The 125,609-nt window shown below is 48.0% G+C and overlaps 8 protein-coding genes across 33 annotated transcripts; 5 read left to right on the top strand and 3 right to left on the bottom strand.

The window, feature by feature from the left end:
- Positions 1-4,025: 4,025 nt before the first annotated feature.
- Positions 4,026-10,025, bottom strand: SRSF3 (serine and arginine rich splicing factor 3). Its single transcript, XM_009471560.2, has 6 exons — positions 9,919-10,025; positions 8,898-9,105; positions 8,227-8,361; positions 6,058-6,096; positions 5,162-5,248; positions 4,026-4,897 (listed from the first exon to the last, which is right to left on the bottom strand). The coding sequence occupies exons 2-6, from the start codon at positions 9,101-9,103 to the stop codon at positions 4,870-4,872; spliced, it is 495 nt and encodes a 164-aa protein (XP_009469835.1). The 5' UTR covers positions 9,104-9,105; positions 9,919-10,025; the 3' UTR covers positions 4,026-4,869.
- Positions 10,026-12,237: 2,212 nt separating this feature from the next.
- LOC148055239 (parathyroid hormone 4-like) lies at positions 12,238-26,687 on the top strand. Of its 5 annotated transcripts, none has more exons than XM_087762051.1 (5): positions 17,743-21,575; positions 22,094-22,235; positions 22,907-23,038; positions 24,371-24,543; positions 25,499-26,687. In XM_087762051.1, the coding sequence occupies exons 4-5, from the start codon at positions 24,455-24,457 to the stop codon at positions 25,899-25,901; spliced, it is 492 nt and encodes a 163-aa protein (XP_087618177.1). In that variant the 5' UTR covers positions 17,743-21,575; positions 22,094-22,235; positions 22,907-23,038; positions 24,371-24,454; the 3' UTR covers positions 25,902-26,687. The 5 variants fall into 5 exon arrangements, with proteins under 5 accessions (XP_087618176.1, XP_087618177.1, XP_087618175.1 ...); XM_087762049.1 differs by having other exon boundaries at positions 17,743-22,019; XM_087762050.1 differs by lacking the exons at positions 17,743-21,575; positions 22,094-22,235 and adding an exon at positions 12,238-12,304.
- Positions 26,688-27,878: 1,191 nt separating this feature from the next.
- Positions 27,879-44,512, top strand: STK38 (serine/threonine kinase 38). 7 transcript variants are annotated; one of them, XM_087762022.1, is made up of 15 exons: positions 27,881-28,065; positions 28,658-28,792; positions 29,895-30,027; positions 32,306-32,357; positions 32,515-32,637; positions 33,212-33,295; positions 35,080-35,203; positions 36,089-36,243; positions 37,395-37,497; positions 38,438-38,499; positions 39,070-39,187; positions 39,386-39,509; positions 40,242-40,337; positions 40,584-40,678; positions 41,260-44,512. In XM_087762022.1, exons 3-15 carry the CDS (start codon positions 29,897-29,899, stop codon positions 41,388-41,390), a joined length of 1,398 nt encoding a protein of 465 aa, XP_087618148.1. In that variant the 5' UTR covers positions 27,881-28,065; positions 28,658-28,792; positions 29,895-29,896; the 3' UTR covers positions 41,391-44,512. The 7 variants fall into 7 exon arrangements, 6 of the variants coding, with proteins under 6 accessions (XP_087618148.1, XP_087618149.1, XP_087618150.1 ...); XR_015705708.1 differs by lacking the exon at positions 41,260-44,512 and having other exon boundaries at positions 27,879-28,065; positions 39,386-39,738; positions 40,584-40,620; XM_087762023.1 differs by lacking the exon at positions 28,658-28,792 and having other exon boundaries at positions 27,882-28,065.
- Positions 44,513-45,532: 1,020 nt separating this feature from the next.
- On the bottom strand, positions 45,533-75,067 carry KCTD20 (potassium channel tetramerization domain containing 20). Of its 9 annotated transcripts, XM_087762043.1 has the most exons (9): positions 62,774-62,915; positions 53,825-54,024; positions 53,149-53,183; positions 52,904-53,046; positions 51,881-51,983; positions 51,242-51,362; positions 50,083-50,280; positions 49,478-49,588; positions 45,533-48,862 (listed from the first exon to the last, which is right to left on the bottom strand). In XM_087762043.1, the coding sequence occupies exons 1-9, from the start codon at positions 62,782-62,784 to the stop codon at positions 48,570-48,572; spliced, it is 1,215 nt and encodes a 404-aa protein (XP_087618169.1). In that variant the 5' UTR covers positions 62,785-62,915; the 3' UTR covers positions 45,533-48,569. The 9 variants fall into 9 exon arrangements, with proteins under 9 accessions (XP_087618169.1, XP_087618163.1, XP_087618166.1 ...); XM_087762037.1 differs by lacking the exon at positions 62,774-62,915 and adding an exon at positions 75,001-75,067 and having other exon boundaries at positions 52,904-53,183; XM_087762040.1 differs by lacking the exon at positions 62,774-62,915 and adding an exon at positions 71,117-71,136 and having other exon boundaries at positions 52,904-53,183.
- Positions 75,068-75,711: 644 nt separating this feature from the next.
- ETV7 (ETS variant transcription factor 7) lies at positions 75,712-85,149 on the top strand. Of its 2 annotated transcripts, XM_087762044.1 has the most exons (9): positions 75,712-75,845; positions 77,832-77,949; positions 78,239-78,403; positions 78,684-78,791; positions 79,647-79,829; positions 80,139-80,281; positions 80,640-80,740; positions 81,386-82,619; positions 85,055-85,149. In XM_087762044.1, exons 1-8 carry the CDS (start codon positions 75,840-75,842, stop codon positions 81,495-81,497), a joined length of 936 nt encoding a protein of 311 aa, XP_087618170.1. In that variant the 5' UTR covers positions 75,712-75,839; the 3' UTR covers positions 81,498-82,619; positions 85,055-85,149. The 2 variants fall into 2 exon arrangements, with proteins under 2 accessions (XP_087618170.1, XP_087618172.1); XM_087762046.1 differs by lacking the exon at positions 77,832-77,949 and having other exon boundaries at positions 75,714-75,845.
- A 263-nt stretch (positions 85,150-85,412) lies between these two features.
- Positions 85,413-91,381, top strand: LOC148055238 (uncharacterized). 7 transcript variants are annotated; one of them, XM_087762034.1, is made up of 6 exons: positions 85,413-85,550; positions 87,971-88,692; positions 89,406-89,543; positions 89,929-89,990; positions 90,270-90,533; positions 90,946-91,381. In XM_087762034.1, the coding sequence occupies exons 1-6, from the start codon at positions 85,525-85,527 to the stop codon at positions 90,991-90,993; spliced, it is 1,260 nt and encodes a 419-aa protein (XP_087618160.1). In that variant the 5' UTR covers positions 85,413-85,524; the 3' UTR covers positions 90,994-91,381. The 7 variants fall into 7 exon arrangements, with proteins under 7 accessions (XP_087618160.1, XP_087618161.1, XP_087618159.1 ...); XM_087762035.1 differs by lacking the exon at positions 85,413-85,550 and adding an exon at positions 85,663-85,891; XM_087762033.1 differs by lacking the exon at positions 85,413-85,550 and adding an exon at positions 85,918-86,861.
- Positions 91,382-96,324: 4,943 nt separating this feature from the next.
- On the top strand, positions 96,325-104,058 carry PNPLA1 (patatin like domain 1, omega-hydroxyceramide transacylase). The gene is made up of 8 exons (XM_087761897.1): positions 96,325-96,526; positions 99,427-99,659; positions 100,762-100,827; positions 102,163-102,375; positions 102,725-102,785; positions 102,896-103,036; positions 103,352-103,451; positions 103,944-104,058. The coding sequence occupies exons 1-8, from the start codon at positions 96,325-96,327 to the stop codon at positions 104,056-104,058; spliced, it is 1,131 nt and encodes a 376-aa protein (XP_087618023.1).
- On the bottom strand, positions 103,687-112,133 carry LOC104018436 (omega-hydroxyceramide transacylase-like). The gene is made up of 8 exons (XM_087761902.1): positions 111,938-112,133; positions 110,975-111,192; positions 110,488-110,553; positions 109,770-109,979; positions 109,628-109,688; positions 108,911-109,129; positions 105,138-105,223; positions 103,687-103,813 (listed from the first exon to the last, which is right to left on the bottom strand). The coding sequence occupies exons 1-7, from the start codon at positions 112,131-112,133 to the stop codon at positions 105,138-105,140; spliced, it is 1,056 nt and encodes a 351-aa protein (XP_087618028.1). The 3' UTR covers positions 103,687-103,813.
- Between the last annotated feature and the right edge of the window lie 13,476 nt (positions 112,134-125,609).

Raw genomic sequence — 125,609 nt, 5'->3', positions numbered from 1 at the left:
TAAAATTACTTTTGAGGATCGAGCAGAAACACCACTCGAATCAATGTGAAGATTTGTTCAACTAAAAGTTATGTCAGCTACTAAATTATTAAATAATAGATGAATGAATCACTTGGGAACATAGCGTTCCTATTGCATCGTCTATTTTATATTTGTCTGGATCTCGTGTTTATTTTAGTCCACAACAGGATTTGTTTGAAGGGCACTAACAGAATGCAACTAATGGTAGTGCCTCAGTGAAACTTCAGAAATGAAACAGAAAACTGAGACAGCGACAGTATTTCTAGGAAGCCAGAACACTTCTTGCACGGGCTGGCAGGCTGCGACGCTGCTTCAGCTTCAGCAACTGCTTTACTAAATGACTGCAGCAGTCGCCGAGCGAAAACCCTCTATTTTGCCTATTTTTGGCAGGTTGAGGTGTGAAATTGGAGCTAGCTGCGTTTCAGCAACAGGGAAACTGCGACCCGCCTCTTTATGGCAGGTCTCGGGTGCCGGGCTATCGCCTCGCTCTGCGGGATCTAAGGTCGAACCGGAGCTGCTGGAATCGCACCTCTGCCCTTTGGCCTTCTGTTTGCAAAAGGGGTTGATGCTCCGGTTATTTCACTTTTTTTTTTTCCTAGCTAAGCGACACTGCGCTACATCAGCACCAGAGTAGGATGATTCGCGATGGTGGGGGTAGCTCAGGTTTTGGGCCAGTATTTCTGGGGTAGGATTTGAAAATGTGTATGGGAACAGGGATTAAAACCAGCAGAAATTGGAGAAAGCGTGTCACATGTTCAGACGCTTCACGGATCTTTATGTCAGGAGACATTGCGGCATCTTGTGGCGATGGGTTCAGGAGTGACGGAAAGTAAAACTGGAAACTGGAAAGAGGTCATGTTAACAGCAAAAGAAAAAAGCTGTAAGGCTGCGAGGGCACTCGTCACTTCCAGCGGTGAATTCTGCTGCCAGGTCCCCGCAGCAGCACGTAGACGTTCAGAGATAAGAGGCGTAACCTGCCCTTCCAGGCAAGGCTGGCTGCCGCAGGAAGACCCAAGGGCAGGGCGCAGCGCCTCTCGTCTCTCCTTTGACTCCAAACCGAAAGAAATGCAGAGGCTGAGAGTATGAAGCATGCCAGCGATCTTCCAGCAAGAATACCTTTGAGCTCTCGGCGTGACCGGAGTACAGAACAGCGCGGCTCCAGCAACGTCTTCGTGTGGGAGGTGAGCTGCAGCAGCTCCCCAAACGCACCCGAAACACCGTTTTGTTCACCAGAGCCACTGTCGGCGTTCGGTGAGATCGCAGTTTCTCACCCAGGCATGACCCTGGCTGGCCGAACTTGGCTGGCGGTCGGTGGAACATATCCCATTGAAAGGAAGTACGTGTTTAACCTCTCCATTTTCTAAGTGCAAGGCACATTCTTAAAATCATCTTCTCTGCCATAAACAAAGAGCAGCATGTACATAAAAAGAAAAAAAAAAATCCCTTTCTTCGCAAACCCATTTGCACACAATACTCTCCCTAGGGAGAGTGTGAGAAAAGAGCAAACCGCACACAAGCCGAGGGCAGTTACGTCGTTTAACGCGCTTCTGGGATGTACTCAGCTGCTGCGCCGCTGCTGCGCGGCTGAGGAACGCGGGTAGGACTGACCTCAGGACGCTTCTGACCGGCAAGAGCGGAGGCAGCTACACCTCTCCCCAGATCAGACGTGCAGCTCAACGCCTTCGTGCGAGCACCACGGCACCCAGCCCTGAAACAATTTCGAAAGCAGCAGACGGACGAGATCCCCCCGTCACTCGGGAGCCTTCAGAGCAGGGCTGGCTCTGAGGACGGGGTGCGAGCCACCTGGTTCTGCCAAGTCTGGCCAGGACAGACTGCTTAGCAGCTCTTCCTGGTTTAAGAATCGTTGGGGAGAGGTGAGGGATGTTCCTGGCCTTGGAAGGCCAACACAAACATTTCCCTGTGAATTGAATTTGAGAGTAGACTCCACACCAGCCACCACGCTCTACCTGTCGACAGTGCTCCCAGGCCGGTCGCCCTCTCATCGAAGCAAACTGGAAGCCTTAAATCCGAGAGTGTGTTGCTGCATTAAAAATAACCCTTGCTAATTACACCCCGGCAGAAGGGCTGTACACCGCCAGCATTTATACGTTTCCCATCTTTCTCTAGAAGTTGCTAATTTTGTTCCCCGTCAAAACGCCACCTGATGACATAAAACCTGTAGTCTGCTGTGAAACAGCAGTTCTGATCCAGCCTAAGGGCCAACTTCTTCATTCAGCTGAGGAGTAAAACATGAAGTCAGAAGCCTGAAACTGATAAATATTCCCAGTTCTGCAGACTCCCTTGCGCACAAAAACCCGCTTCCCCGCAGCGTACGCTGCCTCTAGCGCTTCAGATTTCCTTCCCTCCTTTCCCCGTGGTAGTCGAAGCTACCGAAGGCTGCTCTCCCCCGCCGTTCCCTCCCCCTGCGTAACCACAAGAGGAACCGAGGTGCCAGCAGAGCGGCTGGCTTCCAGGCAACAAGAGCTGCAATCCTTCCACAAATCAAACCCTGGTAGAAGCGCGTATTAAAAAAGGGAACGCAGCTGCGTGTGGCACATGATATCATCTCAGCCCTTGGCTGCCTTTCATCGAAGACAAACATCCCCGAGGAGTTGGTCTGTCAATGTTTTGAGACCAAACCCGATTGGGAACCAGCGGGAAAGGAGCCGCGTCCGGCTGGCGAGGCCACCCCGACCTCTGCCGGGGAGCCGCGACAGTGCGCGGCACCGGCCACCGCGCCCACGGCCTGGGAGCCCTTCTCCATGCCTCGGCTGCGGCAGAAGCCCCGCTTTCCCCGAGGAGAGAATGCTGCCGAACGGACTGCGGCGCCCAGCGCCGGGCCAAGGACCACGGATCGACTGAGCTCCCACCCCGAGCCGCAGCAGCTGGTTACCGCAGCCAGCCCCCGCGCAGCGTATCCATCACCGCCTACAAGTAAATTCATCAGGCCAAACAGGTCAGGAGCAGAGAGGATTTATTTTTCTGTGCCTTTTCAGCTCGCCCCGCTCCCGGTTTCAGATGATTTAGGGTTGCGTGTGCCTTTTGCACCCCCTGCAGCCTTCCTGCTTCGCAGCGACCGCGAGGTCGGTCATGCCGATACCACAGCGCGCCGTTCAGGCTGTTAAACTGCTAGTCGAGAGAATCACAGCATCATTTCGGTTGGAAAAGACCTTTAAGATCATCGAGTCCAACCATAAATAGAACTAAGTAGTTTAAAACAAGTAAATCGCTCGAGACAGCGCAGCTCTGCCCCAGCTGCCGACCGACGAGCCGTGTATCATCCGCACTCCCCGTTCACACACGCCCTCACCAGGCAGCGCGTGAAGCAGAATTTCCTTCCATTGCAGCCTCGCCCCTGCCTGGATACCACAAGTGAAGGAAATTACACCACAAAACTGTTCACTATGAGGGATTTGATCTAAGCGCACACAATTCAAAGTGATGTAGCTCATCTTCTCTTGGATACAGGAAAAAAAAAAAGCAGCCCTCTGGCAGTCTGGGAGCTCCAGTCGCGCTCGAGCCATGCCATGGTTTTACACTCCGAGCGAAATCTTCACGCAAAGCTTCAGTTTGCAGAGCAGCAACTTCAGAGCCATCAGAATACCTTAGTGCTGCTCGCAACCCGCATCCAGGATGCAAAAAGCATTGCGAACCGTTGAATCTCCAGCTAGTTTTCCCAGTAAGCATTATGGAGCTCGCTGTTAGGCACGAAGTCAAGCTAGCGCCGTCTGCTAAGCCCACCTAGGCTGCATTTGTAACACTGGCAGCGGATGCCAGCGCTGAAACGCGAGGCGGTGTGGAGCGCAGCCGCAGGCAGCAACCTGCCGCTTACGACAGCGTCGGAACACCAACAGCTGCAGGTGTGTTACGGCGAGACGTGGCAAGTGTAATTTCACTCCGTGCCGCAGAGCGCGTTTCATTCAAACCGAGTTGCACCACAAGCCCCGAGTGCACGTTCTGCAAAGCGAACGTACGGAGCACGTACTCAAGTTAAATACTGAACGACAAGTTGTAACCAAAACTTTAATCCCAAGAATCTCACAAAAGACATTTTACAAGTCACATGAAAATTCTTGTACAGTAAAGAAATGTTTAATTCATAACTTTTACAATGTACCATCACACACGCAACACACCCACTCCAGTTGTCAGTTCTGCTGTGTATTTGGTCTATTCAGAGGTCCTGGAATAGATGGTCAATCAAACAATCATCTACTTAAGAAGTACTCTAGTCACATGAAGTACAAAATTAACTGACCCTACGGCTAAAAATTTATATTTCACATAATATAAGGTAGCTCTGTTCCAGGTAATGGAAGGCAGAACTAGAGCTCTGGATAAAACTGCAGCTCAGTCACTCCCTTCACACGCCACTGGCTCGACGTTCCCGACTGTTTCCAAGAACTGCACTATGAAGCATCTACATCTCGTTCTGCACAGGCGAACACTGCTCACGGCCACGCTTCCGCAATGAACCCATCTTCATTGCATGCCTCCTTCCGAGAGCTGAATCCCAGCAAAACAGACCCCAGCATGTCAAGACCAGAAACATTCTTCTATCTATGCAAGACAAACTGCTCACCACTCAACACAAACAAAACATTATGTATAATGGTACATTGTAAAGCGATTAATATTACAAATCATATGATCTGCTCAGAACCATATACAGATTCACATCTTTACATTTGCCACCTGTTACAAGATACAAGGAACAAAGCAAGTTCAACAGCTAAAACATTTTAAAAATGCACCAAGCTTTATGAAGTTTCAAAACAAAACAATGTTCTGTACATACTCCTCCTGTCCTCGGATCTAATGACTTCCTGTACACAGCTCCTCAGAGTCCTATTTCCTCTCATTTGACCTGGAGCGACTGGAGAAGAAAAGACGGGTTAGCTTTCGGGTGCCGACAGCAGCGGATTTTGCTTTGAACCCCCCAGCCCAACTCAGTAGACGACATTTAAACACTGTAAAGATACGGTTCATTTAATAAAGCTGCGTATTTAATTCCTAAAAACACTGTTAAGGAACTAGAGATGATTCTCCACCACACCCTATTTCAGTACCATGAAGACACGGAAAAAGTCGTTTTTACAGATTTACTCAAAATGCTTAACCACTGTAAGAGTCGTCCTACCTGCGAGACCTGGAAAAGGAACGAGAAGGCTTGTGATTCCTCTCCCGTGAGAGTGATCTCTCTCTTCTTCTGTCTCTGGAGAGGGACCTGTTCAAGATTACAAAGCAAGGTGATTGCAGTGTCAAAGCAAAGCTGAATTAACCAGGATAACACGGCTATCTGAAGACCTTCCCTTCGGGAGGTTAAGGTTTTTAACTGTTCAACCAGGGGAAACCTGTTAAAGATTACGGCATTAGCCTTTCTGTCAGGTAAGAATAATCGGCTTGAGCCACACAACACAGCTTAAGTAGTGTTGTGAACAGGCATCTGTTCCTCTGCAGCGGTTTAAACCTGTTTGGAGTCAGGCTGCAAGCGACCGTGCCTCTGCTCACGCGGCATGTCCACGGATACTTACGCATCCTGTACAGCAACGCAGCACCCTATGCTACAAGAACGTAAAAATCACCTATGGACTCTGGAAGCTTCCAAGATCCTAACACAAAACCGCGTTACCCCACTGTGCCATCACCACCCAACGCTCTGCGGTACGCGACAGCAGAACACGCTCGCTACGTTTCTGATCATCTGCACTTGTGGCTGACGGTATTCGGAGGAGAGCAGCGCATTAAGACAGAAACTTTCATAAAAACTGGCAGGAACCTTGGACAGCTGCAGAACAGAAACGCTGATTACTTCCATGCTTAATATCCTGCAACTGATGACCCTGGAATCTCAAATAGCTGTGTAAATGTATTAACTCCAGGCAAACAGTACGACAGACACGAACCCATTTCTCCCGTTTACTGAACTACAATGCCTACCCTAATGCGTACAGACCAAAAATTAAGCCGTTTCTGTTTGTTTCTTTTTACGTTTCCTGGACAAAGCGGTCCAGGCTATAACTAACTGATGCATACCTGCTGCGGCTACGAGAAAAGCTTCTCCTTCGCGGCGATCTAGAACCAGAAAAAGAAATGTGAGGTTTTTTATCAATTCTTTCAGCATTAACGGAGTGAGGCATTTCCCAACTTGTCAAACTCACTGTTGGGCCCAGGGAACGTGCCAAGAATAACTGGCATCCATCATCCAGTAAAAGGCATGGAAAGATTAGGCAGTAAAACAAAGCTCAGTGTGAACAGCACGTTTCCAACCACGAATTCACTTTAACTAAGAATGCTTCATAGCAGAGTTGTCCAATGCAACACTTTCCATTTCAACTAAATACACTGCCCAGAACACCACACCAAAGTCCCACAAGTGGTTCCAAAAAAAATAGCACAGACCAAATGTTTTGGAACCCATGCAAGCCAAAAAGGTCCATGACAAGACATACCAAGTGGAAAAAAAAGTGAAAATGCGCTCAGTGTCAATATTGATAATGCCATTAAGTGCTACATTAGAACTGCATATTTGTGATTGTAATTTTTAATGCCATAGAGTGTGTTTAGACTATTTTCTTTAAAAAAAATAAAAAATAAAAATAACCTTAGCTCGGCCCAGTTCATCCCAAAAAGTAATTGTTTTAAGTTTTGAAAACTGTTAGTAAAACCATTTAAAGGTGATAGGATTTTTCTGGCAAGGAAAAGCTAAGTTTGTTAGAGCTTTATTAAAAATTTAGTTTGGCATCTCACATGCAAATATACCGGTTTTTACGTTATTCACAGTGTAAGAGCTTCCATATCACCCTTAAAAGTTTTCTCAAGCAACATATGTACGTTACCACTCAATTATGCACAGCCAGCCTTTGATTGAGAAAAGTAATTACTTATAAGCCGCTTACTCCTTATTTTAACCAGCAGTAAACTGTATAAGCAGGAAAAACTTACTAGTTTTTGGTTTCAACAAGCTAGAAATGGTGAGGTGAGGCTGCCGGACTGACTGCCAAGAAGAATTTGCTGAAAAGGTTTTGCCAGATGTTGCGTTGTATTTAGTTGGTTGGCGAAGGGGGTGTTGTGGATTTTTCCTGCTTTTTTGTTAGCCGAAGGCTGCTGCTGTAGTTGTTGTGAAGACATTTGGTAAATAAACAGCTGAGCTGATTGGCCGGGAATGTGTGGGCGGTCGAGGTGGCTGCTGCCGATTTGGTTAAGGTTGGAGAGAAGGCTGAGAGAAAACAGCATGCTCGGGAACCAAAGGGCGGTGCAACCTGACGACTGGCCATGCCTGGGTCATGTGAAACGACACCAGCCAAGCTGAATGGGGCGCGCTGGTCACATGACGCTGAAAGGGCTAGTTGACTGGCTAATGCAGACTCAGAGGGTGGTGAGAAGAGACATGATGGTGACTCTGTAACGGGTTCATTTTTATTAATAGATGGACCAAAAAGCATAAAAAAAATGAAAAACAAGCCATCAGTACAACCATCTATTAGCTAACAAATACTCCTAATGTGTTATTTTTCAACAGCAAAAGGGTAAGCTCGAAACCCTGACTTGTGAGGACTTCACTCACCTGCAACAGGTAAATTCAGTCCTGCAAAAACCACGTTGCAGACTTAAACCGCCAGACAAGCTAGTCTGGGTCCAAGAACGTGTCAGTTACCAAAAATCCTGCTATATTTTAGAGCTGGGTTTGCAAACCTCCAGTGACAGGATCGTCACACGATGTTTTAATTCCAAACTAACACTAAAGTGTCAAGATTCTAGATGTTTAGAGCAACTGTTACTTGATCTATTATTAAACAGCTGCCTACTTGGAAAGTATTTAAATTGTCCAAACAAAGCGGAGAAACACATCTGTATGGAAATGCTAAGCTGCTGTATGTCATGTTTTGCCATTATGGAATAAAGGAAAGGAACAGCCTAAGTTGAAGTATGGGGAAGAAAGGGAAAGTGTGACTAGAAGATGAGCAGATTTTAGGAGGAACAAGGATAAGTCCAGGATAGAGGGCGCTGACTACCAACTTGCACAGTGACCTAAGGACAAAAGCCAACATTCAACACAACTTAAGTTCACCTCGATTTTGTGGGGTTTTGGGGTTTGTTTTTTTTTTTTAAGCATTTACCATCTCCAAATTGTCATCAGATAGATGAATGTTATCCATCAACATGCTTTTAAAAAGCCTATGAGCGTACTTTGACCTAGAGTACCTGCGGCGGGGAGGAGGACTTCTTCTGCGATAGTCGTCTCGAGGACGCCTGCCCCAGGATGGAGGTGGACCACGGTTCCGACTCCGTTTCTCACCATTGGAGAGCTCCACTCTGACACGACACCCACAGAGGGTTCTGGGAAAAGATATTGACAGTGGTTAGCATGTCTAGGGACAAATCTGCCTGCAGAAAACCTACAGAATCAGGAGAGGGAAAAGAAATAGACAACAAGGGGTAAGACATTCTGTATATATGCGTTCATCCAAGTACACAGTATTCACAGCCTAAAAAAGTAGACGCCAGCATGACAGACAAAAGGTTTGGCCACGTCTGAAAGCTTGCCATGCTATTAAAGTGGGAAGAGAAGGAACCAAGGAGATCAGTTTTGCCTCTGTATAGTAACACCACCTTGAATTTAACTAACACACACCAAGAGGTCAAAGTCATGTCTAACTTGGGAGTCCAACCCTAAAATGTATAAAATTAACCGTCCCAATGCTATTCCTGCACTATTAAGAAACACTACCCTTATAGCACTGTACAAATAAACATTGCATAACAAACATGTCCTTGGTTTTGCCAGTTGAAGCTTCCCAATTTAAGCTGTCTCACTACCCACAATTTCTCTTATTTTCACCAGGCAAGCCAAGCGCACAAGAAGCACATTTTACCTTCCATCTAGTTCTCTTACTGCATCAGCTGCATCTCGTGGATCTTCAAATTCCACAAAGGCAAAACCAGGAGGATTTCTCGCCACCCACACACTGCGCAGTGGTCCGTAATAGCCAAAAGCTCGCTCTAATTCAGTTTTGTTGCCATTGTTTCCAAGGTTACCCACATAAACCTTGCAGTCCAGCGGACAAGAGTCACGATGCATTGCTAGGACAAAAAAAAAAAAGCTCGTGTATGTTTAACACACAGCAAGTGTTTATTCACTTACAAGGGAATAATTCTGTTGGTTGCTTTTCCTAGGAACTTCAACACCGGTATGATCTGACATGATAGAAACATTAACCTGTGTGGAAGGGGCGGAAGGAGAGTGTTCAAAACCAAACACAAGAGCTAGCTGCTATATCGTAATCGCGATTAAAATTCACTACTTCAGGGAATTTCGTTTACTTTTAAGGCTCCCCAACTTTGAAAGGGGGTGTTTCTCTGCGCCCCTCTCCCCTACCCCTGGGTTACAGCGGGGGCCGGGCCTGCAGGGGGAGCGCGGGGCGGGAGAAGGGCTCCATTGTTCTCGGAGCGGGATTCGGGGGAAGCTGCACATGCTGGGGCCACAAGCAGCGCCATCTCCGGCAGAGGCCACGCCGGGAGCGCTCCGGGAATCCCTCCAGAGCGTCTCCTCAGGGCTGCGTGCGCGGCGTGAGGAACCAGCGCTCTCCCGGAGCGGGCGGGAAGGCGCCACACCACCCCCGCGGCACCTCCCGCCCAGCCGCAGCTCGCCTCGCTTGGCCGCAGCCGCCGAGAAAAAGCGGCGAGCGGGCTTTTCAAGGCAATCCGTGGCCTACCCGCCTTCTCCCCGCCCGGCTTTCCTCAGCGTGGCGGCAGCCACCGCCCGCGGCCCAGCTTTACAAAATGGCGGCTGCTCTTTGTTTGCCGCCACCGGGCCCCGCCGCTTCCATCCACCCTGCCGGCGACCGAGACCGCGGGTGCCGCCTCCCCCCCGCCCTCCGAGGTGAAGATCCTCACCGATGCTAAGAGGGAGGGCGCGCGAAGGGAGCCCGCGCTAAATTCGTAGCCGACTCGACCCTCAACGAGACTCCCGCTCCGCTTTTCCTCACTGGACAAAATGGCGGCGGGCACCTACCCCGCCCGCCCTTATATACGGGCAGCCCACTCCCACGTGACGCCACCCAGCAGCAAATCAGAGGGCGCCGTTCCGCTGATTGACAACTCGCTTCATCCCGCCGCCTCCGCGCGGCCCCAAACGGCGGCGGGCGGGCTTCCCCTCAGCGGCGGCGGCGGGAGCCCGGAGGCCGAGACCTTCCCCTCCTCTCGCCCAAAATTGCGCTTTAGAAACTGATGATCGAGGGAAGACTTCAGGTCCCTGAAATCAGGAAACGGCAACACACACAAGGAGGCTGTTTTGTTGGCTAAAAAGGAAAAAGAAGGTTTTCTTTTCTTGTTATGTCTCTCTGACCCAGTGGGATACATGTAGGCCGTGTTTTTTAAGCATCATCCCCTCATCACATAGGGTTTTACAAGTATGAAAGCTTCGGTTCACTATTAGCCATTTCTCCCCATGGGCAGGGGCTTTAAATAAATGTGTTGAGCAAACTGGTGTTAACTCATAGTTTTTGGTAAATTTTATGTCTGGGCCTCCACCTACTGAGGCACAAAAGAAGTGATTTTTTTTCAGCACTCAACAGAAAACGGAGGATTTGAAGTAAGGAATTGTAGTTACAGAGGGCATTGTTAGGGGTGTTGACATACTTTATTAAACTCATTCATTTAGCTAGGACATACAACATGAGTTTTAACATGAGTTAAAAAAAAAACTTGCTCCAGAGGGGTTGCCTTAGATAACTAACACCTTGTTTTGGGTTACCAGGTTAATGCGAGAAACCCATCCAGGGCTGTTGCTGCAATAACTTCCCAAAACATCACTTTGCAGCCACATCGGTAGGTTGTGTTTAATCCAGACTTTACCTTTTTGACTTGGGCCAGACAAGACAAATGTATCTGGTACAAGTATAATTAATAATACTTTGAGGAATATTATATGTGATAAGGCATTTTGAGTACAAATTAATACACATGCACTGTGTTTTCCAAGCAGGAACTGTGCAGAGGATGGGGCATCCTCAGTCTAATAGAATTGTACCAGCGTGTAAAAAAAGTACTGGCATTAAAGACAACCAGCTGGTGTAATTCATTAGAATTTTCCAAAATCTTTTCCAGCATCCCACATTTTGAAAAGCCTCTTCTCAGTAAAATCCTCCCAAGGGTCAAAATTGGCCAAGGGACAGAAAAACAACAAGGATTTTGAGGTAACTGATGCTCTAAAGTATCTGTACCATGTTTGCAGTTATCTGACAGTTACCTGCTTTTAATTAGCGAAATCTAATGCATTGTAATCTAAATTAGCTGATGGTTAATTTCCTGAGGCAACACAAACAAAGGAAATAATTTGAAGCTGACTTGGGGCTGTTCAGCCATTTCACTTTACGATTTCTTCGAGATGGTGATTTCCCATGCTCGCCTCCCTTCTCGATTGGCGTTTGCAACATTAACTAGACCCTGCCTCATCTCACATAATGTACATTTGAAATATGATTTAAGCTTTGCAATAATGAATGTTTAAAAGAAAGAAACCAAACCACACCGAACAGTAAGAGAGCAACTCGGACAACCTTGTAATCTTAACAGATCTTTTAACTTCATACCAAAATTACACATGACATATGGAAATAATCACAGATGACAGAGTTGGCAACAAAGGATTTATTCAGAAGTAGGTTCAGCTCCTGCAAAGTAAGCAGGGCATTCAGCACTCAGCCACTACCTGTTCTGTTCAAGGCACTTCTTACACGGGCTTAGGCCCATCACCATGCTTTATAAATCACATACTGTAAAAAGCACGTCATCCAAACATAATCCATTTTCAGTTTGCTTTTGGCATTATAAAGAAACTAAACGTGGCACATAACCGTGACAAAAGGCAGAGGTCAGAACAGAGGCAACTGTGTTCAGCCAAAAGCCCAACCTATTCCCACAGTCGGTTTTAGGATGCCCCAACGCAGCCACGCAGCACTTCGGTAACTCAACAGTCAGCGTTTTGATTGTCCTCCGAAAGATGATACCCCGAATCGGCTCCGAGCATCGCTATATATGTGTACATATATGTAGTAAAGATAAGGGCTGGCGACCGGAAGATCACGTGCTGTACGGAAAGAGTTAAGGGTCGACCCTCCCTTGTCTCCGCCCCTTATAACATGACACACCTACTGCTGGGGGTATAAAGCCCGGGTCGGCTGGAGATCTAGGGGGATAACCTTGATGTGTAGTGTTTGCTACACAGTGGTGACCCCGACGTGATCAGGCAACAGCGATGGAGCTCGCGGAACTCATAAAGGTACTAAAGTCGGTAACGACAAGGGTGCTCAAGCGGGGGTTTGCGGCAAGGCGGCGCCGACCTGCTGCACGTGGTGTGCTGATGGGGCAGGAATCTCCTGGGAACGAAAAGCCAACAAGTTTAGTTTCGGAGGGGACCCAGGCTGGCTGGGAAGGAGTGGCCTGTGGGACACAGACGGAACCGTTGTTACTGGGGGCTGAGCCAACGGAGGAAGGGGAGGTGCAGGGAGACTATGGTGCAGCGGGAACAAAGGAGTCGGGAAAGGTGTTCCCGATACAAGTGGGGAGTTTAGAGCGGCCGCCCACGGAACCTTCGGCACCTCCTGCACCGGCGGATCTGCCACTTCCTCAGTACCCCTGGGGCGAGTTGCAACAATGTGTGGAAAGGGAGCTGACTGATAGGTTGCTGGATTGGGTCCCGGGGCGTGATGTGGGATCCCAGCAGTATCGTGAACTACGTGAAGGAAGATGGCGGGAAGGAGAAAAAGAAGGCAAAACACCTGAGGACGCCCCATTGTATCCCAGTGATCGACGAGTGCTGGACACACAGAGAGCGGAGCGCAGGACATCGAGGGGGTGGTAGGGCTCCCCCGGCACTGCCAGTGATACCTGAGCCACCAGAGGGAACCCTATCCCTAGGGCAATGGGAAATCAAACTGGTATTCCCTCACAGTGGAGGGAGCCTGTACACGATTACCCCATGAGCTCTGATAGCAGTGAGGGTGAAGGGGGTGACGAGGGATCCTCGATTGTTGCTCATCCGCCCCCGCTTCCGAGACGGACTAACGAGGTTTCAAGGGAACTCGAGGCATTGATCAGCCGATTGAGAGGGGTGGTGGCAAATGCGGAAAGTCTTATGCCAGGGGGAATGCCGAAAGAGAGGGCAAACGGGACAGATTGGCAGATGATTGCAAAAAATTGTGTCTTGGAAGGAGTGCGATTCCAGGCCCCTCCGATTCAAGCATTTCCTATCCGAGCAGCCCCAGGTGGAGGATATGAGTGGCAACCGTTAGATGCAAAGTTGGTGAAAGAATTGGTCACAACGGTGAAAAGTCATGGATTAAATTCCCCAGAGACCCAAGTCCTATTAGACTGTGTTTTTGCAACGCCGCTTGCACCTTTTGATATCATTCAGTTGATGCGGGCCGTATTGACCCCCTCGATGATGGTATTGTTTAGGGAGGAGTGGAGGAATCGGTGCACCCAAGTTGTTATTGAGGCGCAACAGGCCAACCATCCCATGGCAGGAGTGACTTTAGAGCAGCTGATGGGTGAAGGGCAGTTCGCAACTCCTCAGGCACAGGCTCAGCGAATGCGGGGGCGCGATTTTGCTGCATCTTCGAAAGCTGCCCAGGAAGCAATACGCATCATCGCAGCTCTTGATAAAAGGGAGCCTCCATGGGTCCAAATACGGCAATCGTTAAGTGAGCCCTTCACAAAGTTTTTAGACCGGCTGCAAGCGGCGCTCCAGGTTGCTCGACTTCCTGAGCAGGCTAAGGAGGCAATATTGCTTGACTGTGCACGTACGCAAGCAAACCCACAAACTGCAGTGTTGCTAAGACAGTTACCCATAGGGACCACGCTTTCACAGATGATTCGTTATGTGCTGGAACAGGAACAGGCGCAAAGTATGCAACCGGTAGTGGCCGCAGTCCATGCGGCCTGCCGCATGACGCACGACTTATGTGCCATAGGTGTGGGGGGCAAGGACACATGGCGCGACAATGCCCCTTCAAAAATAAACACCCCCGGAACAGGGGAAGGAAAGAGAGACCTACGATGCTGGCGCTGTGGGCGACTAGGCCACAGAGCTCGACAGTGCAAATCGGGGAGTCAGCAAAGGAGACCGGGCTGGGGAAACGAGAAGAGGGGATGGCTGAGGGCCGTGCCATCCCCACCTGCCCCAGTGATCAGCTCAACAGGCCCGACGACAGCAGCGCAATGTATGGCACAGGGAGTCTCTCCTTCCCCGGGACCAGCACAGTCGCCTGCGGTCCCAATGATGCAATATCCAACTCAGCTGCCTTGGGGAGATGGGAGCGCGCAATAGAGGAGGCTGGGGATAGAGCCTCGCCGTATGTGGCACTCACCCTAAACATGACCACACGACCAGAAGTAGATATTATAGTTACCCCATGGCTCCCAGCGTTGGGGGGAACACCACGCCTCGTGTTAAGAGCCCTTTTAGATACAGGAGCGGATGTTACAGTAATCCCATCACATCTATGGCCAGATGATTGGCCACTCAAACCGAGAGGTTCGCTGCAAGGCGTGGGAGGCATGCAGACCTCGCATCAAAGCAGGAACCCAATGCAAATTATGTTGAAGGATCCGGAATCTGGACAAGCTAGGGTAGCATGGTGTAACCCTGTCATTGCTGAGTTACCCATTGTCATCTTGGGACGATGTTGCTTGCAGAAGATGAATATAGTGCTGCGTACAAATTTATCATAATGGCCACTGCCTGTGTCCGCCCATTAAAACTCACCTGGTTGACAGATAAACCAGTGTGGGTAGAGCAGTGGCCATTGACAGAGGAAAAGAGGGCGGCTGTTCGACAATTGGTACAACGAGAACTTGACGCAGGACACATCGAACCCTCTACAAGTCCCTGGAACACCCCCATTTTCGTGATAAAGAAAAAATCGGGAGCGTGGCGACTGCTACATGATCTACGCGCAGTTAATGCATGTATACAAGACATGGGTCCGCTACAAGCGGGCCTCCCTTCTCCGGCCATGATTCCACCTGACTATCAAATAGTGGTTATAGATATTAGAGATTGCTTTTTTAGTGTTCCCTTGCATGAAGAAGATAGAGTACGCTTTGCCTTTACTGTTCCTGAGCCTAACAATCAACACCCGTGCGCCAGATATCAATGGAAGGTGTTACCCCAGGGCATGAAAAACTCACCAGTCTTGTGTCAAATTGCTGTAGCTGCTGCAATACGCCCTATTCGAGAAAATTTCCCTACGGTCATCATTTTCCATTACATGGATGACGTGTTACTGGCGTCCAACCAAGAGGAGTTACTGGAAAAGGCACGCGTGCAGCTGATAGTCAGTTTGGAGCGACATGGGTTACACATTGAGCCTCGGAAAACACAGGTAGGGCGTGCAGTAAAGTATTTAGGTACTCAACTGAGGCCACGAAGCGTGACAGCGCAATCATTTGAAATTCGGACTACAGTGACAACACTCCATGAGGCACAAAAATTAATTGGACAACTATTGTGGCTTAGAAACTTTATTCCAATATCTGAGGCAGAAATGACTACCTTATATCAACTCCTGAAAGGAGGAGATTCCCACCTAGCTCCAAGGACTCTTTCAAGAAACCATCAGGAGATTCTTAGGACAATTATGGAGCGAGCCCAGCATTGGGGTCTCGCTCGATTTACACCTGAACAACCGGTCACTGCCCTGATTTACATGACCGATACCGCTGGCCATGGTTTACTAATTCAAAATAATGGTGAAAAAGGCTGGCCTTTTGCTTGGTTGTATCAAGGCAAACCAAAGACGGCTTTAATTTCTTGGCCAACATTATTATCCCAGCTTATTCTCCGCTGTCGGAGGCAAACTCAACACTTAACAGGGAAGGACCCGGAGGTCATCGCATTGCCCTGTTCTTTGGCACAGTGGGAGTTGGTACTTCCACAAGTGGGGCTCCTGCAAGCGGCGATAGCTGAATTTACGGGTCGTATTGAAGGTCTAAGACCACACCCCTGTGGGGAGATAATCCAGGTACTCCATTTTTTGCCAGCTAGTGCCATAGTTGAACAACCCACCGGAGGCCGCACAGTTTTTACCGACGCGTCATCGATTACTGGGAAAGCTGTCGTTACATGGCAGGAGGATGGTCAGTGGACCCACATTAGTTATCAAGATCAAGGGCAATCCGTGCAGTATCTTGAGGCCAAAGCAGTATGGATGGCTCTCACTCAATGGCCCGAAGAGGCCTTGGATCTAATCACAGACTCTTGCTATGTATATAAGTTACTGAAGAAGTGCCGATGGGCACTTGGGGCAACGTCAGAGATTGCCGGAATGTTGCTCACCGCACTGCAAATGAGAACCGCTCCTGTCTGTCCTATCCATGTTAATAGTCATAGTTCCATACCGAGTTTTCTTTCTGCTGGGAATGAAATAGCGGACAGCTTAGCAAAGAGCGTACTGGCGGTTGAAGAAACTTCTAACCTAAGGCGAGCTTTCCGCCTGCATGAGCTCCTCCACTGTGGAGCTCGCGGTTTAGCTAGGCTCGCTGGCATTACGTTGCAAGATGCTCGCTCTGTGATTGCTGCTTGTCCTGTGTGTTCCAAAGGTCCCCTCTGGGAGGCAGGGGTAAACCCTCGAGGGTTGCAGCCCAACCAAATATGGCAGTCTGATGTTACGATTTATGAACCCTTTAATCCACGTAAGTATCTGCATGTCACAGTTGATACCTGCAGTGGAGTTATTTTAGCGACTATGCATGCTAAACAAAATGCTCTCTCAGTTATTTTACATTGGCAGGACTGTATGGCGCAACTTGGCATCCCACAAAAAATTAAAACAGATAATGGAGCGGCATATGTCAGCAAGAAGACAAAGGACTTTTGCGCGCGCTGGGATATTCAGTTGAGTCATGGCATTCCCTATAACAGTACGGGCCAAAGCATTGTAGAACGCGCGCACCGCACATTAAAAGAGTTACTCGACCGACTTAGGGAGGGGAAAAGATAAGCCCAGGAACAGGGGTCCCCCCCCCCCTTGACCCTCCCTTATTTCGGGCACAGCGTCTGTTGACGACGGCACTAATTACCTTAAATCATACCATTCGAGGGAACACCTATAAAACCCAGACTGCAACCCAGGCACATTTCCGGCTCGATGAGAACGAAGGGCCTTACCCTTTGGTTCAAGTACGGGACCTGCAAACCCGTGAATGGGGGGCCCTTATTCCCTCCGTTGCTTGGGACGTGGGTATGCGTGTGTGCAAACCGAGAAAGGGACGCTAGAATGGGTACCCAGTCGAAATATTCGACCGTATAGACATTAATCAATCTATTGAGTCTTATCTTGACAGGTTACCATTTCCCTATGCATCCTGATGGTGTGGGGGAGTAATGAGGGAGCCGCGACGAACTACTGGCTGGACTGGGCAAAATCTATGAACGTAACGGATGCGTGTCTGTATAAGTCTTACCATATATCGATTATTTTACACGCAGCTTCCCCAGCAAGATCCAGAATTACTGGAGCTAAGGGAGGGGGAAATGTAGTAAAGATAAGGGCTGGCGACCGGAAGATCACGTGCTGTACGGAAAGAGTTAAGGGTCGACCCTCCCTTGTCTCCGCCCCTTATAACATGACACACCTACTGCTGGGGGTATAAAGCCCGGGTCGGCTGGAGATCTAGGGGGATAACCTTGATGTGTAGTGTTTGCTACACATATATACATATAGGAAAGCCGCACTGTGTTGCATTACTTTCTTCCTTATTCCAAGTTTGTAAGCTAGTTTGAAAAATCCTGCTGCATTGCAACTCCCTTGCTGTTGCAGTAAGAAAATACCATTTCTGTCCAATATTTGTGAGATGCACAGAACTTCTACATTCACCGGATCTTCCATAACAGGGAGGAGAGAACATTGACCTTACAAACCAAACCAGATCTACTTTGAACAGGTGGGCCAAGCCGCGATTGAAAAGGCACTGAACGCCTGCCCAGCTACAGTGGAGCAGAGTTATCTGTGCGACCAGAACTCATGACCGCACCGACATGAAGTAAGGTGCTGTCATGGTTTCTGAGATTTAAAACTCATGTAAGAAAACGAACATCTTCTAGCCATTACGGTTTGGAAGAAACCTCAGCCATGTGAGCCAAATTTAAGGGATACTGAGGGAGACAGACAATATTTACTGAAGAGTACTTCTACCAGCAATAGGATCTCTTAGAGTTGCTCCTCAAGCGGAACTAGACATTAGCAAAAATACTTATTTACTGGCACGATTGTATCTACAGAAAGGTCTTTTGCTAGGAAACGTCATTGTGCGTACACAACAGGAACTGGTCGGAGGGGACAGGCCTTTACTTCAGTCAGAAAGCTGAACGCACGTCACACCTCAGCTAGCTGCTTGTGAAGTTCTTGTGGATTCAGCCCATTTTCACATCCTGCCACCAGCCTCATCTTGACGATAGCTATTTTCTAAAGAAACAGTGACTTACGCTTGTCTGATCTTTAGATATGTTCCAACCAGCTTGCGTAAGCATATTCCTGCCACGATTGCTCTTCTGTTTACAGGGTACAAGTCCCTGTCCCTTATTCCCTCACTTTTAAAATGTATAAATTTTTACACTGTGAAAGCTTTTAGCTGTGCCTCAGACCTTAAGTAAAGGAAGAGTGAAGCAAGAGACTGTAATTTATACATTGTAGACCTCAACTAAGACATGCTCAGCATCCAGCGCAGGGACACAGCACGTCCCCAAGACCCAGCACTTGGGGCTCAGTTAGCAAGAAGTGACAAATGACTTGACTGACGTGTCATTTGGAGACTCCCCGTTCCTCAGCCTTCATCCCCACCTTCCCAGGTGGGAACCTTCTGCCATTGCTGGGGTCCTACCTCCTTCTGCACCTTTCACATCTGAGGGCTGGGTGTTGATTACAACCCCAGACCCTGTGCTGGGAGTCCCACCACCTCTCTGCGGTGGCAGACTGACGCACCGCCCTCCCTCAGGGCCAGTAAACCATTTGCTGCCGCTAGAAAGAAAGAAGAAATCCAGCCCAGCTCTTGGCCAATTTGGTCCTTTAAGAAACACCTTCTTGGTCCGACAGACGTTGGCGACTGGGCACCCCCTCTGGTCTGGGGACGAGCCAGCTGATTCCCAGGTAGCCCCAGGGCTCCCCTGCTTCTCAGGCAGGATTTAGGGCTGCCCTTGAACCACAGCCCTGGCTCACCTGGGGTCAGCACCCCCTGCCCACCGCCTCCCCCGGCCCAGCCCAACCAAGAGATGGGCACCAGGTGGCGGCATTCTCCTCTGGCAGGGGCAGATCCCAGCCAGCTCCTCTGGCCCTGGGGCTCACCCCTCCTCGTCCTGTGTTTCTGCTCAGCCCAGGTTCTCGGCAGACCTCTCCAGGCATCCCGCAACGCCGTTGAAGCAGGGATAAGCTCAGAGAGCCCAGCGGGTGTTACAGAAGCAGCACAAGGGACTGGAGGCTTTGTCTCAGCTTCACGTGAATTTGTTTTGCGCGCAAGAAAATATTCCATCTGGAGACTATTTTGGGAAGAAAAAAAGAAAGAGTCAGCCCCAGGCTTGGCTCCAGGGCAGGTTTTGCAGGACAAAACACTTACCCTTGCTACTGTGTTCAGACAGAGCTGTGAGTTTCAGGCACTTCTATAAATCTGGCTTGAAATCAGAAAATGGGAAATTCAAACAGTGAGCCTGACTCACTGCTGCTCAACTCTAATTTTAATCCCCTGGAAGATGAGAGCTCTCTCTGGGATGATGGAGTATGTAATGGATTAGGAGCCAGGATTTAAAACTGCCCACGCAGCCCAGCCGCTGGCCCTGGAACCTACCCCCCTCAAAGGCGGTTACTCCACTGCACAAGACTGTCCTCCCAGCAATAAGAAGGTGATACAGAAGAGCTATAAGCACCCAAACCGAGGGGAAGCCTGGAGCCTGCTCTCTAAAGGAGCTGAATTTCACCTCCTTCCAGTGGTTACGGAGGCGGTGTTGCTGCTGGCCCCTTCCTCCCCGGGCAGAGGGCTGGTGGTGGCCCCTAGTGCCGAGCCACGTGGGTGTGGTGGTGCAGAAGTCTTGGTGGCCTCTGGGTTTGCTGCGAGGTGTCATTTCCTCTGATCTCTCAATTAGGGAGGCCAGGAAGGGAGAGCAGCCATTCATTAGCAGCTGCTTCACCAGCAGCTCAGGGGAACTATATTTACCATCCAAATGTGGTCAAACAGTTTCCTCTCAACAGGGCGGTGTCTTTCTTTCCACACACCGCGCTGAACAGCTCATGTGAATTTTAGTCTGTTGAGAGCAGTTAGGGGGAAAAAAAAAAATTCATAAAAACGAAGTCGATTTTTACATTAGAGAAGCACGAAGCCTTCTGGAGCCCACACTGCTGTTATTGGTGAATAACAGAGAACAGTACGTGGAAAAAATTCATCAGATCTGCCTGTCCTTCTCCCTACAGACCGAGGATCCCTTTGATGCTGTACACTCTTTGTCTAATTAAGCTTTAAAATCCCAGGCAAGGGGATCCCCCTTGCCCTAACAAGGCTATTTGCACATTTGCTTTGCTTTTTGTTGCCTCCTCCCATTCCTTTTTCCCCCTCAACTGGGCCTCCAGGCTTTCTCTTTCCTTTTCTTTCCCGTTCTGCAGCAAGCCATATTCCCTTCCTCCCCCACCTGGCTCCCTGGGGAGAGGACTGGAAAGCAAAACAAAAGCAGCACTCCCTGGGAAACCGTAATTTGCACAGCCCTCCTCGCTCAAACACTCCCACTGAAAAAGGGGATTGAACAGCAAAGGCACCCTCTACTGCGAAGTCAGGCCTTAAGCCCAGGAAAAGCAAAGGCTTTGAAGCCAAGGCTAAAACCTTTGATGGCTCCAAGAGCGCTTGGAGGGAGGCCCCGAGGTAACCGAACGCCAATCAGCTGGGTTTGCTGGTTACTTCCCTGGCAAAACGGGCTCGTAGTTGGCTCTACGCAGTTCAGGGCTCTTGCAGAGATTAATCTATACCAGCTAAAAATACCACCTGGTAGCGCTCTCCGTACAATTTCTCCTTGTGAAATTAGCAACGTTCCCATCATAATTAGAAATGTTAACTGCTATGCGTGCGGCTGGGGTATAAGCTGTGCGACCAACACATTTTATATTTCCTTTAGAAATACTGCAAACCATGGAAATCAATCCCTGCAAGCATCTCTTCCCCGCTAGTGCCAGCAAGTCTTTGCGCCGGATGCTTCTCAAAGAGATACCGTGACTTCAGCGCAGGCCATCCTCACGTACGCCTCTCAAGGAGATGTTAGAAAGTCACGCCCAGGGTTATTTTGACTTCTTCTGAGTCCTTGGATGGAAGGAAACGTCCAGTGGAGGAGTGTAGCCATGGCAGTGCGGTTTGGCCGTTCCAGAATGCTTCAAGTGCCCATTTACCCATCCCATGTCAGCCTCTCCGGCCGGCCTGCAGTCACCCGCATTAATGCGCTATTAATTCTTCCCTTGGAGATGCCAGTAACCGCATTCAGTGAAAACCCATTATATAATGGAGGCTCGAAAAGTTCAAGGGTGAATTAGACCAGATGTTTTGGACATGACTTTGGCCAATGCTTATTAGTCCTTGAAGATGTAACTAAGAAACCGTGGTTTCACAGGCAGATAATTCAGTGTAACTGCAGCGTACCTGCTACCCTGGAAACTAAGATGCGAAGCACGCCCCTGTTTTACCAACATTTAACAAATGTCATCTTTAATTGGTGATACACTTTGTTCTCTTTAATGAGTGACACTCTCCTTAACAATTGGGACTCACGTAATGAAACCAGGAACGCTTATTTGATTGCTCTGAAATAGCGGGGCTCAAAATAAGCTGTCATGACGAATATAATAAAAAGCAATTTGATGTCCATAGAAGCTGCGAGAATAGATGAGGTCGTGCGAGCGCTGCTAATAGGGCCTGTCTCCGTTTGGACAGCGTGTTTGCATTCACCTGAGACTGGGTTTAACGGGAAGGTATGGCTGTGCCTATGCGAAAGGAATCGGTAGCTTCTGGTAGCACTAAGCAAATTATCTTTTCATCTTTCCAGGGAATTTTTCCTCAGAGATGACAAATACATTCCCTTTCTTTCACTTTGAGAACTAGCAACTGGTCTAGTGTTTCAGCCTAATGGTCCAGCCACGTCCTGAGTATCCAAATTCTATTGAAATGAGCTGGTTAGAGATCATAAAGTGAGTATCAAACCTCACGTGGCATCAACTCGTAGGGTTTCAAAGCATATCAGAATTGCATTTTTATTGTTTAGTCAGTTGATAAGTCTTCTCCATATCTCCCCAGTTTCCAAGATTTAAAACAAATAGGTTTACTGTAAAATCAACAATGAAATTTCTTCTGAACATTAAAATCCAGTGGGATCTCATTTGCCAACTCCTCAGTTAGATTTTCTGTAAATAACTGTTGCATTTTGCTGATTGTATGATAACTGGCATTACAGAGTTCATCAGTGTTGGTGATTTAGATTCCTCCTACGCACCATTAGTGTCCTATAGGTGAGTCCATGAGGACAGCAAAGGAGGGAGATCTCTTTTGCATACCAGAGACATTTTTCCTGATCAACCATGGAACAGCAGGCTTGGATATCCTTTTTCCATCATCTTGGGGCACAGGAACGCTGGGTTAGAATAAAAAGTTCTCACAAAACAGGAGAGACAGCAAAAGAATAAGAAACTCTCCACAAACTTGTCATCTTTTCCTTAGTCACAGCTGAATGGAACATTTTAGAATCCAAGATTTATTATCACTGGAAACAGGGAGCTGTCTCATTTCGCTGACACGAGAGGAAAGGTCTTAGTCACAAAGTGCTGTAGAGCTCATTTCTATTGTTTCTGTGGTTTCTGGGCAGGTATAAAAGAATGCGAAAGGCACCTGTCATCATTGCAACTGGAACGTCACAACAAGACTGGCAAGGAGACACATCTGTGCAGATCAGAACTTCACCGTGATCTCTACAAGATCTCTACAAGATCTTACAACAGTAAGTAGAAAATGTTGCTTTTGTAACTGGAAGATGCTTTTTAATTCATACATAGTTTATTGTTGACCACAATAGGAAAGTATAGCTTGTCCGTTATGTATGAGCAGGAGTTCTGCATTAGCATAACCTAAAATATCATACCGCATGTAAATACACATATATCTATATGTATATTTATGTGTATATATCTGTCTTTAATATAGAAATTTTTAAATTGGAACTCGTACCTCTTTGTTCTTTCATGCCTAATTTAATGTGAACATATTGTCCAAGGAAATTACTCACAAATTAGTGGAGCATTAGAACAAGCTTAATTTTTACAACCAAATATATGATATAATTTGCGTTTCTATCCAGTCATTGACAATTCAAGTTAGTATAAAGAAAAGTCATTTGACGAGGTGCTAAGGTTTTTATTAATCCAAACTGCTTCTGCACAAAAAGAAGTATTTCTTCAAAAAATTAGTAGCCTCATTATACAGGAACATTTCTTTACTATTTGCACATGACAATTTAAATGCTGCAACTTCTGTCTTGTTGCCCATCTAGGATTTGATGTAACAATTAATACAGGATTTGCCAGTAAATAACTAAAGGGACAGGCTGGAGCCAATCCTAAAGGCAGGGTACAGTCACTGGTGTAAAACATGCAGAAATTTTAGCGATAGACCTGGCGATAACGGAGCGGTGGGGTTGAAAGGATGGGTAGATAGAGGCGTACCAACGCCAGGAGCAGATATATAACTGAATGCAGTTATTACCTAGATGAAAATAATCATTGCACAATTATATCTTCTACTTGTCACTTCCCTAAGCCAGAAATCCACTTCTTTACAGAAAAGAAATCCAGTTATCGGTCTAATATCATCCTCGTGCAGTGGCAGATTTGGAGGTCAGCACTTGTATTGCTCGTGGAAAAGGCTGTAGTATTACAGCTCCAGATCCCAGGGCTCAGTACACCTTTTAACTTGATCTGCGTGGTCCAGTCTTACTGAGTTTTGTGACAGATTTCTTAGGCAGCAATCTTCATCTTTTTGTGAAATTTCTGCTAAGTTTTTATCAGGAAGGTCTCTTGCCAGTTCTAAATGAAATGATCGCCGGTGCTTGCATAAATGCACAAGAGTGGGAAGTAGTATATTGAGAGGCAAGAGTGGAAAAGGAGATTTAGGATTCTTAGCAAGGAAATGTAGAAATATACTACGAAATCTATTCATCTTTTACTGGTCTATGTTACAAATCCACGTCTGATGTTCTGGGATGTCCTGGGATGATGTACCACAGTACAATGCTCTACTTTTACCAGTGCTTAAAGGCTGAAATTCATTTTGTCAGGTGAAAGAAAGAACAGAGAAAAAAAGATTTTTGATCACGCTGTCAGCTTCTCGTCCCGTGGAGCAGATTTAAAGAAGAGAGAAAATGTTCCTGCCCCAGAGATCTCTGCAGATGGCTACCTTTTTGGCAATTCTTTTTTTTGCCTGTTTTGCAACATGTCAAGACACTGAAAAGTAAGCAATATCATCCTTTTACTTAATATCATTAGAAGACTGCTTGCCTTTGATTTAATGGGCTGTATTCTGCACTGCTGTCATTTACTGCAGGGCGTGGTGGAAGGAAAATTCTATACATTTGATAAGGCAACATTTTAGATCACCCTCTATGCAGTATAAAATTAGACCAATTGCATTTTTAGATGCGTAACATATACCACATTTCAGTCGATGCTTTTAACACAGTGTAGCAAATCATGTAAGGATGTTCCACGCAAGCCATGGAAATGGCAGATACTAAAATTCCATATTTAGGTTCCCATTCAGATCCAAATCTGCAGCTAGCTGTTATCTAAACAGCCTGAAATCCAGAAAGATTTGCATCCCAGAATTATCCTGCCTTCCCCAGTCATATTAGGCTCAAAATTTTTGGTGTATCTGAAGAAAATAAGGATTTGTTTTCACTTCATGGACACCACTGATGTCAGTTAAATTACTCCTGACGTACAGCTCTGGAAGGAAAGAAACAAACCCAACAATCCTAGAACGCTAAGGTCATGCAAAGGGAATTTTATTCTGGTATTTAAACCTCTGAAAAGAATCCACATTTGGGAAAGACCAAACCTCTGTAAGAGCTCTTTACTAAGGTAATTTTCTCACCATCTTTTTTTTAAAAAAAAAAGTGATTCAAAGTCTACCTTTTGGGAATGGCATAGTGTTTCAGCTTCCCATCTTCAGGAAGAGGCTGCCTGGCTCACGCTGCGGGCTTTGCGAAGGCCAGGCTGGCTGCGGGCACCAGCACTACTAGCCTGGCCTCGGGGCTGTCCTCCACAGCACCTGTGGCCACCACCAATGCTCCTTCCTCAGCTCAGGGAAGCATCTAAGATTGATGGCTGCAAATCAGCCACGTTTGAAATAGGAGCTTAGATCCGGCTGTGCTTGTTTCCTAACTAACTCTTTCTTCCCCTTGCAGTAAAAGAGCCGTGACGGAGCATCAGCTCATGCACGATAAAGGGAGGGCATTTCAAGGGCTGAAGCGCCTGATGTGGCTCCACAATGCCCTAGGTAGCGTGCACACAGCCAGCAGCAGGGATATTTCACTTTCAAATGCCATGTGGGATCCTCAGAAGAGCCAAGATCCCTCAGATCCCTACAACAGCATCAGCAGAGACGGGACTTCAAGCCTGACGAAGCAGCTGCTGGAACTGACGGAAAAAGAGCAGGGCTTCCCCCCGTCAGAGCAGCTGGATTTGCTGCAGTATGCGAAGACCCCAAAGGGTCACTGGAACCCACAAGACCTTTTCGACCTCCTTCAAATCAAAGAGCTGGGCAGCAAGAGCAACCCTAGCACCCAGCCACAGAACTTTGCCCACTAGCCTCAATCCAGCTCGGTCCGTCCATTGCTTTAGACACGTGATGTTGTAAGGACAAGCTCTAGCGCAAAGGTGAACTGCAAAAGAAAAATAATGTCCATTTGTGCCATTAACTACTCCTAGATGTTGAACAGCCCCTTGTAAGGAGCCAGGTTCTCTCCCTAGCAGGCAGGCAGAGTGCTGCGATTGTGAGACGGGGTCATTTGTCACAGGCCAGAAATCTCTTTTTCCACGGCAGGGCCCTCCCTGTCCGCTGCTGATACCGCAGGGCTGTGGCAGCTCTCTGTAGCTCTCGGAGGCCACATGCAGCAGGGAGTTTGGTTCATTAATCTGCATATTCACAGGCTCGCTTGCCGTCTGATGTTTTGACTCCTGAAGAAGCCGTTACCTCCCCATACAGATTCTCTTCTATTTCACACCTGCCTGCAGTTCCGCCCTGCTCTGCAGCAGTAATGACTTTCCTTATACTTTAGGTCCAGATGTTTGGTTTTTCCTGCTTCTCCAGCACACAGAATGTTTTAAGCCTTTCATCTCTCAAGTTTCCCTTCAGGGTGGCAAACTTTTGCCACGCCACAGAGGTCGAAGTTGGCAGTGATCCGCATCCTCCCTGCCAAAGCCCTACACATTCACCTTGTTCTGCTGGTGGAAGAGATGACAATCAGCTTCCAGGGTCGCTATCCGAGCCCTTTGTTTCAAGACTTCCTACCTTTTCTTTGTTCATGGGAATCCTCTCCAAGAGCTCCGACAGTGCATCAGGTTTTCTCGGCAGAAAAGCAGCTTCATGAGCCCGTCTGTGTTTCCTGAAAGACGTAGCACATGATTTTGCTATTCACCTTTAATATCAAACTGACCGGCTCTGTCTAAGCAAAGCAAGGTCCAGTTTAATTGCAAAATTAGTCGTTCAGAAATTACATCTCTGTCATGTGTGTTACAAATCCATCAGCGTTTCCATTATGTAGGGACTGTACACGCCATTTTGAATCCTGAAATTCCTCTGTTGCCGATAGACTTCAAGTGCATATGCGGAAGGCATTGCTGAGTGAGTAAAACCCAAGAACTCCTTGATGTTGTTGATAATAAAAACCCTTTTCACCCTCTGAATTGCACTTGCGTTTTTTGTAGAAATGAAACTAATATGAAGCAAAATCCGCTTTTGCTAATATCTCCACACATCTCCACATGCGTATGGAACCACATTTCTTTCATCACGCCATTCCTCAGAGCTCCCCGTTAGATTCCCAAGCCCAGTCACACCGTTACTGGACCAGATGGTTGCAGATGTTCCTGAAGAGCAGAAGGGGGCTGAGATGCAAACGGGGTTACGCTGCCCCAGGAAGGAGCGTGTTGAGCTGGGCGGTGGGAGCCCTTCCTCCCCGAACCCACCTCTGGGCCGTGCCAGACTTCAGAGCCAGGGATGAAACTGAGGGGACCTGGCTACGAAAAGCTCAAACCCCCGGGGAATGGCCATGTCCATGTGGATCAGTCCGCCTGCCCCTTCTTGGGCTGAAGGGGACCGTTGGTGTCCCGGTGGCACCGGGCCCTGGGCAGGCCTCGCCCCTGAGCTCCCCACACGGTGACCCAACCGGGGCAACACCAACCTCCCCTCCGCCGCGGGCTGGACGGCGAGGCGAGGCCGCTGCAGCTCACGGCACCGTTATGGGGAGGAGGGAAGGGAGCAGGACAGGGCTCCCCGGGCCTGGCACCCTGCAGCCTGGGGCGCTGGTACCGGTGGGCCCAGGGGAGAGCGAGGCTGAGCCGAACCAAACCGTGCCTGTCCCCGCCGCCCCGGGCCCGCACCGCCCTGCGCATGCGCCAGCCCCCGCCCCCTCCCCGGGCCGGCGCCCGGCCCCCCTGCGCATGCGCCGCTGGCGGGGGAGGGCGGGGCGCGGCGGCCCCGCCCCGCGGGCAGGGGGCGTGGCCGGCGGGATGGTGGCGCATGCGCGCTGCCCGGGCGGTCGCTGGCTGCTCGTCCCGTCGGCTCGCCCTCGGCGCGGGGGGCGGCGGCAGCGCCGCGGGGGCTCCGGTCGCCCAGGTCCCGTCCCGTCCCCCCCCCCCCTCCACCCGCCAGCTCCGTTCCGCCTCCCCAGAGCCGCTTCGCCTGGCTCGGCGGCGCCGGGACCCCGCCGCCGCCTTCAGCTCCTCGCCGCCGCCCTCCCGGGGGGCTCCGGTAAGGCGCTCCCGCCTCGTTGCCATGGCGACCCCCCTGCTCCCCCCCCGCCCGGTGCTCCGCATCCCCCCCCGCCTTCTCCCTCCCCCCGGGGCCCTTTGCCGCTGCCGGTGGGGGGCGGCCCCCCCCGAAGCCCCCGGCTCCGGTGGGGCCGGGAGCGGGGTCGCTGCGGGCCGGGGTCCCCCTTCCCCCGGGGGCGGCCGCGCTGCGGGCCCGGGGGCGGCGGAGCACCCTTCTCCCCCTCGTCCGGGGCTGGGGGCGGGCTTGGGCCCCTTTTGTCCGCTCCCGGTGATGCTGCCGGGTCGGGCCGCAGGAAGGGCCGCGGAGCCGCCGCCCCCGGGGGCTGCCTCGCCCCCCACCGGCTCTGGCCGAGCCCGGGGCCCGGCAGCGTCCTGCCCCGGCACCGTCCCGTCCCCGGGCTGGGTGTCTGAGCGCCGGGCCCCGCAGGAAGGGCACCGGGGCACCAACAGGTGCTTTGGCTGCTGCCTTCCAGCCGGTCACTTTCTCTTTTCTTCCCTTTCCCATGTTTTTTTTTCCCCGCACCCCCTTGTAACCCGCTTCTGTCAGATAATTTTCATATTCCGTTCTCTAGGAAATGAAAACCAGAGGCTTTCACGCCTACCTGCTTACAGCGCGTGGGGACGTAAGGTGCCATCTCCTCGGGGGTGTGCGGAGAAGGTGACCCGCCACTCGGCGCGGTGGCACCCCGAGCTGCTCCTCCCGAAAGGCACGGCTCCATCCCAGAACCACCGAGCTGGAGGGTCTTACGGCTCCCGCGCTGTTATCTTTTTAGGGAATGAGCCTGTAAGCGCAGCGAACAAAAGAGTTGGCGTCTGTAAAGGATGTGATTTGCAAAGGCACAATAATGATGCCTTGTAAAGATCTGCAAAAAGTAAACAGAAAAGAATAACTCATAAAATGTTGCCAGCGCCCAGGCATTGTAAAAACGGGGAGTGTGTGCCTAACCTATATTTGCCTGCAATTTCTAGTAAGAGTTGCAAAACTCGGTTACCTTACTGCGAGTTACGTTGTGACCTGGAGAACTAGACCAAGAGGTAGCTTTACGCTCGAAATCTTTGCATTTTAATGCATTTTAGAAAGTAGAGCTAGGTTGTCAAATATGCCCTGAAACCGTGTTACCGGTTGGAAGTGGCATACTCCAATATATTTATTTCTTAAGAGAATCCAGTATGTAAATGTAGGATACTTACACTAGGTTGGTTTTGTTGTTGGTTTTTTTTTTAAACTACAGCTTGTTCAAAGGCAGCGGTCCTCTGGATTTTGCCAGATTTCTGTGTGAAAGCATCTAGTAAAAGTGAGAGTGCTTAAAAGCAACGAAATGCCTTTTTTCTCCTTCCTCAGTTGCTCCGTTATTGGGTTGGCTTTTGGGATTTTGATAAATCTCACAGCAGAAGAGACAGCAGGCAACTGCTGGAGTTGTTTCTGCAAGGGTCATGGGAAGAACAACTTCTGGATTAAGTGTTTCAGTGTGATATTTCTGAATTTTTAACACTTATTAAAGATTGAATATATTGGGAGCAAGAAACACTTGCAGTACTGCCTGAAATTGTGGTTTTTGAGGCATCATGTTTCTTAAGTTTCCTTCCCTCTTATTTTCAGATCAGAAATGTTCAAAACAGGAAGTTTGACTTGTACCTTTTATTTTGTAAGACTTTTCCCTACTTGGTCTTAGACAACTGGGCTGTTAGCGTTTGTTGTTAAAATCTGAACTCTCTGATTCGGCGTCGCTTAATTGATTGCAGCTGTTGTTGGAAGGTTATTTCTCGTTTATAACGCCCAACGTTTCCTCCCTTTTTCTTTCCTAACAGCCATGGCAATGACAGGCCCAACACCGTGCTCCTCCATGAGCAATCACACCAAGGAGCGAGTTACGATGACAAAGGTGACATTAGAAAACTTCTACAGCAATCTCATCGCGCAGCATGAAGAACGAGAGATGAGGTAAAGACCTTTTTTGCTTCCTTTCCCAATATAAAATATCTGCGTTTAGTTTCCTGGAGCCGAAGCAGAAATCGAGCATCTTTGCTGAGCGCGTACTCGGCTCCTGAGATGGGCGCCTGGATGGGGCTTGGCCGAGGGTCCCAAGGCGGCTGGTGGGTTTCTGAAGCCCGCGGTAGTTCGGGCTGGAGCTTTTTGAGTTTATTCTGCAACCAATTGAAAGGTGCTTGTAAATGCAAAAGTGAGATGGCTGTTACCAAGTTGTTAAAAACCCCTATATTTGATTATGCGACTAAGTAGAAGCTAACTTTGGGATGTGCCTGGGACGATTCCAGTACAATTCTGAAGTAGAAAGCCAACGTTTATAAACGCTTATCCTGCCTATGTCTGTTCTCTTGCCTCTTCCCATTTTATGTCCCTGGTTGTAATATTTAAAATTCATTTTAGAGCATCAGTTTCAGTGTGGATTATAACGTGTGATCGAGTCAGCTGATAAAGGAAGATAATCTTTGCAAAGTCAATGAGGGATTGCCGTAAGGACTGTCACTTAATGCGAACTTCTTGTCTGTGAGTTAGCTGAACGTATGGCATCTCTTTAAATACATCGGTCAAAATATAACAAGCGATTTAACTGAGGAGTATTACTTTTACTTTCCTTTGGCTGGAACCCTCTAATTTGCTGAATACCCTCAAGTTGTAGCACTGGGACTTCTGATGTTCTCCCAGCTTGCCATGTAGTCTATAATCAGAATTTTCAAAAAGGTTCAGCGTTCGTTTGCTTGCAGACTTGCTGCCAGAAACCTAACTAGATCCAAGAGGAATGCCTGCTAACTACAATAACTGCAGAAATGAGGAAGCAATTTAGAAATAAATTCTAACTTGCATACATATTTGCTTCAAAGCTTCAAATTAGTAATGAGAGATTGAGGTCTAATCCAAACAGAAACTATCACTGATTTAATTCCTTTCGTTCCCTTTGCATAGCTCTTGCTTTTTATTATGAGCGCTATTGTCTACTCCCAAAACCTCAATAACAGGGATTTTTCTGTTTAGGATCAGAACTTTGTCTGAACAAACATACTGGATTTTACAAGTTACATGTTTTTTTTTTTTTTTTTTTTTTACAATGTGGATGTGCAATTTGGAGTTTAAATGGTGGTGACGATATGTACGCTGAAGTGCAGATAGGACCCGTTAAGGATATCTGGGGGAATTTCAGCATCGCTTGGTCATGCTGAGCTATTTAATTCTGCCTACTGCAGCAGGCGTCTTCTGCTACTGGAGTCACTGTTTTGAGTGTGAAATGAGGTGACCAGACAGGGCTCGCTGGGTACTTAAATAAGGGCAAAGCGATTTAAATGTGCCTGATTGTGGAAGCGATAACCCCAAATATTATCACGTTGCAGCAGCTGCGTAGGGGCACAGGAGACCGGAACAGGATCTTGCGAAGAATGACTTGCATAAGGAGAAGGAATTTCTTAGTATGTTTGTAATGTTATACCAATAAAAACACACATGGAGAGAAAAAAAAAACCCAAAAACCACCAATCCCAGTTCAGCCAGCTATTAATATGATCGGTGTTGGGAAGAAGTTCCCAGAGGGTAATCATTGCAGACGTCCCCTGAAGCTATTCCCCCCTCTGAAGTCTTGCTTCCTTTTTTTCTTTTCTCCCAAATAATCATTTTGTACTAAGGCTGTAAACATCTCTGATTCTTTAAGGGGGAGAATGTGTACAGATATGTTTCCTCTTCCCAAATATTTTGAGTATCTTGGGTATTAGGAAATAGAAAGTAAATTTTCTCATTTTGCATATGATGAGTTTGAGATGCAGTGAAATTACAGTGCGGATCCACAGATGTGTTTAAATAGCAAATTCTCCCTGGAATATGTGAGACTTTGGTGTTTAAATATTTATTATGGCTCTGGCATTAAGCGACTTGCCCAGCTGTCAAAGAGAGAGACAAGAATTGAACCCAGATCTCCTCAATCTGCATTCGTATACAACGAAAACGTACACTTGAATAAGATGTGAAACTCGAGGCAGGTTTAGATTGTCAAAATTAGAGAGGACAAGGCTAGAATGGTAAAGCCGTAATATTAGATTCTTCAAAATTAATCTCATGTCTGAGTCTCCCTTATGTATCAGTTACACTTGTCACTTGCTGGCATTACGTCCTCCTTTCACAGCAGGCGTAGGCCAGAGGTGTTGGATACGTGCGTGTGATTAAGAAACAACGTTAATGATTCAACCTTTATTTTTCTAATTTGTCTCTGTTATAGACAAAAGAAGCTAGAACAAATGATGGAAGAAGAAGGCTTAAAAGATGAAGAGGTAATGAATATGGAAAAATTATCTTAATGGTTAAATACAAGTGATTTTCTTATATAAATGGAGATCTGGGATCTATACTTGGGATTGCTGTGATCTCCATGGAGCCCACCTGCAGAATTCTTACTGTGGTTTTGTTTTTTTTTTCCCTGAACTCTAGAAAAGAATCAGGAGGTCAGCACACGCACAAAAGGAAACGGAGTTTCTTCGGCTAAAGAGAACAAGGCTTGGCTTGGAAGACTTTGAGTCTTTAAAAGTCATAGGCAGAGGAGCCTTTGGAGAGGTAAGTCCAGAAAAGATGACTAAGAAATACCAGTGCCATTTAAAAATACATTTAAAGACTTGCATAGTTTATACAAGAGAAAGATAAATGTTGTAACAACTGCAGATTGATTTTTTAGCTTGACAGTCACGTGCATCTGTCTTTATGCCTAATAAATGCTGGTTTAAAAACATTATGTGCTTTAAAGGAACATGAATGCTGTTGAAAAGGACGTGTTGAGCAAGCTAAATAAGAGTTTGGCCGCGTACTTTAATTGTGACCTCCCAGGGCTGGCCTTACAGAAGAGGGCGAGCTGGGGGGCCGCTCGCAGTAGTCTCTTCTGGTGGCCTTCTTCAGAGAAAGGGGCTTTGGACCTTCTGCTTTAGGTGTACGATCGCTCACTGTGTCATCTCTGTTACAATGATTTCATCTCTTAGAATTAACAGAACTTGGTTGTCGTTACTGCGCACTATGTAATGTTTTTTGTTTTTATAATCTGATGTCATTAAATGGAAGCCAAGAGCTTGATACCCAAATTTGTCAAGAGTTGTAGTGATAATGCTGTATTTGACTCAAATTTTTGCGTACTTCCTAGGTGCGACTTGTCCAGAAGAAAGATACGGGGCATGTTTATGCAATGAAAATACTACGTAAAGCTGATATGCTTGAAAAAGAGCAGGTGAATAGCCGCCTTGAGTAGCGATGCTACCATCCATGTTTTAGATGACTTTGGGAGGTAACTGTGATGTGTAGAGAGGAGTAATAAGCATCTGCGGTCTAGGTTTGCTAGCTAAAAAATTACGTGGGGTTTTTTCCTCATTTTTTTATCAAGGAAATAGGTCAGAAAAATCTTGTGTGAATTCCTAAGGACCTGTCTTGTAGCGGGCTCTTTTTTAAACATTCCTGGTAGCAATGCGAACGTTTGAGGAGTATCTGTAGGGTTACGGTAGTAGTCACAGGCTATTGTATGTAACTGAGTGCTCAGAACAGCGGTTCAACCAGCCTCTAATGCCTTGCTTAGGCTTAATGGCAGCTGCAATTGTAATGCTTTTCCACGGGGCTCCTCGCTCTGAAGCAAGGGAGGACTGAGCTCACTTTCTACTTGAAAACATGGGGAAGCAGAGCGTTTTTCGAAGGACTAGGTTTGTCTTTCTCAAATGAAAGCGAAGGACGGTTCTGTGTATCTGATTTATGTTCCTCCTCCTCATTTTATGATGATGTATGTTACACGTAGACGTGTGCAAGTGATTCAGTCTAGATGTCAAGATCGGTGGTTTACTGCATTTCTGATTTATGGAACTAGACAGAAATATCAAGTGATGTGACTGCTGGAATTCTGACTCGGAGACATAAAGCAGTGGTGGTTAACTTCTGGAAGTACAATGGTCTGAGACAATCATTTCTTGTTCAGCACTGGGGGGAATCTAGGAAGCACTGTGTGCGTGTTCATAAAATCGGGAATTGGTTTCCATGTCTGAAAGTGCTTGTTTAGAAAACAAGCGGCACGAGCTTCCATGCAGCACTGCTACAGTGGTGCTGTGGTCTAAAACTGTGGGAATAGGCTGCAGCCGTATCTGAAGGGCACGCTAACTGGTTTGAGAAAAGCTAGATTTTGAGAGCTCTAGTTATTAGATATTTTTGTAAAAAAAAAAAAAAAAAAAAAGGGATATTTTTATGTATAGGATTAACCTGTTTTTAAAATCAACCATCTGTTTCTCCTCCTCAATCTTCCCATGGTAATAAATTGTGTTTTGGAGTGGTCTGTTATCTAAGTGGTTTTAAGATAAGTGTTTTCATAGTGTCCCCTATCATGTGTACAGTTCTGATTTGAAGGGGACCCAAATGCCATAAGAATTGAAAGAATAAAAACATAAACATGGGTTATCTTTCTGTATGGAACCTTGTTGTTCCGGAGGGTGGTTTAAATTTAATCTAGCTTGAGTTTTTGCTTAAAAGCATGAGGTTAGTGCTCTCTTGCCTTCCTACACATGTCTCAAGGCACGGCAGCAAAAGTCACACGCTAAGTATAAATGTTACTCAAGCGTAAATGTCCAAAGGCAGAAGTCCCCATAAACTTTCCAGTGGAAACTCTTGAATGTGAAAAGGTCTTTCTTCATGCTGAGGAGTAAAATGGAGTTGGTGTTCAGTGGGATTTGTCAGATTGGGGGGGGAAAAAAAAAGAAACATTCTGGAAAAATATAGCAGTTTAATAAAAGCTTCTCACCTTTTTGCTGTCAGAAGCATGACTTTAGGATTTGATTTTGAATGTGTTATGCTATCTTATTCCCTGAAAATACTGAGGGGTGAAACTATTGAAGTTTTGATGGTGTTTCTGCCCTCATGCAGAACTTTGCCTTTTCAATATTTGCTGCTTTTCAATATAACACTTGAATTGTCTGTGAAATAAATGAATATAATAAAACGTGGGCTTGTAATTAATCAAATGCATACGTGTGCCTGCAGGTGGGCCATATTCGTGCGGAGCGGGACATTCTAGTGGAGGCAGACAGCTTGTGGGTTGTGAAAATGTTCTATAGTTTTCAGGACAAGCTAAACCTCTACCTTATCATGGAGTTCCTGCCGGGAGGTAACTACCTGAAATCAAAAGACTGCTTGTGGATTTCTCACTTCTTAATTACATGTAATTAAATGTAGCCTGGGACGAGAGCGTGTGTGGTTACCATACAGCGGTGCTCGTACTGGACGTTACTTTGTGAGGAAACAAGTCGCTGTAAAGCTTTCTGCTTTGAGGAGTTAGGGTGCTGAGGCCTGTGGGTCAGGTTATCTGCTTGGGTCTTCTAGCTGCAGATGTCTGAAACTTGGCCTCAATGTTCTGCTAGCTCTTATCCTTACTGTGCCCTGGCTATCTATAGATCCATAACATAACCAGCTTTTGATTTTTCTAACCTTCTGCTTTTAGCTGGCTTGCAGTAAGAGTAACTCTAAAGGTCCTTTTTTCAGAGGATGATGATGTTTGTCCTTGGATGATAATGCTACTGTAATTCACTTAAGAAGAAAGTTATACTGAAAGCCTGTAATGTATGTGACTAATGAAACCACAAGAACGCTTTCTGAGATGACACGGCACAAATGCCGTCTGTTTTTTGTAACACCTCTGTAGCTGACAGCATCTATTTTCATCTGCGATTCAGCTGTGTAGCGAAGAGTGGCAGTCCATAGCTGACTCTTAAGGGATGTTTCTGTACTGCTATTTCATCTTTCTGCTATTTAACTGTCTCAGTAAGCTTAATACAACTACAGTACGAGTTTTTCCATGGGCAGTGATACAAGGGGAAATACAAGAGTTTGTCACAGAGGTGCTGGGGAACTCTGTTACTTTATATGAACTCAATTTAGATTTCCTGAGGTTTTTAAATAGCTTAATTCTTTTCTTTGCAAATGTCTTCAAAGTTAGCGAGAGTGGAGTTTGTGTGTTTGTATTTACCTTTGCTATTTGTGGGGTGGCTTCTAGGTGATATGATGACACTGTTGATGAAAAAAGACACTCTAACAGAAGAAGAGACACAGTTCTATATAGCCGAGACCGTGCTAGCCATTGATTCTATTCATCAGCTGGGTTTTATCCATCGAGACATAAAACCAGACAACCTTCTTCTGGATAGCAAGGTATGTACTAACCACTGGCCGGGTCATAGTAAATAGGTCTTGTAATTTTTAATATTGACCGTGTTGACAGTTGTGAAAGAGAAGACGGTGCTTCTTTCTTAGCCCTGTTCCTTCTAGCTTTTGAGGGCCTATCTGCCCTATTGCTGGGGGAAAAAAAACAAACCAAGAAAGACCTCTCCTCCACCTCCAGCTGTGTTTATACCTCGCTTATGAGCTCTCTTCTGACAGTTGTTTAGGCTATTTTTGGTTATTTCAGCTGCAATTTAAAACACGCAGTTTCAGTTCTCCCCTCTCATCAAAGATGTTTCCTTTTGGTCTCACATCTGTTAGGCTCACGCTTGCCAGCTACTGGGTAGATGATCATATCGAGTGCGAATGATGTAGCTGTTCCATTAGCGAGACTGAAACCGAGATATTATCTCCCTTAGAATCAGGATGTATTTCTGAAGGCTGGCCAGGCTACCTGGTTGCTTCTAGATGGTTACTGGAGGCAGTTTGCAGAAAGCTCGATTGTTTCACTGTCCTCCCGTTGCTCACTACAAGTTTGCTTAAAATACAGCTTGTTTGGAAAAACAAGCCAACAGTAAATAATTGTACTTTAACACTAGCCAGCTAATGATGCACTGTGGGAATTACTGATGTAATTCAGTATGCCCTCATCTAGACATAGATAAATTTAGGACTTCGAAAGTATGTATATTTTAGATATACATCTAAAAATTGCACGTAGGCGGTGTGGTCGCGTGTTATGCACTAGGACAGATCCGATCCATGAATTTAAGGTGTTTCTCCTTCTGATCCATGAATTTAAGGTGTTTCTCCTTATCCGTTGGGGTCAATGCAGAATCCAGGGACTACAGCTCCCTCTGGAGACGTTGGCTTTCACTCTGAAATGGTCAGGAACTTGCAGGAGCAGAGATTTCTTGAAGTGAATAGCTATGGGGCTTTCTCCGAGTAGTGCTGATGAAAGTAGTAATAGCTCGATGCTAGGTACACATCCAATCTTAGGCTAAAACAAGGAATGCAGAAAGAGTGCATCTATTTATTATACAAAATAAAGGGAGGGGAAGAAGAAGAAAACTTCATTTGCTATGATAATGTCTCATACTGGTTTTGTATTTTGTTTGTTTGTTTTTTGTTTTTGTTTCTAGGGCCACGTAAAACTCTCAGATTTTGGTCTGTGTACTGGACTAAAGAAAGCCCACAGAACAGAATTTTACAGAAACTTGAACCATAGTCTTCCTAGTGACTTCAGTAAGTTATTTGGCTTCAGCAGGGTATCTGCGTACTTGCTGTCGGTGCCTGACATGTGAAGTTAGAAGGCTGCAGAGGGGGGTCTAATAATCAACATTGCATCATGAGGTGTAATTTTGACTTTCTGTAGACCTTATTTATTAAAATAATTTTAGCTACTTTAATGCACGTAAACATCTTCATTTCTAGAAGTTTGTCTTTGAAATAGACTCTGCTGTAGCCTTTCTTTGCATGTGTAATAAACCTCGAATGAAAACTCAGTGTGACTTGGTAGATGCTAGCTCTATCTCGTGTTAACTTAAATTAATAAGTGAGCACACAGACTCTCTGAATATTCAGTAATTTTCTCAAGGGGAATAATCTTGATCATGGAGTTAAAAAAACACTGAAAGCATGGATGGCTAATGAAAGGCTTTATAAAATTTTATCACTATTACCTAGGTTTGGACGTGGCCAATGGGTTTAGGGTATTGACAGATGTGCTCTTTGCAACCAGCTGTACCGGTGGAAGAGGTTACCTCCCTTGCTTTGCTCTTAGCTGTCAGCTGCCGCTGCCTGCAGAGGCTGCTGGCCGCTCTGATCTGCCATCGCAGGCACCCCTTGGATTGTGCCGGCTAAGCTGAGCAAGGCAAGGCCGAGGCAGGTTAACTAGTTCACCTCTGCTGATGTGGCGTATCTTCAGTGGGGTGAGTTAAGGTGTGCCTCCGCAAAGAGCTCCAGCTTCGCTGTGGTGGTCAACTTTGGCCGTAGGGGCCAGCGATGAGCAGCTGGGGACTGTACCCTCTTACCAGGCCAGCTGAATACAGAACGGGCTGTCTGTCCAGGCCCTGCCTACCTCCTTTGATGCCGTAAAGGAGATTTTTAGTGTAATGGTTTGGGGCTAAAAATGTATCTTGGGTGACCAGTAGGATGCAGTCACATATATTCCAATCTCCTTTAGCTTTCCAGAACATGAATTCCAAAAGGAAAGCAGAGACTTGGAAGAGAAACAGACGGCAGTTGGTAAGTACGTTTCACCTGCTTGGAAATGTTCTCTGCTGAGCTGTTGCGTTCAAACGGCATTTGAACATCAATGGCATTGGACATCAAATGGCACGTATTTCAATGACGGCCATTAATCCATTTCAGAGTTCTGAACAATGCTGAAATAAAAAGATTCACACTTTTTCTTTAAAAGAGGAATGACTCTAGTTTGTCCTTCATCCATCTGCTGAACAGCTGGGGACATATGTGCCTGCGATAGGGCTGCCATGATTATTTACATTGATGTCTGATGCCTCCCAGCTAAAACTAACAGTTCTTGCCACTTTCAGTATAACAAAGGTCTAATAAGAAAGGTGTAGAGAGACAGTGGTACCTTTCCCCACTTCCCTGACGCTATTTTAAGACTCTTTCACATGAACGCGTTGATTTTGTGTCTACCTATCTTGAAATAAAGGCTTTAAACAACTTTGCTGAAGGATCTTAGAGACAATCTGGTGTCTTCCTCAAAATAACCATTGCTGCATAAGTTCCCACTTCCATATCAGGCAGCTTTCTCTCAAGATGCATAACTGATGGTATTTGTTCCAGGCTTTTTCTACTGTGGGTACTCCGGATTACATTGCCCCTGAAGTCTTCATGCAGACCGGCTACAACAAACTTTGTGACTGGTGGTCACTTGGGGTCATCATGTACGAGATGTTGATTGGTAAGAAACGGGCAGCGCACAAGTTTGAAGCAGGAATTGTGGTGCAGGACATCAGCTGTATTTATGTGCTTGGGGTCAGGTTCTCAAAGCACCCGCTCCTTGCATGGTTTGTGAGGTTTGTTCTGGTGCGCTGTAGACTTCAGGAACTGCAGGAGCTATTTCTGCTTTATACAGGATTGTATTTTTCTTTCTTTTCAGGTTATCCACCATTCTGTTCTGAGACTCCTCAAGAAACATATAAGAAAGTAATGAATTGGAAAGAGACTCTCACATTTCCTCCAGAAGTTCCGATATCTGATAAAGCAAAGGATCTTATTTTAAGGTGCCAACCATATGGTTTGCCAGTTAATAGAGTACTCATTTTCTTGTCTTGCAAACTGTACTATGTACCTCTCATAGGTTGTTTCACATGAAAAAAACCTGATGCTTGTGGCAGCTACATACTCTGTTATGCACATGCATCAAATGCTGAACTCCCTCATCAAATACATTTGCTCTCAGAGGCCATTTAGTGGAGCCCTGACTGAACTATACTGAAAAGGAGCTCCCATGTAAGTACTGCTAATCTGGCAAAATCGGAATGTTTCTGCTCTTTATTTTGTCTGTGAGCTTCTCGTGGAAGCAACTTCATCTTTTTGCCAGAGCTAGCTTCTTACAATAGCCATGGGTTTGACATTGTATGCACTGGAGCATACAAACGTATCCCAGCGCAGGCTGACTCCGACTCTTTCATTTGTATTTTCAATCCCTTATCTATTCTCAGGACAGAAATATAAATGTCTAGCTTTTTAGGCTTTATATGTTCTCCTGCTCTACACTGGTCCTGAAATAGAAAGGGCCCATTATCCTGTTGTGAAAGAATACCGCATCTTAATTGTAGCATTTGACATGACATTCCTAAGCATAACTTTGTTGGTTTTGCAGTGGGAATTCTTGATCCTCTCCATTTATGTTAAGAAACCGTAGTAGTACCAGTTCAGAAAGCTGTTCCATTTCTGGATGGAATGCTTCTGTTTTCATTCTTCCTTCATTTTCATTCTTCCTTCCATCCCAGATTTTGCTGTGAATGGGAGCACAGAATTGGTGCGTCTGGCGTGGAGGAAATAAAGAGTAACCCCTTCTTTGAAGGGGTTGATTGGGAGCATATCAGGTAAGATGCTTTGCAGAAAGGCAAGCTGCTCTTCCCTACGGACTGGTTAAAGCTCGTCCTGTTCAACAGAAGTGAGCAGCTGGACTGGCATTTATTATATCTAGGTGTGGGTGAGAGTATTTTGTTCCTTATCTGAAGCTTGCTAAGGTACCTTCAGTCTTTGATTCCATTAAGAAATGGAAAGTGGCTGAATCCTGCTTTCTTCTGCCTTTGAAATCTTAATGCCGAAACTGCTCTTCTTGGCAGAGAGAGACCTGCTGCAATTTCAATAGAAATCAAAAGCATTGATGATACCTCGAACTTTGATGAATTTCCAGAATCCGATATCCTTAAACCCACAGGTAAATGCTTTGATTCCGCATGTAAACAATCCTTCCTCTTCTCCGATAGACTAATGCCACTTTCCTGTTAATCAGAGAAAGATCTTGCTAGATGCTAGTTTGTTATGATCAAATTGTTAGCTTGGTAGTCTTGTGGTGCAGGGGTGTGCAAGCTGCAATTTGGGTTTCAGGAGATGGGATGCAGACTTGTGAATCATGTGGGAGCCGTTTGAGGAAGGGCATCTCGAAGAGGTAGCGGAGCTCGCAAGTTCAAATCCCAGCGGGACCTGTGAGCCCAATGCTGCGAGTGCCGCTTGGTATCGGCTAATTCTTGCTACTGTGTCTAACACTCAGTATAGGGGTAGGGAGAGGTGGGCCAGAAGGGGACGATATGTTTTGGTGTAAATCTCTAAAGGATCCTTGTATTTACGTGTCGGAGCATATTCGCACATTTGCTCCATGAGGCTGAAGAATAAAACTGAATGCCTAGATTAATGATATTTTCTTTAGAAGCATTCTCCCCTGCTGCACATCCAGTGTTTTGTATGAAAATAAACTTTGTAGTCTTCAAAGGATAATTTTATTTTTCTCTGTCTTATCAGTGGCAACAAGCAACCATCCAGAGACTGACTACAAGAACAAAGACTGGGTTTTTATCAATTACACCTACAAGCGTTTTGAAGGTCTGACAGCCCGAGGAGCAATACCATCCTATATGAAAGCAGGAAAGTAATACATCTTTACCTGGGACAACTTCTGAGCCGTGGAATTCTGTTCCTGTACTTTGGGTTTATACCCATAAAAACTTTTTTTTTTTTTAAAGAAAACTCGAGGGCTATCAACTCTTGGAGAAGACTTCAGGACCCTGTTTTGTTACACACCCTGGTCGTTACCGAGGATTTTTTTCTTTCTGCGCCATTGAAAAATTCCACAAAATGTTTGCATCATCTCTGCTGCAGGCACGTTTTGCTGCTTCAGGAGCAAGAGTTTATTTTCTTCTTAAATTCTTTGCCAGATTGTACAGTCCGTCAGGAGACGAGAGCAAGCCTTCGCTCTGACATTGCAAAGCACGTGATGTTTATATGGACTGTTTTGCCAGTCCTGCATTAAGAGACAAGCTCAATCCGCCAATTCTGCCAGCACTGTTTTTCCAGTGGCTAAGGACTTCAGTACAGAGGAAACAAAGCAATAATTAAAGCTTGAGATAGACAACTCTCCAGTAAACTATCCAGTAGAAGGACACAACTTGTATTGCCTTAACCTTAGTTTGTAGTGCTGTTTTTTATAATGCTACTGGAAGCCTCTTTAATAGCATTTCTCAAGTCTGTTGCAGTGGCCTCCAGTTGCGGTGCACTTTACTTTTGGTACTAACACAGTGACCCTCAAGCCATTTAATATTTTTTCTAAATTAAAAAATTGTGCAACACTTTTTCTTTTCTAGACCGTCACAGGAGAGACAGGCCTCTTCCTCCAGCGCCAACAGTTTTCAGTCACTGTATGAAAGGATGGATCTCTAAACAATGCAGATCATAAAAACTGCAGCTGGTAACACAGGTGGATCTGGAATTAGAGCAGAGAGGGAGGGAAATTCATTTCACCTGATCATTGGTGGGCATCTTGTGTACTGTCGAGTCAGCTGTGAGGCTTCCCGTTCCTGCTGCTGCCATCTTTTGGCCACTTTAAAGATCTGCTGCATGTTCGTTGGTTTAAAGACAAAACCATCTTTTGTGGCCTTTTTGCTTTTGGTTTTGAGCAGAACGGCATCAGATTCTTCCCTGAATCTTGATGACAGAGGCCTCCCTGGCTCTTCCCTACGGAGCTCCTCTTGCTGTCGTGGCCGAACCATCTGTCCCTGTAGTCTTCCAAAGAGACGGTGCCTCACGAGGTCACGTTGGGGTGTCCACTCTTTGATTAGGGCGTGATAGAAGTTACAAAAGTACATTCAGTTATGGTCAGGATGCTCTCCAGGAGAGCCCCAAAGTGCCTTTCCTTGCCGAAGCGTCTCTCAGAACACGACGGCAATTTGGGAGGGAGGATTCTACCGCGGTTGAGCTTTTGGTAATTCCTTTTTATAATCACGAGCTCCGCTTTGCACCTCTTTTGTAGTTAACTCTCCACTGCCAGGGGCAGGTGGCATTAACCTTTGGGCCAGCCTGGTACCAGTCTTTAATTTGCAATTAGATTTTTTTTTTTTTTTTAAAATAAATGTAATGAGGTTTCTAAAAGCATGTATCAATTTGAGCTGTCTTGGATTCTTGCAAACTTTTATTGGTGCTGAACACTACATAGCACAGACAAAAAAAAAAAAAAGCTATTTAGAAACAAAGCTAGAGCAGTGTTTCAAAGTAAAAAGAAGGCTTTCAGTTATATTTAGTCCTAACTTTCTAGATTAGGAAATGAAAGCAAATGAGTTTGTAGTGAAACTTTTTTTTAATAGGTGCTTTTAGGGAATTTTTACCTAGATGTCTTTTGAACCGAGTGCCATCGTGAAGGACTGATCGGGGGACTGAAAGTACCATATATAGCTAAACCTGGGTGATAACTCGTTATCATCCTCTCCCTAACCACCCCTTGTGCTTTTTGTGTGTGTCCTAGGAGTTAAATGAATTGCCATAAGCAGTTTAGATACCAGTTGGATCCTATAGAGCTGAAATGCAAAACTAGCCTTAATTAGAAGTGCCAGGATCACTGTAGTCAGTAGGGCTTACTCAGATGAATAAGGGCTAACTGAGGTAATGATTTATAGGGTCAGGCTTTTTATCAACTAGTCAGTAATACCACCTTCTGCTCCCTTTTTATTTTTTATGAAGGACGGATACCAACTTCTCAAATCGCTCTATCTCCTTATCCTGCAGTTTCTTCTAGCCATTTGAAAATGTTGCCTTATAAACCATTGGAAAACTAAGAGGTATTAATATAAAACCATTTTTTAAAATTCCTAACAGCTTAGTTACTGCCTTAAAATAAAAAAAAAAAAAAAGAGAAAAATTCTTTAAAGCTGCTGTGGATTAGGAATAAATGATTTTGAGTAGCTGCATTATTAGCCCTTTACTAAAAGGGACTGGCATTTTTATTTATAAATACCAAAGATGAAGAAGCTATACAATTGTACGTTGTGATAACTTGCTGTGAAAAAAAACCCCGTATATAATAATATGTATTGTGCATTTTTAGTGCATGTGTGTTAAAGCCTTCCGAAACCTCAGATTGTTCACTTTTTCAGTGAAAGGTGAAGTTTTTCAAAGGCACAAGGAGCAGTTGGGTACCTCACTGCTGTTGTCTTTCGGTAGGAGTTGGATGTCTTTGCATATAGCCTCCCGCTGGAAAGGTGTGTCCGGGGGCTTTGTAGCACAGCTGCACCGTAGGTCTGCTGCCTCATACAGTCGTTCACCAACACTAGGAAAAAAAGTACAGTGTCTTCTTTCCAGCATCCATACTTCACTGCTAACAGACTGTTTTACACGCCTGTTCCATCTCCCACGTTAGCCAAATGTTTTTCTTAGCTGCTGGCTTGTGTATTGAGGTCATATGTATCTTTTATCTCTTTTTTTTCAAGCTGCAAGCAGTTGCTGGACTTCTAGGAGTAATTCCAATCTGACTTTCCAATGGATCTGAACATGAGTTACGCTGCCAGTTCATCTCTGTATCATGCCTACCACAAAACTGCACTAAGTGTTTCTTATTACCCTGCCCTGACTCTGCCTTAACCTCTAAGTTGAAAAAGTGTTCTGTAAATATTTAAAAGCTGTTACTAAGTTGCACTGTAAAATTTGGCAGGTGTATTGGGGGAGCCAACTTTTTATGGAGCAATCTTTGCATTGTGTTGTGTAAATAAAATCCTTTTAGTAAACACAATTTTGCTAGCATGTTTTGTTTTTACAAACTGGAATCTCTCAGGTTGGTTTTTTTTCAGGCTTGAAACCGATTTTAGAATCAGCCGCTTGGGTAGGAGAATGCAATAGTAACTCACAGGCTGAAGACTGCATTTCCAGAAGATGCACAGCAGACATGAAGAAATGAGCGCTCAGTTAAAGGCGAACGACAGTGCCGATCTTCAGATGAATTAAACCTTTCTGGGCCCGGCCTCCTGGCAAGGGTGAAGGACCCCGGCCTTACTCACGCCTGGGTGTCTGCATTGTGTAAACGGCACTTCAGTTTACCAGCTTCAGGGCAAGTTGTTTTTAATCTTTTCCCCTTTCTATCTTTAAAAGGGATAATAAGCAGTAAGCAAGTGGCATTGGAAGCAAAGCTACAACCCTTCGTTTTTTTCTACCAGTTTGTAATGTGCCAAAATCAACTCGCAGTTCTTATTTCATTGCTTCGCATTTGTGACAGCTCCACTTCTGAATACAAGTTCCTGTTATCGCTTCAGTAATGCCACTAAATTCCACCTTCTTCAGACTCTTAACGCCTTTCTCAAGCTTCATCAAGAAAACCCTTGAAATGCATCCAACACTGAAGACAGAAATAAAAGCCAGACCTGCTCCAAAGCTGTTTTCTTCCAAAGAGAGAAGTAGGAAGAAGTGGAGAGCATCTTTCATAGCACGCTAACCAAAAATAGCACTAGGGCCTGTTCTAGATGCCACATAGTTTGTGGGTTACGCAGTGGTGTCTCATACCTGTGCTATGTGCTGCTTTTAGAACATCACAGCAAGAAGTCGGTAAACGTTGAGGTCCTCTCAGCACAAGCGGTAGTAACGCCTCTGTGCCAAATCAACCAGGCTCCGTCTGATGTGAAACTGCTTCTAAGACGTTAGGGTCACAAGCCACACTTACTTCATGAAGCAAGGCAACAAAACCTTCTAACAATCTATGCCCTGCCCATTCGTCTGCTCCACACTTACAACAGTTTTTAAAAGAGCCAAACAAGTCGCATATAATTTATACTTTAATACAGAAAAGAAACCATACAGCTGTAGTTCATACACACCACAGGTAACACTTCAGTATATCTAGAATAAGACAAAACTTGACTTTGTACCTGAACAGTAGGGGACCAAGAGAGGAGGAAAAGCAAATGCACGCTTTGTCAATTTGATTTAGTGTTCCAATAGAACTCACTCTACTAAAAACAAAATAAAATCCAAAATTCATCTTTAATTACTTGGGAAAGCCAATCAAGTACAATAGCTTTCTGGAGTGATAAAAACTGCATGGAAATCACAGAAGCTGGATACCTCCATCCCATGCTGAAGGTCCAAATTGATTACACAGAGTACCAACAAGGTCCTACAAGGCATGGACAGTCTTTAACCTCAGGCAACGGCCTGCTGTAGTTAAGTGCCTGGGGCTACTATTTCTAATAAACTGGCCGAATCCTTCAAGCGGCCTGGCTGACACTCGGCTCAGGGACAGACACGGGTGGGGTTTGTTTTGGCCGAATGTGGTGCTTCGCTGTCAGATCCCGTAAGGTGCCGTCGATCTCAGATGCTCGGCATCTGATGCCTTGACGCAGTCCTGTAGGGTAGCGCTCAAGAACATGCACGTTCAAGTCCTTCGAGCAGAACGTGTGTGAACTCCAATTCCAAGTCAGCTAGTCAATACCCAATACACATTTACTTACAACTGTAAAAATAAATACACACCAAAAAAAAAAAAAAATCCATAGGGCCTGGAGGCAAGCTCCATCATTGCTGGGGGGACAGGCTCACCCCCGCCTTTGCTTGACTTGTGGAACAGCTCGTTACCAAGGCAGGCAATGGGTTTGGTCTGGCCCTTAGCTGGAAGGTTAACGGTCCACATGTCTTCCTTTCTCTACTACAAAAATAGAAATTCATCTACAGCAATAATGGAAAGTGATTGCACACCACCTCTGTGCAGATACTGAAGGACACTTCTCTATACTGATCCAATGACACACAGGGAGGGTTTTTCAAAAGTAGTCAGGTGGACCTGGGCATCTGAACCCCGGGACTCTCAGGAGGTCCTGAAGCACTTTTGGAAATCTTCCCATAGGCACTTAGAAAAAGCAGAAATCTATTTGCTGCACTGAGGAAAGAAGCTAAGAACAGAAAACACGGCAAAGAATGGAACCTGTACACACCAATGGGAACTAAATATATCAGCAAGTATATGCCTTGGCAGAGATTCTGTAACTAAAATGACACTCACAGATGTTCCTGAAGGTTTGTGCTTGATACTGTCATGTTACTTACACTGAAAAAACCAAACATTCTTAGCAGCAAACAGTAACAGCAATCTTCAATGCTAAGTCTACCATATGCTTTGCAGACAGATGGAGAATAATAAAAATTGGCTTGATGATGCAACCCTGACAACAAAGGATGAAACCTTTTAGGGGCAGACTGATACCTACCTCTATTTTGCCAAGTATGACCAGGTAACTCAATGTGTAAGTGGTACAGGTTTCAACAGCAGACAGTTGCAAGAGCAGAACTGACCTGAACTTAACAACTCTGCAAGGGAGCTCTCTCCCTCTCTCTCTCTTTTTAAATGGGTTTCAGCTTTTCTTGCACCAGCACCATGTTTAAGTACTCCGCTTTGGGTACGTAAAACCCCTACACAGCCATCAGAAATGATGGCCTTGTAAGGCAGGCCCAATCTGGTTGACGTGCAGCTCGGCTGCGGCCCTTCTGAACTCACTGTGTGCTAATCCGGGGGTTAAGCAAGCCTACAGGGAACTCCAGACTGCAGGAACAGGACCAGCCAGGCTCTACTATAACTGAGCTAAACCAGCCTGGAGCACGTCTATCCCTACAGTCACAGCTTTGTTGGCCCCGAATTCAAAATGAACAGAGCCTTAACCACAGACTAGGATTGTATATTCAGAGCAGCAAAGGAGAGTTGTTCCTAGGTACATGTATTTTTCTCTACTGAAGGCTGGTTTACTATTAGTATTTCTTACCTGCCTGACAGCAAAATGGTCCAGTTAGTTCCAAATTGGGAAGCAAGCAGCTGGCCTTTTGAAACTGCAATAGTAGAATGCTCCTTGGAGAGTCTACAGAAATTTTGACTGACTAAGGTTGATGAGACCAAGGATTTTACTCAGGCAGTAAACTGTCTGTACCGGGAGGTCCTCCACTGGCTTTTTTTGTCTTAGCAGGGGGATGGAGGAGACAACTGGAAGTCTTTAGCATGCACAGTCACCTCTAGAAAGCTTCTTACATCCTATCAGGCTACTGAACAGATTTACTCTGTTGGTGAAGTATTGAGTAGTCTCTTCTTTTTGGCTTTTTGCTTCAGCATGATCTACTTGTTTTACTGAACTTAACAGACAACATCCCTAAAAACAGTGATTCCATCTTACGGAGAAATATATATGGGAAATTCCTGCGAACAGGCATATGCTTCCTATTAAACTAGTTCATCCTACCCTAGAACAGCAGCAGTACAACACGCTGGATGCAAAGCCAGGTGGCAGTGTAAACAGATTCCTCCACACTCAGGATTTTGCTTTCATTCCTCCACACTCAGGATTTTGCTGTCACAACTGTGCTACATTTCTGCTGACTGATGAAAGAGTATCATCTGTCCTGCTTTGATGTTCCAGTCCTTTGTAACCGATTATCACAAAAGCAAAGCTAAGTGCCTAATGGTAAAGGAAAGCTTTGTCTTGACAGGCCCAGAATTTCCTCTCTCATGTCAAACAAGACGTTTCTAAATACTTCTGCTCTTCTTTTAGAAGTTTATGTAAAATATTCAGCACCCACCAATCTGGAAGCCTTTGTAGTAGAAACAAACAGCATAATTTCTTTTTGTTTGAGGAGACGTTGCTTTTGATTGCACAAGTAGGCTATGGAGTGTGGCTCTTTATTAACATGCTTGAAATACGACAACGTAGTGAGAGCATGAACGAGGATAAAGCACCTTGCAGAAGTCCGTGTTCCATCACCTGGGATGAAACCATGCTGAGAAATTCCCACATCAAGCAGGACTATCCGCCCTGAGCCACTTAATCTGGTAGATCGTTAACAGCCATTTGGGAGAATGGTGCGTTTAGCCTGTCAAGTTCATCTACTTGCGGGGGGTGATGCATTATAACCTCATGGTCCTCCGAAACGTCATCACCCACAGTGACTAGGTTTGTTAGAGATTTGCTCCGAACACACTGGAAATCAACGTGACGGCTTTTGCCTTCTTCCTTTTCCCATGACATCTGGATGAACGGCCGCTGAACATAGTTGTATATCACTTCTGACCGGCCACCAGGCCTCCTCTTCACCTTCTCTTTACAGGTGGGATATCCTGAAAACACAGACAGCCGGTCACTCGCACTACACGCCTCTGACTCGCGCAAAGGGACAACAGGATCCCAGAAGAACAGCCAGGCAGGAGTGGTTATGGGGGCAGGAGGCACTTGGTAGACAAATGCTCACATTCCACACTACTGGCTTGCAAAAGACCGCTTTCTTTTCCCCCTGAGAAGACGGTGCAGCATTGTGTGTAGTCATACGATCAATGGCTGCACAGCTTTAGCCATTCTGTGAGCAAACATAGCTACTATAAAAATAAGACAGTCTCCCAGGACAGAGCATGCTCACAAAGCTCCCTAAGGGAACGCTTGGATCAGCAGGCAGAAGCGCGACTGCCCTTTCCTGTTTGCTTGGTCTAAAGAGACAAGGCTTACTGGTACATGCTATGTATCTCGCATTTTTCCCTTAACTTTTAAGCGTCCTGCCCAATTTCAGTGTAACATGGTAGAGGTGAAGGAAGATGCCCAGCTTCTACTAGTTTCATGAAAATCAATGCCTAGTAAAACACAGAGCAAACCAGGAAACGCCTAGAGTCCAGAGGAAACCAGGCTTTACTGACTATGGAGTCGCCTGTTTTAGCATTTCCTTTGTTGAAGAAACACTTTACCTTCAATGCCAATGCGGATATTTTTCAGGCCCCGTTCCTTTAATACAGCTTTTGCAACATCGCGGTTCTCAATGTACTTGAAGAATCTGTACAGCTTGGAACTGTAAAGGACTGAGAAATAAAAAGGGTGATTAGAATCTACAAGGAGGGACCTTCTCCCTGTTTCTGACATGCTCAGCTGCGGGGCTGCCAAAAACCAGGTCTGGTTTCCAAGAATTACTTCAGGTGTCTGTTCTCATCACTGGGATTAGCTACGCTTTGTGGGTGGGAGGGTAGTGACAGACGTTACAATCTGGATAGAATGGGCGGTGATGGGTGCGTAAAGCAAAGAGTATTCACTCACTGCGGAGCCAGGAAAAGGCTGAGGGGGAGGTGGCAAACAAAAGGAAAAGATGCAGTGAGTGCTGCTGTTACCAGCGCAGGCGGTCAGAACCAAAGCTGTAACTAGCCAGGTATCCTGCCTCTAGCAGCAGCCAGTTCAGAAGGAACGTGCAAAACAGGACTCCATGCGCCAGCATCTCTTCCTGGAGGAAGACTGCTGTTTGGGCAACGGGCCCTTTCCTTCTGGCCAATGTCTGGGTGTGCGCTGAACACAGAGCCCTTACTTTGCGAGTACTCCTCTCCCATTGGAGGTGGATGATCTTCATCCCAGTCCACAGTGTCTTCATCTGTCAGCACGACAATATGGCATTCACGTTCCCCCTTCCTTGCGCTATCCACCATTATAGGCAGAATTAGCTCCTCCAGGTAGCTATCAAACTGCTTGTGAGCACCATCATTGGAGAGCTCGTGTAACAGAGCACCTAATCAGACATAAAGCATATGATGAGCTTTTTTACACAGTATGAAAATATGTCCCAGCTCTACACTTGCCAGATACATTCAAGAGCACAGCCCGCATTCTTCTTTAGACAAACTCCTTAACATATGTTCAGATGCATCAACAGTCTCCAGCTCCAGAACTGGCAAAATCCGATATATGGGACTGCATTTCAAATGGGATGCAAATTACACTGCAGAACCATTACATTACCATTAAAAAAAACACTAAGGTCCAATCAATACAGTGAAACAGTAATAGACTGAATAATTAATTCATTATGATACTTAACATGAATTTCCAGTAACAACCTCTGTCCTTGAAAGCACATTTTCTGCCTTCTCTGTGATCGCTCATCAGAGGACAGGGTAGGAAATTCCACCCACAGCCTGTGCCACGATACCATATACCCCATTTCAGTATAGTGCTTTTCTCAGATTTGCCTACGTTAAAAGCACTTTTTTGCCAGCATACCCACCAAAAAGCTGCTCCTCCCCATCAGATCCCTTCATGACTAGGAACTCTACTACTTTCCAACTTTGGTATCTTTGGTTCCTGCTCTGCCCATCAACCTTTAGCTTAAATTATTCATGATTCTCTGGTACATTTTAGACAGGGGTTATAACCCTGCTTTTAGCCTTCATTTTGTTTGGCTGTAACAGCAAGCACTTCAGCCTCTGTTACAAAAGGAGACTAGAATGTTTACCATTTCAATTTGCTTTTTTGAGCAAGGTGTCTGCGTTCTGCAGGAATCAATCACTTCACTTTGGATTGAGGCAGCAAACAAGGAAGCTGTTTAAATGCAACACATACATGAGTCCTAGCGGAGGCCATACCTTCACGCTTAAACTAAAGCACGCGATTAAAAACTGCGCTGAATCAGGATCAGAGTGCTCAACACCATGCAGATGATCTCCTAAGAGCTGATTTCTCTCAATACTTACTTAAATCTTGACATTTGATTGTGTTGAAATCAAAGTTTATGCAGAGGTAATCACATGTGTCTCGAAGGTCTGGGATGGAAATCCCATCAGGGCAGTTAATGATTCCGGTTTTGTAATAATCCTGCAAATAAAAAGACAGTTTTTGGAGAGAAAAAATAAGAATAGCTTGGACTCTGACAATTTTTAATTAGTTCTTTGTTTTGTTAACCAATATTTGGGAGTCACAGAGGCTATATATAGCTCCATGAACAGTAAAACCAGCCCTGCTTGTCCGAGAATCTACGTCTCTCTGCAGATCCTCTTGGGTCTGATAAATGGTGAGCCCCAGTTAAAACTTTTCCCATGGCATAGGGTTTCATAACATCTCATATGCAATACGCACTTATATGCAACCTCAAGGGCAGGACACAGCTCAGGAGCTACAACGGCATGACACAAGAAAGGTAAAAGGCGACATGAGGAAATATCCGAAATGTGGACTCATACCAAAGCGTACTATAATTTTTTTTTTTTAAATCACAATGCAAAACAGTAATAAAAGAATATGTCCCAGGGGGTGTACAGCTGCCTGAGAGATGGCTCAGTTTTGCACATGTGACAAACAGATTGTTTTTTTTCAATCTGCAAACATCTCCTTACCAGCACAGTCCGGAACACAGCTGAGCTAATTCCTTCTGCGATTTCATATTCTCCCTTTTCATTTGGCCTGGTGAAATTATATTCTCTTCCTGGTCCAAACATTCTGAACAGATAAAAATCTATTTAAGTGCACAAGTATACTTAAATGCATTAATTCTAGAGACCAACAGGCGCACTGAGGTTAAACAAAACCAGCAATGACACATACATACAGTAACTTGAAACCTATATTCAAATCTCTGACATCGTAAATATGCACAAGAGCTGTCTCAGCTAAGTCCTCCTATAGCCACTATAGTCTAGTGACTCTGCCTGTCACTAGAGCTACTGTATTGTAAGGAACGAGCCACGCCTGTGGCTCCCCAGAGAGGGAACGGACCATTCAACCCTGGGGCAGAAAATACCCTGGCAACAGAGCCCTTCCGCTGAGGCTACGCAAGATAACCACCACATGCCTTTTGATCACTTGTTTTACACAATGACCTGTGCAAGGGTCAGGAACCCAACAGAACCTGGCTCCCTTTGGTCAGAGATGGGTGAAAGTGCTGGCAATACAGAAAATGAGAGCTTCTTGTTGCATCTACAGGCTCCAACCTTTAAGCCACGTTACAGGGAGCCGAGTAACTTCTCTTTTGGGAGAGTATCAAAAGGTAACAGCAGGAGGGGGATGGAGCATTATCATTTTCCCCATTCTGGAAGGGAGGTTATCAGCTGTGAACAGACGTACTACTTAGAAACAAGGCAAACACTTGAGAGAAGGCAAAAGGAGACCACATCTAGCTAAAAGTGCAAGTTGTTTGAAGGAAGTGGACTGAAGGGAGAATGTTATCTAGAGAACTAAGAACTCTCTCTGCATCTGGTCACGTCTTCAAGGCCTGACTCACAGCCAAGTTCTGAATGAGGTCAACCTTGCTTTGCTTGTGCGTATAGATGAGATCGCAAAAACAAACATTAGGGGTTTGTTCCGTTTTAGCAAACATTCGACTCCCTTGAGGTACCTTGAAAATAGTGGAAATCACCCACCTTCCCAGCATAGTATCAGGGTGAGCAGTGAAAATCTGTGGATTCACTGCAAAGCGAGTGCCGTCCACCACAAGCGTCACTTTCTCTGGAGCCACTGTTTGTGAATTGCTGCTTGAAGACAAAGTGCAGCATCCATGGCGTTCCTGGGCATTAAAATATTCTGACTGTCTCTTATTTCCGTCTTGGAAATGACAGTTGTGCGTGTCTTCAGGAGCAGACAACATGCTACTGATCTGGGGACTTACTGGACAAGCAGTGTGTCGGCATTCAGAATCTAAACCTGAGAGAGACAAATGAATATGGCAAGGGTAAGACATAATTTATAGAAAAACATCATTTCAAAGTAACGCTTCCTACTGGAATGAGAAAACAGAGTCATACGATAACAAAGGATGTCAATATACATAACTGTCAGGGTAATGTTATATGACATAAAACTAGACTGCATTTTCAAACTGAGCGAGCACTTGGATTTTGGACAAAAAATTTCCTGATGAACCATGATGCTTAATACCCCTCGTTAAAGCAAGAGGGATTCAGTGTGTAAAGAGCAGGAGCACAGGAATTAAACAAGGCCAGAAATACAGACACAGATTCCTAGCACTGTCAACTCCTCTCACAGGAAAGCTGGAGACTACTTCCAGTTAATCTCTCCAGGGACAGCCTCAGGAGGAGCTGCAAGCTGGCCGGCCAGGGCATACCCATGCGATGGTATGGCCAACACAGCAAGATGCTAAGCTCTGCTGTGGACCGTTGTCCTTTAGACCAGCCTGGCAAAGGCAGGGCACATACTCCCCAGTGTAAACTGCCTTGGGATACTGGAATTTTTTCAAAACATAACACCCCCCTAAAAAAAAAAAACAAAACAAAACCCCACAACCTCTTTTAAAGATTGCTATAAGGTAAAGACATTATCCTTACCCTCAGTCCTGGGAACTGCAGCAGAGCTGTGACCTCCTAGCACCACATTACTTTCTTCTGACTCATGGACTGCTACAGTTATGTTTTCCACAGAGCAACTGGACTCCAGATTTCTTGACCAGTCTGTCCCACCAGCACAGTTCACATTCATGCTGGGCCTCCGTGGTGTGAGGAGCTGGTTGCGTTTCCTAAGAGAAGAGCTAGGAGAGAAAATACCAGGAGGTTAGTTTTGGAAGAAACTTCCAAGCAATGAAGCTCATATCCCTGTATCTGGTACCGCAAGCACAGTCCCTCAGGCTCAAAAGGCATTCCTTCAGATACTTAACTGTGTTTCAGAGAGGCTTATGATGCTAGTTGTGCCCCTACACTTACCTAGGAAGAGGAAAAAAAGGGTTTTAAAGTAACCAGGGGTCTATTTAATCTATAAACCTCTGCTTTTTTAAAAGTAAGTCTAAAGCCGCTCATGTCTTTAGATCACACGTGTGTTCCTGCAAATACCTTCCTGGCAGTTGCCTGACCTTCAGACTACTAGAGCCCTTTAAAAATGTTTACATATCTCTCGATTCCCAGCACTGGCAAAATGAGCTCTGTAACACGGCTGTAACGTAACATCTTCCCAGCTCAGGCATCGCCTCTTAACCACTCTGAGGTTTCACTAGCAGGTTCCCTGCTCCCAGTCATTGCTTTTTTTTTTGTTTTTGTCTCCTTCTTGTTGATTTATAACCCTCCCGTCATATAATGCTCACCCCAGTACGTAACCCAATACAGTCCTCTAACAAATACTCATATCACGTAGAACAGCCATGACTGCAGCAGCCTTACATCCACCGTATCCTGGCTCAGCCTGACACACACGATGCTTTAACCAATGCCATTCAAATCTTAAATGTTATTGCAGCATATGCAGAGAGATATCTTCCATTTTTGCCCTTTGGCCACCTTACCCTTAAGTGAAAGTCTTCATCCCTGTTCCTATCTTTAAGACCCACTTCACTCCTTTGTATCCTAACAGATCTCTTTTGCTGTCTCTGTCCCTCATTCTCTTTGGCATTTATTTTGTCCTGCTATTGCCTTGGACAAGAAACAGCTCTCCTTTCTTGGCTTAAAGTGTTTTCCTTTTACTCTCTCAAACATAAAACACCAATTTCCTCATTAATGAATTTTCCCAATTTCCCCCCTGCGGAACAATTGTCCTGTGTCTTTTTCTTGGCAGAATTAAGACTCCAGGGCCCTCGGGTGCCATCTATAAAGCATGGGAGAACACTGACATGGCTAGATACAAACCAGACAAAATACAGCACTAATAAAACAACAAAACGCCAACTAAGAGTTGGCGAGTTTTCTGCTCAGGACCTGCTGAGGGTGAAGGCCTTAATGAGCAGTTCAGCGGTGGGTTTCGAACCCATCGTTACTGGCAGTCAGTGCAAGCACTTCATTCTTAATTAGAAATTTAAAAAAGGAATAACAATTCCTTCCTCTTGTTCCATAAAACCAATACTAAGTTGCCAGCATTATTATATCTGGATATTTTTAGAAAATCTGTTGCTTGCGCATCATGTGATATTCATCAGAAGGAAGATCTTTGGCAACAGCAAAACCATGTGAAAAGCTACTGTATTCTTTCTCTTTTTAAAGGCTCTGGCTGGTAGGAACAGCAACGCAAGGAGCCTACGAGGGTCATCTTAGTTCCAGCAAACCATGCAGTGCATCACTATGCACCTCTCCTCTCACCAACTACCCAACGCTGGCTGGGGCCATTATCACAACCCCAAAAACCTCCTTCTCCTGACACTTTCCAGGCTGTTCCCCTGGGAGCCATTGCACTGGGTGCCTGGACCCCCGAGAGACCCCCTCATCGGGCCCACCAGAAACCCAGCACAAACAAATCCACCCCTTTTGCTCGAGCAAAGGGCAACACAAACTCCCCACGAATAAACCTGTGCAATCTTTTGCCCTCTTCTCTCGTGTCAGACCAGCAAAGAGGTAGTGAGAATGGCCAGCAGTCTGCTCTTGGGCCGTGGGCAGTGGGACACGGGCGTGCAGAGTCCCCAGTATCCAAGCAGAACGGACCAGCGTACCGATCGCGTGGGCATTGCGCAAACTGCCCCGCTCATACAACCGCAGGACAAACCTACTATCCCAGGAACAATCTATATCAATGTGTAAACATACAGAATATGCAGAAAATACTGTTTAAAGTAAACCCAAATACCCAAACCCATGTACTGTACAACACACTGGGGGGAAAAAGAAACAAAATAAAAAAAAAAAAGCCTTTAAATTACAGAACTGACAATTTCAAACGTAGCAACAAAAACTCAACCATTCCCCTATTTCATACAATCTATTGTAATTATTGTGAGGAAACGGAGTTTTCTGGACTGCAAATGTTAAACTATTTATAAAACTAACATTGTGGTTTCAAACATATTCACTGAATTCCATACACTATGCTATACTTTTTGACCAAAATGCTTTAAAATTCGGTAACCGCACAGAAAGCCAAAACATATTTTTAAAACCTGCAGTTTGATTTACTTTGGCAAAAGTGTTTTGAGCTGGGAGAAAAAAAAAAACCAACAAAAAACCAAATCCTTGTCGAGTGGATATATAATCACCTTGGGAAAGCCCTGAGGAGTCGTTCTCGAGACTGACGAGTCGCCGGGAGGAACACAGACAACATACCGGCTTGTCTCAGGAACGCTTTTTATCCCCCCGACTTTTCTGGATAGAAACAAGCTCCCTGGTAAAACTGAGATGCTAACACACTCACTTGGGAACAGACTTTGCTCTGTGAGCTGACAAGAACCCTTAAGAAAACTTGATAAGCATAAAATGTACTTCTTAGGCCTCTTTCTTTCAAGACTGCTCCGTTGCTGCAGTTCTGCCAATAAGCTCCCCTTGCCCTGTTGGAACAATCTCTTAATTATTTAATACATTACCTAGCAGAGAGGAGAATTTAGGCAGGGGATCAGATCAATAAGCAGTTTACATGCAAGCAAACAGCAGCTTTATCAAGGGACACTTACATCCCATAACTTTGCAAGAGGCCTGCCTTAGAAGCCATGTTTAAGTGATGTCAAATAGCATGAAATGCCTACAGCCTGAATTTTCACAACAATCAAATTGGGTGTGATGAATGTAGCAACCTGTAACTTGACAATCGATCTTTTTTCATCCCCTTAGGCTTTGAATTAAGCACACACATAGTTCAAAAGACCCTGCGTGCCATTCAGCAGAGTCCTCTACCACAATAGCTCAGAAACTATTTATAGAAATATCATCAGATACACAGGAACTACATTACATTCATTTTCCTTGATTGTTTCCCCACCCTTTTCTGCTTAATCTGCCAAGCAGGATTTTTAGGAAAACAAGCCCCAGCTGTCAACACCTTTCTCCTCCTTCTTTTCTATTACACAAAGTTGAGCACCAGTGAAAGGTGCTAAAAACTGCAGAGATGGGAAAATTCAGAAACAGACGCTTTTTGCAATTATGGTGGCTCTTACAAGCATCAGATCTGACTTTCCTCATTAAATCTACGGGAAGCCGAACGTTCAGCCCTGCTGATGATCAGACTCGGGCCAGGCTAATGTTATTTTCCTGTCTTCTGTCCCCTCTTGGCACGCCCAAATCCTACACATTATGTGTCGGCAGAATTGAGGCAAATGAGTAAGGATTCCTTTAGCACATCTGGCTGGTACAGTAAATATCCAAACTAGTCATTTAACATGACAAATATATTGCAATCACACATACAACCCAGTAGGGAAACCAGTACCTAAAGACTTCAGAAGGCCATACTCATGCCTGACCAGCTTACAAATGTCCTGGTTTCCTTTCATGCCCAGGATCAAGGTGAACTACCCGTGGTGAGAATGAATATCTATAAATAATAATTAGCACTATTCATCTTCAAAGCTTTTTACAAATATTAACTGCTCATTCCTCCTAACAGCCCTGGGAAGCACTGCAGGGAAGTCTTTTATGAGAGAAAACAGGGACACAGAAAAAGAGACGTAATCCTCGGGGCCAGCCGGAGCATCAGGCCCACTAACTCAGCGTTAGGCTGACTTTTGGCACATTCACTACTCAAGCTCCCTGGCCGTGAGCCGGCAATTACCCTGTGGTTAGCAGGACAAATACTGGCAGGTTACCATCTCCTTTTGCGGTCTGTTTCCAGGCACGGTTCTACCCTCTGGTAAGTGTAAATGGGCTGGTACCACAGAATTGATCATGAGCAGTAAACGAGTCAAAAATCAAAATTCACATCAGACTCCGGCTACTGGTTTTGCCTAACTTGGAGCACGTAGGTCCCTCCTCCCTCTGGGACGTGACAACGTTACGAATGAGCTGTGCAACTGAACAAGCATCCCTGTTCTCCAAACCATGTGCTGATGGTCATGGTGAAGTCATCTTTATTTGAACTTGTTTAGAGCCAACACTTTTGTCGAGAGAAAAATATGGAAGTGAATTTTTTTTTTTTTTTAAACGCAAACTGGAAACAGAGTTTTATTTAGTAACGCATCTTTGGCACAAACAATTTATGCTACAAACCTTTTGCAGAGATAAAGAGGTTGATCCTTGTTCTATGCAATTCTTAAGAAAAAAAGGAAGCGTACTGGAATGTAAAAAGGCCGGGATGATCTTCAGCACATTATCCTTCCCCACCCTAGCGAATCTGAGGCACATCCAAACCCACTTCCCAAGGTACACAGTTCTCACCCAGCTACTGGAAGGAGCTGAATAGTTCAACTTGTACAGACCAACATAAACAGCACATAGGTGATGTGTGCAATGAAAAGAAAGTCAAATACAGCAACATGTCCAGCGGAGAAAACCCATTGAGATGCAGGACATTTTATTAAGCAAAAGATAACAAAAGCATCAGTACAGACTCTCTGGTTTCTAACTTTTTATTGTATTACTTGTTCCTTATCCTTACCCTTGGGATTATTTTTTTTAAAGAGCCATTATAAAATATTTTAGGTATCAAGATTGCAGAACTTCACAGAAACTTGAAAGAAAAATCATGAAAAGCTGAGCTGTCAAACCCCATTGAAGAGTAAAGCCCTTTACTGTAACATCTGACAGCTTATGCACTGCTTCACTGTCATCTGGCATGACAAGAAGGAAGTCGTAAGAGAGTAAAAATAGTAGAAGCGAGTAACCTTACTTCACCATTCCGTTTGCGAATGGCAAAGAACAACCAGCACATTGAGCGAGTGAATCAGATGGTTAACAATCTTCCACTCTTCCTAAACCACAGCGTAACCACGATGACTTAAATAAAACTCCAAACAACTCATTTTTAAGGTGACAACACTCCTTTAAATCTACAAAAACATTCCCATGTACAATTATTCTCAGAAATATGAGCAAGCAGGAAACACGCATACGCAGGGTGTGCCTGACCTAATTCTACAGCGTACTACTTTAGAACAAGATGTATTTCTAATATAATTGCATGCCTTTCAAAAAAGTTTAGCCTTGCTTTAATTTCTTAAAAGATATCCTTGGAACATGCCAAGAGTTTCCCTAAACATGAAAGCAGAAAAACAAACTAGCAATGATTGAATTCCTCCTCTGGAGAGAAAAAGGGAAATCTCATGGGCTTAAGATAAATAACGAGAAGCATTTCCTGTACATAAGGATTAACGAATCCGTATGGAGTACATCTAAACCACAACGGGGAGCGCAGCACAGAGATACCCAAGCCAGGAGAGATCCGCGGGCCAAGGCTTCGCTGTGGCGTACACAATATGTGGATTTGTCAGTTGGAGGCCAGATGCAGTAGAGCTGTATCGGTCCTGTACCGCGCTGAGTCAGCAAACCTGGCCTCCCTCCGGTAGTGCTCCCCACTCACATTCATCTTCCCTCGACTGGCCTGCTCTTGTGCGCCCTACACATTTTTGGAATTGGGTTAAGTGAAAAAAAAAAAAAAAGCGATCAAACTTGCTCTGGAAAAATATCATATTGGCAAGTCCACAGCAATCCAACTTTCTAATTTTCATAAAAACGATCTGCTTTTGATCATCGGATGCACACTTTCCCGGGAGAGAAGGAGGAAGAGAAAAATAATCATACTGCTTGTCAGCTCAGTTCAGTGGCAATAAAAATTCCCTAGTTGCAGGGAAGCATTCCAGGGGGCTGCGCAGAATGAGAGTAAGCCAACCATTAGAAAGAAAGGCAAAAAGTAAAACTTTCTGCTCTATTAAAGATTGAGAACAGATCTGAGGTCTCATTCTGTAAATATGAAGGAAATCCACTGAAAACAGCAGGTTTGAATTTGCATGAATGAGACCAGAGTCAGACCCCAGGAATTTTGGCCCCAGCTTCTGTTCATTCCCACACCTGTAACTTGGGAGCCCCTGAAGATTTTAAAAACTAAAATGGAGAAAGTATGGAAAGGAAACAGCATAGAAGGGCACTGGAAAAAAACCTGCCAGGCTGTGCCTGCTCGAGTCTCAACAGAGCTGCTTGTCTTATGCCCTGCTTTGTTCCCTTCTGCATTCCCAGTAAGAGAGAAACCCAGCACCACTAGGAAATTGGAAAAGACAAAAATGAGTATAAAAACTGCCTATTAACACATCTTCAGTACAAATTGTGTAAAACTCCTCTAGAGCTTAAAATGCAAGAAGCTGCATTTCCTTTTACAAGTGGCTTGGAGTAAACGCAAGCCTATTGATTCTTCATCTACTGAAAAATAAAAGCAAGTGATGGGCCCAAGTTGTCAGCATTGCACAGTTTAAATTACAAGAAAGGCACTTCTAAAGCAATGACACATCCCGCTTTTTAATCCTACTCCCTGCTTTTGGCCAAATTCTATAGTCTTCAAACATTTTAAGATTCAGAGGGTCTCTCATTTATTAGTAGCTGGGGTTTTGGGGGGGTTCTTATGCGTGTGTTTTTTTTTTTAAGCATTTTTCCAGTTGCCAAGTACAAATCTGGTTCCTCACTTACTATTTCTCTTTTAAGCATAAGACTTGTCTAGGAAATCAGTTTTTATCCTCTTCCAGAAGGTGAAGGGCCATGCGCGAAGTCTCACATAAGCAGGGAAGCTGGTGTCACCAGGCTGCCCTGGGCGAGCGTACCTCCTAGCACACGGGGCTGAGCCCAGGCACTGCCCTGCGCAGCTGAATCAAACCAGGGATGCTCAAGGCAACGTGAGACTTGGCGGGTCTGAGGTTGGCCACTCGCTGGCACCTTTAGATACGCCTGTACCACAGGAGAACAACGTAAAAGTGCATTCACTCAAACTGCATCAGAGAGAAAATCTACTCACTTCATTTTCTGCTACAGCCACAAACATAACCAGACAATAAAAGGCTGATTTATAGGTTGAACTAGCACAGGCACATTACAAAAAGGCTTTTCCCTTGATGTGAAATAACTCTATCAATATACAGAGGAATCATTTTCCATCTGGCTTTGAAATATAGATGGAAAAGAATGTCCAGCAGGACTGATGCAATGCAGGACGGCCCGCAAATTCTGGCAAGAGACAGCAAAAAGGCTGATGAAATGCTTGATTGTTTTCTCCTATTCTGTGCATAGTGCTTCACTGTTAGCAAAGTTTACAGACTTACTCGTTTACTTGAGTCTTCACAAAAATCCACTGTTTCTACAAATGCAATTCAAAACTACAGTCTGCAATATGGTTTTCATGGTTTAACACTGCACATCCACACCTTGATTTAAGACCCATGTTTCACCAGGTTCTTCCGTCACTGCCAGCGCCTGGTTTACGCGCTGAAAGCTCGCATCGTTGCTGATGGCACTGACCCGCATCCGTGCCCCACACTGACAGCATCGCTTCTTTTGCCACCCTATAATCACCAAGACTAATACGTGCAGAAAACTTGTCGAGATTTATTAACTTGCAGTAACCTTTCCAAAATAGGCAAGTTATACCGTGGCAGCCTCATCAACTGGATCAGATGAAGTGCAACCAATAATGTCCTACCACTGGGCGCCTCAGAAGGGGACAAAATTTCTGAATAAGGCAACAGGTTAATGCTTTGTTAGGGCTATTTCCCCCCCTGTGAGGCCCAAGGTACTAGTGTTAAAAAGCACAACCAAGCAACCTATTACAGGCTATTTCCATTATTCACACTATGGGGTTTAAGGCAGTCACCTGAAAAATTGTAGTTCTTATATTTGATCCTCATAAAGAGCTTCTTAACATTATAGTAATGGCAGCTTTGCTAGTGCTATCTGATTAAATTCAGTCAGCAATTTAAATAAAGCTGGCCATGCCCATATAAAATATGTACCTCCTTTCTAGACAGAAGGATGGAGTACACAGATCTGACCAGGGTAAGGGGAAGAACCCTGGTGAAAGATGAGCTCTTGCAAATATAAGCAGGATCTTCTTCTCTAGAGACAGGAAGAATAAAAGTACCCTTGCTAAAATACAGAATACTGAGCTAAAAGTTTCAAGCCACGTGACACCTATGAGTTACACTTTGTCTTCACCTATGTTAGATTAAGCTACAAATACTTATGTAAAAATCTTCAACAGGAGCAATAGCAGCAGACGAGAGTTTTGCCCTGTATTCTCTGTTCCACCATTTTCTGCAAAGCTACTTATAAAGCTTTCAGAACCCCCCCCCCCATGCTTTAACAAAACATAAAAGCAAGATCTACCTTAACTCTTTAGATTTTAAAATGCTATTTTCTTCCTCAATTTTTCTTCTTAGGCAGTTAAATCTAACGTGGTTTCAAATTCACACCAATTCCTACACTACAAGTCAAGCTTCTCGATTATAAGCTATACAAAAAAGCCTAAGGACAACAGTATTCCCGAGAAGGCTCTAACCCCAAGCCCGATATACCTGCAGCAATCAGAACTTCTGAGCAGAAAGAATCACCCACGTTTCCTATTGTAACTCTGGAGCAAACCCTCTGCCAAGCACCCCCTCTCCAACAACACAGCTCCTTACTTACTGGCGGCTCATATGTTCTCAGTGCTACCAGCACCAATATCCTGAAATCCTTCTGTAACAGAGGGAAGCGCTAAGTGACAGCACAGCTTCAGAGTTTAAACTGTTTGTGCGGCAATGGTCACTCCCCCAAAGCCCAGATGTCTGATTCATGTAAATATTTCAGTTTAAAAGTCCCCCCTCCCCCAGCTGATTCATGAAAAAAAATGAATAGAAAAATCTGTATGGTAACAAACGGCTTTATTTTAAGCCTCCTACTTTCAGCAAAAGCCCCCCAAAATCTGTCTCCCCAGATGTCTGGTTCAGCCTGTTTCTGCAGGAATAGCGTGGTAGAAAAGGCACAGTTTTATTAAACCCTTGATGCCATATGGTTAAATACGCTCCTGCCGCTCATCTGCCACACATCCCTTACGCAGGCAGAAAGGAATTAACTACCAGAATTTCTGAATAGGTACACAACCATGTGCATACAGATTCCCGAGTCCAGAAGACCTTGGACTTGGGCCCAAACAAATTTACAGTAACCGAGGATAAAATGGGTTATTTTGATATGTTAATTCCCCCCCAAGATGCATTGCTAACTAGCCCCCATTGGCACCCAGGCTCCGAGGGAAGATAGCCATGCACAGCATTGCAGAGGCATTACACATTTATGTCACCTGGAAACATTACCCTCTATCAGTTCAAATATTAAATCCATCTATTCTGTTGTTCTTAATGCTTTCCCCTAATATATATCTGGACTGCTCAGAGACTGCTCCAAACACAATTTCACAGAACAGCAGCATTAAATATATCACATGTCATCAATAATATATAATTTTCAATGCAATAGACCCTGAAGAAGTAGGAAACGATTTTTGTTCTGACTCACGCCAGTGATAAAGCATGTGTGTGTACTGACAACTTTTAAAGCCTGATCATTACACAGCACCTGATTAATGAAAGATGCCTTACTTAAAAACAAACCAATCAATCCAACATAACAAGACCAAGTTGTCACTAATTTACTAAGTAACTCATGTTTGTACTGTACATACATACAAGGTATTGCAAGCACTTGTTATTACTTTTGGTTTGGGGGCAAGTTTTTAATTTTTTAATGCCCAATTATCTAATCTATCCAGATACAGGTGCAATAAAGCACCCGTAGCCTGTTACGGAGGTTGGGGGGTGCAAAGAAGGAGCAGCAGCCTGTAATCACTGAGGCATGCTGTCCCACGCAAGGGGAGGTGGGCTACCGTCATTCAGGACTGTGCACACTCCACACAGCACACGATGCTCGAGAGCAAGGCAGCTTGTTGCGCTTTCAAAGCATGCAGAAGAGCATTCACCCCAAAAATCAGCAAGGAGATCACAGCAGAGTACAAATTAACACTTCAGCTCACAACTGAGGGGCTGAACACACCATAACCCCCTCCTATCTCCTTCACCACAGTGGCCTTCAGAGAGCCAGGAGCTGCAGACAGCATCTGGAGCCCAGTGCTCGGAGCTGCTGCCACCACCACCTGCAATTCTGACCTGCAACGCAGGCTCCCGACACCAACACCCAACCTGCAGCACCATAAAGGATCAACTACCCTCTTTGCTTTTGGCATAGCTACTAGCCAGTGTGGGTCCTCTTGAGATGAGGATCAGTGCACTAAGAACCAGTGTATTTTGAAATACACAACAGTTTTAATATGAGTGGAGTATTTTACAGCAGAATATCGACAGAGAGAATATTCAGCCTAAAAATTCCTCTCCTCACTTACTGAGCTTTTAGTTTCCTACAAAAAGTTAGCTGCTGTTTCACTCATAACAAAAAGCACCTACTTGCTTTGACTCTTATTTTAGAAAGGCTGCGAGCAGCTTAAAACTCCACCTTCCTTCCCTGGAAGGGATCCCAACAAGTAACTGCTCACTCATTCCCAGCTCATCTGCTACAACTCCAACTGCCATTCATTTTTAACCAATTACATGGCAGCAGCTTGAAAAACTAACAATAGATGGCAGATTTTTGAAAGTTGAATGCAGTTACAGTAGCTATTCACCAAAGAGATTTCAGAATAACAGAGCATACAGCATAAAAAAGAAAACAAACACAAAAACCAACCGGGGAAGCTGCATACTGATTAATGAAATGCAATTAAATTTGAAAGTAAATATTCCAGTCTTGAAAAAACAGTTTCTCTGTACTACGGTCAGGAGGAGCTCGGTGCTTACTGATGGACCTGAATAAGCTCTGATCTATCTATACACCTCTGCCTCTGTCACCAATTAAAGGTCCAGCAGCAGTTTGTGTTCAGTGTGGGAGAGCAGAACCAGGCTTGGCAAAACCGAAGCGCCATAACCCAGCACGGGAGATCTTTACCTAACTACGGTCCGAGACAGGCTGGCATGGGATCCCTGCCAGGGTAATTATCTGGCATCCCCTCCAGGAACAGCCGTATCTCACCGCAACAGTCCGCAGGGCAAGTTGCTGGAAGCCGGTTCAGATAAAGCCGCCGCAGCTACAGCTGTACTGTCCAGCCGAGGGGCTGAGACACTCCTTGGGAGCAGAGGCACAAGCAAAGTGAAGACTATCAGCCTTGCCTGTACAAACAACAGTTATCTGAATCCAGCAAGTTGTTTAATTCACATTAAGATACAGACAATAACAAAAAGCAAAACAAACATAAGGCCTACCTTTTAGAGTGCAGCCACATTAGTAAACTCTGCAAGTAACACTAAAGTAATCCGAAACCAAAATAAACAGAAGTGTTTTATTTAGCACAATTGCAGCTCTTCAGGAAAACACAGCTTGGTTTATTTTTAGGGAGGCAAGAGCAGGGGCTAAAATTTCAGCTAGGTAAAGCCAACCATTAGCACTCTGCCAATTTATGTCAGCAGAGAACTTGATACCTTATTTTCAAGAACTGAAAAACATCTTGCTCAAGATTTCAGAGTAACTAAGGTTTACGAGGGTACATTAGCAAGACACCTCTTGCTTTGTTTACATGTCTGGATAAATATTTTACATGTCACACATAGTCATAACACTTTCTAAGAATATTCCATTACATTCTTTCTTATGTGACTAATAATTCTCTCACAAAAATATTTGGCTAGCGTCATGTTTCAGCAAAATTAGCCAGGAACTGCAGCCATATTTTGTGGAAGATTAAAAAAGGGAAAATACCACTAAGAAAAATACAAAATTGAAAAAGCAGAGACGACGCCTATTTCAACACACATAATGAGGTGTTCATGCAGAGGAAAGGTGCCCATTTGGGGCACTGAATAAGGTCACTCTTGAAAGTGGAAAGTTCTAAAATTGAAATGTATTCCACAACAGTCCACTCCAGCTCATTTTTAATTTGACAAGCAAGCAACCCATCAACATTCTAGACAAAATTGCAGCTGGCTTTGTGAATGTTTATCTCAAAGACAACAAGCAAAAGGAAGGCTGGGATTTTTAAAAAATTATTTATTTCAAGGACACAGTCTTCAAAGTCTGTCCTTGTGAGGAATATTTAACTCCGCTGCTAAATAATCCAAGAGATTCACAAATAAATTAGCATATTCCAGTAGTAGAGCTTATGCATGATTTTAATAAATCCTTAACAAGAAGATAGGTCTTGCTGCGAAGGCTGCTAATTAAAGGGTCTATTAAAGTACAAAGAAGCTCTCTCTAACCCCAAGATTTCAACTCAATCCCGATCAGACGTGACCAAAACCGTGACATTTTAGAGCTCTTAACATGGACTGCATGAAATGAGTTTGCTGTTTTCAATCTGGCTGTCAACTAGACAAGACACAAGAAATCGCCATCGCTAAGTGAGCCTCTTGGTGGTAAACCTGGACCAAAACTCACATGGGCAGAAGTCTCAGCACACTCAACACCGGCAGGCGAATGCTTCTTCCAACCCCGTCTGCGGAACACCACCGGGGCAGCACGAGGGTGCTGGCACGCTCATCATCAGGGCTCCAGCTGCTCCGGGGTTAAGTAAAGCCTTTAAGGCTCACGGCTGTCAATCTGGCTGGCCCGAGTTCACAGGAGGTTTTGTTTTGAATTGTTATTTTTAATTCAGCTGTGACAGTCTCCTAATTAAAGATAGCACTAAGTGTCTGCAACACACAGGGCGAGACTGGAGAAGAGCCTATTTTCTGCATTAATAATAGTTTCATCTCTCAGAAATGCAATAATTCCACTCTACAAGTGGTGAAATGGCATTTCCCATAGCTGTCCACAACACCTTCAAAATGGTCTTGGAATGACTTAACAGCGCAAAGTGAAGACAGATACAGATGCCACAGCCACGGCCTATTAACCAATTTTCTGAAAACAACTGAGAGTTTCAAAAACAGCTTTTAAAAGGAGAGGCTCACCCCATGATCTTGGCAAAGAACATTTTGTAATAGGGACATTTGACAGACAGGGTACCATTTAAATATAGCACAGCCCCAATGCACTAAGCTCTCCACAGCTTTATAATTACCAGTAAACAGAAATCCAGTTTCCCCCTTGCTCATCCAGCACTAAGTAACAGACATAATTAGACTGGTTTCACTTCAGTATCTTGCGCAGCACATTCAAAGCTAACCATCTCAAAACCAGCTGTTTATCACGGCTCCTCAAGTCTGACGGCAAAACTGCACGTAAACGCATTTCCTCACTATCAAATACGTTCGTTTAGGTCTTTCTGAGAGCGCCACATCATACAGCCCTGCGAGGGGACTGCCATCTCCAGCAGGCCGGGAGCAGTGATGCAGAGCTGAGTCACGGCAACGATTTCGTACCACTCAACAGCAGCCAGAACAGCATGTCTGACAACAGCCTCACCGTAAATCTGAAAACGGACAGGTTGCTGCAGGGAGGGGGGCAGACACATGCTCGGGCCCCGTTACAGGATCTGAAACCGGGGACTATTCTGGGAGGTGATAAGGAGAAAGCCTCCTCTCCCACCTGCTGCTCACGCATGCCCAAGAAATGTGCATCATCAATATTTTTCTCCATTAGTGCAGCATCCAAATCAATGGCTTTCGATCATATTCAAAAAGGTGGCTTTAAATTGCTGTGCAGTACAGCTTAATCCAGAGATAAGCAGCACTAAGGGTAAAAGGTAAAACCTGTCTAGTCCCAAATGACTCAAACATTAGCTAATTTACACACTGTAAGAATGGATCTCAGAAACTGTGGAGATTAGCAAAAACTTGAGGTTTTGAGGTGCTTTATGTTAACACTAAACCATTTCACAAATGTACCTGAATCGTCTGATTTGAAGATCACTGAGTAATCTTATGATTTTTCATATTTGCAACTTGGTCTGTCTGAAAGGAAAAAGAAGAAAGTAGATCCTATAGAAAACAGCCTGTAGAAGAAAAAAAAAAATTGTGCTCGTATATATTAGAGAAACTTCAAAGATTTAACAAATCAAGTTCTAACATTGAATCAGCACTTCCCGAAATTTGAATAATCTGTATTTCTCTTCTATTCCTTAGCTGGCCTCCTGAACAAAGTTACAAGAAATAAGGCAAACTTTTTGAAAACCTCCAAAGACTCCCTTCCCAACACATGCAGTAAAGTTTTTTTTTCCTAAAAAAACGTATTTGTATAAAAGGCCTTTTCTATCGTAAACTTCCATCTCCTGAGTCTGCATCAGTCACTAACACCTGACGAAGGGCAGTCTTCTCAAAAAGCTCTGGACAACAAGGAGGTTTGCAAGTGCTTGCCAGAACATTTATGTCAATGGACTAGGGAACCCATTCATAACTACCAGCTGCTGCAGCAGATAACATTCCAGGCAGACGTAACCTTTTCCGTGGCTAGAGATTATGCAATGCCCTAATTTTTAATCCACTCACCCAGAGGAAGAAGCAATTAGCTAGCTTTCACATAGGTTAAAGCTTCCTTATTCTGTTTTTCTCCGTTATTTGGTCCAGTTATGTTGAACTAGCAGATGATATTAACTGCACATGAACTGGGAGACTTGTAAAATCCACCCAGCTGATTTCCAGTCCTACTGGAAGCTCTGTTGCTGCAGCTGCTACAACACAGCGGCTGTGAACAGTTTCTCTCTTCCTGCCTTTTCCCTGCTCACCTCCTTTGTGGACCTTTCACTTCAGTTTCTCCAAGTTATCAGAACACCCTGAGTGCGAACTGCAGTCATTCAAGTTATAAAACAGATAACACTTAGAGAAAAATAACGTCAATGATTATTAAACTGAGAGAATCGCTGAAGCTGGGGTATGTCCTTAATCAAAACAGTTAAGAGGACATCCTATGGCATCATGTGGACTCACAGATTCATTTCAGGAAACGTCACCAGCTGCTGTCCCAGCAGTGTGAGCCACGGGGCTGGGCTGCAAGAGATCCAGCTACGCTTTCTAGACCGAGAATTATATTTATTGAGGAAACCCTTCTTTTATTAAACACGGCCTTGCTGTTTTTGCCAGCCTAACCTGTTTTTCAAAGCTACGCTGCCAAAACTTTACATACAAGAAGCATTATCTGGCAGCAGCGATCACCAATTATTATACACCGTTTCTTATTGCTGTCACAAGAGCAGGCTGCCACTGGACTTGCACGTTCTCGCACTGCTCCGTGGCGATGAGTGTTAGGCACAAGGTTCAGATCTGCCACTTTTATGCCTGCCAAGCTCTGCTTCTTTCTGAAAACTCTCTGATTCACTGGACTAAACTACTACATCCCAACACACAGGTCAGGCACGTAGCACTATTTTACGAGCGCTAGTTGGTAGTTGCATTCATTTCCCCGTTCTCGTAATATACGCTTTTGCCACTGAAAGTATGACTAAGAAATTTTAATCCGTATTATTTGTCCACAAATTGCAAAGGCAGACCTGACACACAGCTGTGCTCTCATTTCTCTCTCTTTATTCAATTTCCCTCATCTCTTTTTTAATCTGCTTCTTTTGACTATTTCAGGATTGGATCCCAGGCAGTTTTTTGGTCTCGGAGTAACCTGCTGACTAGCTCTCTAGTCACTCTGACAGTGGGATACCTATGACCTGTTCCAATTTATAGTTCACAAGAGTATTACTATATTTGCACATTCAGGAGCAAAACCAATGCAATGACTGAACATTTCCACACTCAGAAGCAGTCAGTGGATTATCATAATTTTTAATAGCTGCACATAACATATTTGAGGTTGTTCTGAGAGCAAAAGCCAGGGAAAAAAGCAAATCCATTCACTGCTGGCAGAATTACTGAACGTTGAACTTCAGCGACTACAGCCCATGGTCAATGCCTTTTCTAAGACTAACAGCCATTGATTTTACTTCTCAATTTCAGGCCTGCGCTCATGAAACAGCTGCCCTTCAAAAGTCCTTGCTCTCTTTTGTGCTCTGACAAGGAGAGCCAAAAAATACACAGGCCAGCATACGGTCTGTGCTCAGGTCAGCGGACACATCACGACCGCAAATTAGAACTTGAACGAGACAGGAGGAGAAACCGCCATGAAAGCTGATGACATTAGACATAGGGAAGGTAAGTCCCAGGACTCCAGTTACTTACAGCATCTGTAATTATTTCCCTGTAATAGACTCCTGAAACACACCCATGTGAAAGCCCACTTTGCTCTGCCTTTGTGTTTCTGCTATGTTGCAACCCAGCCTAATTCGGTCACCAGTCTGCTGCAAAGGAATTCCAGTCACCAGTTCCAGGGGTACAGGCTAACAAGGTCTCATAAAAAAAGTCTCCCCGCTACTTCTAGACCCGAGACTAAAGGAGACGTTCCTCAACTCTGGCCTCCTGTTATAACCCCCTTCTCTGGAAACCTGGACACCCTTCGACCCTCAAAACCACTGCTCCCTGGCCTCCCCTCCCACCATGCACAGATGCTCCATCTTAGCTGTGAGCTGCCCGAGCCTCTCTGGGAAATGTGTGCTAGCAAAATCGGGATGTCAGGCTCCACGGTAGAGATCAGCCACTAGCATTCTCATCTCAGAAAACGGCAGTTTTGATATTCACGCTGCTCATCTGCCTTCCTCCGTGCTGCAGGCTGGATGGAGTCCCTCCTTTAGGTCCTTCTCACGCAGCAGCAGCTGCCTGCCTTTTCCCCAGGATAAAGCAGGGCTGTATGGGGCACGCTTAAGCACTCCCTATTTACCCTAGAGCACAGGGGGTTGGATCCATCTCACCTGAGCTGCCTGGATTACAAATCCCAGCTTCTCTATACAGACACTGGTAAGAAACAAGCACTGGAAGGCAAATTCAGCTCCTCAGAATGCAGGTGGGATCAGTCTGGGCTATAGGACAGAAGATGGAATTTGGGAATTTTTCAGAACTGGGAAGCTGTTCAGTAGACAATAATTCACATGGCAAGGCCGCCCAAAAGCCAGGGACCCAAAATTGTACTAACCATGGCAAAAGGTGGTCCACAAGCTCTAGCTGACTGTCATGCTGGAATCAGAGGGGATGCTGGGATCGGAAACCTGAAATCAGAGCGGCTTACATCAGCAGTCTGGCCCAGTCCCCCCAAAAGACTGATATTGCAGTCATGTTGCTTCTACAGAAAATGTTCATTTTACCAAATTGGTAATTTCTGAACTCATCATTAGCTCTGGTTATGCTATTTATGAATAAAGTGGAAGAAAAAATGGTGGTGGTTCCCCATCCCTTTACATTTCCCCACAGAAAAGTATTTATTATGCAGCTGGTCTGGATATGGGTTAAATTAGCCAGTAATGAACTGATCCTCTAGCTAAATTTCCTTTCTATTAAGCAATTCATCTAAAAATCAGAAGGTCCTTTAGACAGCTGAAGCGGCCTTTATCAGCAGGCACCAATTCAGCATTTTTCCTGCAAAGAAAGAGCTCATTATCCACACACCCCTCTGCGATCTCTAAACAGAACGCAGCAGTCCCAGAGTCTGTTCCCAAGCTAAAGTTTTAGGGAGGCTCACTTTGAATTTATTAAACAGGAATTTACTTTCTAGTAGGAGGAAGAGTTTCTGACACCGGCTTTGGCAAGAACATGTAACTCGGAGAGACTGCACAGGTACGTGCTATTTCAGGTAGCTCTGCAAGTCTCCTTTCGCAAGTTATTCGGCTGCCGAGTCGGCCTGTTGTCATGCAGTGACTTTTATAACAGGACTGCAACTTTGTGATGCAATTATTAACACGGTACCACTACTACCTACTGCTCGGCCGATATTCTTTTATGGTCACAGCTTTTGGCAAAAGGGAACAGAGGTGCTGTTCAGCGCTATACAGCACTGAAATCTTATAGCAAATTTATTACAAAGGGTCAAGTATTGTTTACCTTTCTCTACACCCAAGTTTTCTACTTATGGCTTTTCAGGTATTTAAAGTGGAGTTAATAGCATTACTTTTAAACAATATTATATTCTGCTTCCTTTGACTACACTGTTACACTGTGAACTAAACACTTGGCTGCCTGTCATGGGCACATACAATGAGTTCAAGATGAGGTCGAGTGACAAACACATCCTAGCATGCCCCAAACTTTGTGCTGAAAGCATCAACTAATAAAACCAGACATGATTCTTACTTCTCATGACCTGTAAAGACAGACTGAATCACCACACAAAAAGATGTTACAATATCCTGAACAGAAAACTCAAAGCGGGTAGTTATGAAACCTCTTGGATTTGGAGAAGGCAAGACTGAACATGCCAAGATATGAAGGCGCCTCAAAAAGACTGAGGTAAGATCAGATTTATGATCAATCAGCTAACGTAACAGGGTTTCTCAGTTCTGATGGTTAAAAATACTTTGGGGAAGGAAACAAAGATTACTGCTGTGTATAGCTCAGGTAAGGCTACCTCTGGAGCACAGAAAAATAAAGTGTAACATTGAGTAATTTTATACTGGCCACATCCAACAAACCTGGCCACATTCACGTGGATCTTAGATGATACATTTCTGTTAGCACAATTATGACCAGTGACGAGGCTTCCTATTTTTGAGGCTCTGGAATTACTATCTTACCTTCCACTCAAAGAATTGTCACAAAACCTTTCCAGAAAAAATCCAACCCCAACAAAACCCCCAACACCCAACCACTTTCTCTGCCTGTAGGCACATGCAATCTACATCAAACAGCTCAAATGTGTTTGCTAAAACTTGTTTCTCACCACTGTTGAGAAATATATAAATAACCAGTTTGGTTCTTTCGACTACAACTTCTTCCAGGTAGACACCCGCAGCGTGACTGGGCTCACTGAAGTCCACTCAACTTTATACAGAATAACTACAAAACAGAAAGCTCCCAAAAAATAAAATTATGCGATGAACTCCTACCCCAAAGATCTCTCCTTTTAAGCCCAAATCAAACAGAAAACTCATCCCCTTCAACTCCAGCAGCAAAAGACAATACTGAAAGAGATCAAAAAGCATTTCATGTACTGCAAATAAGTCTATCTTGAAACAAACACCAATTTAGCTAACTCGGCACACATCTACTTCCTTGAAAGCATAACTTACTTCAACCTGCTCTTAATTGCTTGAAGATAGGCTGAAATAAATCTGGACACAGTCTGCTGCACAGGTTTCACTTAGGATTAGTCTGCATAAACTGCTCCATTTCAACCATAATATCAGACCATAGAAGACTCTCTAATGGGGATGGTATTATAGAAAATAAAGACAATTGCACCAGTATAAGCAATTGCTGCACAGGCTGCTTTGAGCATTTTTTATTTTTTTTTAGTGACATAAGTACACACAACTTGTAAACATCATCAATTTATTTTAGTAAAAGGTGACTGTTTCACTAAATAAAATTGCTCCACTGCAATAAAGGCACGTGTAAATTGAGTCTGAAGAATAATAACTAACAAGAAGCAGCTTTGCTTACAGACTAACCCACAGTTTTTGAGCCTAGTAATTCACTGTTTCGATGTTTACATCACTGAAAACGCTTCTATGAACCAAGGCAGAAGTATCTATAACCCTTGAACGCAGGTGACTGTCAACAGTGCAGTCTCACAGTCCGGGCACTGGGGTAAGCAAGGACACACCTCAAAAGGGAGAGCTGTGCCTTTCTGTTGATTCCCCAGACACAGCCTCCTTCCCACTAACAGTTCGTGATCGCTGCTAACGCCAGCAGGAAGGATTGCCACTTTGTGGGGAGGATAAGGCAGGCACAGGGAGCGCAGGTGAATTTTCTGCCTTAAAGCCATAACCTACTGCTACAACAGGATTTGGGCTTGCAGCAACCCTGACAAAGTAATTCAAAACACTCTTGCTACAGAGGTGTGTTCTCAGCCTCTCAGGCTTATGCCCAGGATTGTTTGCATTATTATTATTATTACCTCTTCCCTGAAAAGCCTAAGGTCATTGAGAAGACAGTACAGAGATAGCAGGATCAGAGATGCCACAACGCAAAACGGTGCCTACGAGCAGAGGCAGGCTGAGGTCTCACTTACTGCACCCGTTTAGGGTAAAACCCCTTAGAAATTCCTGCTCCCTTTCAAAGCAGTGAGGCCAGAAAGCAGGGAGGAAAGGGAGGGTAACCTCAACCCTAAAAACATGCTTAAGAATAATAATGCCCCAGCCTACAACCCCAGAACACGCGTAGGAGGGCAGTGTGACCACCCAGCAGCCTGTTCCGTGCTCCGGGGGTGGTGGTCACAAGTAGCAGCCTCACTAAAGGGCACAGTCCAGGCCCTGAGGCCTCCTACACAGTACAGGGGAAAGGGGTAACGTGTCAAAGATGCAAGGATGCAGCATTAACTCAAGGGATAACAGTTCCAGCCCCCTGCCAAACAGAGACAAAGGTGTAGGAGAGGCCCCAAAGGCCCCTTCTGCAAGTAAACGCGGGGCAGGGGGAGGCATCCCCAGCCCCTCAGATGGCGCTCCCTCAGTGCACACAAAGAAGGCCCCATACCCCCCTCCCCAAATGCCCACAGAGGAAGACCCCCCCCCCCGCCCCACAGGCCCCCTCCAAAGCCCACACAGAACAATGGAGCCCACTGTGACCCCCCAAACATTCCCTCGGCCCCCCAAACATCCTCCTCAATACCCGCAGGCGACAGGGAAGGCCTTCCCCGCACCCTGAGCGCCCCCCTTCCCCCGAGGCCACAGCGTACACCGGGCTCCCCCAGGCCCATAAGTCGCCCTCAAAGCAGAGAGACGGCCGGGAAGGCCCCTAAAGCCCCTCAAAGCCTCATAGGGGGACGGAAAGCCCCCCCCCGGAAAACCGGGAAAGCCCCACAGATCATCCTAGGCCCCACGCAGGGCGAGGAAAGGCCCCCGGCCCCCGCCTTTAGGCCTCACTCACCGCGTCCCCGCCGAGGCCGCTCCCTCAGGCGGGCGGAGGGTGGGGTCCCGCCGCTAAGACCCGCCCCGTCCCCGTCGCTACCCGATTGGCCGCGCTCACAGAGCGCGGCCAATCGGGTAGCGACGGGGACGGGGCGGGACGGGACGTACCGGTGCGCGCGTATCCCGGTGCGCGCGTATCCCGGTGCGCGTGCATCGCCGTGCACCTCCCGGTGCACCTCCCAGTGCTCCGTGTGCCCTCCGCCGTGCACCCGCCTCCGCGTCCTCTTGTGTGCATCCTCCCCGAACCCACCGGGCCCCTCTCCGAGCCCCCTCGGCCCCGTTAGCAGCAGCGCTGTCCCGTCCCGACCATGTCCGGTAGAGAAAAGGGATAAAAGCAAATACTCGAGCTGCTCCTCCCTCCCCGCCCCGGTGTGTCCCGGGACCCCTCCCTCCTCCGGCAGCGCGTCCGCCCCCGCGGCCCTGCCCGGGGTAGGGGAGAACAGGGATCCTCAGGGACACAGGGACCCTCGGGCCGGTTGGGGCCACCGGCGCTGTCCCGATCCCGGCAGCGGGCGGAGGCTGTGCCGGGGGGGGGGACGGACAGACGGACGACGACGACACACGGACGCGGGACCACGTCCCCCGGGCGCTGCCGCCTCCCCCCGCCGCTCTCCTGCCTCCCGGGGCTCCGGCTCGTTTCGATTTCGTTTCCCGGAAGGATCGCGCCGAAGCCGCAGCGGTCGCAGGGACGGGACCCACCCGCGCCGGGCACCGGGGCAGCGCCGAGCACCGGGTCGCAGTGGGGCAGGGGCAGCGCCGAGCACCGCTGCGGGGAGCGGCCACCCACCGCCACCGGGGATGCAGGTAAGAGCCGCCTGCCCCCAGCCCGCTCCCGGCCCCCCGGTTCCCCCCCTCAGTTACGGGCTGGAAGTTGATCCCCCCGGGGAGGGGGGGGGGGGGGGGGGGTGACCCCCCATCCGCCTCCCCGAGCAGCCGGGGGGCTCCATCCCCCCGAATTTGGAACTGAGCCGAAAGCTGCTCTCGCACATCTGGGGTTTCATTTTCACCCCCTTTTTCTCACTTTCCCACTCGAACCCTGCCAAGGACAATATTCCCTCTTGCAGCAAGGAAATGCCATCTCAGAGACGTGGGAAAACAGCTAAGCAGGACAAAAAAGCAAGAACATGAAATCGGAACAAAGTAATAAAAATTAAGAATGCGTCTCAAGCCCTAGAAATCTTTAGGAGCAAGAAAAATATCACACGTTTGGTCTGTTTTTACTGTAAATCTCATTGTAAGAGAGTCACACCAATGGGAGAAAACTAAAATACATTTCTAGAGGAGTTCTAGACAAAATACACCGCTAATTTCTTTCACTTTTATTTTTCCCATGGCTTATTGCTTAGAGTGAATCCAGAGCACAGTTTGCATTGCTACCAAGCCTGTTCAAGTTTATACTGGAGTTTCTCTGGTTTTCTCATACAATATCATGCAGCTGCTTGCTTTGCTAAAACCAGCAACCCCGAGACAGCCAGCAACGGTTCCACCACTAGCAGAAAAATTAACACCCATCCTTCTGGTAAAGAAACCCCTCACCCCGCTGCTGCCTTTCTCCTGCTGTAACTCCCCCAGGATCACAGGGAAGCATTTTCCCCCGGAGGGATGGAGCGCTTTGCTCCTGTGCTCCGGGTTTTGGGGACACCAGCTTTGCACTGAAGATGTGGCCGACCACCATCTGCTCTGTCAGTGCACACCGTGACTTTCTTCACCCCTGATTTTTCAGGGGAGCTCAGCTCCTCTGCCCCCACACGCAGTCGAGGAGCACTGGCTGCTCCAACCACCTCCGAAAATCCACCTGAGGCTGTATTGAAGGCTCAGAGTTGGCAGCTACCTCAGAAAATACTATTTGCAGGCAAAGTTGTTAATTTTCCAGAGAATGAAGCTGAGAAATTGCTGGGATTCACGTTAATAGATTTTTAAGGGGAAATATTATCTGCTTGGCTGCCAGTAATATTTCAAGATCTCGATGGGGCTGAAAGCAGGAGCCGAGCTCCCTTCAGGCTCACGTGCTCTGGGTGAGAGCCCGGAGGCAGCGCGGGGCCGATGCCGACCCCCCAGCCCAGCAGAGGTGCTGGGGCTGCCTCTGCTCCCAGCACCGATCATCTCACCCGTTCGGGGAGGCTGGAGAGGCTCCTTAATGAGCAACCAGGAGGGAGGAGTAATTCTTGAGAGGCTGGGACTTAATGGCAGGAGAGCAAAGATGAGAGGACATCTCTCTAAACCATGGGATGGCTATTTCCACTTATGCCCAAATGATTACTGGGGGAAAAGTTAGAGATCTCTTCATGCAGTGTTTTTTAAGACAAAAATCGAAGCATTATTGCCAGCTGTATTTTCACAACTCGAAAGAATTGAAGTACTGTCCTAAAAGCCTGGGCATGCAACGAGCACCTGAGGATCCTGCAGGATGCGGGAGCCAGCACGGGCACTGCAGGCTCTGCCAGGCTTGGCTCCACCTTCCACTTCCCTGCAGCCATGGGGCAGCGGGGATGGATAACCCACACCCAGAGCCTGGGTGAGGGCAGGTACCTCTGCTAAAGAAAAGAGCTGGAGAAAGAGAGGGGGATCTCTGGCTACTGACACTATCTTGGGCAACCAGAGATTCATCCTGGGGCTGGTAAAGGGCCTAAAACCAGCATGGAAGAGCTGCAGACAGCACATCATGCTGCTATGAGAAACCGGTTAGGAAATATTTGAGTCGTTTACTGCAGTGGAGGCATCTCCAAAGCAAAAGCAGGACCAGAGCTGGGAATTTTCCCCCCACTGATGTGTTTGATCTCTTTTCCCCAGGGTAAAGTGGCAGTCAGCTCTCCCAGCCCCGTTGTCACAGCTCTGTTACCGCCCCCATCCCAGGCCAGACACACACCCATCAGCGAGGGGGAGATCTTCAGGCTTCCAGGCAGGCTGAGTGAGTAGATGTTGAGCAAGTCAACGCTGCTTAAAAAAAGGAGTTCCCACAGGGTGGGACATGGTGGGTACAGCCACGGTGTCCCACCCAGGGACCATTCCCTGCTGTCAAAGGGGGACAAGATGGACCAGTCATCAGGGTTCATTTTCTCTCTTTGGGGTGTTTTTGACCTGTGAGTGCTTAATATAGAGGGAAAGTTTGGTGATGGAGAAGACTAGTGTCCCACCCTGCCCCTTAGCAGTTTTGAAAATGGAGACTGAGTTGTTTCAGAGGCTGCTCCTGGTTTCAGGAATCCAGCCCTCACTGTGGAGCAAGGATGACGTGATCCACTGGCTAAGATGGGCTGAGAAAGAGTATTCCCTTCGGCAAACCGACGAAAGCAAGTTTGAAATGAACGGCAAAGCCCTGTGCATCCTCACCAAGGATGACTTCAGATACCGAGCTCCGAGCTCAGGTTAGACTAAGTGCAAGGGTGTTTCTAAGGCCCATCCAAGTACAGCACAAGCTGTGGTCTGCTGAGAGGGGCTGGATGGGTCCCAGCAGACCAGGCTTCAGCTCTGGCCACTTGGGTGCTGGAGACAAGGACAACCCTCTTCTTTCCTTTAGTCCATCTGGACTGCAAATGCTTTGGGATGGGGAATAACCTCTTACTCTGTAGCACAGAAGTCTAAGCAACAACATCGACTGAGAGAGGCTAATACAAAGTCATCTGAGCAGTCTTTCCTTCCCTGCAGGTGATGTGTTGTATGAAATACTCCAGTATATCAAAACTCAAAGAAGAGCCCTGGTGTGCAGCCCTTTGCTGAGCCCACCCTTCAGGGAAGCCAGGAGCCCAGAGGAAGGTATGATGGAGGATGGCAGCTGTCCATCAAGCAGAGCCTGCCCTCAGTACAGTGGGTTGCACACATCTGGGGTTTGAAGCCTAGCCCGTTGAACCCATCCCACACTACCTGAGCAAGGCAAGCAGGACAGTCCTGGAGATGGCAGCCAGGTCCAACAAAGTCCAGGTCATCAAGGAAGTTTGTAGTGATGAAGCAGGTCTGGTCAGAGTCAGGCCTAGACAGCACCAGGTGGGTCCACGGTGACCAGGCAAGGCTATGGCTACCCTGGGAAGTCCATCTGCAGACTGAAGTCTGGGTCAGGGAGGGTCAATAGCCAGGCAGAGGTACAGACCCAGCTGCAGACTAGTCCTCCTGCAGCATAGCTGGGAAAGGGATAAAGAACCAGGGCTGAGCTTAAATAGAGCTGCTGGGCCAATGGGTGGAGTGGGGAGAAGCCCCAGGTGAGGCTGGTCAGGGCCAGTGAGGCTTATCAATGTCCTCAGGGGGGCCTAGGTTGGTATCAGTGGCTGGTTTTGCACTGAGGTGGATCTGGGAGTGTTTTCCTGAGCTCTTCTGCTGGCTCAGGTGTAGCGTGATGAACATCTTAAGCCCTCATAGCAGTTTACAGGGGAGTGCCTGTACTCTGGTGCATTCTCCTGTTCCAGCTTTTCTCACCCTACTTGGCATCTCCTCTAACCCCCCTGGACCTTCTGCTGCTCCTGCCTTAGCAAAATCCCAGGCTTTCCTCAGGACCTACCTCCTGGGACTGGGCCGATAGCCAACCTGGGCTGTCCCTCCCCACCTCTTTCAGGGCTTTGGAAGATGTCCTGGGACCTGCCACAATGAACCACAGGATTATTTGCTTATTTTTTGTAGGGACAGACTGTAGTGCCTCAGTTGGTGTTTCCTCCTGCCTGGGGGGTGCAGAACAGCCTGTGTCCCACAGCCCCGCAGAGCCGCTGAACCTCTCCCATCACAGCTCGGAGGGCAGCTGCAGGGCAGGTGCCATCTGCTCTTTTCCTATGACCCTGGCAGCCCCAGTAGATGGGAAAATTGCAGGTAAATAGGAATTTATAGCCTGGTTCCTTGGGGAAATGAGAATGTGCTCTGTCCTGTCTGCCCATGTCTCCCTTCCATTTATTCCATGCATCAGTGTGTGTTTCCCTGCCTCAGTTTCCCCACCTGAAAAATCATAGTTCCTGCTAGTGTTTTGCGATTTAGAAATAAAAATGCCGTGTATGAGCTCTGGGCAATTCTCATGTTTATTATCATTGCTAACACGTGCAATCCTGTTGCTGATTGACCCTCACTGGAGCGCAAGTGCCTTAGTGGGAGCTCTGTGACTATTTATTCTCCACCGGCACTCAGACTGCAGGTTGCTGTGGGATTACGTGTACCAGCTCCTCTCTGACAGCCGCTACGAACCTTACATCAAATGGGAAGACAAGGAAGCCAAGGTCTTCCGCGTTGTTAACCCCAACGGACTTGCCCAGCTCTGGGGGAACCACAAGGTAAATGTAGTTGAGAACAAATTCATCATTCCTGGGCTTCCGCATGTCACCTTCGTGACCTGTTCCCCAGAGCTGATGGCACAGGGACTGGGAAGGGTGAGACGGAGTGGGCGCAGGGCTACTGAGAGATGCTGCCCTCCTGGTGATTAAAGAGGGAGGCTTTCTCATCCCCCGGAAAGCAAACCATGATGGCTGTGGACCCAGAAGGGAGTCTGGGTTAGAGACCCACACTGCAGCCTGCAGTGCCCAAGAACCACCTCGAACATCCCACGTGTGGTCCTGCTGCAGACAGACCCAAACCAGGTGTTGGTGCTTGCTTTTACTCACACCCCCCTCCCCAATTCTTTTCTGCTTCCAGAACCGGATGAACATGACATATGAGAAGATGTCACGAGCGCTCAGACATTACTACAAGCTTAACATCATCAAAAAGGAGCCAGGGCAGAAGCTGTTGTTCAGGTGAGATGAAGCAGATCACAGAAATGAGCTGCCTGGGACAGTGCAGATGGGGCACGGGAAGGCGGTGGGCTCCAGATGTTGGCAGCTGCTTCATCCAGCAAGATCCTCCCCTGCAAATGCAACACCCCAGTGGATTTGTGTCCAGGCTCTGTCCTGTGCAACCTGGCAGCTGGGCCGCCTGGGCTCTGGGTCCCATCTGATGCGCTTTCCAGGACTGCAGACCAGCATCCATCCGCTCTCCTGCATGGAGTCCAGTTGGTGCTGGAGGAAAGGCCCCCAAGCCCACCCAAGCTGGACAGGTCCCTCCTGTTCCCCAGTGACACCAGATCTAAAGTCTACCTCCAGACAGAGGAAAGGGTGGAAATAAGTCAAGAGCCTCCTGTTTTCAGTGCTGGCTGCTTCCCTGGACTAGTTTGGACTTAGAATGCCAGCTCTGGGCCGATGAGCGCTGAGCTTTGTCTCCCCAGGCTCAGTGCATCCTGGTGCAAAGCAAGAGCTGGGATCCTCAGTGAAGCCCGGGGATGGCAGATACCCTCTGGTGAGCTCCAGAGCTCAACTGATGAGGGCAAGGGCTCCGGCATTTACAGCCTGGTTTGGGGCTGGGTTTGGACATGCCCTTAAAGCCATTAAATAAATGTATTGCAGGTTTTTGAAGACTCCTGGGGAGATCATCCATGAGAAATCCAGCACACTGGAGCAGCTGGAGAATGAGGACCATGAGGATTTGAAAGAAGACCCACTGGAGGTTTCAGCATAGGAAATCTTTGAAGGTGCATCGCAGACAGACTTGTGCTCCGCTGGGAAGTGCCGGCGTCTCTTGCATCTCAGGGACAGAAGGCCACAGAGCTGGTCCTGGATTTCAAAACCTGCCTTGAGCCAAAGCTGTGACATCTCTGGGGCTTCATTAGCAAAACACACCCAGAAACCGTCCCCCAGCCCCAAAAGCACTGGTGAACGTGTGGGCTGGTCTTCTGCTCACTTCTCTTCTGTCTGCTGGGAGGGAGTGTGATATTTTTTGCTCTGTAAATGTTGATGCTTGTCTTTAAGGTTTAAACTGGCTGGTAAAGACTGCTCCATTCTTACAGCAGACCACCGGAGCCTGTGCTCCTGGTCAACCATCTACCGAAGCGCTTTTGTAGAGAGCAGTGGCCCTAAGCGTGAACACGCTGCTCTGAATCTGAGCCATTTCCCCAGTTCAGAAACGGACTTATATCGCAGATATGCTGTGCACTGGAATCTCCCTGTCTCCTGTGGGGTTGCTCCTGTGATTAAGGGTGGGAGTGTACTGAAATATCTGCCTGGATCCAGCCTGGCTGGAGCTCCAGGCTGCACGGATGCCCTAAGCTGTGTCTCATTTTAACTCCTTTCCCTCCATGTAATGCTTTTTGTAATTAGCTGACTAAATAATGTGAAAAGAAACAAACCCAGTCGTGAATATGTCCACACTCATCGTCAGACACGTGGTTATTTGCTTTGAGTCTGAAGCAGGAATACCTGCAACCCCAGGCGCTGTTAGTGACCGGGAAGGAACAACGTGTGTTTGTTTTCTTTTTAAATCCAAAAATATCCACTATTATTTTCAGGTTGCTTTTCATTGAGGAAGTAAAATCCTGTGACTGTGTAGGGTTGAAAATCCCATTTCTTGCTAGTCAAAGGTCTGAAACTAGGAAATCCAAGCCTTCCTCATTTAAAACCAGTTCCTGTGGGCACCCAAATCTTGTCCCCAGGCTTGGCAGCCCCTAAACCAGAGTGCAACGGTCCGAGCTGCTCAGCAGCTGACGGGTGAACGCAGTGCAAACACACGGCGTTTGGTGGCTACGTGGACAAGCGCAGATACAGGTCGTGAAGCAGCATCGTGTTTCATGGCTGGTAGGAAAAGGTGAGTTCCTTCCAACCTCTGTTTTGCACCACTGCAGAAATTATCCTGCTGCCTCATATTTTTGCTCTGGACCCTTTCCCAAGCCTAAGCTGCCGTCTCAGAGCTGCATCGGCACCGCGTTTGGGGCAGCAATGCTGCGAATGGGTCTGGGAACCGTCAGTCTTGTGAAAAACATTGGCAAGGGTTGGTGACTGAGGTTTCCGCCAAAACTGGTTGTTGCCAACCTGAAACTACAGTCCCTTTTGCTGTAACTGGAGTCGCTCCTCCAAAACTATTTTATACCCATTAACTGGAGCCTGGAGGTGCTGGTGGGCTGTAGCCAGCAAGAGATGGTGGTGGGACACATGGTGGCCGGTTGGCAAAACGTCAACAGTACGACATCTTCGGAAATGCTGGCTGAGAAGTTTCACTTCCAGAAAAATCACCAGCTTGTTGGCCAAATGCAAGTGCTTGAGAAGTCAAGTGATGGAGGAGAAGGAAACGAGAAGCTCTAGTGGGGTAAAAGAGCACGATAGCGTCACAGCCTTTGGGAGGTCCCAGCTAGGACGGGAGGCCAAAATCTCTGCTAGGAGAGGGGACCGGAGGTTCCCCAGCACCCAGCCAACCTGCAGCCTGGGGATGCGCTACACCAGGGAAGTGCAGCGAAGCACCCAGACCTCATCCTTCCTTCCACAAAGGGTGCTTTTTGTCCCAGACAAGACTAAAGCCAGATCTTTCTTGGGGTGAAATCCAGTGCAGAGTCAGCGTACGTCCTGCCCAGCCCTGAGGGACAGCTTTGGTGGGAAAGCAGACCTCCTTCCTTGGCAACTGTCCTGTCCTGGACCTGCATCGCTCTTGGGATACACACCCATGGGTGCATTTTTCCTGACCTTCTCCGAACAAGATATCCCCTCTGCTTTCTTGCCGTGGAAATGGCCCCGATGACTCCTGAGCATCCCATCACTTCTCCAGCCTGCGTGATTCGTTTTGTTGGAGCAGGTGACAGTTGGTGACCCCGGCGCTTGTGCCGTGCTCGCAGGGAACGTGCGAGATGCCCTCTCTCCACCTGTTTTTCCCGCGATGACTAAGGATCCTGTTGGACTCGGACGGGGGTTTCCTCTCCTGGCTGGGAAGCTGCCAAAAGCACTCAACCCGCCTTGTTCTGTGCCACCGCGGCTCCAGAGGGATCTTGGAGGGTGAAAATCAAAGGGCACCTTTGCAAGGATGGGCTGCAATGAGGAGCTTTTTCCATGCTCCCAGGAAGCCCTCATGTACTTCCAGGGCTGATGTGTCTCTTTTCCCTGCGGTAAACAGAGGCAGGAGGGCTGTAAACCCGCTGCGTTCCGGGCACAGGGACCCATCCCTTTCGGTAAACAGCCAAGTAACTGCCGCTTGCGCCGAGGTGTTTGGCGTGGGTGTGTGGGGAGGGAGAGCATGCAGCGGCTGGTGACTTTTACCGCGGCTGAAGTCCAGGGGCGGTGGCACGCAGGCAGGTGCCCCGCGCGGGCTTTCCCGAAGGTTTGCAGTTGCTTCGTTCCCTGAAGGTCATCATCCATGCTTCAGCAGCCCCAGGCCTGGTGGTGTTTGGGGCAGGCTGCTGCATGGCAGAAAATGCAAATGCCCGTGGATGCCCGCTGCTGTCTCGCACTGCTCATCTGCTGAGGGAAGCTGCTAAAATCAGTCCTGGGGCTGGAGGAAAAGAGGATTTGCTTTGGGGGCTGGTGCTTGGATCAGAGGCACCACACAACCGGGCCGAGAGGTTTCCACCAAGGCTGTGTGTTGGCTGTGCCGTCTGTCCAAACTGTGGCTGGTGCAGGGAGCGGTGGCTGCCCTCAATGCCTCCGTCGTGGTTCAGATCTGGAACTGCAGATATTTTTGTGCCCAGGTGGCTGGTGTTGGGACCTTTGCGGTCCACTTAAAACACAACTGCCTCCAACACCCAGTTGGATTGGCTATGGCTTTGGCTAGCCAAATCTTGAAGACCTCCAAGGATGGTGATCCCCCACCCCTGACACCTGTTTGAGGTTGTCCCACCCTCCTGCAAAGGAGGCTTTTCCCGATGTCCAACCTCAGCCTGTGGCCTGTCTGTCTTGCTCCCAAGAAATGTGGGTGATTTGACTCCTGCCTTCTTCTGAGCCCGTTGTAACCCTCCACACCTCACAGCTCCATGCGGGGAATACCTCTCCCTTGTTTTTTCTCATCTTCTGGAGCCAGTTTCTGTAAACAAACCCGCTATCTCCCCATGCTTTTAGTTCTGCTTTTCCCTCCAGTGTCGCTGGCCTCAGCGTTATGTACTCCCTCCACGTGACCACGTTTCCAGGCAGCTTCCTCATTCTCTCCCACTATTGATGAGAAAAGCGGACAAATTTGGATCCGGATCTCTTCCCCCAGCTCTGGTTTTTGGTTTGTCTCAGGTCTCTTGCAAAAATCTTTTTCTTATGCCTCTCTCCCATTAGGTTTGAGCATGTCCCCAGTCCCAGAAGGGATCTGAACTTGGATAAAGGTCTGGATCCAGAATCACAATTCAGGTGAAGATTTTTCCTGGAGTCACTTTGGGTATCCTTTCTTCAGGCTGTGTCCAGAAATGCTACTACAAAGAGGAAAAGCCTGCAAGAGGCCATAAGTCAACGCTGATTCCCAGTTTAATCATGAGAAGTCCTTCATGAGTAGGGACGGTGTTTGGACGCAGCTTTGGATGATCTCCAGTAGCAAGATCTCCAAATTGGAGATGGCCAAATTGTGCCCCATCACTAGAGTGGATGTGGCTTTTCGTTTTACGGATATTGCAGAGAAAAAAAAACAACAACATTGATTGTGAAACTCCTTCTCACCCACTGGAATCGACCTGCTTATGAAAGGACGTGGTCCTGTGTTAGTTAGCAGCATGGAGCTCCTCAAGGATGGTTTAATTATTCATCAGAAGTAGATGGGGATGCTGAAAAACAAAACCAGGTAATTTCTAATCAATATTATACTCTGATTCATCGGTGTAGGCTCAGGAGAAACGAAAGGAAATGGACTGGATCTCTCCCAATTATAGGAAATTATGGCACAGAAAGTTTGTAGAAACAGAAAGAAAATAATCCTGGACTGGTTCCATTGCAAGCTGATCCCCTTATCAGGAAAAGACCATTTTTATCTGGGAGGGACCGGGGCAGCACATCGTCCTAGCTGAAAACTAAAGAAAATGCAGCACTGCTTCAATGGAAATCTTGCCGAGGGATTTTCCAAAGCCTGTGTGCCGGCAGCCGCCGCCCGGCAAATGCATCCGCATCCAGCACCGTCCCTGCAAGGTGCAGTGCGAAATATTGCCATCAGATGGCAAGATAGCAATGAGGATGGCTGGCAGCAGCCCGTGGGAGGGTGCAACGGGCACAGGGGTGCAAAGGGATGGCCGTGGGGCCAAATGGATCTCTGGTTTAAGAAGAAAGGCTGAAAATTTGTTTGGCCAAGGGGCAGATTGCAGATGTTGGGATGTGCAGATCTGTGTTGTGTGGGTTCGGCCCTGGAAGATGCTCTGCCCCTGGGCAAGGCTGAGTGGGAGCCATGGGGGTGCAAAGGATTTGGGTCATGAAGCCAGTCCTGTTTCGTGTTTTAGGGTGGGTGCACAGGCTGTCTGAAGGACCCCAGGATGGGTTTCAAAGATGCTGCAGCCCAGCCATGCTCGGTGTTAGGCAACAAGCTGATAGCACTGTGCCCCAGAGCGTTGGCGGTCCCACAACAGCCCCCAGCATCCACGTTCCTGGAAGCTCCCAGAATGCAAGTGGGGCAATCTGCTTGCTGCATTGAAATCCCATTTATCTGAGAAAGCTATGACTTCTCCTTACAGTAACAGCCCAGAAAAGCCCATACATGGTATCACACCCACTAAAAAAAAAAACAAAAAACAAAACCAAACACACCAAAACCAAATGCCAAGCAGCTGGCTTAGATAGCTGGTTTCAAAGGCCAGCACTTACACTAGGTGACAGGTGATTTTTATGCTGTTTTGCTGCTATATGTCACAAGGAAATTGCTTTCTCCTCCAGCGAAACTCACACCCACTGGTTTTCTGCCACGAGGGAGGTGATAGCGGGGATCCCAGGCGGAAGCATTGGCCACTCTCCTACCTGAGTGGCTGCTAAAAATAGGGCTTAACTCAACCAGCTGCCGTCCCCAGGTATAAAACCAGCACCTCCCAGGAGAGCCTGACAACCCTTAGGGCCCCTGGCCGAGGAGCCTGTCTTGACATATGTCCAGAAGAGCAGAAATACTGATGGAAAGGTAAATACCAAAGGAGCAAAGAGAGAATGAGGTGGCCAAGGTACTGGAATCAATTGGAGTAGGATGGGGGTTGTTGCTTTGCTGTGATTAAATCTAGTTGAATGATTTATTATCCGGTGGTCGGATGGCTTTGGTGTTGGCTTGGGTGAACGAAACTTGCCTTCTTGCTCCAAAAAAAGGCCAAGTTGTTGGGGTGGGTGGGTGTGCTTGTGTGTTGTGAGGATGCTCATCTGGACTGAGCGGAGGCTGATGCCTATGCCTGGCTCCAGGGCGGTTTGGACAGCTGAGCGTGCCAGGTTTCGGTGTTGGCTTCCCGTGTGCTGTTCAGTGGTGGAGAAAGACTGGTCTTCTGAAGGGTGAAATTGGTTTCAGAAGTAGAGCCACCAAAAAGCACAGGCATGGCTCTCTGTTTTTTCAATAGTAACATCTCCTGTTTAATTTTGCTTGTAAATGTGGAGGAAAAGGGTGATGGGAAAGTGCTCTGAGCTCTGTTAGCAGCCCTGCGCTGGTGAGAGCTCACGGAGGGGCTGCGTCATTGCAAGGTGCTCAGCCACTGTTGGCAGTGGCCAAGGATATTTGCCAGAACCTTGGCCTCTCCAAGGGCTGGAAGAACCTGGCCTTGCTGGGGAGTGTTTTTTTTTTTGCAGCCAATACTTTAAGGGGAGATACTCAAAAAACTGGGTTGTGCGATTCGCTGGGGGAGAGGTGCTCCTGGCGTGTAGTTTTTCATCGCAGTATGGGAATATGTTGCAATAGGAAGATACAGCACCACGGTATCTGGATGATACCCTTGCTGGATCAAACCCTCTGGATGAGAACCAGGCTCTCCCCCTGAGACATGCCCAGCTTGTCTCTCTGCTCCCCGCAGTTTCGGTTCCTTTATCAGCGGTGTCTATAGCCCATCATAAAACCTTGTGTGTGCAGTATGTGTAAACAGCGCTCAGGTAACAACTATAAAAGGGGTTGATCATTTACTGGGAACATAAACAGTCTTGGACACCCAAAGCACCCTTGGGTGCCAAAATGGAGGTGATTTCCATCATGCCCAACCTGACCACGCAACGTCCTGGGGACAGCAAAAATCAGGCTGAAAATGTTTTCCTCCACAGCAACATGCAGGCTCTGGCTGCGGAGAAGCCGCGGTGGGACGCGGGGATGCAGCCGTCGGGCAAGATCCTCTCTCTGGACAGGCAAGGGGCCAAGAAAGTGCTGGAGATCTACGTCAGGCGCTCGCTGAGCTGTTGCGAAAAGTCACTGGGGGCCAAAAAAACGCTTCAGGAGAGAGCCAGAGGGCGAGGGAGGAAGGCAGGCGGGCTGCAACGGTCAAAAAGTGACTTCTGCAAGTATTCATGTGCCAAAGTCAGTCCCAAGAAGGACCAGGAGGAGGGACCCAAAGCACCGGACCTGGATGAGGCTCTGGATGATGACAGCAAAGCTCCCGGGGAGGTCCCTGAAGAGGAGCTGGAGCACAAGAGGAAAAGTACAAAAAACTCTTCCCAGGGCAAAACCCAACGCACCTGGTTCAAAGGTTTCTTAAATTTCCTCTTCAAGAAGAGCCCTGAGGACCAGAAGGAACATGCAGGGCAAAAGGCAAAGAAGAAAGATGCCAAAGCTCCTCACAGCTCCAAACCAGAAGGAGCTAAAAGACCCGGAGGGGACTCGAGCACATCCCCGCCGCTGGGCAGAGCCCCGAAGAGGAGACCCAGCCTCAAGAAGGTCTTCTCCTTCAAGAAGCACGTGGAGGAGGAGCGGGGAGAGGCGGCAGCCGGGGTGAGGGCCAAGCGACCCAGCTGCCTCCCCCTGTGGCACGTCCAGGCGCCAGCCACGCCAGGTGGGACCCCCACCACCCCTAACCCTGACCCTAAACCAACCCTACTGCCAACGGGACCTCCGCTGGGCTGCTTTTGGGAAAGCTATAGTGTTTAGTGCTGGTTTCTAACCTAAGCATCGCCCTCCCGGTGCTTTCTGGGCTTTGGGATAGGTTTTGGGGACTCCAAGCTCAACCTGCTGCCCCAGGGAAGGGTCAATCTGCCCGTGCTTTGAGCACGTCATTGCTCCAACTTGTGGGTGCAGCAAGCTACCCCAAGCCAGCTGCTCGGCGGTAACCACCCAAGCACAGGTTTTCCCCCTCTGGCAAAGAAGGGACATGGTGATTTAGTTTAAACCCGCGTTCGAGACCTGAGATTAAATCTTAAGCCTCTCTAGGGCCAATGTTAAGCTGCTTTCGATTTGCTGCGCAGAAGGGCGCGGGCAGCTGGTGCGGCAGGCAGAGCCGGTGGGATGCCCCCGTCCCCGCCCCAGCCCTTCCCCTGCCAAAAAGCCGGTGAGGGGATTTCTGCGAAGCTACAGCAGATTCGGGGCAAGTTGCAGCCGCTCGGTTACGGTTCAGAGAGCACAGCTCCATCGTTCAGCGGCGGTATGCGCTAATCCAGGGTGCGCACGAGCACCACGTGGATGCAGTCACCGCTGCGGCTGCTTTTGCCTTTCAATCAATGGCCAGAAAAAAAAAAAATCCTCACTTCTGAATACTTGTTTTCCTTCCAGCAGACGTGGAGCAGCCCGACGGTTACTACGCACGAGTCTCGGAAGAGATCGGGCTGATCGTGCAGGGCAGCGAGAGCCTGGGGAGCCGAGCGTGTGGGTGCAGGGAGCCACCACAGCTGGCCGGTGCCGACGGGCTCGGTGAGTGTTGCCCTTGCAAGTGCTTCATCGCTGGCGTGTATAGAAAACATAGGTGCACGAGACTTGTCCCCATGCAGAGCCTGCACGGGACCCAAACCCTGCTTCAATCTTGACCCAGGGGCTTACGTGACCCGAACAGTCATGTGAAGGCTTTGGGGGAGATTTTCAGCATCCGGGCTTGATTTGGGGGGACAGAAATTCAAAGGCAGGAGGGTGGTTTTGCTGGCTGAGGATAACAAGGCACTTGGCAATAGGCTGAAATGGGTTTTGGAGGGATGGGGGTGGATAAACATTGCTCAGGGAATTTTTCTTGGGGACTAAATGGAGCACCTGGGCGTGAGGCTTGGAGAAAGGGCTGGAGATAACGTGGGATCTCTCTCTGCAGATGAAGCCATCAGGAGAATCGTCGCCCTGCTCCAGAGTGCAGGAGATGAGCTGGACAGGCAGGTGAGAGGAGAGCTGTGGTCAGCTGGATGGGGTCAAGGGGATTTGGGCCAAGCTCTGTACTGATGTAAAACACAGCAACGCCATCGATTTCCCTGGTGCAGGGAAATGCTCAGTAAAATCAAGGAAATGGCATCTTTTAATTCCCCGACTGGGTGTGATTGTGGCTGTCTGTCTGTCCTCCCTCAACTGCAATCCTAGCATGGTGCGAAGGCGTCAACGCAAGGATGACACACCGAGTTATTCACTCGTAACGTGTGTACTCGCTTGCTTCTTAACCAGGTGAAGGAAGACGCACGGCTACGGATGTTCTTCAGAGACATGTCCTACAGCTCCTTCAAGAACTTGGCCGATGCCTACGTCCGCAGGGAGATGACGGCCAGCAGACCCGACGTCAACCCCCAAGAGATCCAGTTTGCCTTCGCAGTGCACCTCACCGCCAAGGTGGCGGGCATCTGCAACCAGGCAGTGAACAGGATCATGGGCTTCGGCACCCGCTACCTGGAAGATTCATTTACACCCTTGTCCTATGGCAAAATTCTCCAGGTAGGGAGGAGGATCGAGACTGGGGCTGAGCTTCCAGCAGCAAGTTAGGGCAAGTGGTGTAATTTTAGGGTGATCGATAGACCTGGGTGGGTAGCAATCATGCTGGCTTATAATGGGGGGTGACTGGGTGCTGCATCTTGCCCTGTGCTGTATCTTCCCCTGTGCTGTTTGGGCTGCCTTTGCCTTTCTCCAACATGAGCGGGGCCCATGCACACACAAGGAGCAGGACTTGCTTTGCTCCCCGCCCGCTGCGTCTCCGCAGCCAGGAGATGCCCTGTAGTGCATGGCGTTGTTGCAGCCTGGTGTAACTGCAGCTTTCCTCGGGGAGAATTTCCTCCTTAAGCCATCTAGAAGGCCAATAGCACCAGCTCAGTTTGGGAAGGGACCTCACGGATGTTTTCTTTTGTCTCAGCAGGACAGAGGAAAGTTCAGTACAGACAACTGCGAGAGCCCGGACTGACATCGGCTGCTCCGAAGGGCCTGCGGTGCCTGGGAACCCAAGGATGCCGATTTACCGATGCGGGGGACAGTCCCCGTTGGTGACCTGGATGTGGGGTGATTTTCTGAACTGTGGATTTAAAATCTTCTGAGGAAAACCACGGTGACAGCCACAGCTGCGTGAAATGCTTCAAACCCACCTGGCTGGTGGCAAAGACTCTGTATATCAAACAAACCCCCAATTTAACCCTGTATTTGCACTTTAGCTCTCACCAAGTGCACGTGTTCGACCTCCTGGTGTGTTTGTATTCGTGTATGTATATTTATTTACCTGCTTTTCTATACGTATCTGTGAATGTACAACATCATTTTTGTAGCTTCCTCTCTCAGCCAAGTGTCCAATTCAGGAAAAAAACCCTAAAACTCAAATAAATTGGTCCCTAAATGGCAGCCAGGTTTGTCTAATGGGTGATGTGTACGGACATTATACATGGAATAACGTTTGCTTTGCTACAGCTGTTGTGGGCTGCTCCTTTCAAGCCAGATGCAAAGTGGCACAAAGGGAGTGCTACAGCAGACAGACGGTGCGGTCCTGCTAGTTTTTACTATTTATAGCCATTCCCTTTCCAGCAGAAGGAGGTTTATTAGCCAAAGCAGCTTGATCTGACACCAAGAACTGGATAAACCTTGTTTCCGAGTGGCGCAGGAGCTGCCCTTGCTGTCGTTCCCTCGAGGAGCGAGGGGATTTACGGCTGCCGGGGTCTCACCTACGAGGTCTAAGAAGATGTGAAATGTCAAAGCGATTAAACCCTAATCGCTGGGAATGTTCCTAGCTAATCTGTGCCCAGACCCCCAAGTAGGGCCATGGATTAAGGCAGCCTGGGGCCGCGGGGCATTGCCAGCGCTCAGCGCGGTGCCACGGGCAGGAGCATTTCCCTTGCCAGGGTTGGACCCAGCCTGGGGTGAAGGGGACAAAATTTTGGGGCTTGCAGTGTGCAAGAGGTGGGCTGATCTAGTGGGTTGAAGGTGATGGTGGTGGCAAACAAACCTGTGGGTCTGGGTCAGGGCCATGCATGGGGTGACAGTCCCGCATCTGCCCAGCACCGCTCTCTCACCCTCCGCTCCTGGAGGACGCGATCTTTTCAGTCCTTGTAAAACCCCAAGTAAAACAAAACGAGGAAGCCCAGGCCTCGTACGAAGGCAGCAGCCCTTCGCCGCGCAGATCAACACCCCTTGTTTGCGAAGCCTTTAAGGCTTGATAGAGCCACAGAGGGTTGAATCACTGGCTGCTGAAAAGCCCCAAGGAGGGGGGATGCCTTGCAAGGGCTCCATCTGATTTAGCCCAGAGTAATTAGGACTGTGAAAAACATCAAATCCCACTCCTGGGCCCAGGCCGGTGATGCCAGCAACAAGCACGGTGCCAGCACCGTGTTTCCTTTTGGCTGGGAACCAAGCTGGGAGACTTTTACTGCAGGAGAAACCGAAACTGCTCTCACCTGTTTGCAAACCATCACGACGTTCCTGGGGCACGGGGGACTGTGCTGGGGCTGTGGCCGGGGTCAGGCGAGCCGGTGTTGGGGACACGGTGGGGACCCGGCGGGGGGATCACGCCATGTCCCTGTTTGTTTTGCATCTGAGCTCACGCGGTGCCGGGTGTGGGTTGGGATTTGCATGGAGCAGAAAAGGGTTTTGTCTCCTCGCTGACTTCCCGGAGGACATCATCTTGCCTCGGCACATGGGACGTGCCTGCCAGGCAAAACACCGGTGAGAAAAACAACGCGTCTCTCCCGTTTCCTTCTGCGCTTTTCCCGATATCACAGCCGAACCAAATATCCTCCTTCTGCGGTCGCTGGGCCTTTCCCCACCCATCAGGGCAGAGGTGCTGGGCAAACAAGGAGCAAAACCTGCACAGCCCTTTGTACAACGGGCTCCTGCTCCCAAATAACCCAACCCGATGCCGGGACGCTGCTCAGTGGGACAAGGACAGGAGCAGCCACGGCTGCCGTTGGTGCAGAACCATGGGGCTGGCAGCTCCCGGAGCCCAGGTCCCTTCTCATGAGTGACTCCAGCGTCTTGGCTTAATCTCTTAGTTATAAAATTGAGACCCTGATTGCCTGTGGCCACTGAAGATATTAAGAAGGTATTAAAGAAGGGCAAGTTATTAGCCCCGGGGTTTTGATCGGTTTCCAACTCTCAGTATTACCTTCATCCTTCCCTAAACGCCCTGCCGTGGCTTCAAACAGCTAAAGCAATCGCCTCGCCTGTAAATCACTGGGATCACGGACGCCGGCCATCTGGGCACTGATCCTGCCCAGGCAGAAAGCAGCCCCATGCCCTGCACAGCCCCCTGCCTGGCCGGTGCTCAGTGCGAGCCGGGGGGCCTTCTCCCGAAAGCATCTCAGGTTCTTTCTGGGATCTTGGTCTCTGAAGTCGTTAGTCCTCGCTAATCCTGCTTTGTCGAGTGCCAGGTGGGGGAGGGCGGCTTAGAAAATCAGCCCAGCACTTAATGAGCCAATTAATGCAAAATTCACTGTCCCTAAGAGGATGATGACAAGGTTTCATCTCACGGGAGCGTGGCCCTGGGCCAGGGAGGATGCTGTCCCCTGGGTTGCTGTCCTGGGGCCTCGGAGTTTGCAGCAGGTGAGGGTACAGGGCAGATTTTGCATCCCCCCTGCCTTGAGAAGCCCCCCGTAACAGGGTGATTTGTGGGAATTGCTGTGATGGGGCTGTGCACCCCCTCGGCCGGCAGACCCCAAGGTGTGTCCCCAAAGCCCGTCTCCTCTTAGGTTTTGAGGATCCCAAGGGGAGCCCGGGGTGTCTGAGCATGCCATGAAGTCCTCGCAGGTCTGAGCCGCTGGCTTTCGGGGTGCTGCCCTCCCCTTGCCAGGTCAGACGCCTCCTGTCCTTCCCTGCACATGGACACTCGTCCTCTTGTCCGTCCTGCCTCGCCTCCCCTGCCCCTCTCCTGGGGCTGGCCCTGCCTCGGCATGGGGCTGTGCTGTCTGCTGGGTTTTCTCCTTGTTAGGGACCTTCTGGCATTTACCGTGCACCTCCCCATGGAGCTACTCACTTGGCTTCTGCAGGGATCATGGCTTTTTCATGGCCACTGCACCATCCTTCATCACCTGGCTCTGGGAATGGAAAATCCCACTTAATACATTACTTCGTGGCAGCTGCAAGGGAAGAAACTATTACAAGATGCCCAAAGGAGAACCTGGGGGAAGAACATCTCCCGGTTCAGCTCAGTTTGCACTCACAAGGGTGCTCTTGGAGCACCACATTTTGTAGCAAGTCCAGCTCCTACGAGGAAACCGTCCTCGTGCCGTGCACTGGATGGAGGAGCCTGTTCCCGCAGGTCCCACGGGATCGTTTACACCTTTCCTGAAGCTTGGCAGCTGGGGCTCGGCTCGACCCAGGAGGTGCAAGTGCTGAGTGAAGCAGGAGCATCCTACGCCTCTTCCCTCCAGCGCCTGTCGGGTTCCCTGGGGGCCTGATGCACATAATCGGCAGAGTTAATGCACAGAGAACATGGAAACAATTTCTTCCAGCATGCAAACACTCAAGCACTTCCAATGCACGTGCGTGTTCGGATCAGTCGCAGTGAGAGATGATACTTTTTGCCCTTCTTCTACCTGCAGATGTTTGCCAGCGCTGGAAGAAAGTCCTTTAAATGAAGGAATTTTCTTTCCCAAGGGCTGGAGGAGACATGGCAGGAATCACGCAGATCCAGGCTCAGATATCACCAGGAGGCCGGTAGATGTGAGGGAGACTCACCCAACGAGGGGACAAGGTAAAAACAGCATCAAACACTGAAAAGACAAGAAATGAGAAGACCAAATCCAGTAAGACTGTGTAGCTACAGCAGGACATGGTCACGTGCAAATGCCCCAATTCAAGCAGTTCTTCACCTCCAGGACAGTCCCGATGATGTCTCAATATATCTTTGAGCTGACAACTTGCTCCTGCTTGTCCTGTCATCCAGCCGTCGAGGACGGCCTTGGCCATGCCGAGTGACATTTATCGGCGGGGATTTGCAGGCAATGTTCACCTGCTGACGGGCAGCTACCAGTGAAACTTCAACCCGGGGACATTTTGCATGTCGAGGTGGGGGTCTCTGCCCCCAGGTATCGCACAGGACACAACTCTTGTCGTGGGGACGCAGCGACGGCTGGAGAGGCCAAGGAAAAACGTATGGAAATTTGGAGTGAAACAGCATTGCAAAGGTTGTATTGGGATGCTGGGACCATCCTCTGTTTTCTTGTACTGTCCTGGCCAGGCTGGTGCTCCAAGGTGGGGAACGACAGCTCTCTCCTCCAGCCTGTTATTATACACACGCCATGTTATGTGGATATACACAACCTTGAACGTAACATACGTAATCTTCATTGTATAGTGTGCACGCTATATGTATTTGGACAACATAAGGGACACAATATTTAGTAATATTTAATAAATACATCTGTTTAAAATGGCAATTTTTATTCTGCATGTTGGCAGCAGCGTCAGGTTATTAAGGCTGAAAAGACACTAGAAATCTACTGAATTTCTCCCTATTTTTTAACTATCCCCCAGCCAATGAAGCCAGCCCGAAGGCAGTTTGATTTTGGTTCAGTAACCCCAGCTTTCGGGACCACGGTGCTGCTGCGGGCATCCTCCTGGGGCCGCATAGAGCACAGTGCTGGCGGCGGGGGGAAGAGAAAAGCAAATCCAGCTCCCTGGTTTTCCCCCCCAAAGGATATCCAAGAGCCAGGCAAGGCCAAAACTCTTCCAATAGGGAGCAAATACAAGCGGCATTTCCAAACCTAACCCAACGTAACGCCCTGCATCCAGTCCTTGTGTAACACCCTCTGGCTTTAAGTGTCTTACACAAGCCTTTACTCACTCAGTACTGAGCTGTGCCTAAGCCGGGATTGACGGAGAATCCTATTTAGGAAAACACCCTTGATGAAGGAGGCATGAAGCAAAGGGGAAATTTTGCATGGATGCTTCCAAGTGTGACGGGCACAGTAATGCAGGGATCACCTCCGGGAGGGCTCCTGGGGCACTTTGGATCACTTGGTATAAAAGGGGAGCCTTGATTCAGCCCTGAGCATCTGAGCTGGCTGTGGTCGAGGATTACAAGAGCTGTTTTGATCACGGGAAAAATTCTGTTTTTAGCCCAGGCAGCAATTAAAATAGCTCGTGAATCCAAACACCTTGGAGAGCTGTCATAAAAGGAGGTAGAAAATCCATCTTCTGGACTCCTCTGCAGCCAGAGATGAGCCTGGAGAAAGCAGAGAAGAGAGCTTGAGGTTCACCTGGTGAAAAAGGACAACGCGAGACATCGAGCCGGATACGCCGATTTGATCTTGAGATGGCTGAGGAGGATCTCCGGGGTTCGAGCACCCCTTTCTCGCTCTCCTTTTCGGGCAGTGGCTTTCTCGCCCTGTACCAGGTTGGGGTGGTGCAGTCCCTCCTGGAGCTGGCTCCCGAACTCCTCAAGTCTGCCTGCAAGGTCTATGGGTCGTCTGCTGGCTCGCTCATCGCCGCCGCCGTGGTGTGCGGCATTGGCCTCGGTAAGACAATTATTGCCTAGATTTCCTTACTATAGATTTTTTATTTCGAAATAGAAATAGAGGAGTTAATGCCTTAAAGCACCAGCAGGGACGCGATACTGGTGTAACTCATATCACTCACAAGGCATAAAAGAAATCTGCAGATGTTGCCACTTTTGGCAGCCACTCTGGAGCAATTTTGGGTGGTGTAAGCTGAAAAAGCCAGTTGTCACTGTCTGAATGTTATCTCAGGTGGTCGGGCAGATACTGCATGGGTAAATCTGGATGTACCTGTGGTTTATTGGCTCATTTTCCTGCTCCTGCTGAAGGAGCAGATCTCCTTCTCTTCTGCTACGAGGTCTGAGGAGTGCTGAGATGTGTCCCACAGCAAGTCTCCGTGGCTGCGGCGGGCAGACAAGCCCATGTAAGGCCCCCTTGTCCCCTGTGGATCAGGTCCCTTGGCATCCTTAGCTGTGAAGGGACAAGAGTGGTACCTATGGAGCTGACAGCCCTGTTTGCATGTTGCTTTGGGTTATCCCACTCAGCCTTCCCAGCCCAAGGGAAAATGTGGCGCGATTCCCGTTTCCAGATAGCAGAGCGCCTTTCCCTTGGCAAAAGCCCAAGGACTCTTCAGCGGGACATGCCCAGGCGAACCACAGTCCCCGCTCCAGCCTGGGGCTGGGGTTTCTTTTAGTGCTGCAAAAGAGGTTTTACTCTGAACCCCTTCAGACAATGTGGAAACAGCCCCCCCAGCAATAAGATCCATCTATGTGGAGAATTAATTCAGAGCAGTTAATCCACTTTTAAGAATCACATCCTCCCATATTTCCAATTAGTGTCCACGTGTAAACAAGTGTGCACGAGACTTAAGTCCTCGAAGGCCGATCCAAGCCCCACTTCAAGCAATGGGGACATTTAGGAGGAGCGGGGGTTTTAGGGTTCAAATAATGATGGAGGAAGCAGGGAGGAAACGCAGTTCCTGAAACCTCTGGTGGATGCTAAAACCACTCTGCTGGAGGTAAAAATAATTCAAAACTTTGGCAAATATATTTAGACAAAGCAGAAAGGAACCTTTCTGCCCACAGGGGGATGAACTCCTCTACAAATCATCAAGGGCTCTAAAACTTTCCTCTCTGATTCCTCATGCTGGTGTAATTGGATGGAGCTGGGGCTGTCCAGCAGGTATACATCAGTTTGGTACCTGCTCTTGCTGTGGGCGCCAGTGCTGAAATGGGGCTCTCCTTCACTGGGGGTGGTAGGCACCATCCACTTAGAGGTGCTGAGATGATCTTGTGCCCCAAACATCTTTCTTCCCTAGGGGAAGAAAAGACCTTTTGGGTAGTGATGACTCTGGTTGGGTTTCTAATAAGGAAAATGAATGTGGCACAAACTCTGTCAAATTCACCTTGGGGAGGACTGGGGCAAAAAGAGGGTGCTTGGCTCCTGATGGGGTGTCCCATGGGGTGGCTGTGGTCATGTACCCGGCCCCTGCCCTGACCCGGGCTGGGTGAGGAGCTCTGAGCTCTCTGCCACCCCACAGGTCACCTCCTGGGCACACGCTTGTCACCAGCAAGCTGGTGCAGGCAGGGACAGTCACGGCATTGCATGTCAGGGTCATCCCTTGCTCGCCCTGAGTCAAAGCCCCATCCAGAGCCAAAGCCCCCAGAGCTGGGGTCGGCTCTCATCTCCTACCCAGCAGCTTGCGGGCAGTCTTTCTATGTTTTCCCCCATTTCCAGGACACGGAGCAGCCGGACAGTGCCTCGTGGGTGCATCACCTGCCTGGGGTGCCTCCAGCTCTTTCAGCATCCCTGAGGACCCTGCGTGAACCCGCCGAGCATTAATCAACACACCACATGGCCTGAACATCCACTCAAATATTTATAACCCCTCTTAATACCTGTGTTGCTCCGGTTGCCTTCAGGACACTCCATCTAATCTGTCTGTCTGTCCATGCTTTTAAAGCAATCTCACGAGACAGCCCGGAGACCTTTGCCCCTACAAAGCTGTGGTGCTAAGGCAAGCCCATGGCTTCATGCCGGTGCAGGGTCCCGGGGAGCCCACCTGGGTGCAAGGATGGCTCTTTGCAGCACTGGGGAGCTGGATAAGCTTTTTGCTGCAAGACTTTAACTGCCCAAGGTGAGGTATTCCCCCAAGCGAGCTCCCCATTTCAGCAAAGGGACCAAGCTCCCTCCCCGGGATCAGGCTGACCGGGGGGCTTAGCTGCACCCCTCTTCCCCCCCCCATCACTGCGCAGCCTTTAAAACCTGGTGTCTCCTGAGCCCTCGGCTGCGGCTCTGCAGCTCTGCTCCTTTAATCCAGCTTCTGGAATGTGCAGATGCATGTAATGACTATTAACACTGGCTGGCAGGTCACCGGCGGAGCTCAGATGAGCGGGGAGTCCCAGCACGGTGCAGCCAGGGTGCCTGGCTTGCAGGAAAGCCCTATGCAGAGTTGGTGAGGGTCTGCCCCTTGTCCTCACCTTTGAGCCGTCCCAGCTCCCCCATGAAGCCTGGGGCTGCAAAATCGGGGGTGGAAGGCAGGAACGTGTTGTGCAAGTCACACTGGCACCGATAACTCAGTGTCTGCGCCTGCGTCCCTCTTCCCTGGACTCCCTGGAGCCTTTCCCTAATCCCTGGCCAGGCACATCTTGAGCACCCGTCTCCGGTGCAGACGGGGATTTCACCAGTGGGGTCGCGCTCAGCAATATGATGTCCTTTGAGGACATCATGGGGGTGATCTCCCCCTTTCTGTCCCGCCACAGTGTCCCCCCTTGTAGCAGCAGTATCATCCTGGAGTCATGCACAGGGGCTGCAAGGGGCTTTATTTGTGAGGAGCGTTAAAAATAGAATTAAAAATATAACTGTTAGGGCAGCAGGGATATTGATTTTCTCTCTGTCTTTCCCCCCCGCCTCTGTGTCAGATGACCTAAAGGAATTTTTCTTTGCCATGGCAAAGGAAGTCAGGAAAACCATCCTGGGCCCTCTCTCTCCCAAGTGCAGCTTGCTAGCGAATATCAAGACGGTTTTGCAGCGGATGCTACCAGAGGACTCCTACCAGCTGGCTTCGGGGCGGCTCCACATCTCGCTCACGCGGGTGGCGGACGGCCAAAACGTCATGGCCTCTGAGTTCAGCTCGAAAGAGGAGCTCATTCAGGTAAAGGGACCTTCCTCTGATGCCGTAGGAAGATCCCTACCTACTGCTTGGGGTGGAGGTACCTAAGCGTTGATGACTTTAACGGCACTGTTTTCTACCCCAGATGGGGAGAGGGTCAGGAGGCTCTGCCAGAGCTGTGGTCCCACCACAGTGAGCTCCATGGGGCTTGGAGGGAGGGAGAAGTTGTTAGGTCCAGAGTCAGGCAGGAATAAATCACGCTACAAAAGCAGAAGGTTTGTTTTCAGCCTCAAAAAGCTGATGCCGACATGTTGACCAGCTCCAATAAGTACTAATGACTCTTTGCAAAGAGCTGTGTTAATGCTAACACGACCTCTCAGCTTTCTGGACAGGTCTCTCCCCGGCCAAGTCCCATTGGCAGCAATTTTCCTTGTTGCCTCAGCACTTTCCTGGGAGGAAAGAGCTGGACAAAGCGTCTGTGCTGCCAAACAACAAGCAGCGGATTAACCAGTAAATTAGCTGCTGGGGAAAGAATCCCAGGGTGAAACCCTAACAGAGCGGACCATGAGGTTGTGGGCTTGCTTGTCCCAGGGAGACAGCAGAGGATGGCAAGTCCATGGAGATGTTGGAGCTCACTCCGTGGTGCCCACCCTAGGTCAACCTAGGAGCCCGGGATGCTTGTTCCCAGCTGATGAGATTGGTGGAAAATGGTTGCAAATGGCCCAACAGTGGCTTTATCATTGACAAATCCAAGCAGAATGAAAATGCATCGTGAGGATGTCTTGGTTTCGTCAAAAAAAAATGCAAATCTGAAAAATGACCCCAAAGCTTCACCTTGCCACCATCAAAGGGCAGTGTTTGGACAGTGATATATAGATATACTACTGTGATATTGCTGGCAGCTATAAAAATAAAAAATGAAGCGCTATGCCCTTCTCAAGAGAAGTGTTTCAACTTTACTGAAATAAGATGTTTTCCCCTTCTTGAAACCTTTCTTCTTGACACAGTCAAGTGCAAGTGCAGGTGGTACAGCCTGGCTCCAGATGATTTGCCAAGCCTGAATTTGTAGACACCCCGTCGACAGCTTTTGTCCAGGAGACCTTTGACAGGAACATTTACTTCTGCAATCCCTCTCCTTCCCCAGGCTCTCCTCTGCAGCTGCTTTCTTCCTATCTACTGTGGATTCATCCCTCCATCCTACCGAGGTGTGGTGAGTGATATTTCCAATAAAACATATGCTCCCAGCAGTGTGTTCTTGGGTTTGAACTTTGCATTCCCTTGAGCAGAGAGGGATATGTATGTCTAGGCTGCTGCTGTAGTTAATGGAGGATGATAAAGCCTTTTAGCTTGTTCTTCATCCCATCCTAAGATGATAGCTGGGTGGAATTCCCACCTGGAGAGCCCTGTCCTGCTTTGCCTACGGACAGAGCCTGGATGACTAGATCTTGCCTTGCAGATCTCCAAAGTGAGATGAGATGACGCCCACACTCGGGACTTTGACACACAATCCAGTTACCCTGGGCAGGACCTGTCTGCAGTGCAGATGTCTCCATGAGCTCAGGTGCAGACTTGCATGGCTGAAGTATTGACAGTTCGTGGGAGGATCTTCCCCCAACCACGTGCATATTCATACTCTGCGAAACACCGCAGTGAAGTCAACTAACTTGGGCTGGCTTGTTGCTAACCCTCAGTGAAGGGGGAGCACAGCAGCATGGCGGTGAAGCATGTGCAGATGGACCATGGAGCAGCCGATGCATCGTGACCCACTTGTGTGTCAGAGCCCACAAAGCCACGATACCAGATTTGCAGCTGGGATAGAGCTAGGATCTTTCCTTGACTCTTGTTGGTCTGCACTGATTGAGCCTATTCGGACCTCGGATGTCTGCACCGGGCTGCCAGGTCAGATCTCCAGCTTACCCGGACTGCAGGCCTTGCCCACAAAGTGCATAAAGTTTGCAGGACCCAGAGCTTGGCGGCATTGCTGCATGAGGCTCCTCTGCACTGTTATTTCACGAGCGTTTAATTCGATCGGCTGCAGTCCTTGCAATCTCAAATTCCACTGAGGTGGGTGGTAAATTCAAATTCCTTTTGGAATACAGCAAATGACATTTTCCTTGCCCAGTGAGTAATCCTCCAGGGATTTGCAGGCGATTATTAAATGCGGGAGCCCTACTGCTTGAGCTCAGGACTTGAAATTTATATGACACGGTAAATTCAGTGATGTTTGAATTGGCTAATGACTGCCAAAACAACTTTACAAAGCTTTGTGAATTAAAATAACTATATTTCTATTTTAATAACAGCTGCGGATTGTAGCACCTGGTCAAGGAGCTGGCTGGGTGCCGTAGGCAGGGCAGCAGAAGGAGCTGGCAAAGGCCGGGATAAAGAGATGGTGTTGCAAGTGGGAAGAGAGGACATGCTGGGACTGGCCTGCGGCAGGAGATGTCACCTTTGCAGCCGCTTGCTTTCCTCTCGGTGCCGCTGCCCTCACACGCACGCTGTAGCAATCCTCAAAGCAAACCCTCTCTCTGCTGTTCCCTCTCAGCGCTACGTCGACGGAGGATTCACCGGCCTGCAGCCTGTTTCCAGCTTGGAGGAAGCCGTGATCACTGTGTCCCCATTCACAGGAGAGCTCGATATCTGTCCACGGGATTGTCCCGCTATCTTCTTCTGTTTCCAGATCTTCAACGGCAGCATTCAGATCTCGATAGAAAACCTCTGCAGGATTAGCTATGCTCTCTTTCCGCCTAGCACCATGGTAAGTCCACTGCGTCTTCTTCCCAGCTTTGTTTTGGTTAAAACAAATTAATGCTGGACCTGCCTTCCCAAGCTTTAAGGTTCAGCTCAATCTCTATCATTAATTAATCCAATTTCAAGGGCAGTGCAATTTTTGGTGGACACTGCTGATGGGTGGCCAGCCTGGGATGGGGCCCACCCTGGTTTGACAGCCTGCAAAGGGCGAGTGCTTTGGTGGTTGGAAACCAGCCTGCGCTTGCTGCCTTCCCAAATGGGCCATCCCAACCCTCCACGGTCAAACAGCCTTGGACAGATCCTGCCGGTGCCTGGACGGAGGGCGCTTTAGTGACCTCAAGTGTTTCTGCTTGCAGGTCTTGAATGACATTTTCTCCCAAGGGTACCAGGACACTGCCCTTTTCCTGTACAGGAACAGTAAGTGTTACCCCAAGACCCGAAGGGCAGAAGCGTGACCCATTGCCCATCGGCATTGCGTGGCCGATGCAACCGGCCAAACATCAGCCCTTTCTTTTCGTGTCTCGCAGATGCCTTTGGCTTAAACTACTTCGACGGCAATTTCCGCTTCGCCAGCATGTGTGGGAAGAATGACTTCGCACCATCCAGCAGGACGTTCACCGGCCTGTGCAAACGGGTACCGCAGCGCCTGGCTCCTTGCTTCCTGCCAGGTAGAGGATTTGGGGTACTGATCTTGGGGTTTGGGGGTGGCTGGGGCTGCTGAGGGCTGCTGCAGTCTTTGAGAGGAGAAGTATTACATTTAAGGCATTACTGAGGTATTTATTATAGTAAATATTTCTATACGTGCAGTAGCCATTTGCAAAGAGACTTTGTAAGAGCAGCTCAAGCTGGATCCTGGCCTGGGCTTCAGTACCTACAGGCTGAGCTGCAGCAAGAGTTGCTGGACGAGAGGAATTATTGCATTCATGGGGTTATTTCTAATTACTGGTCTTTATTTACTTCTGTGTTGTCATTCATGAGCACAGGCTTGGCCCTGTGGAAGAAGGAGCAGGTGACTGGACTGCAGGATCCCCTGTCGAAGTTCCTGTTGCAGCCATACAGGCTGCCAGCTTTTGTCAGGAAGGGGTAAGAACATCTTGACAGAGGCACCAAAGCTGAGCGTGATACAGAAACCAGTGGCTGTGCCCTCAGCCGTGGCGAGACAGCTGAAGGGACGCGGTGCAAGACTAGCACGAGGCACGCAGGCGTCCCTGCAAGCCCAGCGTTGGGGAGTGCAAGGGGCTGTAGCATCCTTCAGATGGCAGCTCCACGGGGAACACACGGGGCAGGCTCCGGGGCGGTGTGGGCTGGTGGCCAGTGCCTCCTTTTCTACGGACCAGGGCAAGCTGATGCACATCTACTGCATAAATAGGCTTAGCGGCATCCCCTTCCTCTGCAGGAGGATTTGGTATTCCCTGAAGGCAAGCTCTCAGGGAGGGCAGGTACGGCTAGCAGGAACACCATAGGATTGCTTGGTTATGAAAAAGAATATTACAGTGTGTATTTACCATTAACACCCTCCCCCTTTTGCTGCATTTACCGGTCATTAAAATCTGCCTGTTTGTTTTGGTTTTGCAGGCTGAAGAAGCTGTGGGGGCTGCTGGAAGGTATCAGCTCCACGGTAAAACGGTTCCAGAAGGTTCTCCAAACCACGGTGCTTGGTTTGGCTACGAGAGCCGTGGCTAGGAGGTGAGGTGCTCGGGGGATGCAAACCCTCAGCAGAGGGAGGGCAGGGTGCAGAGCAGGAAAACCCTGGGGGACCTCACCCATGGGTCACTGATGCTGAATGTGGCTAAAAATTCCAAATCTGGGGTACCCCACATTACAGGTAGCTAATTTTTGTCCCCGTGATATTATTTATTTAGTGACATTCGAAAGAAGCTATGAACTAGCTTAGTGCTGCTTCCCTACGGCAACATATTCTGGTTGCAGAGCATTTATCTGCTGGGCTCTGTCCTAGCAGGACATCAGGCACGTTCACCAAGATCCTGAGAGGTGTTTTGGCACTAAACTCCCAAGGATCCAAGGCATTTAACTTGTCACACTGATAGCTTTTAAGCCGTACCATCCTAAAACCTGCTTGCAAGTTACTTCACCTGCAGCTGGCGAAGAGACTTGCACAGAATGCTTTCATACTGCAGGCAGCTACGCAATTCCTCAGCCCTGAAAAAGCCCCTTCAGTATCAAATGTCCCTGGGGCTACTCGTCCTTGTTGGATCAGTGACCCTGACTGAACTAACCGCCAGCTTCTTCCCGTAGGTAACCATCCTGGCTGGGCCCTGGGGGTCCCCGACATCATGCGACTCTGCTGCCCCGGGGAGTGGTAGGCGAGCTCGTTTCATACTGGGGCACGGCTGCTGCTTTTTATGGAGTATTTTGGGGGTGGTTCTTTCGCTTGGGGAAACCGGCTGATTTTGTTTCCAGTGCTGCTGCTGCTGCAGCCTCCCTGCCCAGGCCTGACCCGCTTTGGCCGAACCGCAGTCTGCGCAGGGGAGCCTGGGCATCTTTACTCGCACGCGGGTACACCCGGCTGCCGGTTTCCCTAGCCACTCCACTTGCTGATCACCAGCAGCATCCCTCCCCCTGCTTTAATGCAGATTACGGGGCAGACATTTGCCAGGAAATGTCACGTTTTAAGTGTTTGCCTCCCACTCAAAAACCTTCAGAAACATTCATCAAACGGAAAACAGGGAGAGGGAGAAGCCTTAGGGAGCATCACGCTGGGCAGGAACTCATTTTTATCCAGTTTCCTGAAGTTGTTTTACCAATTACCTATTCTTGAGCTTCATACATCCTTGGAGGCCTGCTTCTCCTGACAGTGGAGGTAGGCGCACACTTGGACCCCTCTGAATTTGCAGCTGTGGAAAAAGATGCAGAAACCTAAAGATTAACCTCTTCCTACTTCAAAGTACCACAGTCGTGCAGCCTGCATCTCCCAGTGCACCGGGGGAGCTGACAATTCACAAATACATTAGTTCTTTCCATGCAATCTTCTGTAACGCACTGCTATGAACGGTGTACGGTCCAGGCAAACACCTCGTGCCGCTGGTCTGTATGCAGAATGAATTGGCCCTCATCATCCTAAATACAATTTGCACATCCGAGGCTGATGGATTGGCTGTACCCCAGCTGTCTCCCCTGTTTCTTGGTTCCCGATAGGCAACAAATGGATCACAACAGCACAAGCTGTGTATTTGAATAAACAGCTTGTTTAATTGTACAAAGGAAAATGGTACAGAGGGAAGTTTCATCCAAAGCGCCCTGGAGACTGCAGGCATGAATGTGGGGAATAGCTGAAGGCTGCATTGACGTAAACAGATTCAAAGTTAACTATGAATGCTCAGTGAAAGATTAATAGAATATTTTCTGCTATCTCTGGTTGAAATCAATGACCTGGGAATATTTTGCCTGCAATGAGCTTGCTAAAAGAAACCTGGATGCTTATTTGCATTGGATCCATCAAAACCTACTCCCGTCTCCCTTCCCGGATGGATTGACATCTCTCAACTCCTGCAGCCAAAGCCGGACTGCTCAAAACCAGCTTATGAACCGCGACTGTGCTCCTGCCACAGGTCAAAGTGGAGAGGGCGCAGAGACACCCAGCGCTCCCTGGGCAGGAGCAGAGCCAGTCAGCCCATCCTTTGCTTTTGCTCACATCCTCTGCTTTCCCTCGCAGGCAGACAGCCCCGCTTCTGCGACAGCCCCGCTTCTGCGACAGCCCTTCTACCAGGCTCCTGGTCTTCCTAGCAAGCACCACCACATCCAGGCAGGATATAACCATTTCGGTCAGCCTCAGGCTGACCCATCCTTACTCAAATGGGAATTAAAATCCCCAAAAGAAAATTCTCATATAGAAATCGGACATGCAAATCCACTAAATTTGTCTGCAAACCTCAGCCACAAACAGGAGCCTGTTTTGAACTACGCCGTGCATCCCACCTGCATGGTGCTTGATCATAAAAAGTTAGTAAAACTTTGAGAACTTTAACAAAAAATAGCCTGCAAGGAACACCCAAACCAAAATGGTCACAGCACAGAGCCCTCCTGCTCCACACCTGCAGAGATGTGCTATGATGTAAGTATTTAATGATTCATCATTCAAATCAGCTGTCTTTTGCTTTATTAATCCCCCCCCTTTCCAAGCAAGCATACCTGATGCTGTCTCTGCATGAGCTTGGAGCTAATAGCAAAAGGAGGCTCTGCCAGAGGCAAGGATAGGGACAAAGTTGGGCATCTGGGCTCTCAAGGAGCCTATTTCCCGCCCCCCCCCCCCCCCCCCCAGGGAAGCAACCTGGGAAACCCAGCTGCAGGAGATCCTGTGGTCAGCCTGAAAGGTTTGAAGGTGGGTCATGGGAATCACCAGGGGTCTGGGGGGGACAGGAGGGGGAGGGTGGCCCTGCCTGTGCTGGTGACATTGCTGCCACAGTGTGCTCTTCAGTGCATCTCGGTGTCTGCAGGCTGGGTTCCAAGTTGCTCTTTCTCTCTTTAATACATGAACTGGGGCCAAAGGCAGCAGTGGGGTCAAAAATGCTCTTCTGTGGCTGGCATGGCCCTAATGGGAGTAAAACCACACTGGTCAATCTGACAGATGCTTGTGGCAGTTCCTGTGAGACAAACTGGATTCAAAGACCTGAGCAGGGCTGCTTCCCTCCCTCCTGTTACCTACAGGGTAATGGGATAAGCAGGTTTTGATATCCTTAAAATATTGCCCTCGTACCGCTGTCCTGTTTCTTGCCCTGGTCTGCGTTGAACTCGGAGATGTGAAGCCTGAGGTGGATGGGATGAGAGTCTGGAGACAGCCCAAGTCAGCAGGAGCCTTCTCTAAAGCTAGATCCCACTGCAGACCTAGCGGGAAGGGGCTGATCCATGCAACTAAGCCAAACGAATACAAATGTGCCCGACCCTGTCTGTGTCTCTGGCTGTTGGCTGCAGGTGCTTTATGCCAGACTGCTTCTAGTCTAGATACCAGGGAGGGCACAACTCGTTGCGCAACTGTCCTGGTAGGCACATGGATCAAAAACCAAATGCTTGTGGTTAACCTGCTAATCGAGCCTGAGCCTTGCTGGTGTGCAGGCTCTGCCACAACAGTAGTCCTTTGGAGATATCCTGACCTGTTCAGGAAAACAGGTATAAGTTGTTTGCAGCTTTATGCCCTTGTTTATTTGGTAACATCAATGATATTATAGTATTGTGCAGATTAACAGTAAAATAGCCTTTTCCTGGCCTAGATCATCAGGGCTTTTCCTTCCCAGACCTGAAAAATCCAATGTGCTTCTCCTCTGGAGACTGAGAGCCCTGACTTACCTCTTGCTTGCTCTCTGGCCTCACAAATGAGTCTTGATTCCTTCCACAGATGACCTTAGGTTGGTGCAAAATGTTGCAGCCCAGCTGCAAACCAGAGACCAAGAGACTCCTTATAGCCCAGAGCCTGCCCAACCTCCAGAGAAACCTGGTTCCTACTATGTTGTTTTCAAAAGCTCCATGCAGTTTGCACTGACGAAGCCTTTAAAAAAGCAAGCATGGAAACAAACTGTACAGCCTAACAGTGTCCTGTGCATTTCTATAGCGGGTCTCTTCCCATAGGTAGAGTTGTTTTGTTTTCAATGGAAATGTCATCTTTGCTTTTATTTTATGTTTTCCAAGCTTTTATTTTTAGATCTGGAATGGTAATGGTCCTGTTCTTTACCCTTTATGTTCCTCATTTGGTGTGGTCCTCGTAGATATAGCAGAACAATATTTGAGTCTTTTTTCACTATTTTTTAATTTATATGGCAACATTTTAAACCATCATCATGCTGGAAAAGCAGTATAATTTTTTCTAAGCTGACAAGTTCTGAAATGTTGAAAGACTCAGAAAGAAAAGGAAAATAAATAATAAAATTAGAAGAAATGTTGCATTGCAGCACATACTTCTTTGTATTCTGCTAGTAACAATAAGACGAACTGGAAGCCGAAATACTGAGGGTTTACCAGTTTTCCATGTCAAAACTGAAATGAGAGAGGGAATTATTTTGCATAGGATTGTAGAAAATGAGAAGTTTTGGATTTAAACCTGCCTTATGCTGCTTAATGATACAGGTAGAGGTTTACCTGCAGCTCTAATAAGCTTTTCTTGCACTTAAGTATTTCCACATGGCTGCACACCAGAGTAACTAAGTAGAAATTGTGATTTGACTGGCACAGCAAACCCAGCTCTAACCATTGAGACACTGTTCCTTCCCTCACCCTTAATGAAATGATGCGTGAGTAGAACCTGTTATTACCTTGCAAGGTGAGTAAAGGGCTTTCTTCATAGAAAGAGCTACTTCTCCAACAAGCCCTTCTGACCTGGCCACAGCCTAAGTCCTCAAACCTCACCCAAAACAAGTTCAGCGTGAGGCTTTACTAACAACCATTGACCCAGGAGGGGACTCCCTCCCATTCCTGATGTTCTCACCTACTGGTGCCTGCAAAAACCCAGACAGCCTCTTTAGCAGCGAGGGCCCTGGGCAAGTGTCACTTAGCTAATGAAAACTGATGGGGTAAAGGAAGTGCTGGTCCTCTACCTTTCTGATCGTGGAGATGGTGTGGGGCTTCCTCTTCCACTTCATCTGCTGCCCAGATGGTCCCGGGATTCTCTTTGGTGACATCCTCAGGATCTGTGGCTCTGGAGTGAAGTACTCTTGTTTCTGGCCTCTGGTGCAGGGTCCTGTCACCTTTTTGACATGATTCATTGGCCAATGAAAGCATAAAGTCCTCATCAAGGTAATTTATACCAAATTCACCTGGTGGGCAGAGAATCCAGTTCACTGCTTGTTGCTCAACTACCAGGTCTCCAGCAATGTGAGGCATGACCAGGGCTGGTTGGAAAATAGGGGGACTGATGACCACAGTGCTAATCTGAGTTGGGTTTCTGGGTCAGGGATTACCAAACATTGCTGCTTTGTGCATCAGGGGGTTATCAGTCTAACACCACACAGGGCACCCGAGCCTACACTTCTGTCTAGGTCCTGGGGACCTGCGTTCCCTGGAAAGCTCTACTATGCGCAGTGTGGCAGAGAAGAGGGGACCTAACATCATCAGAGGGGAAGGGGTGAACAGGGAGCTTCAGGAGAGGCCACAGAGAGGATGGGACTCAAGTAATCCTGGCAATGCCAGGGATGCAGGGATCTCTCTGCCCTGGTCACCCTAGATGCACTGACAGCACCTCTTACCTTCTGTCAGCAAACCATCGTTGCAAGGGAAGCACCCAGCCTACCTGCTCCTCACTCCAAATCACTTACTCAGCCTTTTTAAGAAGGCGACTGTGTCCTGGTAGCCACAGGTATAAAACTGGTCCAGAACCTGCAGGGGGAGGTGGCAGTCAGGGCAGACGGGCCAGCTATATGGGCCTCATAGCTCTGGGTACCTGTAGAAGCAGCTCACTTGATGTGAGGGAAGCTGAAGAATAGACTTCAAGCGGAAGATGTTTCTTTTTGATATTTGTAATATACAATCAGAGAGTTGTAAAGTGAAGAAGGCAGCTGAGCCATCTCTGGGACAGATGTCGTATTCGCCGGCGAAAGGAGATATGGTGATTGTGGTCCGGGACACAAAGTTGGCCCGCCACATGGCGAGTTCCCCATCAATGTACCACTAGGAGAGAAAACAAGGAACCTTGAGCCTTCCTCTTTTCAGAGAGAAGACTGCTGCATCACATGTGCATGCATTTGGGGTTTCTTCCCCACCTAGGCCCAAACTAGAGTGAGGTACTGGGACTACAGAGGTCCCCTTCCAGGGAACAGCCCTGACCGCTGTCCCATGTGCTCCAGGTCTACACCCACCACCTCCTCCCTTCCAGCCAAAAAATTACTCTCTAATGACATTGGGGGAAAGCGCAGCAGAAAGGAGTTGAGCTAACCCCACGGACAGGGTGAGGATGGACACTTGTGACAAGGTCAGGTCTGTCTGCAGTGAGGTCAGATTGTGGGGCACTTGGGTTCAGTTCTTCTCTCTGCAGACACCGTGTGAACACAGCATCAAGCAACTTTGGCGGCAAACATGGGTATAAATGTGCTTAATGCCACCACTGGAGGAAGGACAGTGGCTAGATGGGCTCTTGGCCTGACTTGCGATAGGGTCTCCAGACCAGAAAGCTACTCACCACCCCACGGTACGTAGGAGGTAAAAATCCAAAACAGAGAGGGACAAAGCAGCTGCACAACAGGGCCTGTGGGTGAGATGGAAAGTACGGAGGTGAGCAAAGAGCCACAAAAACCTGTTGCCTCTGGGAATGGTGGCTCATCTGTGAATGCCAAAATGGGAACCCACGGCTGGGTTACTGGGCACCGCTGATTATTGTGGACCAGACCATGTCTGATACCACAGCCAGGGTTGGAGAAGCAGGAAGGTAACCTGTGAAATGCCTCATCTTGCTCCCTGCATCCTCAGGCCCTGTAGATAATTCAGCCAGCAATCAAAAAGGCTGATTTTTATTACCTTCAGCTTGTGACCCCATCTGGCTTGAGAGGGTGGCAAGGACAGAAATCACGGCATGGACTACTGCGAGGCCCCAGGCTTTCCTTGCGGATGCTGTGGCAGTAAGTCCCGTGCAGCATCTCCCCTCGCAGGGTGGCTGTGGCTGCTCTCACCTGAATGAGCTCCTCCCTCGAGGCAAACTCCGAAACCACCACGTTTCTCCAGTCGCGCACACGGGTGAGGATAACGTGCAGCTTTCCAGATACCAGCTCGTGGGCGTTTGTAGGCAGATGCTTGTTTAATAAATCCTTTGTGTCTTGAAAGATTTTTCCTCCAAGGAGACCGCACCATAAAGAGGTTTCAAAAGTACTGAGGAGCTGCCTTATCTCATCTAAAGCAAAGCAAAGCCATCATTTCAGATCCCTTACATTATTATTTATGTACTTGCTGGTCTGCAGTTCCACCTGGTAAAGGGGCATTTTACCATGCTGGTAAATGCTCATAAAGAGCCATTATTTTCTTTAGGGCTGAAGCTCTCATGAGCGGACCCAGATTTTCCAAGGACCTTCAATATTGCAGGAAGCAGAAGTATTTTGTTTTCGTTTCCCATTTCTCTCCATTTCCTCCACAAGACATCTTAAAAATTTTTGGAAATAGGGGAGAAAATTGTCGGGAAGCCTTTGGGCAACATTTCCTCCTGTTGGCTCTGCATCTATGCCCCCTAATGGATTTCTCAGCTCTATGACTATAACTTTCTTCTTATTTCATGCAACAGCAACACTGATCCTCTCCATATTCAATATTTTCTTTCCTCTCTGTGTTTTGGGAATCTACCAACAACCTCAAATGCCTTATTAGGGAGGGCACTTCTGCTTCTTATAGCAGATATGCTTACCGTTACTTCAAATTAAAAAGATGCAATGACTTATTTAATAACTATATCTAGTCTATTTTCTCTGTGCTGGTTAATTCACCCATGTTTTCCACTCTTAAAGAAGTCAATGAAGTAAAATTCTGAGGAATTAACCACTGATTAAGGATAATTAAAAAAAAAAAAAAAGATCTTTTGCAACACCAAAATTTCCAGACATTGGATCTCTTTAGACACAGCATAAATGGAAGCGCATAGCCCTTACCTATACCAGACTCACACAATGTAAGTGTAGCTATAACAGATCCTGAAGATGCCCCATAGATCCTGGATGCAGATTTCAGTATTTCAGGTGACAATTCCTGCAAAGCAGCTGACACTCCAGCTTCATATGGTGCCAAGAAACTGCAACCTCTGAACAGAATAGAGAAAGGTCTTCCCTCGTTTCCATTTAGCTTCATCACCTCTGCTAACACCAAGCACTCAAGCCACAAGAAAGCAGCTGCCCAGGATGGGTTCGGAGGTTTTTTCTACAGCCAGCCGATGCTTAGCTGTGGCTGTTCCCAGCCTGCTCTGTTTCTGACCACACTCTTGCTGTCTTATATCTCTGTTTGATCTCTAAGCCAAACATCCAGTGAAACAATAGCAGCGGGCAGAAGTGGATGACGTGATGTCTTAATACCTAAGACCGCTCATTAAAATAAAATTACTATACTGCAATATGTTTCCAAGGTGTGCGCTTAGCTGCTTAAGTCCCAGGTGATGTGGAGGGCCACGTGTCACACTGATGGGTTGGAAAAGCAGCCTGGGGGCGGTCAGTGGGGCCTCAGAAGTGAGCCCTCCCGAGAGAAAAGCTGCTTCCCCAAGCCACTGGACTGCTTTAGTGGTACCCTGGGGTCCCAGCCTAAGCTTCCAGCCTCTTGGGAGGTAGGAATCAGCAAATATTCCCTGGGATACAAGAGTCTTGCAAGATGCTGCTCAAAACTGTCTTGCCCCATTTGTAACAGGTTACCAAACCCCATCCCAGGGAGCGGAGAAGCTGGAGAAAGTGATTGGATTATTAAAGAAATCGCAACCCAAGTTGTTCTCCTAGTTTCACAATTTCAGGGTTTGAGTTTGCTTACGAAAGAGTGAAAGTACAGAGTCCAGGTAACAACTCGTGGCTTAATCTGCCTCCTAAATGGCTGAGGTTTCAGTAAAGCAACAGGTCAATAAAGAAGTAAAGAGGGGGGAAAAAAAGTCTGACAAACACAGTGATCTACTGATTATCCATCCAGAAATGCAAAGCCTTCTTAGCCTTGCAGCTAGGCAAGACATTGGGAAACTGCTACAGGGAAAAGCAGCAGGGAAAGCTGCGCAAGAGCAGAAAGAGCTGTCCCAGACGAACAATAACAACTTGGACATATTTCTCTGAGATACATGGAAATCTACCCAATGTCTTCAGGTAAAAAGGCTTCCAAACCACCTAGGGGATGCTTCTCTCCCTCTTGCTGTGTGTTGAGGCAGCGCTGGGTGAGTTTTGTGGCTGGATGCAGCCCTGACCTATGCAAGGGGGCTGCAAAGCAACCCTGATGCTCATGTAGCAGCTGTGCTGGACATGCTGGTGCTAACAGGGCTGTGGTCTCCACTAAACCCCCAACCCTTGTCCGAGCACCATCGGCACAGTGTTAATCCAGCCGCAATTCCACATGGGAGCAGTGTATGTCACCACCCAGCTCCACCCAGGAGCCAAGCCGCTAAGCTCCTTGCACACACCTTGCATGAGCATTGCAGATCCCCCTGCTGAACTGCAAAGGAAAAAGAGCAAAGAAAAACTGAAGACTCAAGAAGAGATGAATAAATATAATCCATGACTAGTCACGAGAACAAATGCACTGGAAATAATTTTCCATCTACCCTTTAGTGTAAGGAACCCCTAAGAATTAACTGTAATGAGAAGAGTCAACTCCAGAAGCTGCTCTGTGCTGGTTATCGGGTGCAAGAGGGATGTGGGATTTGAAACCCACTGCTGAGCCGTGCAAAGGAAGCTCTGGAGATTAAGGAAAACTTTGATGCCCAACTCCAGGACAAGGGCAAAAAAAAATAAGCCAGCCTTGTAGAAGCAACATTTCCACTGCTTTAAGCCTTGGGTTCAAGCCCTCCTCCCCTAAGTCAGCAGCATGGGTAGGGAGCTAGAAATGTGACCCATTATTGCACTGCTTTCCAAACGCAGCTGGGCAACCATATTACTCAAATCACAAACAAAAACCACGGATCAGGCCACACAGGTGATGTTTTATTCTTAATCGCATCTCTGCATTATTGAGATAGTTTCTAAATCCATTTAACGTCTTAGCCAATCTTGCACCACCAAGAAGTAAATAGTGTTTACAGTGGAAAAGTAAAGAGAAGCCAAGTCTCCACCTGCTTACTCCATCACTAGCACGTACTGCCACCTCTCCCTGTCTTCCAAACCTTCGGACTGTCCCTGGTGTCTTTCAAATAGAGCAAGGAGTGAAGAAAAAAAATTGCAAACCTGTTTACACAGCCCTGGGTGGGCTTTGTGTCAGAGTGAGAGGTATCCAGACCTCACCAGTGGGGCTCGTAATGTAGAAGAAATGCAGGTGATCTGAAAAGGAGTGATCCAGATGGCATAAACAGTAATGGAGAAATCCTGCTGTGGAAGTGCAAAAGCTGTTTCTTGGCCCTTCTCTGCCCTGCACCAGGATGGGACACAGATCGTGTGCATCCTTGCGTGATGCTCTGAGTTTTAGGTCTGTTGTTTTACCAGGCCAAACGCTCTCGTGCTCTTTGGCACGTGTCACGTCTCCATCACTGGGTCAGAAACAGCTCCTAGCAGAGGGACCCTGCTCGCTTGTCTCTCAGTGCTTCATCCCAGCTTTGGACAAAGCCAAGCTTGGCCTTGAGCAAACCGGCCATCCAGGGCGGGCCAGTTAGAAGCACCACTTCAGGCAGGCAAATGAAACAAAGGAATCCATGTGCATTCACCAAATGACGGACAATACAGGGCAATACCGAAAATAGGACTTTCTTCCCATGGCATTAAAATGAACCAGAAGCCGACCCAGCAGCCTAGTCAGGACACGGCAGGGAACGGGCCGACAGATGCCAAGAGGTTATCTTTACTCCCCAAGGTGGCATATTTTAGCATTGAGCTGACGCCAGACCAAAACGTTTCTTTCACAGATCTTCTGCAATGACAAAACTGTGACCTCAGGGCTGCACTGTTCTGGGAACCCGGCGGTGTTCCTAACCCACATACGGTTTCTGATGTGCAAGTCATTTCAGGAGAAAGACTTTGAGGAGTTAATGTCTGTGGGACAATGAATCACCTCACCGCTTTGAATCAGATGTGCAGTTTGTCAGACTTCAAGCACTAGCACATACCCCAACAAATACATGAAATGTGCAGCGGGTGAGCTGGTCCTGCTGTGCCCTGCGGGATTTAACTAGCTGTGAGCTGTAGGTGCGTTGCTTCCCCCGCAGACCACTGGATGTCCAGAAATATCATCTCCCGTGGCTGAGAGAAAAGGAAAAGCCACTTGCTAAATGTTTTTTCACTCAGCCGTGTATAACACAAATTCATTCCCCTTAGACGGCAGTGGCTGGCTACTCTAAATGCATCACCCTGGATGAGGAAGCTTTGAGCCAGGCAGGATGTTCAGGGCAAGAGGCAGAAGTCAGGAGGGGCTGAGCTCATCCAAGCTCTGCGCTGAGTCACCTCCCAAAACTTCCTAATCCAGCTACCCTTGCAGCAGCGCCCAACACTCATCTAAAAACCCCGTGACGGTTGGAAGATCCTTGGCAGGGACAAACCCTGTGCAGGACCAGGAAGAATTTTGAACCATGAAGCTGCTGATGCGAAAGGCACTTGAAAAAAAAGTTACTGACTGCAAGATGTTGAGCTGGAGAGGGCTCATGGCTTGGCAGAAAAGCAAAGTTCCTGTGAGAATTCCAGAACAGGGACAGGCTACCCCTTGGTGTGAGGAGTCTGCTTCCTCTCTCTCGGGGTCAGCAGGGATTAGCCTAGGCTGTATCCTCGGTCACACATCCTGGAACAAAAGGGTGCAAGTTCTGGCTTTGGCTTCGCATTTACATTAGCAAGACTGTCCCAACGCCAAAGGATTCATCAGCCTTGCCTACAGCCTGTGTCCTGCTTCCCCACAGACAACAAGCCTAGCCTCACTGCCCTGCCGCTTCTGTGAATAATCGGAAGCAACCTGTGATGCCGCAGGGTCCAAAACAGGGAAACTGGGCATTCCCTACAGCTATAGCAGGACGAAAAAGTAAAGGCTTGCGGAGGAGAAAGAAATCACTGTAGAAATTCAAGATAACAGTTTTATTTTGGCTTGAAATCTTCTCGTGTAATCTTGGCCACAATCAGTTTCTGTCTCTCTTTTTCACCTTCATGGAAGCTGAACATTTTTTTGTTTATTTGTGTCTAAAGAGCCGGTGAAGTGATTAATCAAGGAGTTTCCTTGGCACCTCCCCAGTTTAGCGCACTGAATCAGGAGCCTGAACAAAGGCGTGGCTCTGTCAGCGGTCTGAACTTGCCCATGCCAGGGGAAATGCTGTTTCTCCCAGCTTGGCAATGCGTGCTGTGCTCGCCCCGTGCGCCTTGCCCACCTCTTGCCCAGCTCAAGTGTTAGATCAGCACACAGCACTGACCTGGAAACAGCTCACTCGCTGCCTCCTCACCAGAAAAGGCTGACACTGGTCCCAGAGACCATGCTTCCATCTGCCCGCCCTCCTTCCAAAACACTCATCTTAACAGAGTTGACAATATGATCAACGTTTTTGCCACTGATTTCGCTGACAATCTATATTCTAAGTAGGAAAGAAAAAAGGGATTAATGAGCCATCCTAAACCTTGCCTTATAAATTGGTATTTCTGTTACTTTGGCAGCTCCCAGAATGTGCCCCAACATAGATTTTTTTTTTCTTGTAACAGGAACATGGCATACAAATCTCCAGTCTACACTGTGTTGACCATTAGAGAAACCCTTCCCCTGCTCACGTGACAAGTATCTCACCCAGGCACATGACATGATGTCACTGCCTACAGCAGCCAGATGAACCGTCCTAACGGTGATGAAAACCACTGACTTCACAGATGTCCTACGTCTGCAGAGGCAAAGGCTGGAGCACACGGTGCTCGCAGACAAACGGACCACTGTAGCGAGACAGAGTCTCACCAGACCTGTAAGATCACCCTGTGATACTAGTAAGCTACCTTAGGAGTAGATGTTACGTGATATCAGAGCAAAGTGACATCATCCCCTCTTTTTAGGTAGGGGAGAAGATGTGGGCAGAGCTGCTTCCCCATCAAAAGGCAGCCAGAGTCACTCAGCCTTTCTGAGGTGTTCATCATCTGCACTTTTGCCCTCAGGAGCTTTCCAGTGCTCTCGGCTGTAGGATTGCTATTGCCACCCAGGACAGCAAGTCAGTAGCTGCATGACACGTGCTGGAAAGAGAAAAGCCCAAGGAAAAGGTAGACTTTGCCACTTCAAACTTTAAAGACCCCCATCAGAGCAAAAGTGCAGAAACCTACAGGCCCTGAGGCAGACTCTGAACATCTGACACGGGCAGTTTAACAAAAAGGGGTATCTCAAGCTCTGAAGAGAAAAACCACAACTTGCAGAAAACCCTCCTAATCTTTACCGGGGCATTTTGCATTTTCTCCCCACAACGGCAGCCATTTAAAGTAGCCAAAAAATCAGGACACCCAAACTCCCGCATGACCGGGGAGCACCAACACATGGTGGGCATTAGCGAAAGACCCAGCCCGTTCGCTTTGACATTTGCCTCAGGCAGAGTCTAGGAAGGGCCTGGCACCTGCGGGCGCCTCAGAGCCGCCAGCCCCGGCCGGAGGCATCCGTTACAGCCCCCAGAAGGGCCGAGGCGGCTGAGGGGGCCCTCAGGGTGCAGCTCGGCGGCAGAACCCGCCGGAGGGGCCGAAGGCCGCCCCTCAGCACCAGCACCAAGGCGCGGCCCCGGTGTGAGGCCAGGCCTGGCGCCGGGCTCCCCCGCAGCCTCGGCGGGCAGGGGCCGCCCTCGCTGGCGTCACGCAGCGCTCACCCCACTACACCTCCCTCCTTTTCCCTCTCCTGCCCGCTTCCAACCCCATTTCAGCCTATAGAGAGAATTAAATACAACGCCAAAAAGATCCATTCGTGGTAAAAAAAGCCTCAAAAGCCCTCTCGTATTTTTAAAGGCCCCCGATGTGCGCATGCGCAAGGCCGGCGTTTGCTGGGCCCGCCATGTTGGAGAAGGGCAAGAGTGAGGGCAGGAGGCCCCGCCCCCTCGCGCGGGTATAAAAGGCCGGGCGGGGGCAGGCGCGCCTCAGTGAGGCCATAAGCTGTGGTGGGTGCGGGCGTGGGCCCGTGGGGCTGGGCCTCTTCGCCTCGTTCCTTTCTATCCTGTTTTTGTACGTTAGGTCTCACTCTGAGGCTGCTCTGTGTCTGTGTGTATTGTAGGTGGGATGAAATGGACGTGTAAAGCGCCCTGCAGCAGGTGCTGGCGGGGCGAGCTGCAGGCCAGGGTGTTCACCAGATCCTGGAGGGTCCCAGGGGCCTGCGGGGCCTGGGGGAGCGAGGGAGGCTCCCCTGAGCCTTCTCTGCATGTTGCTGCTGTTGGGATATCACAGCTGCTTTACTTGAAGGCAAATAAGCAAACAGACTAATGGGCCAGGAAGTTTCTTAGGGTTTTTCCTACTTGGAGTTAGAACTAACAGCCTGAAAACTCAGCTTGAGAGAGCTCAGAAGAAGGTCATGTAGTCCAGCTCTCCTGTTCAAAGCAGTGTGATCCAGGGGTTCAGGGGACTCCAGATACGGTTCAGGTGTGCAGGAGTGCTTGGTTTTAAAGAAAAAAAAGGTGGTCTTGTTTGCAGGAGGAATTAATAAGGCTGAGTAGATGGGCCTGTGTGTCTCAGGGCTCCCCAAACACTTGGCAACAGTTAAGAGTCTCATGAAATGCAGCTGCTTGTGATGAAAGGCACCAGCTGCTTTGCACTGGGAAGGGATGGAAACTGTAGGGAGAATTCAAAATATTTTAGCAATAAGGGCTTCAGGAACTTAAATAGTAAAAAATAACTGAGGTTTTTTTTTTCCTGTTCTGGGCATACAGTCAGGTCTGGCTCTGTCTTGTGGCACAAAGCTTCACTGTGGGAGCATCAGTTTGGGAAGAATAAATGTCCTGCTGCTCCTTGTAGGTGTTGGGTCCTTTCCTAGTTCTGTCCCGGCCGTTCAGCTTTAGCACCCAAAGCGGTTGCAAGCTCATGGAGACGAGGTAGAAGCAAGGCTAAAGCAATCCTATAATGGGGAAGTCTAAGATCAGCTTTCCAGTCTTTAAATGCTTTGTACTTAAATATGGCACCGAGCTCTCGGCAAACAGATGGTTTGACCTTCCTCCTGTCTTACTTGTCAGAGCGGGTTGGGCTGTGAGTCGCTGAGTGTTTGTCTGGGAGCGGAGCGGGGTGGCCGTGCCATCTGGCGCGTGGCTCCGGACGCGCCGGATCGTGCTGATTGTCAGCTTTTGGGATGGATTTGGCGTCGATACAAGCAGCTCCCTGGCAGCACCTGCGCGGTTCAGAGCCCAAGCGATGAAAAGCGGCTCTTGGAAGGGAAAAGACTTGGCACAGTGGTGTTGTGCCGTCGGATGCAATCACAAAATCCTGAATAAAACCCTACATTTTAAGGAACAGTCCTGCAATGGCTGTGACAAACGACTGGAGGAGACCAAATGGAGTTTGTTCTCCTTATGTCCATGGCATTTAAAAGCCAGCGGGATGTGCAGTCTGTATTTTGTATTGCATCATCGTGCCAAGGTCAAGTAATTGATGGGACCAGTAACAACCTAGATGAGAGCATTAAATGCCTTGGGAAGATGAAGGGGACCCCAGGGAGCCTTTGGCATCTGTCAGTGACACTTTTGGGAAGGAGGAGAATACCGATTGCCGTGCAGGCTTTGACCTGGGTTGGCTTTCGTAGCCAGGGCGCGTGGGTGAATCTTCTGGTCTCTACCAGGGCTCGGTATTTTTAAGTCACGGCCCTTTTTGTGCCTCAGTTTCCCTGTCGTGAAGGAGGGGCGCTGCAGGTTGTAAGCACAGGGGGAGTTGCAGCTACGGATTTATAGAGGGACCCATCTGGCTGGCCTGCGTTGGTGCAGGATGTACCATTTTCTCTGAAGAAGAAAATGACTTGTTGATCAGATGGCGGGGCGGCGGGGTTTCAGGTGGAGGGGGGTGTGCTTGGAGGGCAATGTGCAGGGCAGGGCAGCAGACCTCCCCTTCTGTCCCTGCTCTGTCTCGCTTGCTGGATGAGTCACATCCCTTCTGTCCCTGCGTGCAGCCAATGGCGGAGAGACGGGATTGAAGTGGAAATTTGGGCCGTAGGGGTACGGCCCACACTGGCACCAAATGTGGATTAGAGCCAAAGGTTCCTGCTCCTTCTGGACAAATAACTTTCGTCTTCAGCAGGCAGGAACACTTCCAGGCTGCTTATTGCATCCCTGCCCTTTCCTGGCCATATCCCCTGGGATAAGCCACCAAATCCTGGTGTCCCATGGAGGCAATACCCAAAATAAGGTCATGAAAAGGCGAGGGAGGGATGATGAACTGTGCAACGTGCTGGCCGGTGCTTCTGGAGAGCTGTTGGTAGGAAGAGCACACAGACACGCTCAGGCTTTTTATAATCAATAGATTGATCAGGTGTTAATCCCACGGGATCCAGGGGAAACCCTGGGCTGGGCTGGGCTGGATGGAGAGAGCGAGAGCTTTGTCTCGGCCAAGGCCAGCAGTGCAACGGGGAATCTCCTGGCTCAGGGCCTTAAAAAGTGATTGATTACAGGATAAAATAGGTTTGAGCCCGGCGTGGGTTGCTGCAGAACTGGTGGCGATGCTCTTTTTTGGGAGAGGTGATGGCCCCTCCTTCACGTGAAGGAAATCTTTAGCGATGCAAGTTGGGGACGGTCATCATCTGTTCGTGTCTGTGCACGGGAAAGAAGGTAGCGTGGGTTTGCAGAGCTCTGATCGTGGATTTCTGCAGAGCTTCACAAGAGGGCAGAAAACGGCTGCGGAAACGCGTGTGGCTCTGGGAGCCTGACAGTGACTTTGTGATGGAAGATTCTTAGGGATGCTCGGGTCTGCTCGGAGGCAGGAGCGTATTGCGGATTTGTTGGGAGGGCTGGCGTAAACGCGTAGCAGAGAGCACAAAGAGGAGAAGCATCCCTGCCGTGAGCAGCCCCTGTGAACAGCTGTGCACTTCATATGAGCAGGGTCCCAGCTATCCTCAGCCCGCTGTCTGCTGGGGAGGGCAAAGGGGATTTATTCCAGATACATGTATGGGGAAAGCAGGAAGGAGAAATGAAGCTATGGGAGGGTGGTTACTCAGGGTTGTGGGAGGCTGGAGAAGGGACAGTTGGACGCAGTTGTGTGGCTAGCTGTTCCCTCGCTTGGCTAAAGTTCACCCCCCTTGTCCCAAACACGCTGCTTCTCCTGTTCCCAGCAGTTCCCAAACAGGAATTGTGGTTTACATCAACGCGCTGGCCTGGAAATTGGCGTGATGGAGGGAGAAAGTATACGTTCTCCCCGGTGCGTGCAAACCGCCAGCCGTCACCAGATGTGCACGGTGGGGTGTCCAGGGAGACCCATCGCCTCGAGCGTGCACAGCGGCTCTCAGGGCGGCTGCTCTTTGCTTTGAGCTGGCCGAGGGAAAACCCTGCTGTGGCCGGGTCAAAGCAACCAGCCTTGGCCCTGGGGAGCATTGAGGGAGCTGCAGGAGGCATTTGTATGTGCAAAACTAAAGTCATCGCCCATGCGAACAGGTGCCTAACCCCCGCTTCTCCAGCTCCTGTCAGGGTATCCAGGGTGTTTTGAGATGTCCTGTATCTGGGACCACAGGGAGAAGCAGCCAGCAGTCCCAGCTTGTCCTTTCCTACCGGCTTCAGCTGAACCCCCGGCAGCCCTTCTCGCAGCGGCGGCGGTCAAATGAGTGTCTTTGAATCTTGACGAGGAGAAGGAAGCTGGGAGTGCTGATTTTTCACTCCTGCTCTTTTCCTAACGAGCTCATTGAACCTTGGGCTCTAACCACTCAGGAACAAGTTTCTCCAGGGCTAGGATGGGTGCTGCTTCTGAAGCAGAGAGGACAACCTTGGGCTCTGGATATTTATGTTCCCCTCCATTGATTTGTCTATAGGAACAGAGCCCAGGAGTCCTGACTCGCATCCTCCCCGCCGCCTGTAACCCCTAGACAACACCCACCCACTCACCACGGGAGCAGATGGTGAACCGTGCAGAGCAGACGGCCGCCTGAAACCAGCGTATGGTGTAACCCCGCGTGGCAGCGCAGGGCAGGCCCTGCGTGCAGAGTGCTCCGGGTTGCGAACTGGCACAACGGGGAGCAGAGCAAGGACAGATCCAGCACACCAAGAATTAATCTTACCCTGCTTAAGTGCTGGGGAAACGCAGCAGGGCTGTCTGGACCTGGGCTTGAACTAAACATCCTGCAAAGCGAAGTCTTATCTCTTAAACCCTCATCTGCGAGGTGGATTTGCCTGGGATGTCCTGGCAGCCGGGCTGACTCCCATGGAAGCACAGAGCCGGATCCGGGGCTGGTGGCACCTGGGCCACCAGTTTTGCCTAGTGGTGACTCTGACCTGGAGGTGGGACTTGCTCACGTGAATCTGCTTTAGGAAATCAGTGCCGAAGTGTTTAAAATAATTTACAGGCCAGTTTCACTTTTCAGTATTTTTTTTTAAAGGAACTAAAAATAAATGTTTAGTTGTAAAGCAAAATAAAAACACTGCCATCTTTCATTCCAGTTATTATACAGTAGCTGGCATTCTTTAGACAAAGCTTAAAATAACCATGAACGTACCAGTGAAAATAAATGGGTGAGTCATGTTTGTTAATGCAGGATTAGATGTATTGCTCTTGGCTCTCCTACTGTGTAACATCGCGTGCTCTCTCAAGCAGATACAAGGTCTTGGCCAGCCTGGTGAAAGAAAATTTGGGATCCATCAGTTCCAGGTCCTCCTGAATGGGACCTGTGTAAGGAGGTTTTAAACCAGGGACTATTTTTTGTTTATTTGTACAATCTCTGGCACCGTGGTGTCGTAAGCGCCGTGTAGTGTGAACTGTCAGTGGGAGTTAGGCTTGTGCCTCGCTCTTTGGCTATGCAAGCCTGATTTTGAGGGGTTAAATGGGAAAACTCACTCGAATGCTCATCTCCAAAGCTGCTGTGAGCTGGTCTGGCTCCTGCTCTCCTCTCTGCTCCCCCTTTGTGGCTCTCCTGCTGGGGCAGGAGTGGAGAGGAGGAGGACGGTACCAGCATGGCATTTTCAGACGTTGCTCGTGGGCTTCAGGCTGCATGGGGTCCATCATCTGCTCTTTGGCTACAAAGACCCCAAACTTCCCCTTAGGATGGACTACTGTTGCTGACATTTGGCTCTCTGCCTCCTCCGCACAGAGCGGGGCCAGCAAGGTGTCATTAAAATCACATCTCAACCGTTTTTGGGGCTGCTGGAGAGGGTGGACAGAGCAGCTATGGAAGCGGAGAGCAGTGACCCGTGGTGATGTGCTGTTGGGCATGGCCTGCTGGCTCGGGGTCTGTCAAAGTCAACTCACCGCGACCAAAGCAATGGGAATTTGTGACCAGCAGGACAGATGCTGCAATTTTCACAGCGAGTCGTGCTCATGGAGGTTTTAGGGTGGTTTAATGAACCTGTGTGGAGCAGCTGTGATCTCCAGGGCTTAAAGACTTTGACAGCCCAGCTCTGCTGAATCCCGCTGGTGCTCTGGAAGGAGCTACCTTTCTGGCTGCTTGGAGGTGACTGTCTCTGCAGGAGGGACAGCTTCGTGCTCACGTGTGTCTGCATCCCGCTGCCGTGGTTCGCAGCCTGCCCCATTAGCACAAGCTGCAGATGACAGTGACTGAAGTCGGGCAGTGACATACGGCAGCTCGGGAGGCGAGAGACGGTGGTGTCGGCTGGCTGCGCTTTGTGGTGGGGGCAGAGGGCTGCCGGAGGCAGCAAGTACCGTGTACTGGCCTTTTGGGAGAGGACTGATCCAGGCAATCAGAAAGGACTCTGGGAATGACAGTGTAGCTAATGGGGAAGGTGCAGAGCAAGGATTCAAGCAAGCAACTGGTCAAGGACCTTTCTGAAGGACCTGTAGTGAGATGTGAAGCAGAGTCTCAGCTGAGCCATAATCCACGTAATCCACCTGCATTCAGGTACGGGCCCACGACTGCCCTGGGCACGTCCCGAAACCCCCCCTGCGAGGGTGTGGAGTGGTGCAAGGTGGAGCTCTGCCCTGCGGTGGTTTACACTCCATCTGGGTATGGACTTCAGCAGCATCATCCCCTGATCGTCACCTGTTGGCTGGCAAAATGGGAAATGCGGGGTACGTTGCCCCCCCACAACCTTCATCTTTTGTGATATCAGCCTCCTTGCGCAGGGGGATTTCTGTGTCTTCCTCTTTTCGTGTCTTTAAATATCCTAGTCCAAATATAGGCCAGCAAGAGGGATTGCTTATGCTTCTAGTTAAGAAAAAACCCCAACCCACCAGGGACGGGTAGCACCGCCTGGTGCAGCATGATTGCTCCTGTATTTCTAGCGTGATGCTCTTTCTTACATATTGTGGCTGTGGGTCCTCAGCTTGTGCTGTTCAGGACAGGCACAAGCTGAGAACTACCGCCTTGGGAGGAAAACCAGGAAAAAAAATGATGGAAAAATAGTCTTGAGAGCGCTCCTGTGTGTTGCTGACAGAAAGCATTAGTGTTCAGTTGCTGGGATAGAGCTTGGCTTCATTAGAGAAGTTAGTAGTGATGCATATTAATTGAGGAGGAACACATTTTTGTTATTTATGAAGGAGAGTAATGCTTTTTCATATGAATATTTAATCAAGGACCCCCCTGCCCCCCTGTTTAATTTTTCCTCCCCGTCTCAGCCAAGTTCAAGCGCGTTGCTGGGCAGAAGGAGCCAAACTCACTGCTGTGCCATCTAAAAAGCTAGCCCTGCGTTGTGATCTCCCCTGTCTCAGGGGCTTAACGCTTTCCTCTGTGGCTCTGTAATTCTTTTGCTTTTATTATTGCCAACGTGCAAAGGGTCAGAGCACCCGGTCTGGTGTGAGCGTTCCCCCCATCCTGCTCCTGATGTTGCCTGCGAATGGTGCTCAGGCCCTGCGAGGCTCTCCAAAATCTCTTTATTTCTGCAGAGACTGAAAATCACAGTTTGAAACCCCATTCCCAGCCTGGGTTTCTGTATCAGATGGAGCAGGATCGTGGCATTAAAGCCAGCAACAGAGTGGGTTGAGATGCCTTCTACAAGCAGACGTTCAGCCAGCGCTGGGTGTCCCCCAGGAGAACAGGTCTGCTGTCTGCTTTCCTCCACGCCAGAAGAGATTTGGAACCAGAACTCCTGAAGTCATTTTCAGCTGAAATCCCTGGAGAAATGATTCCTCTCCTCCTACCTCCAGACTTTGTTTTTATCCCTTTGGAGTTCTGGTGGTGGGTGGAGGAAACCACAAGAAATGTTAAGGCAACCCCTCTTGGCTGGAGGCATAGCTGAACATTTTGGGATGACAAAGCGGCCTCTTCTAATGTCCCCTGGCAGAGCAGAGGCAGAGGAGAGCTCCTCACGGGGCCTCTAGCCCCCGGCTACCTGGCCATAGCCACCTTACATCCATTCCAGCTTGGCGATCACGGTGCATCAGGCTGCTTCGTGTTGATGCGATCAAGTCAAATTGGACCTTTGGCCAACGGGGAGAGCGACTCCTTCCTCTGTTTTCCTTTGGCTCCAAAACAAAAGGGAAGAAGCCAGAGGCTGCTCTGTGGTTGCAGTCATTAGGGCTGCTCTCCTGCTTCCTCGACAATGTGTTAATTGCTTGCCTGGCCAGCGGGTCTGCTGGGCTGCTTGCTGCAGGAGACCGCTGGGGCTTT

This window comes from Nipponia nippon, unplaced genomic scaffold, assembly GCF_047370975.1.
Source record: "Nipponia nippon isolate SJK-2023a ecotype South Korea unplaced genomic scaffold, ASM4737097v1 scaffold_25, whole genome shotgun sequence".
Lineage (NCBI taxonomy): Eukaryota > Metazoa > Chordata > Aves > Pelecaniformes > Threskiornithidae > Nipponia > Nipponia nippon.
This window is presented reverse-complemented; position numbering and strand designations above follow the sequence as displayed.

Excerpts from the sequence above, each read along its gene's own strand:
- LOC148055238 (XM_087762028.1), top strand. The coding sequence starts at position 87,885 with ATGGAGGTGATTTCCATCATGCCCAACCTGACCACGCAACGTCCTGGG. Across the intron at positions 88,693-89,405 it reads CCAGGCGCCAGCCACGCCAG|CAGACGTGGAGCAGCCCGAC; the intron begins GTGGGACCCCCA and ends TTTTCCTTCCAG. Across the intron at positions 89,544-89,928 it reads GGCCGGTGCCGACGGGCTCG|ATGAAGCCATCAGGAGAATC; the intron begins GTGAGTGTTGCC and ends CTCTCTCTGCAG.
- LOC148055239 (XM_087762050.1), top strand. The coding sequence starts at position 24,455 with ATGTTCCTGCCCCAGAGATCTCTGCAGATGGCTACCTTTTTGGCAATT. Across the intron at positions 24,544-25,498 it reads ACATGTCAAGACACTGAAAA|TAAAAGAGCCGTGACGGAGC; the intron begins GTAAGCAATATC and ends TTCCCCTTGCAG.
- SRSF3 (XM_009471560.2), bottom strand. The coding sequence starts at position 9,103 with ATGCATCGTGACTCTTGTCCGCTGGACTGCAAGGTTTATGTGGGTAAC. Across the intron at positions 6,097-8,226 it reads AGTCCTCCTCCCCGCCGCAG|ATCGCCGCGAAGGAGAAGCT; the intron begins GTACTCTAGGTC and ends TTCTGGTTCTAG. Across the intron at positions 4,898-5,161 it reads TCCTTTTCCAGGTCTCGCAG|TCGCTCCAGGTCAAATGAGA; the intron begins GTAGGACGACTC and ends TTTCTTCTCCAG.
- KCTD20 (XM_009471556.2), bottom strand. Across the intron at positions 53,184-53,824 it reads TGCAGTTCCCAGGACTGAGG|GTTTAGATTCTGAATGCCGA; the intron begins GTAAGGATAATG and ends TGTCTCTCTCAG. Across the intron at positions 50,281-51,241 it reads AATCAAATGTCAAGATTTAA|GTGCTCTGTTACACGAGCTC; the intron begins GTAAGTATTGAG and ends ATGTCTGATTAG.
- LOC104018436 (XM_087761902.1), bottom strand. The coding sequence starts at position 112,133 with ATGAAGCTAAATGGAAACGAGGGAAGACCTTTCTCTATTCTGTTCAGA. Across the intron at positions 110,554-110,974 it reads CGAGGGAGGAGCTCATTCAG|GCCCTGTTGTGCAGCTGCTT; the intron begins GTGAGAGCAGCC and ends TCTCACCCACAG. Across the intron at positions 109,689-109,769 it reads TTCAGCTTCCCTCACATCAA|GTTCTGGACCAGTTTTATAC; the intron begins GTGAGCTGCTTC and ends CTCCCCCTGCAG.
- PNPLA1 (XM_087761897.1), top strand. The coding sequence starts at position 96,325 with ATGGCTGAGGAGGATCTCCGGGGTTCGAGCACCCCTTTCTCGCTCTCC. Across the intron at positions 99,660-100,761 it reads CGAAAGAGGAGCTCATTCAG|GCTCTCCTCTGCAGCTGCTT; the intron begins GTAAAGGGACCT and ends CTCCTTCCCCAG. Across the intron at positions 102,786-102,895 it reads CCTTTTCCTGTACAGGAACA|ATGCCTTTGGCTTAAACTAC; the intron begins GTAAGTGTTACC and ends CGTGTCTCGCAG.
- STK38 (XM_087762022.1), top strand. The coding sequence starts at position 29,897 with ATGGCAATGACAGGCCCAACACCGTGCTCCTCCATGAGCAATCACACC. Across the intron at positions 33,296-35,079 it reads ATATGCTTGAAAAAGAGCAG|GTGGGCCATATTCGTGCGGA; the intron begins GTGAATAGCCGC and ends GTGTGCCTGCAG. Across the intron at positions 38,500-39,069 it reads AGAGAAACAGACGGCAGTTG|GCTTTTTCTACTGTGGGTAC; the intron begins GTAAGTACGTTT and ends TATTTGTTCCAG.
- ETV7 (XM_087762044.1), top strand. Across the intron at positions 77,950-78,238 it reads CAGGCTTCCAGGCAGGCTGA|GAATCCAGCCCTCACTGTGG; the intron begins GTGAGTAGATGT and ends TCCTGGTTTCAG. Across the intron at positions 78,404-78,683 it reads ATACCGAGCTCCGAGCTCAG|GTGATGTGTTGTATGAAATA; the intron begins GTTAGACTAAGT and ends CCTTCCCTGCAG.